Source organism: Anastrepha obliqua, chromosome 2 (assembly GCF_027943255.1).
Source record: "Anastrepha obliqua isolate idAnaObli1 chromosome 2, idAnaObli1_1.0, whole genome shotgun sequence".
Taxonomy (NCBI): domain Eukaryota; kingdom Metazoa; phylum Arthropoda; class Insecta; order Diptera; family Tephritidae; genus Anastrepha; species Anastrepha obliqua.
This window is the reverse complement of record NC_072893.1, coordinates 35,943,644-36,065,567: the sequence shown is the minus strand read 5'-3', so window position 1 is coordinate 36,065,567 and position 121,924 is coordinate 35,943,644. Positions and strand designations below refer to the sequence as shown.

General features: G+C 36.3%; 4 protein-coding genes across 5 annotated transcripts; 2 read left to right on the top strand and 2 right to left on the bottom strand.

The window, feature by feature from the left end:
• Positions 1-826: 826 nt before the first annotated feature.
• On the bottom strand, positions 827-50,703 carry LOC129237903 (xenotropic and polytropic retrovirus receptor 1-like). Of its 2 annotated transcripts, none has more exons than XM_054872879.1 (9): positions 50,392-50,703; positions 13,020-13,111; positions 12,554-12,949; positions 12,218-12,479; positions 6,217-6,587; positions 5,810-6,152; positions 2,399-2,565; positions 2,201-2,334; positions 827-2,147 (listed from the first exon to the last, which is right to left on the bottom strand). In XM_054872879.1, the coding sequence occupies exons 2-9, from the start codon at positions 13,086-13,088 to the stop codon at positions 1,868-1,870; spliced, it is 2,022 nt and encodes a 673-aa protein (XP_054728854.1). In that variant the 5' UTR covers positions 13,089-13,111; positions 50,392-50,703; the 3' UTR covers positions 827-1,867. The 2 variants fall into 2 exon arrangements, with proteins under 2 accessions (XP_054728854.1, XP_054728855.1); XM_054872880.1 differs by having other exon boundaries at positions 13,020-13,108.
• Positions 50,704-52,294: 1,591 nt separating this feature from the next.
• On the top strand, positions 52,295-54,134 carry LOC129238995 (transcriptional adapter 3). Its single transcript, XM_054874251.1, has one exon. The coding sequence runs from the start codon at positions 52,406-52,408 to the stop codon at positions 53,864-53,866; it is 1,461 nt and encodes a 486-aa protein (XP_054730226.1). The 5' UTR covers positions 52,295-52,405; the 3' UTR covers positions 53,867-54,134.
• A 3,961-nt stretch (positions 54,135-58,095) lies between these two features.
• On the bottom strand, positions 58,096-61,196 carry LOC129237780 (uncharacterized). The gene is made up of 6 exons (XM_054872714.1): positions 60,843-61,196; positions 59,879-60,781; positions 59,645-59,812; positions 59,105-59,395; positions 58,871-59,026; positions 58,096-58,806 (listed from the first exon to the last, which is right to left on the bottom strand). The coding sequence occupies exons 1-6, from the start codon at positions 61,042-61,044 to the stop codon at positions 58,607-58,609; spliced, it is 1,920 nt and encodes a 639-aa protein (XP_054728689.1). The 5' UTR covers positions 61,045-61,196; the 3' UTR covers positions 58,096-58,606.
• A 2,845-nt stretch (positions 61,197-64,041) lies between these two features.
• LOC129238945 (3-hydroxyacyl-CoA dehydrogenase type-2) lies at positions 64,042-65,439 on the top strand. The gene is made up of 2 exons (XM_054874191.1): positions 64,042-64,224; positions 64,436-65,439. Exons 1-2 carry the CDS (start codon positions 64,216-64,218, stop codon positions 65,192-65,194), a joined length of 768 nt encoding a protein of 255 aa, XP_054730166.1. The 5' UTR covers positions 64,042-64,215; the 3' UTR covers positions 65,195-65,439.
• The last annotated feature ends 56,485 nt before the right edge of the window (positions 65,440-121,924 follow it).

The following is a 121,924-nucleotide window of genomic DNA, read 5'->3' as shown; positions in this document are numbered from 1 at the left end:
ACCTGGTTTTCATCCAACTGTAAATCATTTTTTAGTCGCCAAAACTTTGCCTTGAATGCTGGCACTGCTTCTTGATCAGAAGACAGTTTTTCACCGCAAATTTTCAACAATCTAATTCCAAATCTAGCCTTGAATCCATTTAGCCAGCCCGAACTTGCGTTAAAGCCACTTCCATTTCCATAAATTTTTGCATGGAGTTCTTTAGCTTTTTCTTTAATAAGGTTTCCAGATATTGGAATATATCGACTTCTTTGAGTGATGAACCATTTATATAGCTTAATTTCCATATTAGCAAACTCACCCTTCTTGAGAGACTTCCGTTTAATGCTGCACGCTGTCGATGCTTTTAAATCTTTCTTTTGCCATTTTTTATACGTGATATGATCGATTTGGTAACACCATATTGATAAGCCAATGATTTTAATGTAAACCCTTTATCGAGCTTTTGTATAATTTCATATTTTGTTTTGAGGGGTAAAAACCTTTTCGCTTTCATAGTTAACTAGCAAAAGTAAATCACTATCTTATTTCGCACAATTGTTTCAACGCACTGAACCGAACTAAATAGCTTTACACTGGACAATGTACACAATATACATATATGTATATGTATATACCAATCATATACGCATTCTAACATAACTGTAAAATAACTGAAATTGCATAAAAATTTTGAGGTTCCTTCTACTCGGTACTTATTAGATTGAAGGTTCCCTCTACAGAGTACTCAATGTAAGAATTTTTGTGGTCCCCTCAACCGAGTAGTTCCCTCAATCCGGGGTTCCCTCAACCGCGAGTCTAATGTTTTTCACATTTTTCATCTAAAAATAATCGCACATTTTTTATTTGTATAAATGAAATTTAATTGTATATGTATTAGTTAGTATTAGTAAATATTACAATAGTTAGTGTTAAAATAATTCGTTGACCTATTTTTACGCTTACAATCGAAGGATGATCAATATTATTTCAGTTTGAACAATATTCTTAAAATCGCTCATCAATAAAATGAGTATCTAAAAAATTTAGATTAATTTTTCATTACTTCAGCAAGTGCGCCTAGGGCTTATTACGTAGAAAAAGCAATAACAAAGAACTATTACAGATTTGATTTGCATGTTTTGTTTTTACAATTATAAAACTTACGTAAATGTTTAACATTGTGATAAAAATTCAATTTGGGGAATGCTTTGGGTTGGCAAAAAATAATTTCGCTATCGATCATTACATTATTAGGCATACATATAATACATACATATGTGTGTGTGTGTATACTAAGTCTAAATGGTTTTAATTTCTTGTCTTTTCAATTACATACCACATTTGTTTTGAATTGGTTAGTATAAAAACAAAAATCAAAAGAGCTCAACTTTACAAAATGTATAAGTACGAAATATTATTTGTAATTATTTACATAAGTAATACTGCCAAGAATATATTTAAAATTATTGTAGAATGTTTACAAAATAAACAGTTCACAATGCAATAAATGGGAATTTTACTACTTAATGTCACATTGGTTGGCTCTGCAGAAAACAACAGCGGTAGAATAGCAAAACGAGAATCAACCTACACTTTAAGTACTTAAATTAATGCCCAAAGAGATAATTGAACCATATGTGTTTACGTTCATATACAGAACGGCTGGCAAAAAAAATTTAAATATGTTTTATCTATGGCTTTTTTGCTAATATTAAGTTTTTTTTTTTGTTTTACTTTTCAAGTTTTCAGTTTTTCCTCTTTTCAATTTTCACAATGGAAGTATAAACTTTAGTGCAAGGCAAGCAGTCAACGCCTTTCAGCATTTAAACAATTATTAAAATTGACGTTGCTTTTAGCACAGCGGTGTGTGTGTGTGTGAGTGAATTTATAACTTCTTCGTGCCGTCAATATCGATGCTAAGATCCTGCATTGAACCACGCGGCTGTAGTAAACTGCGCTTTTCAGGATCTTTGGTTTTCTTCGGTTTCGGGCGATTGGTTTTCGTATAACGATTAATAACACCATCCGGTTCGTCCATCATGCGCAATATTTGTGTTTGATCGGATGAATCGATTGGTGCAATGGAAATATCACGAACGGCACGGAATTTACCACAATTATTGAGATGTTCATTCTCCAAGCGGAAGAAGTTCCAAACGAAGCGTCTATTTAGGGATAGCAATTAGCGATGTTAATTAGAAATTATGCGTGCAAATACCTAAAAACTTCCGAAATGCCTGTAATGGACGTCATCACATCACTGCTAACTATTTTCATTTCAGTCAAGTAAAATGATAAGGCCCAAAGGAAGCGCAGCACCAAATCTTCGATGATGGCAAAGTAGTAAAATCCCTAGGCGAGTTAAAAAAAGATTGAATTATTTGAATATTTTTGTCAATTTACTATTTGCACTCACTGTTGAGTAGACAATCTCCTCGCGCAAAAATGTGTTCTCGCCCGCATTCTTATCGAATAGACCCCAATCCATTTTAATATCCCAAGTGTAGGCGTAACAGGAAGAGATGATAGAAGCAATAATCCACAACCAAGTGAAGGGGTTATCGAACGTGCTGGCGTAGTATCCTGTTCAAATTGTAAGAAATATTCTTAGTTAAGATATGATACAAAAGTGATTGAGAGAGAGTTTCAATATCGCAACTGAGGGAAAAGCATAGATCCATAATCGAGGAGTCACCCATCATTACGAGTTGAATCAAATCAATCATTTAAATTTAATTATTATTTTGAGATTTTAAAATTTACGATCAATCACTACCCAGGCGAATCTATTGGGTTGGCAACAATGTAATTGCGGATTTCACTCACAGATGGCTTCAGTTGAATTTTAAGGTTTGCAGACGTAGTTCACATGTAAAACAAATTTTGTTATTTGATAGTTGGTAATTCAGCAGTCAATCAATAAAAAACGTTTTTTGATCGGTTGCGTGGTTTTTGTTTGGAGTTGGTTGAAAAATGGAAAATCAAAAGGAACATTTTCGTCATATTTTGCTTTTTTATTATCTCATAAAAAGTTATGTGCTGTTTATGGTGACGAAGCCTTAAAAAAAACGGTTTGCCAAATTTTATTCTGGTGATTTTTCACTCAAAGATGAACAACGCGCTGGTCGTCCAGTTGAAATGCATGGCGACCTAATCAAAGCAATAACCGATTCGTATCGTCACAGTACAACACGTGAGACTGCAGAGAAGCTTCATGTATCACATAAATGCATCGGAAATCATTTAAACAACTTTGTTCAAAAACTCGATACATGGGTTCTTCACGAACTGAAAGAAACGCATTAAACGCAACGCATTAACAGCTGTGATTTGCTAAAGAAACGTAATGAAAATGATCCATTTTTAAAACGACTGATAACTGGCGATGAAAAATGGGTTGCTTACAACAATATCAAGGCCAGGTGAACCAACTCAAACAACATCAGAGCTGATATTCATCAAAAGAAGGTTTTGTTATCAGTTTTGTGGGATTACAAAGAATTTGACTACTTTGAACTCTTACCACCCAACCGAACGATCGGCTCTGATGTCTACATTGAACAACTAACGAAATTAGACAACGGAGTTGAAAAAAAAAACCCGAACTGACAAATCGAAAAAGTATTGTATTCCATCATCACAATGCAAGGCCACACACATCTTTGGCCACTCGGCAAAAATTATTGGAGCTTGGTTGGGTTGTTTTGCCACATCCACCACATAGTCCTGACCTTGCATCATCTGATTACTTTTTGTTTCGATCTTTACAAAACTCCTTTAATGGTAAAAATTTCAATAATGATGATGATGCCAAATCGTACCTGATTCAGTTTTTTTGGGAAATTCGGCGATTCAGCCTATCACATGCATAACCATTTCCCATGCATTCACACACTCGTCCAATCAGTGCTTGTTCAGATGGCATCGAAGTGTTATTGGCTGATTATTTTCGTATAGCACTAACACAAGCTAAATTTTGTTACACACATCCCGAATGACGTTGGCCCATCAGCTGAATGTTTGCAAAGTGGATTGCTCTAAATTTTTGGGAGAGTTTGACGGGGGCGGTGGTGACGGTGGAGGTGTTATCTGAGTGACACAGCCCAGACCCAATTAGCACTAAGATGCCATTTTGATACAACCCTTGTAAAACCACTGATTTTTATTAGTCAAACCATCTTGATTTGAATATGAATCTGCCTATGTCGTCTATTTTCCTTTCTGTAATTTCTTTCAAGTTAACAATTGAGAATCTCCCAGCATTCTATGTCGTAGAGCACCCATACTTAGGCATTCACACAGTTAGTGAAATACTGTTTCCTTAGATTCTTCTTGATTGCAGCTTCTGCATCTATCGTTGTTCGGCCACCCCATCTTCGTGGAATGGTCTCCCAAAGGCCAGTGGGCCGGTTATTATTGGCATAATTCTGAATATGTCTGCTCGTGGCGTACTCAACAACTCGTCAGTACTGAATTTGTTGTTTAGTTATTTTGCAGGTATCCATCTGACAACGGCCTGATTCTAGAAAAGTGAGAATATCTGCCTTTTGCGCACGCCTTGGGGACAGCCTATTTCTACTACTTCGGATTCATTATAGAGTGTCCCCTGTGTTGCTAGTTAATCAGCTTCTCATTTCCTTCCATGTTCCTGTGGCCAGGTACCCAGATGAGAGTGATGTGTGTATAGTGCGCACTAAAGCTTTAAGTTCTTCTTTTCATTGTCTGACAATTTTTGAATTTGTTATAGGTGACTTTAAAGCTAAGATGGCTGCTTAACTATCTGGAAAAATGCATACTTCCGATAGTTTTCCACAATTCCAATTCCCCAGGCGAAAACACTTGAAAGTTTAGAGGTCTTTCGACTATACACCGGTGCCACGGTCCATCTAGGATTCGTCTGAATACAGTGCAGTTGTCTCAAATCCCATTCCTTTCACGTGGGGAAATTGTTTTTAAACTCTAATTTAAAGTCTAGGGTAGTGATGGTAAAATCTGTTGAGTATCTAGTGAACCTTTGGCTGTCTAAATAACACTATGACCAAGCATCCTAGCATTCCAAAAACTTCTTTTCTTCTTTTATTCTGAAGGCCATATTCGTTGCTGTTAGTCGTAGTTGTAAGTCTATTGGAAGCAGACAGACCATGACATTAAATGCTTCTGTTGGTCATGACTTCATAACTCCAGTTATTCCTGCGCAGGCTGCTACGGTTTTTAGCCGCCTAACGTTGTACGGTTTATTTAATGCAGGCGACCTACTAATGCTCCGTATGATATAATCGGTCTTACAAAATGTGAGTTTAGGCTTTGAACCCTAAGTTTTACTGATAACCCTTTTGCAAGTGTACTAAGCTACATAAGCTTTTTCTACATTGTGCCTCCAGTTAAGCATCAAAAAGTTTGAAACTTTGATATTTAAATGGTTTTTATAGGAGAATGAACGATATTTTCATTAGAAAAAATATTAAAATTAAATGAGAAACAAGTAAAGTATCGAAACTTGTCAATAAGTGTCTGTGCCATAGTTATTTAACCAAGGCGAATTTATTAAAGGTGGTGTTGGTAAATCAGCTGATTTGTTTTTTTTTTTTTTTTCTTTTCTTCCACATGGACACGGGCTGTCAGCTCAGAATGAAGCAAGGCGAATTCATTATTAGTTTTGTAGTTTCCCAATACTTCGCTTTGACAATCAAACGTACAAAATATTGTTGTTGGTCTAGAGCCAGCATCTTTAAAGAATGCGCATTGTATTTAATTGATTTTTTTTATTGCAAATAATGATTATTTTCGGTCGAAAATTCGCGTCTAAAAATAATAATTTAATACTCACTATTATTGAAACTCCTCAGCGTTGCGAATATCACCACAGCAAAAGTGCTCGAATACTTTCCAGCATTGACCAAGTGCGGAAATGCCTCACGACTATCCCGATAACGCCGCAAACATTGCGCAAAACGGAACCACGCCGGCAGGCAATTAAATATCGGACGTATAAGAAAATCTTTTTCCATGCATGCAGTAGCATCTTGCGCCTCAAACCAATTGCCATTGGTGAAATAGAAACACACCAGATACTCGAAATCCAGCAATGCCGTGGCGAGTGAATTCAATTGATCGCCCAGCCAGAAATCGGCAAAACCGACATGGAAAAAGGGCGCCGCTACCATGCGGCCCTAGGAAACAAAGTGATGTAAATTTATGGAGATACTTATTAGCAGAAATACTATTATGACTCACGGTTATGCGCAACAACCAGAAACGTGCGTCGTGATGGAATACATGAAACGGATTTACCAAGAATGCCACCATTACAATTGTCAATGTCAACGGATTAATGAAGGCCGGTATGCTTAGACTGGCGCTGTATAAAAAGCTTAACATACTCAGTGTCCAAATAACGCCAAATATAGCAGATAATTCCATTAGGTGTTGTTCGGAGAGATGATTACGCGGATCTAATTCGAAGATGAGCACATGATTAACGCCCGACGAACGCCAACCGTATATATTGACGCCAATGAGGAAAATAAATTCAATGATGAGTAGCGGACCGCGATAAAGACGAAACGTGACCTTGAGATTTTCGCCGCTGATGTCGTGGAAAATCGCTGAAATGAAAGTAAAAAAATTACATTCACACAAAAGTGAAAAATTTAATACATTTGAAATTTTTAATGAAAGAAGAAAATGCGCGAATAAAAATCATGAAATGAAAAACTCGCTTAAGAGTCAACAAATTACTCTTAAACATAGTTGAGCAGCTATTTTTGCTTGGATGCTATCATGCAGATAATTCAATAGGCACCTGCTGCAAGCGCACCTACCTCCCGGGCAAGTCAGTAGATATATTTAACACTTGGGCACTCGAGAATATTTATAAGACCAATGTGATACCAGTACAACTACCAGGTATTTCAAGTGCGAGTTTATTTTTCAGATGTGCATGGTTTTGACAGCTGTCACAATTCGATAAACTCTCTTCCAGAATTTCAGAGCAAATTTACAATTTCTTAACATAAGCTCAATTTTGCTCGAAAACTTTATAAAAATAATTAAAAACTACTACGAAAAGTCGACCAGAGATAGGAATAAAAATTGTACGAGGTGTGTTCAAAAAGCATCGCGAATTTTGAATTCTCTCTGGTTACGTATATTCGAATTTCGATTTTTTTGTGGCGATATGTTGGTACTCATGTCTCTCACTCATGCCGACGAGTTCGGCCATTTTGAATGTTCAGTTAATTGTTGACAGCTGCTTTGCTTGCACGTGTTTCGGCGTGTCGGACGCCCGAGCACTTCAACAACAGACGAAAAAATTGATGAAGTGAAGAAAATGGTATTGGCCAATCATCGTATCACCGTTAGAGAAGTTGCTGAGGACCTAGACTTATCGATTGGCTAATGGCACGATTTTTTTTCAATGATTTGGGCATGAGACGGGTCGCCGCAAAATTCGTACCAAAACTGCTCAATTTCGACCAAAAGCAGCATCGCATGAGCATTGCTAATGAGTTGTTGGACTCTGTCCTCGAGGAGGAGCTGAACAAGATAAAAAAAAATGATTTTTTGAAGTGCTTCGAAGATTGGAAAAAACGTTGACACAAGTGCATAATATCTCATGGGGACTACTTTGAAGGGGACAAAATAGATATTAATGAATAAATAAATAATTTTTGATAAAATACAAAATTCGCGACTCTTTTTGAGCACACCTCGTATATTGAATTTGATAAGTAAATGCAGAAAAAAAGTTGTGCATCGTCAATATCGTTATTTTATAGTCACACCTCGTATATCACATATATAGTCTAGGAAACTTATAAAAACAGTCACTTTAAGGGTCATTAAAATGTTAATAGAAATCAATTGAAATTCACTACTCAAGGGAACTCTTGCGGTATCATAATTGTTTATTTTGTTGTTCGCCGTCAAATTGCAAATATTCTTAACTTCAAGTCGGCATTGGATTCAATAATATTGTGGCATCATAAAATAGCGCCCCAGCTGTTTCTGTCTTGCGCTCGCTGGTGCGAGTTAGAGATCTCGAGAGTTGACAGGTCGTGCAGCACTTGGTCTTTCCAGCGCAAATGTGGTCTTCCTCTAATCCAGGTAGGTGAAATGCTTGAATTACCACTCTGTCACTCTCCAAGTAGCACTAAAGCCCCGTTTACAGCCAACCAGAGCTATTGATGTGATGGAGAAGATTGATGGGACTTAGAGTGGAGCACTTCCCCAGGCTGTCGAAAGAAGGAGCACACAGTGGTCTTAAGCGCCTAGCAACCAAACCCGGGCATTTACAGAGAAAGTGCTCAACAATCTCCTTCTCTGAAAGGTCCCCAGAGCTTCTGCAAGATTAAATGGTAAACCTAGCTTTTCCGTGTGTGTGCCGATCGTCCAATTACCGGTAAACACAGCTACGAGTTTGGAAATTGAATGGCGTGGAATCCCCAAGAATTTTTGTGTCCTCCGTTTATTGTATTGGGGCCAAAAAGTTTTCGAAATAGCACATAAAGAAATGGAGGTTCATCTCTTCTGGATTTTTCGTAAGAAATAAATTGCGTAATTCCCCTTTAACAACAGTCAGGGGAATGCCGATAGCCGGGTAAGAGGTTTCTGAGACCAAGCTCATCGCAAGCTCATCGGCAATTTCATTTCCCTCTATGTTCCTATGACCTGGAACTCATATCAGAGAAATTTTACCTGCACACTCAAGAGATTTGAGCTCGCCCTTACAGGAGTCGACTTTTACCTGAAAAACATTAGCAGTATTCGGCAGTTTTAAATAAGATACATTGGCTAATTTCAAGAAAACCCCTGCTCTGACTCCCGACTCGATATTGGAAAACCGTAAGTGAAGCCAGAGATACAGATTTTCCACTCATTCTAGTCCTGCCTACTCGGAAAGATTGCCCTGGCACAATCCTCAAGTTCTGATCAAAATCTTCATAAACCACGTTGGCATAGATCTGACTGTCGTGCGAACGTTTACTACATATGACTGTTGTTTTTGTGGTTGGTGTTGTTGCTGCAGCCGTACAGAGCTCTTTCTTAGTAGGAGTGACATAAAGTACTGACATGCTACTAAAGTACTAGCGGAGAAGGTTGAGACAATTTGCAGCCGGAAGAAAGGCACACACGCTCAGTCCAGCCCAGCTCTATTTTAAGTTTAATAAGAGAACTGGGTACGGAAGAGGTACTGTGATGAGTAGAAGGGACAAAAGACCAGGAGGTCGCAGTGTAAACCCCCAAAAAATCTAAAATCTAAAGTACTAACAGCAGGGCCATCTAGCGGTAGTACAATAAAAAGTGTTATTTCGACGGAGTCGTACCAAAAGTGGAATAGTCGTTATTCCCTACCATTCAACTATTTTATTTGTAACCTCCATTTACTTACTACGCATTATTCGTGATTACCGGCGCAGTTAATTCTGATTAAAATTATAGTGTAACAGATGGTTATTATACGGATTAGTGAACAGCTGATTTGCTTATGGGATAGTTTTGTCAGTAAAAAATGGACCGCATGCAACAAATATGGGTTTTAATTGCTCTGCTACTAAGAAATAATTATTTATTAAAAAAATATTAAATTGTAGTTTCTCAAACTGTTCCGCAATATCAAAACAATTAATGAAATTTCGAACGTGTTAGTGCAAACTGGCATTGCATCCAGTTTTTCTTGTTCTTCTCTTTACAAGTTTTATCATTTTTCATTTACAAAGATATTAACTGGCCTTCTTCGGCAATATTGCCATCGAAAGTTCTTCTAATCAATCCTTGTTGTCAATCCACATTAGTATGGGTTCCTGGCCATCGCGCCATTGAGTCTAACTGCAGAGCCGATGAACTAGCGAGGCTCGGCACCAAATTGACCGATGAGTACATAGACAATGACATAGGCATACCCTTACAAACATGTAAGTTACTTATCCTTTAAGAAATCGTAAAGAAAGCAAACGAAAGATGGCGTAATGAAGCCACCTGCAAAATCGCCCGTCAACTGTGGCCGACTCTCAATGTTAAATGCACAGAATCTTTGCTAAGCCAAAATAAGCACAGCCTTAGCACACTGATTTCAGTCATAACGGAACATTGTCTGTCATGCACATGACTTCTGTAGAAGTTGTTTTGATGAGTAAGAGGAAGAGACAATCTTGCACCTTCTGTGCCATTGTCCTGCTCTATCCAGACGGAGATTTGCTATTCTAGGCCGACAATTTTTTAACGAATTGGAAGATCTCAGTTCTGCAGAAATAGTAGATATTCTAAAATTTTTGAAAAACACACACTGGTTTTAGGAGAAATAAGGAAAGCTCCCCACGCGGCATCACAATGGGCTATGAGCCTGAGTATGTCCCACAGGACAACCGCTTCAACCTAATCTAGCTTAACCTAACCTAGTTGCACTTAATTACTGAGATAATTCCGAATTGAGTTGTTAACCCCGATTAACGTCACCGTCTGTCTAGGCTATAAGAAAGCCCTAACAGTGGATCGACTCTACCGGTACGACCCCGAGTTATTTCCTTGTAAGACTGGCACAGCACCAGCGCTCCTCAAAAACGGATGGAAAATATTTAATTGCTATAAAGACTCACAACAACAACAACTACAATTACTAACCCTGATGTTAGGTGAAGAAAAAAGTTCTCAAAGTTTTGCCGCATTATTTTGACAATGCAATTAACATTTCCATAATTATTAGTATGCAAATGATTCCAAACAGTTTTGTGACTCATTTTCAATTCCTGTTCAATGGAATAAGTGCACACACGCGCATTCAACGAATGCCCTAACAAAACAGAAGCAGCAGTGATTCCAGCTTTGCAGTTGCATTCGATGCTATATTGAGTACATAAACAGAAAAAAAATTGTTTGGCCGCCTGCTCTTATTTTGCGACTTGATGTTAGTGCTACTGAAAAATGCACCGTTTTCCTTTTTATCTTTACCTCTGTTTTTGAGAGCTGAAAGACATTTTTTAAAGCGTAATCTTAACTTTAAATTATATTTACAAGGTGAACGATATGTAGTGTTACCAACTTCACACTGCTTGTATCTGTAAAACAGCTCATGACATCAACGTCAAAATTGTTCTAATGACAGTTCAATATATTGTTTATAAGCCATCAAAAGCATTTGCATCTCAGTTTTCTTGATTTTTTTTTCTGCATTCGACGCATATTGAAAAATGAGCACAAGGTCAAGGTTTACAAGGTCCAAAAAGCACACGATCTTCCACCCCAGCAAAAAAAAGTTCGGTGCAAAAGAGCAAAGGGGTTGTTGCGATTGCACGAACGTGGCGAATTTACTAACATTGTGTTTTCTGATGAAAAAAAATTCCCAATTGAGTAGTTCATAAACACTCAAAACGATCATGTTTACTTGACCGAACGCCCATACGAGAATTTGAGCCTACGTATGACCACTCGAAGCAATTTCCCATCGCAAGTAATGGTTTGGGCCGCTGAGCCTGGTGTCAAAGTGAATGCGACTTATTATCGGGAAAATGTTTTAGAAGCTGCTTTAGAGCCGTGGGCACGCAAACATTTCGGTCGTAGACCATGGACGTTCCAACAGGACTCGGCACCGCCTCATAAAGCTCGTGTAAACCCAGAATGGTTAAAAAATCATGTTCCACACTTCACTTCGTCCACACAATGGCTTTCGAATTCGCCAGACGCAAATCCGATGGACTTTTCCATCTGATCCATTTTGGAGAGCAAGGTGAGGACTAAAAAATATGCCAGTATGGATGCGCTGAAAAAAGCGATTATACGAAAATGGGCCAAAATACCTCAAGATCACATTCGTGCAGCATGCAACTCATTTTTTGACCGTTTGAAGGCTAATGGTGGTCATATCGAGCTAAAGTGAATATATGTTAAAATTGTAAACATTATTGAACAATTTTGTCTTTGAAATCAATAAAAACCAATTTCACACAACAAAGTTATGGTGTTTTGAATAGGTAACACTTCATATCGTTCACCCGACCCACAAAAGCGTCAATTTTGGGTGTTTGTCCGAGCTCCAATTTATGGTGTACATATTGATATTTTCTCAACTTTTAATTACCGCCGTATTTTATGGTCCGATACAAAGTATATGGAGTGAGATATGGCTCACTAAAGATAGGCAGCGAAAAGCATTTCAAACTTATTACGTCACCTTTCTTTCATTTTTTCTACCCAGAAAATTTCAAAATCAAACAAATCATAAAAAATTCTCCCAACTCACCCGACAATATCACAACCACGGCAAGCACAATAAAACTGCCCGAAAAAAGCCCAACTTTAAAAGTAGTCCACGGACTCTGTTGTTCACCAAGTGGCGGTACACGTAAACGTTTCATGGCGCGCGTACGATCGCCGCCCTCCAACTCAGTCGTTACGGTGGTCTCAGTTTCATTGATGATATTGTCGATATCTTTGTTGATGAAAAAGTGTGAAGATTCCACATATTCCTGACGCCACTTGGCACCGGTATCGACGCGCAGTAGCTGTAAGCAAACACAATTGCAAAAGATGATTGATTAGCTTTTCTTATTTGGCAGCGATTACACGAAATGCTTACCTTATCATGTTTCTTGAGAATTTTGCGAAATCCTGTATGATTTAAATTTTGATAGTTCTGCAGCAAAATCAAACTCAAGTAAAATTCGCTGAAAGCCAACTTCAATTCTGCGGCTTTACGATGCGGCAAACCAGGCTTTTTCAATGATTTCGACTTTTTCGCCGAACGTTCGGACTCTTCGATGCAGGTCTTCAGCTCGGCATTGAGTGTGGCGAATTTACGTGTCGCTTCGGCTAATTTTTCCGAATAGAATGTGTTGATCTTTTTCAATTCCTTATCGCAATAATGAAAAAAATTCTCATCGAAATTGGCAAAATGTCGCTTAAGCACTTCATCTTCAACGCTGTCGACAGAGGGCGCTTCTTCGACGGCCATATAAAGCATGGCCTTCATTTCCTGAAATATTCAAATGAAAATATTACATGAAATATATGCTTTCAAATGCTTTCAAATAAGCAATAAATACCTCATAATTAATGTATTGTTTGCGCCATTCCGGCGTTATATGCGCCGATAGGTGTTCGGCGAATTTCATCTTGTCTGCTCAATGGTCCGCTGCTGTAGAGGGAAAGAAATCGAATTAAAATTAATTGCGTTCAAAAACAGGTGTTTGTAGGAGTGAATTTGAAAACGAGACGCAAGTAAAAATTTGTAAAAAAAATTGTTTCTATTATATCTGCTTTTATCTAAAATACTTAAGTTCTGCCGCGTCGCCATCAATCAAATAATTTGTATGCAAGCTTGTCTGCACTTCACCACAAGATTTTGATAAATTATGATTAATCATAGTACAACCAGCCCCCTCACACATACCTACATGCACACGTGTATGTATAGGCGAAAATTTACACATCAATTTCCCTCGAGTTTTCATTAAAAAAATGTCAATGTCACAAATCACGCGCGTTGTTTGATCAATCGTCGTTACGTCTCGTCTCACCCAAACCTGCTGGTAAACAAAAATAACCCATTTGTAATAACATAAGTACATACAAATATAACAAAAGCAGCAGCAAATTATACGACGATTGATTGGGATTTATGAAGACACAGACAGCGGTGTGCGCTGACATAGAGCCGGTTTGGGTCAAAGTTTTCAACGTAACATGCTTTGCAAACCGTTTAAATTAAACTTTAGTTTTCTTTTTCTTATTTTGAAAGAGTGCTAAAATTTCAGAAATTTTAGGGAATTAATATTTGGAAAAATAAATAAATGAGTAGGAGTAGTCAGAGGGCCAAAAACAAGCTGATTTTCATTTTTTTTGTTTTTTGCTAGTCAATTGCTTTATTTTATAAAAATAAAAACATAGCATTAATACATCATATTTCGACTTGACTTTAGCAAAATTTCAAAACAAAAATTAATAATTACATATAAAAGTTTACGCTATTTGTGTGGAGCCCGTTTCTCCAGAAGTCCTTTGCGGTGATCATCACAAGTCCTTGAAGATTCATCTAAATTCAATCGGCCAAGAGAAATTAATTTTATTAATAGATAATCTTGTTGCTGATCGAAGCTTTTTTTTCAAAATTAACAATTATGCGGCCTCAGGAAATATTTTTCAGATTTTCGAGAAAAAACCGACAGTTAATTATTTAAAAAAAATCGAAATTTTGAAAAAAAATGCCTTCGATCAGGCACGAATTTTTTATGTTTTTCAAAAGCAGTATACATTTTATTGAAATCTACCAAGCGGGTAGATTCCGCACGCTCCTAACCATCCCAGCACCATCTCTCCCCGCCCTCTCCCTGTATCCCATCGGTCTTTCTCTCCCGCCTCACCCCTCCATAATGGCATCACAAAGGACGAATCTTTCTTCGTCCAAGTGTGCCCATTCCCTGGGCAACCATATCAACCTAACCTAACCTACCAAGCGGGTTTTAAGTTAACAGTGATCACCAATTCAAAAAACATAGTTTTGAGAAAAACGTATTTAAAGTTTTGCTATCGATTTATGTAGAGCCCCGAGTACCCTTTGTTAATTGTTGAATAACTCGAAAAGTCTTTGTCGGATTCAATTAAAATTTTCACATAATATCTTTAAGATATTATAGTTAAAGAAAATACAAAAAACAATATTTTTTTTGAAAATTCTGACTACCCCTAACACCAATATCATGTGTTATCAATGTCAATAGAAATTATATGAATTAAAATTTTTCAAGTTGGCGGCTTAGTGAAATAAAATAAAGCCAAACGTCGCGACTTTATTTCAAGAGTTTTTATTCTGGCAAATAACCTTTGTGTGCATGAATTTAAATAAAATGCAAAATACTCTGGAATTTAATTTTACCTCAATGCTTAGTGGAGTTATTTTTGATATTGCAGTATTGGAGTTATTTTTGATATTATTGACTATTTTTTTCAAATAAATCTGAGTAATAAGTTCAAATGAGCCCATTCAGTAAAAAAGCGACGCAAATGATGGTCATTTGGCTTCAATTCTTGCACGAGCTGTGTTTTATATAGGCACGTAACCCAAGGTTAATACGTAAGTCGAAGGACAAAGGCCAATACGGTGAGAACAATGATAAACCCACACTTCGACGTCTTCTTCAACACTTCGCGCTACAGCAGCAATATTCGTTTCTTTCTTTGTCTTGTTGATGGTTTTGAATCGAGAAGAGTAAAAGTAGTGCGAAAACTATCAATAACTGTACGAACTACTTGCTTACTAGGCCGATTACATCGACCGTAAAATGAACTTCGCGAAAAGATTTTTTTGTTTTTTACTTTCAAAATAAGTTTCCACAATTTCAAAGCGTTGTTCTGGCATTAAACGATTCCAGTTGACTTGCCAATCCCTACAAAATTTGCCATTCTCAGCTGTCAAACCATAGTTCTTGATATTGATAGATCTCATTCAGCTAAAAACCTGTTTTCCAACCGACTAGCCTCACCTTTAACTGACCACCTTATTAAAGGCAAAATAATCTTTATTTAATTTTACCTCAATGCTTAGTGGAGATATTTTTGATATTGCAGGCTTACGTTCTGGGCCCAGATATGGCGCGCGGTTACCAAAGCAGCGAAGCTCACGGGAATGCTAAGCAAACACCGAGCAAAAGAAGGCGGATCATGGCGGCCAAAAACTCAATAATCTTGTACGGCAGCGAAGTATAGGGAGTTGCGCTAAATTGCAAAACTAGAGGCTGTACAACGAACAGCGACACTCAGAGTTGCTTCGGCCTGCCGCGCTATCTAAGCGCGACAGTTTGTTTGATCAGCGGGGAGATAGCTGTCGACCTCATGGCCTGGGAACGAATGGATGCGTGGCGTTCCAATAAAAATACGCCACCACTATGAAACGTCGACAGGCTAAACACCTACCCTGTCAGAAAGCAAATAGATTAACGAAACCAACGCAAGACTGAGTCTTGTCGAGGCCCTATGCTCCCGAGTGGAGTGAACAAGGGAAAAGATATAAAAAATGAAGCGTCATGGGAAACTGAATCGAGTGGCAGATGGAGGGCGAAACAGTAGACAAATGGGTTCAAAGAAACTTCAGGGAAGTGAACCATTTCAGGACTCAGTTTGTCTCGGGCCACATAGCTCAATACCCATGATTTATAGGGCCAATACAGATTATATGATTTCGAAATGCATTTGGGTGAGGAAATTCCGAACAATAATCGAAGTAGAAGGGTGGAAAAGATTAATGAAACCTAGCCCCAATACGCTTAACACATTTACTGACGGCTCGAAAATGTTAGACGGAGTAGGTTCAAGGATCTATTGCGCAGAACTATGCATCAGGCAGCCGGCCAAGCTGCTTGTGATCACTGTAGTATCTTTCAAGTAGAAGCCTTTGCTGTAGGAAAGGCTGAAGAATTAGCAATCGAGCAACTCCAAAATAAATAAATATATACGTATTACAGTCAAGCAGCGATAAAACAAATAAACTCATACGAAATTTCATCTAAAAATTTTCTTAAAATCAGGGAAGCCATAGAGAGATTGGTCACAGATAGACGGCTGCACATCTATTGGGTACCCGGAGATAAGGGCATTGCAGGTGAGCTTGCCTTGTAACGGGTGATCAATCATGAGGTGCTTTTTTCAATAGTTAAAAAAAAACAAAAATGTAAATTATGTTCAAAACCTTTATTTATCATTTGAAAGGACATTCTTTGACATTTACTTTTTGAATATGACTTCATTCAAATGTTGGCCGCAACTACGCTTAAGGTGGTCCATTCTGAAGGTCCAATTTTCAATCACTCGTTCGAGCATTTCGACTGGTATGTCGTGAATAACACGCGTAATGTTGGCTTCCAGAGCTTCAGAGCTTCAGAGAGTAATGTTGGCTTCTAGACCTTGGACTTCACGAATCCCCAAAGAAAAAAGTCCAAAGGTGTGATATCACAAGATCTTGGTGGCCAACTCACAGGTCCTAAACGTGAAATCAGCTGCTCTCCGAAATGACTTCTCAATAAAGTCATTGTTTCACGAGCTGTATGGCAAGTGGCTCCGTCTTGTTGAAACCAAATGTCGTAGAGACCATTAGATTCAATTTCAGGTACCAAAGAGTCCGATATCATGGTACGGTAGCGAGCACCATTCACAGTTACGTTGCGGCCATCATCATTTTTGAAAAAATATGGACCGATGATTCCACCAGCCCATAAACCACACCAGACCGTTGTTTTCTCTGGGTGTAAAGGTAGCTCTTGAACCTGTTCTGGTTGCTCTTCATCCCAAATACGGCAATTTTGCTTATTGACGTAACCATTGAGCCAGAAATGCGCCTCATCGCTGAACAAAATTTTGCTCGAAAACAGCGGATCTTCTTCAATCTTTTCAAGAGCCCAATCAGCAAAACGGTGACGTGCAGGAAGGTCATTTGGCTTTAGTTCTTGTACGAGCTGTATTTTGTATGCTTTTAAATGAAGATCCTTCCGTAAAATTGACCAAGTTGTTCCATACGACAGTCCAAGTTGCTGAGAACGGTGCCGAATCGATTCATCGCGGTTTTCACGTACACTCTCTGCTACTGCCGCTATATTCTCAATGCTTCTTGCTGGACGTGGTCTATTCGGTCGAGAATTATCCACCAATGAATATTCGGATTCAAATTTGTTGATGGTATGTCGAATAGTGTTTAAGAAGGCAGGCCGATTATGTTGACCATAATGCGGTCTAAGCGCACGAAAAACATTTGTCACAGAACGCTGATTTTCATAATACAGTTGAACAATTTGTAGACGTTGTTGCGGTGTGAGTCTTTCCATGATGAAATGCCAAACGCTGTTCAACAAATCCACGATGACAGTTTGCCACAACTCGCGCGCGATCTGTAAAAAAAACGCAAATGAAAAAAACTCCTCTTAATTGATCACCCGTTAGATGAGGTTGCCAAGAGCCTGTTCACATGTCATTTGAACAAGAAAACGACATATTAAACCCCTTAAATACGATCAACAATGGCATCGTTTCAGACATGAAAGGACGGATAGACAGGAGATGGAATAATCTAGAACATCATGTGTGTGTACTAGCCCTGTCTAGAAAAGAAAGCAGAACTATTGTAGGTATACTGACAGGCCATAATTTGCTGGCGGCACACGCAGACAAGATAGGAATTACAAACAATAATAACTGCAGATTTTACAATGAATTGGAAGAGCGAAACTTTAGTCAGTCAGGTCAGTCAAACCAGTCAGGTCAACCTAACCTAACTTAAGCTACCATCTTTATGATGTTTCCTATTAATCTCCCGTCTTCTGACTGCAGTGCTTGACGCTTTCTATTTCTGCGTATTTCTAAAGCTATATTGAACCAACTACTAGAAGTATACGTCTAAGTATTAATTATGCGAGCCTATTAGATTTTAATGCCACTTTATCTAGCTTTAAATAAAATTGATTTACTGTGTTAAATTAGATATAGACTAAGTAAATAACAAATAAAGGAATAGTAAGGAATTGGATGGGCGGCCGCCGTAACCGAATGGGTTGGTGCGTGGCTACCATTCGGAATTCAAAGAGAACGTAGGTTCGAATTTCGGCGAAACACCAAAATTAAGAAAAAGTTGTTTCTAATAGCGGTCGCTCCTCGGCAGGCAATAGCGAACCTCCCAGTGTATTTCTGCCATGAAAAAGCTCCTCATAAAAAATATCTACTGTTTGGAGTCGGCTTGAAACTGTAGGTCCCTTCATTTGTGGAACAACATCAAGACGCGAGCCACAAATAGGAGGAGGAGCTCGGCCAAACACACAAAAATGATGTACGCGCCAAACAATATATATTCAGGGTCTCGGATTCGAAGTGTAACCAACTTCAGACCGCTCGCGCAGCTGATGCACGGGAATCAGCTGTTTGTTAGTTGGCTAAATGACAGTCCAAAGTATTGTTTACAAGCGCGCGGAAGCATTTTGCCGGGAGTAAACGCGAAAAAAGAAAATCAGTAATGGATTTTAATCGTAATAGTGTGATTTCATTATACTTGGCTGGAAAATCACAACCAGCGATTGTTCGTGAGCTCGAGCACCTTAAAGTAAATAAAGTTTTTGCTTATCGCACCATTGCTCGATACAATGATACTGGTGGCATCGCGAAACGTCATCGAGGAGGTGATCAAAAGACTGCAACGTCTCGTGAAATGCTTCAAAAAGTGAAGAAGCGGCTTGAGCGAAATCCCCGACGAAGTGCCAATCAAACGGCGAAAGAACTGAAAATATCTGACCGTAGCATCCGCCGCATACTAAACAATTATCTCAAAGTCAAGCCCAACAAGATCCAAAAGACGCATGATCTCACACCAAAGCAGCAACAAGTCAGACTTGAGAGAGCGAAAGAGTTACTTCCCTTGGCCGAAATTCCGAACATTGTGTTTTCTGATGAGAAAATTTTTCAAGTTGACCAATTTGTAAACTCCCAAAACGATAGGGTTTATTTGACCGACCGTTCATACGAGAACTTGAGTCATCGATTGGCCACCAGGAGGCAGCACCCGCCACAGGTAATGGTTTGGGCCGCTGTAACCGCAGATGGGCGTTTTCCAATCGTTATCATCGAGCCTGGCGTCTAGGTAAATGCGAAATATTATCGGGAAAGTATTCTGGAGGTTGCTTTGAAGCTGTGGGCTGACAAGCATTTCAGTGGCAAAGCATGGACGTTTCAACAGGGCGCGGCACCGTCTCACAAAGCTTGATTGAACCAAGAATGGCTAAAGAACAATGTTCCGAACTTTATAACGTCCACACAATGGCTCTCAAATTCATCAGACGCAATTCATCCGGACAAAAAGACTCACCAGTCTCGAGGCGCTGAAAAAAGTCATTGGCCACGAGTGGGCCAAAATACCTGCAAGTCACTTTCGCGCAGCTTACGATTCGTTTTTGGACCGTTTCAAGGCCATGGACAAGGCAAAAGGTGGTCATATCGAGCAAAAGTAAATTGATTCTTAATTTTGCATTATTTTCACACATTTTTTACTTTGAATTGAATAAAAGTAATTTTCCAAACTAAATTAATGGCCTTTTTAATTGGTTAAACTTCGAGTGCCGAACCCTGTATATAAGGAATTGGATGATGAAAAAAATTTAAGTAAAAACGTTAACTAATGCGAGTTTCTATTTCATCGCACACCGCTGTATGTGCATGCATATATTTTTGGGTTACTACTTTGAGCGAGTTTGTTTACCTCTCTTTTGGCCGCATTCAAATAAATCAAACTGGCTTTTATCGACAATTATTCCACGCAATTGATAATACCAATTGCATTGATTTCATTTAGATTGATGAAAACTTTGCTGGGATTACATAATAAATGTTAATCAATATCTTCAAATATAATCTCAAGTTTTAGGGAAATGATTGGTAGATACGAGTAGTTGAATGACATGAATGATGGAAAACATGTTGAACACTTGACCAATAGAAGAAAACAAATGTCGAGCATGCTCAAGCACTTTTGAACAAAAAATTATTACACATGGTTCCATGTGTCTATATCGATCAACAATGAGGGTTTTTTGCTTTCGAGACGCGTTTCACTGATTGCCCCCACATACCACAATCTTACTTATTGAAAAAGCCAGTGAACTCGAAAGGCGCCCTACGAATTTTTTTATTCCGATTTTAAAAGCTGCTCGGGTATGCATTAAATGCCAAAAATTACCTAGTGAATAAAAAAGCAGTATGGCTCATGAACTGCCCTAATGTAAGAGACTTCTCTCAATGAAAAACAGGTTTCCAAACAACAACACATACAGACTGTATAAACGTTCGAAGCTGAGATGTTGATTTCGCGGAAATGTGAAAAATTTTGCAAAGTTTAACCCTTTTAAATTTCTTAGAAATCGCCTTTGCGAAAACTTTTCAATGCTCGATATAAAATTACGCAAAGTAAACTAACCGCAAAACGCAATAGAATGTAAATTGTTGGTTTTGCCGAGTATAAAGTTGTGGTTTTGCCGAGTATCAAGTGACCCGTAGAACCTCAGCAAGACAGATTTTTTTTAGCTGATTAATTCCGTGCAAGCGCCGCATTGCGACACTCGCTTTTAGCGCGTTAGCAGGAGAAGACTGCTTTCTTGAGCAAAAACTTTGATATATTCGAGAACTAGGATTTCTGACCTCCCATTCACCACTAGTATTGGAGTAGCGTGTCGTGACTTTTGTTAGTTTCTTTTCTGAAGGGAAGGAAGTCAGATGCAGTCCTTTTATATGACTGCGCTCGGAAAGAAATTCCGTTTTTCCGTTTTGGAATTGATTAAGTCTGGTTGACCTTTTACCAAGATGAAGACATCGACTTCCCTAAACTTCACTTGCGTGTTGGAAAAGTAGTCATAGAGTCTTAGTTTTTTCTATCTTGTGTAAGCCGCTACGTACGTGAGAGCTCGCATTGTCTAGGTGAAAATTTATTCGTCATCGCCGGCTGGTTTTCCTAAATACTCTGAAAATTTCTCGCAAACAAATGGTCGTGTACCACTCAGAATTGACTGTTTTAAATTTCTCTACTAGTGCAATTGCGACATGACCAGATTTTTCGAAACACCGGCGACCATTTGATTTGGGATGCTTCTTTTGCGAACAATTTCTGTTGGATTAAGCTCGTCTTGATACACCCATACCCATACTGTCGATTGTAATTTTCTTCCCGGCTCATATGCTTAGATTCAAGATTCGTCACCTGTTACGATGTCATAGACGTGCTTTGAATACCGCGCCTGCATATTTTCTACAATTCTTTACACCAATCGACACGAGTCCTCTTTGGGCAATTGTCAAATTATGCGGTAACTAACGGGAACAGATTTTCTTGACAACCAAATCTTCATGCAATATTGAGTGTATGCTGATCCCACTAATAATCAAGGATGGCTCTATCTCGCCATATGTCACATAACAATCATCCGTTATCAATTGTAGCACAGCAACGATTGTTTCTGGCACAACTATAGTTTTTGGACAACCTTCGCGAAATGTATCCTGTAAGGATCGACGGCCACTTTGGAACTCGTTTTAAGTTGGTCAATGCACTTCTGTTTCTATAATCCACGTCGAAAATCGTAATAAATCATCGCACGAAAATCGTCACGATTAATTCCATCTTTTAAGCGAAATGAATTTTTCAGCTCATTGAGAAAAGAACAAATAAAGCTCTAAAGTAAAATCGTTATACGTAAGTTTAGTCGAAAAAATACCAAACTTTTTAATATATTAAAATTATCGAATTTCAGTGCATGACACGTAGTGTTACAAAATATAAAAGGCAACCGGCGTACTCATCAATGAGTAAGTAAATTAATAGGGGAGTAAGTCCAGGTCACAACGAACCCATTTCGTGGTCTAAGTGGCATCGCTGTCTCTGTGTACGATGCGGCTGCCAAACCTCACCTAAGTTCACTTAGAATGGCCGTTTAGCAGATATTACTTAAAGCAGCTGAAAAATATTCAAATTTTACCTAAAAGATCACAACCGACTGCGCTTTATTTGCATGTGATTGTCATGCAGGACAACTTCTCCTTGAGGATGACGAGGCAGCTGAATACATTTTATGTGAAATATTTTAGAAACTATATATAGTATATGTAAATAGTTAGACTTTCGATCGGGAAAATATCCAGCCGACCAGAGGTTTTTAACTTTCATTTCGAAGTGTTGGGGTCAAGTTTATGTAAGTACCCCCATATATCCATCCCATCCATTTCTTTTTTGCAAAAACCATATCTCCTATCGGTTCTTCTAAAAATACGTTACATCACAGTTGTGAACGCAAGGTGGTTATTGTTATTGTGTCAGCTGGAATTGACAGTGACAGTCCTTGGCCGTATATAAAATCGGGTCGTTCCGAGAACATAAAGGGTTTTCCAATAACAGGTGTTATCTATCGCTATCGAAAGGTGATTAACGAATTTTCATGGTTTTATGACCGGAATTGGATGGTATTGATTTGGATAACGTTTATTTCCAACAAGATGGCGCTACGAACCGCACAAGCAACGAAACCATTGATCTTTTACGGGAAAAGTTTCCGGAACGAGTTATCTCTCGAAGAGGTGATCACAATTGGCCACCGAGCTCTTGTGATTTAATCCCTTGTGACTTTTTTCTTTGAGGCCACGTGACAGAGAAGGTCTATGCCAACAGCCCAGCGTCGATTCAAGACCTCAAAGATGGAATTCGTGAGGCTATCGAGGACATAGGGCAGCCACTTTGCAATTCGGTTATGCAAAATTTCTTGAAAAAGATATTGTGCTGTAAACGTGGTCGTGGTGTTCATTTGCCTGATGTTATTTTCCACTATTAATGGCATACCTGCCTCTTTATATTGAAATAAAAAATCCGATCATTTATATTAAAAAATAACATTTTTCTTTGAATATCAAATCGACTATCAATCGACTGTCGTGGAAACGTCAAGGAAGGCGATTCTTAGTACCTACTGCGTTGTCTTCTAAAGTTGGCGCGCAGTGTTCATTTTAGTAACTTAGGTCCGTTGTAGATTCCAACTTGATTCGTTTACTCCACCGTTGTACTCCACCAACTACCTGCTGTAGCAGACAGTAAGCTCGCATTTAAGAAAGTGATCCAAGTACTTTTTTCAATACAGAGACATTATGAAAGATACTTGGCCTTCTTCAGAACTCTTTATCTAGACTTAGAAAATCAAATATAAAAAACTACTTTGCTGGGCTTTTCAAAACAATAAAATCTGTATTGGCGGGAAGCCAATCAAAAAACAAAATACCAAAACTGTTCCCTAAGCCTTCGACGGTGTGAAGTAAACAATTCAAACACTTATACAAACATATAAAAAAACAACACTATCTATTCAGCTCACAATGAGTGCCCTAACTAATCACACCACTTACAGGCCTTTGCTGACACAACTAAATTCACTCATAAAATTGTTGTCATGCATGATATTTAGTAAAACAAAACAAAAAATACCTTCCACTTTCAACACCTGGTTGTGACCGCAGCAAATAGTAAATAGATTTTTCTGATAGCATGTCGCACGTGATCCCATTTCGTCAATAATATTTGCAAGCAGATTACAAATATTCTCAATATCAAAGTTACAAACATACGCACAAACATGCAATGGAATTAAGCTGTAAATGGGTTAACAACAGGTGTAGCGCTGAAAGCAATTTTTTCACACAAATGTAAAAACTATTGATTAACCAGCATGAAGGGAAGAGCAGAATTACGAGTAAAAGAAAATTCAACAAAAGGGTAAATAGTATTTTAAAGTTCTTTTCAACTTTTTGGCAATTAATTTCAAAAAGGAAGCCTTACAGTCGGACTGCAATTACCAGGAATTTCTAAATAGGAAAGCTAGGTAGGTAGCCTACCTACTGAGTTAGATGGTAAGAGTACCACCACAGGTACACTGCAAGTAGTCCCAGAGTGCCGTTTTGATACTATAATGTAGACTACTACCTGCGAAAAATTACAAAACTTAAAATAAGGACAACCACACTAAGAAATCTCAAGCGCCTAGCCGCCAGACCCTGACATTTGCAAAGAAATTCGGTTATACCGAAGTTCAAACTTCTCCGGATGAGTTCCGATCACCCGGTGACCGCTGAACACCGCTATAAGTTTAGCAGCGGGATATCCCATAACTTTAAGCGTCCTACTGAGGCCAAAGATTAGGATTTCTGCATGGAGAACACAGGCACGAAATCGGGACAATTGTCTAGCGCATTTTTAAGAAAGAAATTGTGCAGTTCTCCATTAAAACGGTCAAGAGGACACGGATTTCTGAACTAAAACAGGTTCTTTCGACCCCAAACGATGACAACATACTAAGCAAATGATGCGTGTCGTCGTTTTGACGTAGAATGACGGTTTAGGATAAAAAAAGTGGTTAAATCAGTTGTTGTTGTTTGCAGCAACACTAAACCTGATTGTAAAGGTGTTGTAGGTGCCTTATAATATCCAAGGCAACCCGCGTAAAATTTTTGATCCAAAAATTTTGGATATTATCGTAATTTTTCTAAAAACGGCGGCCGCCGTAGCCGAATGGATTGGTGCGTGACTACCATTCGGAGTACGTAGGTTGGAATCTCCGTTCATGAAATACCAAAATGAAGAAAAAGTTTGTTCTATTGTTTTTTCGGAGACGGCTTAAAGCTGTAGGTCCATTTATGTGGAACAACAGCTTATTTTAAGTTTTACCATTTGCAATATCTTAAAACTGTTCTATTCTCTATTTGTTATTTTAAAAGGCAGTAGTAGCCCGAAAAATACGGAGCACAGCTTCAATCACTTACAGTAGTTTACTGGGAAAAACGAGCAGCGTGGAATGAACTTTGCTAACTGATTTTTTCCTATTTCCATTTTTCTTTTTTCTAAGAGGTCACTTTAATATCAGCGCGATATACTGCAAAGTCTACTACTTATTTATTTTATTCTTATTTTGTTTTATTTAAAAAACTTCTTTTTAATTTTTTTTTTTATAATTTTTGTGTATATTTTGTCATATTTATTTTTTTATTTCTTTTATTTTTCTATGTATTTTTTAATTTATTTTTTTTTTTCTAATTTTTTTTAATTTATTTTTTTCTATATTTTTTTTTTATTTTTTTTTTTATTTTTTTTTTATTTTTTTCATACTTTTTTATTTTATTTTATATTTTTTTATATATTTTTTATTTTTTTTTTTATATTTTTTTATTTTATTATAGTTTTTTATATTTTTTTAAATATTTTTTTATATTGTTTTTCATATTTCTTTTATATTTTTTATATTTTGTTCACCTTAATATCAGCGCGACTTACTGCAAAGTTTACTGTTTATTTTTTTATTTAAAAAGTTTTTTTTTTTAATTTAGTTTTTTTTTTTGTTTTTATAATTTTTTTCATATTTATTTTTTTCATATTTATGTTTTTTATATTTTGTTTTTATATTTATTTTTATTTTTATAATTTTTTTCATATTTATTTTTTTTTATTTTTATTTTTTTTTATATTTAGGTATTTTTTTTATATTAATTTTTTTATATACAATATTTTTTTCATATTAATTTTCTTTATATTTATTTTTTTTATATATATTTTTTTTTATATTTATTTTTTATAATTATTTATTTTTTTATATTTATTTTTTTTATGTTTTTTTTCATAAAAATATAGTTTCTATAACAACAACAAAAATATTTATTAACATATGGTTTCAAGCTTTGCATAAAATTATAAAAAGCAACAAATTTTCATCAAAATTTCAAACTTTTTAAATAAAGTTTTTAGAAAATTTCTGGATATCCAGTGATTTTTTCGAGTTAGCTCTGTGCTATTACCAATATTTTAAGCTGCAATCATATTTATATTGAGTCAGAACACAGTTTTATTCTTTTAGCTCACCATTTATTTTCCACAATTAAACAAAACTTTCACAACTTAAACAACCCACTTTTGAAAAGCGAATACCCGTTATTTAACATTACTCAAGCTGTAAAAGTAATTGCTAATTTAATAAAAAAGGTAAATCCCCAGCGCATTAAAAAAAGATTAAAATAATAAAGAACAATCAAAGAAGAAGAAGAAAGAGAAGGAAGAGGAAAAAGTTCAACTCGAAATACGCATAATTTTTAGTGCAAGAAACTAAAAAAAAAAAACACTTAATATCTACCACAATTTTTAAAAATAACTTTTAAGTTAATTGTCAGGCCAAACCCCTCAGCAGTGTCTTGCAGGAAAAACGATTGGAATGGAAAAAGTCCCGCATCGTGCTAAAAATGGAAAAGTTCGTCTTGAATACGCTCGTAAATACGAATGCGTTGATTTTTCGGTAATTTGCATGCCTAACGGTACATATTACACATTTACATTAATGATCTTAATATTTTGAAGGTTCTTTTATGCGGATGGCAGCAACTTCCATTAGTTAAGATACGGGAACAAAAACACAAAGAAAACTGTGTCGCGCAGATGAGCATCCAATTTCGCCTTAGATTTGAATAAACTTCTTTGAATCGAATGTATAACGATTAATAAAGAATAAAAATCAATACGTTGGCATGTAGAAGTGGAATGTAAAAGAAAATGCCCGCAAGTTGAGCATCACTGAGAATCTTAAATTCTATCGAGACAGTGATCCAAAACCCGTATCGCTGTTGGTAAGAATGTTGGATGCTTTACAAAGTGTCTGAAGGGAGAAAAGCGTTAGTAGCACGAACTTTGTCGTAGACTAAAATATGAGATGCAGCCGCAAATTAAACAAAAATCACGTATGTAGATAAAAGTAAAGCAATTAGGGATGACAAATGCAACTGTGTCTGCAATTAGGGGCTATCAGTTGTGTTAATTAATTTATTAAGACATGCAAATTACGTCAGTAAGCAGCTTTTCACATAAATAAACTAATGATGTGTTAATTTAAGAGCTTGCGAGGAGAAATAGCAAGATTTATATAATTTTAATCAAAACAAATAAGTTCACGGCGATAAGAGCAACGAGAAACCACATTTTCTTATCGTGATTGTAAATCGCATACTAAAGACGCATTAGATTATAATACCGAAAATTTTTCACTTAACAATATTTTGTAATTCTATGGAATATGGATATAACTGATGCTTTCCATTTAAATTCAACCGGGCTATTCGGGTCATGTTCTTCGATTTCGATGTAACTTAAATATGTTGCTCTCTGGTCAAAATAATGGGACACGTATTTTTTTGTTCGCCCGAAAAAATTTTTTTTCAAGAGTTATCGGCAATTTTGTTTTTCGCCTCAAACTCGATTTTTTTTAATTATATAAGAAAATTTTTTTTTTTAAATGCCCATAACTTAGTCAAAAATGAACCGATTTTAATAGTTTTGGGTTCAAAATGATCGTAATTACATACACAAGCGACTTCATGTAGAAACAATTGCAAAAAAGTAGTTGAAATTTTTTTATTTAGCAAAAAAGAAAAAAAATTGAAATTTTTTCGAAATTCAATATTTCAAAAAGTGTATTTTTTTTTTTTTTATAACTTTTTCCAAATCAAAAGGACATCTCAAACTTTAATTGAGCTGCATGCCTAGTAGCTAAAATGAGTTGTTTTTGAGTAATGAATTTTTGAGTAAACACCCTGTTTCGCACTTTTTGTTTTTCGCAAAATAAAAAATTTTCAACTACTTTTTTGCAACTATTTCTATATGAAATCGCTCGTGTAAGTAATGACGATCATTTTGAACCCAAAATTATTAAAATCGGTTCATTTTTGGCTAAGTTATGAGCATTTAAAAAAAAAAATCTTATATTATTAAAAAAAATCGATTTTGAGCCGAAAAACAAAATTGCCGATAAAGCTAGAAAAAAATTTTTTTTGGGCGAAAAAAAAAATACGTGTCTCATTATTTTGACCAGAGAGCAACATATTTGAGTTACATCGAAATCGAAGAACATGTCCCGAAAAGCCCTTTTGAATTGAAATGGAAAGAATCTATATAAGAAATTTTTTTTTAATTGCTCAAAGCTTAGTCAAAAATAAGCCGATTTGAATGATTCTGGGTTCAAAATAATCGTAATTACTTACATAAGCGATTTCATGGAGAAATAGTTGCAAAAAGTAGTTGAAAATTTTTTCTTTTGCAAAAAACAAAAACTGCGAAACAGGGTGTTTACTCAAAAATTCATTACTCAAAAACAACTCATTTTAGCTACTAGGCATGCAGCTCAATTAAAGTTTGAGATGTCCTTTTGATTTGGAAAAAGTTATAAAAAAAAAAAAATACACTTTTTGAAATATTGAATTTCGAAAAAATTTCAATTTTTTTTCTTTTTTGCTAAATAAAAAAATTTCAACTACTTTTTTGCAATTGTTTCTACATGAAGTCGCTTGTGTATGTAATTACGATCATTTTGAACCCAAAACTATTAAAATCGGTTCATTTTTGACTAAGTTATGGGCATTTAAAAAAAAAATTTTCTTATATAATTAAAAAAAATCGAGTTTGAGGCGAAAAACAAAATTGCCGATAACTCTTGAAAAAAAATTTTTTCGGGCGAACAAAAAAATACGTGTCTCATTATTTTGACCAGAGAGCAACATATTTAAGTTACATCGAAATCGAAGAACATGACCCGAATAGCCCGGTTGAATTTAAATGGAAAGCATCAACTGGGATTTTAATTCCGGTTTTTTTTTAATTCCGGGACTTATCGATTTAATTTTCGGGAATTCTCACTATAACTTTTTTTATCGAGTTTAATTTTGTCTTTTTTTTTTGAGATAATAACGGCGGTTGCATAAAAGTGAATTGTCTTCATAACTTTCTGGACGCCTACTTCCACAAAAAAATTTTCTGTCGTTTGACAGCTAATACGTACTTTCATTGTCTTCTGAGCATTGCCTTAAGTAAACCGAAAAATTCGCGATATCCGCGAAATTCAATAAAGGCACTGGAATTTATGCTATTAGTATTTGCTTCAATGACAACAATACCTTGTTTTTGTTCTCGAAATTTTGCATCTTTTTTCATGTTTTTCTTAAAAAATGTAAGTCGCTGGGAGCTCGTTTTGTTGCGAAATTCAATTAAAGGTCGTCATTTCTGTGTAGAAAATAACTTAAATTTACGCGCCATTCTTAAGTTTTGATTTATTTAGCTGTTATATTTCTATACGCCATAAATTACGAGCGTTTTTCTACCAAACGGAACCTTGGAGCTGGTTCTTGAATGGTTCGAGTTAACACAGCAATACACTCATGTGCAAAATTTCCAAACGTTTGAACTCAGAAGATTACATACATTTGTTGGACAAAGTCGTGGCTAACTTTATGGAGGACCTGCCAGACACTAACGCCATATTTCAGCTAGATAACACTGCCATACATACGTCATGCGCCACCCGAAGCTGGTTTCAGTAAAAATAAATTCGAGAGTTGAATGAATGAAGTCGAAGTGCAAGACCTCAAGGTCTTTTGGGCTCTTACTTATTGCAGTAACCTATCCAAACCCAATTTCCTTAGAAAGCCTAAGATAGAGCTGGATTAGGCTGATCGTATTTGCCTTTCTTCCGACTGCATCTGGTGTACTGGAATCTTTAGTGACTGGACACAGAAACGACAGGAGTCAGTGGACCATATCCCAATTCTGTGCAGATAGCAACGAAATCTGCAGTGACCTGTGAGAATGCCCGTCAGCATGCCCGAGGGTATTCTCAGTTTGTCCTTAGGGAGTTTTGTGAGATGCCTGAACCTCCTCTGACTACATAGCCTAAGCTCAAAAAGTACCGGGAATGTTTAATTCAAACGAACCGGTCTATATTTTTTTCTTATGTTGGTATGACTATAAGACACACATCTGCCACTTTTTAGCGCCATCGGATCATTAGTGTCTACCTGGCCGGCCGGAAATGTGGGCAAACAATTCTTGGATTTTGCATGATGATAACACACATCAGACCCTTAACCGGCTTTCAGCGAATTTGAAAAAATCAGCTGATCGGCTGACGCAACCGGGATTATGACAACAGTTTGTTTACGAAAAAATTGAGATTGTTTAGGTCATATACGAAAAATATCAACACAACCCCCGCTCATGTTGCTTCGTTGCCGTCTCAACAACGAATTTTTTCTGAATATTTTTTATTTTATTTTAGAAGCAGTGTCTTTAATCGAATTTTGCATTTAAACGGTTTTCCAATAACTGGTGTTATTGTGAATAGCCCGCTATTTCGGTAGATGTCACCTTGCCGGACCGCAATACAGAAATTTGTGAAAAAATTCTTGCTGTTGGGAAAAGTTAGTGATGTGAAGAATAAAATCCGTGCACGTCGCTCAAGAACATACGAAAATATTGCTGTTGTAGCCGAAAGTGTTGAAGGAAACCCAGATTTTTCCATTTCTCGTCGTTCTTTGAAATTAGGCATACCACAAACGTCCTTACACCGTATTTTGCATAAAGATTTGGGAATTAAGTCTCATAAAGTCCAGTTAACACAAGAATTCAAGCCGGCCGATCATCAACACCGTTGTGTTTTGTTGATGGAATCGTTGAAATGCATGAAAATTATCCAGAACTCCATCGAAAAATCATCTGGAGTAATGGCTTCGTCAACAAGCAAAAAAAAGCCTCTCTATCCTCAACGTGTGACTGTTTGGTGCGATTTATGGTCCGGCGGAGTCACTGGACTTTACTTTTTCGAAACTGAAGCTGGAGCAACAGTTACGGTGAAAGCAACAGTTACCGGAATTGGGCGGTATTGATCTGGACAACGTATTAAAATTTGTTTTTTGAATCGGCTATAAAAAAAGAAGTAATCAATATTTTTTCAAACTTTTTTTTTTATTTTGAAGATTGAGCATTGTCATTTATAAATGAAAAATAATATCGTTCAAATAACTGCCACGACTGGCTTTACAGTAAGTAGGCCATTCGATCAACCCAATTTTTAAGCACATTTTCGTTTGTTTGGGCTCCAATTTCATGAATGGCAACTTCGATTTCGTGTTTTAAAGCATCAATCGTCTCTGGATGGTTCACAAAGCATTTGTCCTTAACGGCTCCCCACAAAAAATAGTCCAACGGGCTTAAATCACAACTCCGAGGCGGCCAATTGATATCGGAATTTCGGCTAATTATTTGGTTTTCAAAAACGGTAGCCAAAAGTTCGAGTGTAACTTTGTGATGTGACAAGTGTGACAAGTTGCACCGTCCTGTTGAAACCAAATGTCGTCCATGTCATCCTCTTCAATTATTGGAAACAAAAACTCGTTGAGCATGTCACGGTAACGCTCGCCATTTACTGTAACCGCGGAAGAAGAAGAAGACTCACCACTTTAGAAATAGGTTTTCAATATTTCCCAATTTTGTTCAAGCGTATAGCGTCCCATTTCTTAAATGTCAAACCTTTAAGTGAATTATGAACACATTTGACATGTCATTTGTGTTACCATTTTCAAAAAAATAGGTGGTTCAAAAAGCAAACGCTATATGGCCCACCCTGTACATACCACACAAGCAACGAAACCATTTATATTTTATCAAAATAACACCTCTTATTGGAAAACCCTTTATGCTTGATTTTTTTTTTTTTTTTGATTCTAAATAATAGTGCGAGTTGGCAGTTCTTTTAACTGCAGAACTTTTAATTTGTTTAACCCTACTAAATATTGCTAAAGAATATCAAAAATTAGGAGTTTTAAAGTTTTTATTCAAAAGTTTTTAAGGAAAAACATAATAGTATTTAATATTCCATATGAATAACGGTGGACAACTAAGTATAGCCAACATCGGTATTTTAGCCAATCAGCATCATGCTTGATTTTCATTTACCTCTCCTACTCTAGGATTCTCATAACGCTCATGACACGAGTGTTACAAATGCTGTGTTCTCACTCACTGTACTCACACTGGTATGTCTCTCATATGAGTATTTGGAAATGGATAGGCAGAGTCACCCTCGCTTAAAACAAAAAATACCTTGAGACCCAAATTAGCAACCAATACAACTTTAAAATGCCTATTCGGCCATGAATTTATTAACTTAATTTTAAGAAACTGAAAGATTTTCCATTCTAGCAAATTATTGCTGAATTTATCCAATTAATGGTTTACAGCTAATGAGAATGGCAAATGTCGATTTAGGGGACAATTGAACTGGTAAATTAGGTGCGCAAATAAAATTAAACGTTGACTGCTTGTGGGTGTATGACTTTTTGTTTGGACGAGAATGTGCATTGATAATTTCATATACAAATTTTCGTGATAAACGTATTTATTATATGTGCAGGGTGTTTAATAGTAGTCGCAGCTGAAGTTCATTTCTTCTTTCTATTTGAAAATGTTGACGCTACAATTAAACGATTTTTGAGCAATAAAAACTATGCAATTAAAGCAAATAGAGCGATAGACGATTGAACAATGAATTTAAAATTTTGAATATCTCTACATATACAGCTATGGTCAGAGTAATAGTGGACTTAGAAGTCTCCTCTATACGAATTGTTATTTCTTAGAAAATTAATTGATATTAAATGATAAATATTTGCATGCTATGTAATGCTGGAAATCACTTCTCTCTAATATCGGGCAACAAAATAATTACAAATTTTTTAATGTTTCTTTTTGCCATGTTTTCCTCGAATATCGAACAAAGAATTTGTCTTACATTTTGTGTTTTGAACGGAATTTCGTGTGCTGAATCGTTCAAAATATTGCCGAAAGCCTATGGCGAATGTGCTTTATCAAAAGTACGGGTCTACGAGTGGTATAAGGCTTTTGCAGATTTGTCCCGATGTGGTCGCCCATCAACGTCTTCAACGGATGAAAAGGAAGTCGTCGACAAAGTTAAGTAAATCGTGCTGGAAAACCATCATTTAAGTTTAAAGGAGGTAGCTCGTGACCTTATTGTGCCTCACGAATCAATTCGCAGCATTTTACACCATCAATTGGGCATGAGACGCGTGACTGCTTGACTCGTTCCAAGAGAGTTGAATTTCTTTCGTACAACGAATTTAGAACAAAAAATACGAAAAAAATTTACTGAAATGTAAATTTTATCACCACTCTAGAATAGATCTGTAAGAGTTTTTTTGTTGTTGTCGTGACAACTAGCGAGTACAGCACTCATAGGCAACATTAAGTCCATTCTACTGCACTCGGTTCCCGGTAAAAGTTGCATGGAAAGCCTACCGCGAACCATCCTAAAATAGAAAACGCCCAAATTTCAACAACATATAGAATCCTTCAAGATTTTGATATTCAAAAGAAAATGTAAAATCATTAGGGAATAGGAAAAAGAGAGAGCAACCCAAAATTTCCGTTTTTTTTTAAAGAACTCAATCCAACAATTCTTCTTCGATGGTGTATAAAAACAACCGTAGATCAGAAAACTGCAATGAATTGAAGAAACTTATGCCAAGAAGTATCCGTAAAATGGTCTTGAAGTCTCACAACGTTCATTTAGAAGCATCGATAGCAAATTACGCTGCAGGACCACCCGATATTTGTCGTACAGTATTAAATTATTTACATTTAAGATGTATTTTCCTGTAAAAACAAAACTGGCGATCTAGTGGCTGACATCCAGATCATACTTTAATTATGGAGAGAACACTTCTCAAACCTGTTAATTAGGCACAGCTTCGTATGTCACAGACAATGTAAAGATCTCGATACTCCGAATCGTTGACGACGGAATTGTCGTTCCGCTACCCAACCATCACGAGGTAAGAATAGCGATAATGCGGCTAAAGAACAACAAGGCCGCGGGCGCCGACGGACTGCTGGCTGAGCTATTCAAACATAGCGGCGAAGAGCTGGTAAGGTGCATGCATCAGCTTCTATACAAAATATGATCGGATGAAAGCATGCCTGTCGATTGGAATTTAAATGCGCTCTGCCCAATCCATAAGAAGGGGGATCCTGCAATCTGTGCCAATTACCGCGGGATTAGTCTTCTAAATATCGCCTATAAGGTTCTAGCGAGCTTATTGGTTAGCACGAGAGAGAAACGATTAGCTCACTTTGTTAAACTCGGGCAAGATCGCGTAAATGGTTATCGCGCCAATTAAGAAGAAGAAGATGTATTTGGTGGCCGCCGTAGCCGAGTAGCCGTATTCTCCGAGTGCATTTCTGCCATGAAAAAGCTCTTTATAAATCATTTGCGCAAAAATAATGAATTTTCTTTTCCCCCAAACTAATATTTCATTTGAAATAGAGTAATTTCGCGCTAATTTTTTTTTTATATATATAATTAGCCACAAACTTAGAAACTTATTTCCTGGGTTTAGTCATTTATCACTCTAATGCCAATAGTCGATTAGGGGAATTTGAATGCCCAGTTAATTTGCTCTTTCAAAACGACAATTCATTATCTATTCGACAAGCATACCCAGACTAGACTATCAATCATGTTTGATGACTATAAACGTCACCAATGAGGTGAGAAGTACAGGAACACATACACACGTGCATGCGTGTATGTGCATTGAAACGCAGGAAAATTGATTGAAAGTGTTTAACCTGGCAACCGTACATACTTAGACACATACATATATCCACTCGGAAATTGATTGAGCGATATATTAAGGGTGTGTACTCGAAGCGAAAACTATCAACTTAATTCACAACAAGTTTTAAATGTGGTGGAAAATTTGCGCAAAGTAATTTACTAACGTAAATTCTATATTTTTTCAACGTATTCACACTTGAGGTAGCCTACTGAAAACTTAAAAAAAAAAATAAATAATTGGCGCGTACACTTCTGTTAGGTGTTTGGCCGAGCTCCTCCTCCTATTTGTGGTGTGCGTCTTGATGTTGTTCCACAAATGGAGGGGCCTACAGTTTCAAGCCGACTCCGAACGGCAGATATTTTTATGAGGAGCTTTTTCATGGCAGAAATACACTCGGAGGTTTGCCATTGCCTGCCGAGGGGCGACCGCTATTAGAAAAATGTTTTTATTAAGTTTGCTTTCACCGAGATTCGAACCAACGACCTCTCTGTGAATTCCGAATGGTAATCACGCACCAACCCATTTGGCTACGGCCGCCTACTGAAAACTTAGACCAGTAAATTCTGTAGTACTTGGCTCACCTGGTACCTTGGGTGCCACCAAAAAGTGTAAAATATGTAATGTGCAACTAGTCACATCCAATCATATGCAAAGAAAGCAAAAGATAGATGAGTGAAAAATTGAAAAACTTGAGCCGCAATATATAATATAATATTTATCTGAGCTTAGGATTCGTAGATCGAGCAAATTGCATTGCAGTACATCTTAAGCGAAAATGCTAGAGGTACTGATATTTTCTCAAGTCGATAAAATCGCAAATCTGTTCTTCGTCCGTTAGTGGAAGTTTCATAGCGGAGGATGAATTTTGTGTCTGCGAAATCATATATTCCCTTCCCCACCAGCAGGATTTTTATACATATCTTGGACAGTGCTAATAAGTGTAGGCTAAGCGGTATTATTTCACACTGTTTACGGCGTCGACACAGAAGAACGGGATGTTTATTTGAGAATTGCCCGAAGCTGTGTTTTGAACTTTCTTTGGTAGTTGTTTTTAAGTTTAGTTTTCCATCTCACCGCCCAAATTGGTCTTAGACCAATTTATGTAGCATACCATTTATTCGAAAACAGGTGCCTCTTACGGCCGCACTTACAGGAGAATAGATGCTGCAGACCATGGCGAAGTCTTAAGCGGAATATTTCAGTGGCCCCACCAGGGTCACCTCCTCCTTTAGCTTCCCAATAAACGAGTGTTTGGTTGATTGGTACTTGAACCATACGGAAAAGATGGCTGCTGAAATGTGTCCAGGGGAATAACAGTCAAAATACATTCCCAAATGTATGGATTTTTATGCACTAAATTATGGTCCCACCATGCCTTTGTCGATTGAAAGCTTGTCGATATTGTATACATATATCCAAGTTTATGATCTCTGCCATATAATACAGGTGGGTAAAATATCCTTGAGGGAAACCACCGACTTCGTACGCTGAAGCAAATAGTTTGTAACAATTGTTACAAATAATCACTTTTTGGTGTTCATGTACCCAAAAAACTTGCAAAGTAGGGGAAAGTGAGAAAGCAAAATGACATTTTATTTTGAGGGGAAGTTGCAAGTATTTACTGGAAAATTTTTTAATTGTAAGAATTTGCAATCTTTTTCGCAAAGTAAAAATAAACACGAATAAATTATTGTGAACAAAATAAAATCATGTGATTCCGAAGCTCGTTACTTTGCATTTCATTTGCCTTATTTTTTTTTAAATGAAACTGCTTAGGCGTCGATGGACGAGCGAGAATGGAGAGTAAAATTTCAAGGTCATGTAACTGGCATTTTCGTTCCGCGAGAGAGAAAAAAGATATAACGTAGAGGAAAAGGAGAGAGATAACTATACCTTATAAATATCTGAGATACACTTTAGGCTATTTTTCCTGAGTTTTTTCTCCAGGTTGCAAATTTCTAGTGAGAAATAACATTGCCTACTTTTTAGCGCTTGGTTTTTTGGTTCAAACTTGTAGGAAATATACTTTTGGTGCCTCTTTTTGGCGTTATATTCCCTTGGTGCCTACTGTTTGGGGTATTTTTTGGTCCCAATTTTTTGGCGTGTTTTTGTTGGTGCCTACTTTTTGGCTTTTATTTCCGTTTCCTGGGTAGTGCTTGTGCATACTACAAAGAGCTATCCATTCCGGCGTCAGATTTATTGGTATTGCCTTGCGGTAATTGGGCGGATGATAAGCGCTCGGAGTAGTGCGCGTTGTTGCCACGGTTTGTGTCCGGCGTTTACCTACACCGGTCGACCCTTCTCCGTTTTTTGTAAATTTTGTCTATTTGTATTCTCTGCAAATTTTATAAATTTATTTAGATATATATTCTTTCTCTCTCTCTCTCATTCTCTCTCTCTCTTTCTATCTCATTCTCTCCCTCTTTCTTTGTCTGCCTTGAAAGTTTCACTTCTGTTATGTGTACTACTACGCTACACGCACTTTTTTTAATTGAACACGTGGTAGCTCAAGAATTATTACCTATTAAAGAAAAGTGCAGCTGCAATATATCAAATATTAATCAATATTTACGGTAATCACGCTCCATCGAATTCAACTTGGAAAGAGTGGTTTGGACGCTTCCAAAGTGGCAATTTCGACGTGAGTGATAAAGATCGCGAAGGGCCAAAAAGCATGTAACTGGGTGCCACTTCAATTAAAGGAGAGGGACATCGAAAGACGTTTGGTGACGTGTGAGATGATTCTTGAACGGCAGAAAGGAAAAGGTTTTCTGCATTGCATCGTCACTAGCGATAAAAAATGAATATATTATGATAAGCCTAAGCGTCGAAAATATTGGAGCCTGCCAGGTCCATCGATAGCGAAAAAATATATTCATGCTTCAAAGGTTATGTTGTGCATCTAGTGGGATCAGAAGGGCGTCATCTATTATGAACTCCTTAAATCATTGCCGACTGCAGCTAATACGTTTGAATCGAGCTCCCAAAGAAAAGCGGCCGGAATGGGACGTTAGACATGACAAACTGATTTTGCCCCATGACAACGCCAGGCTCCACGTTGCTAAATCGGTCCAGAAATATTTAAAGGGACTAAATCGGGAAATCTTGCCCCACCCGCCGTATTCCCAGACATTGCACCTTCGGATTACCATCTGTTCCGATCAATGCAGCCAGCACTTATTGGAGAGCGGTTCTCTTCTTACGAGAGCATCACAAACTGGCTCAACGAATGGATCAAGTCAAAAAACTGGAATTTTTCGTCAGAGGAATCCGAATGCTGCCTGTAAGATGGGTAAAGTTATAGCTTTCAATGGCACATACTTCACATAATATCAGGTATTATTTAATTGTTTAAATAATTCGTAACTTTGGCTAAGAAAGGACGGCAACTTATTCGCATACCCAATAGTTTTTTGATATTTTTCTCTTTCAGAGAGAATTCTCGGAAATTATATAATTAAATACATGAACAGACCTCATGATTCAATTACTAAAGGTTTGCTCACTAGTGACATTCGATTTTTGACACTCCCTTACAAAAGGTTTAATTTAAGAAGGTGAATAAAGTGAAAAATATTAAATCCTTTTTGGTAAAAATGGTAGCAAAAAAGTATTTTCTTACTTAAATGGAAAGAAACTGCGAACGGTTTAAAAAATAAATTTCAATTAATATTTGAAAGTAAAGAATGGTACAAATAGAAGTTATTAGCGGAAATTGCCAAGTCTAATATTAAAACAAGAAATTATTTCACTTAATCCAAGATTTTATTTTGTGAACTAATTTTTAAATTTAAAACCGATCGCGAAGTTGCAAAGTTTCGCCAATATGAAACTTTTTTGTTAAAAATAAATAAATAATAGGCACGTACAATTCTGTTAGGTGCTTGGCCGAGATCCTCCTCCTATTTGTAGCGCGCGTCTTGATGTTATTCCATAAATGGAAGGACCTACAGTTTTATGTGGAGCTTTTTCATGCTGGTACTGTGCTTTGCTAAGCCTCCTCTGGACACTTCATCCATGCATGGGAAGGGGGGCTCATTGGAAACAAGTTCCGTCAATCCCAACTTTTTTATAATGAGGTCTGAAATGTTATCGATCGCGTCGGGGCTATCCAATTATTCTCCCTGCAACAGTTTGGGAAATGCTAGCTGTTTGCAAAACATGAATTCCGTCTAAATCATCACATCATAAGAAATAAAGCTTTGTAAATTCTCCACTCATCGATCTCGGATTACCTCAATTACTCTGTCATGTCCTAACTTAAGCGGTATGTATTTCATATCATACTACCATAGTCCTGAACATACCGATGAAAACTCTTTAGGGAGTTGTTGCTCGTAAGCAGACCATATTGAAAATGAAATGTTTTTTCTGTTCCTCCACTTTTACTCAAAATTTCTAGACCTAGCAACCCAGGGTCTTGCTAAGGGAGCCGATTTGTCAAGAGAGAATGAGAAAGCTGCTTACTGAGCAAACCTTTTATCATTGAATCATGAACAGACTTTATACCTGTGGGCAAAAAGTAAGGTGAATTTGGTTGTAAAATGAAAAACCTGTATTTATTCTTGTAAATCAATTTCATCCCCTTCAAAATAATCCCCTCTCGATGAAATACACTTATGCCAACGATTTTTCCAATCCCCGAAACATGCCAAATAGTCCATTTCCGGTATAGACATCAGCACCTTCTTCGATTCAGATTTTATCGCCTCAATCGACTCGAAACGCGTTCCCCGAAGTGGCCCCTTGAGTTTTGGGAATAGCCAGAAGTCACACGGAGCCAAATCAGGCGAATACGGTGGTTGCGGAACGATATGCGTGGAATTTTTGGCGGGTCACGAAGAACGAGTGCAGTGTGAGACGGTGCATTATCGTGATGCAAAAACCAAGAGTTGTTGGCCCATAATTCTGGTCTTTTTAGACGAATTGCTTCACGTGAACGACGCATAACGCTCAAATAATCTTCTTCCTTATTAACAGTTTGGCCAGGTGAAGGAATTTATAGTGCACCACACCACGAAAATCGAAAAAAACTGTCATCATGACCTTTATTTTTGAACGACTTTGACGTGCTCTTTTCGGTCTGGCCTCGCCTTTAGCACGATATTCGCTTGATTGGTCGGTTGTTTCAGGGTCGTAACCATAAATCCAAGTCTCATCTCCCGTAATGATGCATTTGAGCTTGTCCTGATAATCTGAAAGCATTGTTTCACACACATCAACGCGACGACTTTTTTCCAAGAAATTGAGAGTTTTCGGTACCAAACGAGACTTGACTTTTCGTAGGCCAAAATGGTTTTCACAGATCCTTCTGATATTCCGATCATATCAGTAAGGTCTTTAACAGTAAACCGACGATTTTTGAGCACTAACTCCTTCACTTTATTGACGTGTTGGTCATCTGTTGACGTCGATGGTCGTCCGGAGCGCTCCAAGTCATCAACACGTTCTCGACCCTCTTTGAAGTCTTTGTACCACTTATAAACATTTTTCTGCGACATGGTCGAATCACCAAATGCCTTCTGCAACATGCTAAACGTGTCCGCAGCCGAAATTTCAATCCCCAATCAAAATTTGATGGCACTTCTCTGCTCAATCAAATCAGACATTGTAAAAATCGAAAAATGCACTCTTGGTCGTTTGGTAAACACAAGCGTAAATATATTACTGATAATGACATTCACATGAAAGTTGGCCCAGATGTTATTAACAGTGCTGCCAACTCATGAAAAAAATAACTACAGCGAAATTTTAATCCCGCGAAGTTTGACAAATAAATTCTCCTTACTTTTTGCCCACAGGTAAATAAATAAATACAACAAAACATTATAAAAACAGATTTTCTTTTGAAAGTTGAAAAAAAGTTTTATATAAAAATGCCATTTTCAATAAAGGGTTAGGGGTAGTCAGAGGCCCGAAAAAATTATGCTTTTCAATAATTCTGTTTTGCTAGTCAATTGCTTTATTTTACAAAAATAAAAACATAGCATTAATACATCATATTTCGACTTGACTTGAGCAAAATTTCAAAAAAACAAAATTAATAATTATAAAAGTTATCGCTGTTTGTGTGGTGCCCGTTTCTCCAGAAGTCCCTTGCGGTGATCATCACAAGTCCCTGGAGATGTATCTAAAATCAATCGGGCAAGAGAAATTAGTTTTATTAACAGATATTCTTGTGCCTGATCGAGGCTTTTTTTTTCAAAATTAATATGTCGGAGCGCCCAAGCGCGCCCTTTGTTAATTGTTGAATAACTCGAAAAGTATTTTATCGGATTCCCTTCAAATTTTCACACAATATTTTTAAGATATTATGCAAAAAATCCAACTTTCTGAAAATTCTGACTACCCCTAACCCCATAAGTACACCACTTCCTATCAAAAAATATGCTTTCCAAGCAAATGACACACGCCCATACATATGTAGTGCTTAAGTAATTCAGTTTCAACTTGAAATTTACAATAAATAGCAAATAATAGCATTCTAAGCAGTTCGTAGAGAGTTGAGTTCGGCAAGCCCTTATCACTGAGTATCACTGAAATGAGTTAGTGCTTACATATATTTTTGGTCTTGTTCTGCTTATCTCCACATTTGCTGCAATTGTTGGCTTTATACTGGTAAACATAATATAAAAATAATTAAATCTTTAACCAAGATTAAATCAGACATACGCAAACACGCAAACACATCGCACATACAACGGCGACAGTCTGTAGAGGGAAATACACTCGGAAATTAACAATTAGCGCATGATAAATATTTGCCAAACAAAAACCCTAATACCAAAACAACCACAAAGTTCGCTTTCTACTTTGCTCTCCAACGATCGAACGGAAATTTGCTAATAAAATATTGGAAATTTTTTAACCGAAAAACAAGAACTTTATTTTTAATTGGAAGAGATAGGTAGAAAAGGAACGCATGAATTCATGTAACGGGTTATTCAAAACAATTGCACAATTTTGTTATTCAAGTCCACAAAATTCACAAATCTTTACCCATACATTCTTGAGGAACACTGCTGAAGTATGATAATTGGGCGGACATGAATCCCTTTATTTTAATATTTTACTCTTCTTTCTCCCATGCTTAAAGATGTAACTTAGATTAGATTAGAGTTGTGGGGGATTACACCATTCCAAGCACTCAGTTAGGAGACTATTGTACAACACCCGGATAGTTTCAGTAGAAAGAATAGAGATAGGAAAGATAAAAAGGCGGGTGGTAAGACGGATAAATTAGATTGAGGTCACTCTTCCACAAATCTCTTGGATTCATTGGTGAATCTTCAGCGATCCAGAAGATGAAGAGTATGAACTTTATCCATACTCAGTATATCGCAACCCAATATCCTGATTCTGATTCAATAGTCTGATTCTGGAAAACGCCGGACAGCTACAGAGAAAATGCTCTGCAGTGTCGTCATCCTCAAGACAGGATAGGCATATCGGGCTGCCGATTACCCCCATGGCAGCCATATACTGACCATAGGCGTTGTGCCCTGTGATTACACGCAACAGTACTCTCAGTTACTTTCGGCTGAGTTTTAGGAGAAAGGTCGATGTTTTCCTGTTTGGTTCTTTCACAAAACACTTGGCTACTCTGCACGAGTTCAACCCAGACTAACGTCCTCTATGGGCAGACCTCATGAAGCCGTCAATCCATAATTGAATCGATGCAAAATTGACACCTAGAAAGGGTTCGGGGTCTAGTGGCATATTTGCAGAGGCTTCATTAGCCAGTTTAACAGTTAACTCATTCCCTGTAATACCACAATGTCCAGACACCCAAATAAGACTCACTTTGTTGTGTTTTGCAACACTGTTCAGTTTTGTCTTACATTCACCGAATAACTTCGAAGAGCAGCGTGGGTTAGAAAGGGCTTTCAATGCAGGTTGAATGTCACTACAAATTCCAATATTGCTAACCCGCCACTTTTTCTCAATTAGCCAGTACGCCACGTTCAAGATGGCATAGACTTCCGTAAAGAATACCGTGGATATCTGTCCTGTGGCTTAGGACTACTTAGTGTCTTCGACTAAGTACCACCCAGATTCGCTTCCATCACTGGTTTTGGATCTGTCGGTGTAGAAAGTGTGCTAATATCCCGTTAATAGGTTCTCTGGACTTAACCATTGATCTCTATCTGGAATCAAAACATCATACTTCCTACCGAAGCTAACGTAAAGCACCCAATTGTCCGCTAGCATCGAGAGCAATGTGCACTGCATGGACAACTGGTGGAATATCTGACAGTGGCCAGTATAATCTTCGCTTCCCCAGACCCCGTTAAGGCACTAGGCCTGTACGCTGCCTTCAATGCTTCCTTTCGTATTTAAAGATCTAGAAGTTGCAAGTTCAGAATGGCATTGAGGGCATCACCAGATGTCGTACGCATAGCACCTATGATACCCAAGCACACACTTCTTATGAGTTTTACTTTGGAATTAACCATTGTAGCCTTCCATCATATACAGAGGCGTATGTAATAATGGGTCTAATCAGAGTGATGTACGACCAGTGAAGATATAATTTACTTATCATATAAACCTATCGACAGTTTTGATTGTGTAGACAATCGAATGACATTAGAACAAGTGTAAATATTTTTTAGTGTTTTTAGTTAATAGCGGCTTGTTGATATGAAAGCCCTTAACTTTATCGGCTCTTGTGCCTCGAAGTTGTCTGAGAAGAGTGAATCCTAGAATGATAGCTATTACAGCAATAATCTTTTATTTATATTACCGAAAGGCTACGTAAAAAGTCATCAAAACCAACTTTACACCGAAACCGATCATCTAGTAATAGAAAATCGATTTACATTTTAAACTAATAATAGACATTTAGTAGTGGCATTACTTTGTACTGCAACAGAAAATAAGCAGAAAACGCTATCTCTAACTGTGCCAAGGTAAAGGTCGAAATATACAGTGCCGGACAAAAGTATTGGCACAATAAGCTTTCCTCATTCTTTTTTACAAAACATGTTCTAATATACCGTTACTTAAATTTTACTAGTTTTCTGTGCAAGATCAGTGAAAATTAGTGTGTAGATTTATTTGTTAACATGAGTTTAAAAGGAAAGGAAACCACAGAATCACAGCGTAAAATAATAGTATTTACATAAAAAACGAAAGTCGCTTGCGGAGATCGCAGAAATGATGGATCGCAGCCATTTCATTATTCACACCATTGTTAACCGCTTCAAAGAGCATACGAATTTCACAAGTTTGCAGCAAAGTGGTCGACCGCGCAAATTAACAGACCGAGAGCGAACGAAAAGTGAAAAATGATTCGAAAATTACATCAGCCCAGATCGCGACGGAACTCTGAACTGAACAAACTAACTCAGAACGAGACAGCTGTGCGTTTTGTTAAAGCCCAACGCATAAGATGGCTAGGTCATGTGATCCGTATGCCTGTTGACTGTACCGTGAAGAAAGCCTTGACAGGAAAGCTAATGGGCGTGAAGGCCAAAGGCAGACCGAGGAACCGTTGGATAGACGCAGTGGAACACGATCTTAAGAAGCTGGGAATACGTCACTACGAAGCAACAGCTGAAGATAGACTGCTTTGAAGGAGCATTTTGAAGGAAGCTTTGACGCACCCCGCGTTGTTGCGCTATGAGAGAAGAAGATCGCGACGGAGCTAAAACAAGATTTTGGCAAAGAAGTGCATGCCAAAACAGTTAGACGAGTACTGCATCAGGCTGGGTACAAAGCATATGTGGCTAGACGCAAGCCCTTCATATCTGCCACCAACCAAAAGAAAAGGGTGGCATATGCAAAACAGTTTGAAAATCAACATCTTAGCTATTGGGGCAATGTTTTATTTTCAGATGAAAGCAAATTTAATATTTTTCGTTCAGACGGCCGCATAACTGTGAGGCGAAAACGTAACACAGCTTACGCTGCAAAAAATCTAGCACCAAGTGTGAAGTACTGTGGTGGAGGATTAATGGTTTGTGGTTGCATCTCTGCTACAGGTGGGGGGAGCTTGAATTTATTGCATGTCTTATGGACAAATCAGCTTATTTAAACATATTGAAAGAAAATCTCAAAAAAGTGCAGATCAGTTGAATCTGCCAAACTTTGTCGCATTTCAGCATGACAATGGCCCTTAACACACGGCACATCTTCTGCCGCACCCCTCACAGTCTCCGGACTTCAATCCCATTTAGTACTCGTGGGAGGAATTGTAACGACGAGCGATTTCCACGAAGCCTGAATTGAAAGCAGCATTAAAAGGAGAATGACTTGATATTGACGAAGAATTTACGAAAAAATTAGTGCACTCAATGCCAAATAGAGTGAAAGCCGTATTAAGCCAGTAAAATTTCGAAATTTTTTTTTTTTATAAAATATTAATATAACTCTTTAAGAATATGGAAAAAAAATTTATAACGTAAATTTAAGTATTTCTTATATTATAGATCGTCAACTGTGGCGACTCTATTCTTTGCGTTCGAGCGCTGGGAGAGGTATAGTTACGTTGTATTCAAACTTTAGACGCGTTTTTCTCAAAACTATATTTTTCGTATTGGCGTAGGCGATAACTCGAAAAGTTATGGACCGATCTCCTTGAAATTTTGCACACATCTTTTTTATGATATTACTTTCTATGTGAATTTAAAGTTTTCGAAAATTGTTCGGAAAAATAATTTGTTCGAGGCAAATTTGAAATTCGCCCCAAAACTCATTTTTTTAAGCATTTTATTCCGCGAATTTTTTCCCCTCATTTTTGTTTAATTCATATAGAAATTATGACATTAATAAACAAAAAAATGTTTGGCTTTTTGTATTCAGGTCACTGACGCCAATGCTACAATGCCCGCCAATTTAGAAGCCCCGCTGCGACCTTCCTGGAAGAATTGAGTGTACATCCGCCATTTTAAATGATTAAAATAAAAAAAAAATTTTATTATTTTAATATATAAATAAACTGTATGTCAATTTCGAAAAAAATATATTGACTTCTTCTTGACTTAAATAATTTTAATGAAAATCAGGGAAAATATGGCCGTTTACAGGTATCTGTCCCCTTAAGACAAAACGGCCGTCCAAGGAAGTATTAACTTTTAGTTATTTATTTTTATTTTATTATTATTAAAGTCAAATATAAAACCATAGGTTATTTTTACAATGATTGACCTTAAGAATAGTTTACATAAAAGGATTAACAAGAAAATCAAAATTAAAATTAAAATTACAGATAGTCGTAAAGAAGTATAAGTTGGGGAAAGTATTAAAAGGAAAGTAAGGTAAAAATAGTAGTAGTAGGAGTAGTGATTAATTGGAAGAGATTTAAATAATGTGGAACCAATTGAGTACATTCAGCAATTTTCGGCGAGGTAGCGAAGCAATTTATTTTTGAAACACGAGCTTTCTTTTATACGTTTAATTTTGTAAGGTAAGGTATTCCTAAGACGGACAGAGAACACAAAGTATTGACGTTCAGTCACCAAACAACTGTTTTTCATCGAGACTAAGTTCAACGAACGGCAGGACTTTGAAAGCATAAATCGATCTTTGAGGTATCTGGGTTTCTGAGTGTTTATGATCGTGTGGAGTAAAACTAAACATTTAAACCTAAGCAAGTCGTAAAAGGAGACGGAAGCAATTTTTTTCGCAAAAACAGAAATATGCTCATAACGTTATTTACAGTACACGTATCTTGCAAATAGGAGGAGGAGCTCGGCCAAACACCTAACAGAAGTGTACGCGCCAATTATTTATTTTTTTTTTTTATCTTGCAATGTTGTTATACAAAACATTAAGCTTACTATCACAAGGAGTATATAACTCACAACCATACAGTAACATTGGTAACAAATATGTACGTTTTAGCTAGTAGCAGTCGAATGTTTACTGGTGTAAAATATTGAGTTGTCTATGAATTTCAGAGCATACCATAAACTTAGCCTATGATAGTAAAGATGTGGTTGCTCCATGTCAAAGTTCTATTAAATGTAACCCCTAAATTTGTAACATTGTCCACATATTTGTCATTTAGTTTGACTTGTGTATAGCCATCGAGCTTGATATATTTTTTGTAAATAACGATACATTGGGACTTATCAGGATTAAGAATTCATCCATTGTCCGAAGCTCACTTGCTTGTGAGGCTCAAGTCAGAATTCATATTACTTATGCAAATATCAAAACAGCTAATGCGACAACTAACATATACATAATTGAACGTCATCAGCATACACATGGGCATCACTATATTTAATCACACCGAAGAAATAGTTAATGTACAAGACAAATAAAAGAGGGCCAAGGATAGAGCCTTGAGGTACACCTCTGCCTACAGGGAGAAAGTTTGATATGGTATTATTACCACATACGGCTTGTAATCGGTCACTAAGATACGTTTCTATACGTTCCCACGACAGTCGGTTCTACGTAACCGGAACGACCCGGATTTATATCCGGCCAAGGACTGTTACTTCAACAGCATTCCTCGTATAGGAGTATGCACGGGGAATGTTATGCTGCTACAACAACAACATACGTTTCTATAAGAGTCAAAGCCGACGTTGAAAAGCTAACTAAGTTTTTAAGCTTCAAAATTAAGAGTTTATGGTCTTCGGAGTCAAATGCCTTGGAATGGTCAAGTAGGATTAGACAAGTCATATGCTTTTTGTCAATGTTGAGCCTTATGTCATCTAGACACTTTTTGTAGTGCTGTGATGCAGCTCCTACTACATCTAAACCCCGACTGCAATGTGTTCACCAAGGCGTTGTTATTCAGAAACGTGTTTATTTGGCGATGCATAATACGCTCAAGAACTTTGGATAAGAACGACAATATTGCAATCGGGCGGTAGTCTCCATTTGCTTTCTTAATTGGTATGATTTTGGATCTCTTCCAAGAGTTGGGAAAGATTGACGTGGTTAAGACGGTATTCAGAGCATAGGTAAGATATTTTAAGATCTTTGGTAACAGGCATTTTATAAATTTTCGATGAATTCCATCCAGACCGGCCGAATTCGACTTGACACTAAGTATGGACTGTACTATCTCACAATCATCCACACATTCAAAACAAAAACTGGACATCACAACGTTAAGATTAGAATTGTAATTGTCATAACATATTTATATTATTAACAGAGCCGGGCAAGCACACAATTTATCTCATTTAGTACATTTACATTAACATCACATAAATCTAGCATAGGTGTAGTGTGCTTTTAAATTTAAAACATATAAAAGAACTGTGCCTATACTTTTGTTCAGCAAATGTTGCTGTACTTTTGCTTTTCTTTTAATTCATGATTTAAGCACTGTGAATTGTCGAAAATCAATTTTTTTACTAAAATATAGGGGATTCTGCTGTTTCCGTGGCGCCGCAATCTGACGACGGATTCTTATAGAACTCGACAAAAGAAAACGAAATGATTAAGTAAAATTTTTTGATATTTCGCTTAGTTTTCGAGATATTTAATAAAAAAGGTCTCAAAATGCCCTTTGGAACTTCACTATAATTTGCCTATTACACTATATATTTTTTAACACTTCAATAAAATTCACGAAATATACACTCACACGCGTGTTTTTACTTATTTTTATCCTTATATTCGAATTATTTCTATTAAAATAAAATGCAAATGCATTTGTCCATGCAGTGTCTTTCCAATTTTAAACGCGAGTAAGAAGAAATTGGAATGACGACAGTATGGTGTTGCCGGATGCCTGCGAATGAAACAAAAATATGAACCAAAATATGAACAAAAATTAAGTATTTAAGTTTAATGTTAATGTTGGGGATGGGGGTTATTGTGCCTCCTTACCACATACACGCATATGACGTTTTAATTTTGGGTTCAATGGTTTTAACACGGAAATCAGTTCTACGCAAAAATACTGTGGATTGCGTAGCTGGAGTTGGACTGATGAGGGTTATGTTTTTGAAGCGCGGCCGAAGGCCGCCCACGCGAAAAAGAGTTCTACGCAAAAATACTGTGGATTGCGTAGCTGGAGTTGGACTGATGAGGGTTATTTTTTTGAAGCGCGGCCGAAGGCCGCCCACGCGAAAAGGTATTCTACGCAAAAATACTGTGGATTGCGTAGCCGGAGTTGGACTGATGAGGGTTATTTTTTTGAAGCGCGGCCGAAGGCCGCCCACGCGAAAAGGTGTTCTACGCAAAAATACTGTGGATTGCGTAGCCGGAGTTGGACTGATGAGGGTTATTTTTTTGAAGCGCGGCCGAAGGCCGCCCACGCGAAAAAAAGTTCTACGCAAAAATACTGTGGAATGCGTAGCCGGAGTTGGACTGATGAGGGTTATTTTTTTGAAGCGCGGCCGAAGGCCGCCCACGCGAAAAGGAGTTTCATTCATTTTTCATTTCGTTTTCTTTTGTCGAGTTCTATAAGATTCCGCCATTAAATTATTTTCAACTTAAAATTACAGAAAAAATACTGCAATTTTACAATGAATTTTCTACTGAACATCTCTGCATACGAACTTCGTTTTTATTTCAGGTGTACGGCAACACCAACTTTGCGCTAAATTAGTGAACTTTAACATTAAATTACTCGAAAACTAAGCGAAATATCAAAAAATTTTACTTTTTCTTTTCGTTTTCTTTTGTCGAGTTCTATAAGAAACCGTCGTCAGATTGCGGCGCCACGGAAACAGCAGTATTGCCCTTACATATGTGGAATAAACAGTTTTTGTTATTGTTGATTTGAAAAACTTAACACATTTTGATTCCATTGTCGTTTGTGCCTTTACTTATGTCCGTCACTGTAATTTAACTGCACCGCAAAAAATTTGCTACAATAATTTTTATGGTTCAATTAAATTTTAATTGTTAAATAAATTATGAAGAGCTACTTTCAAAACGTAAAACAATATTTGTGTATCATTTCCTCGCCTTTTCCAAAACTACTGCAACCAATTAAAGCGAACTGGACAACAAAATGCACTTTCAATGTACGCAAAACGCCGCAATTTATTTTGCAGTCACATGAAAGGCATTAAATCAATGACTTTAAATCTTACTGCCATAGAAATTCTATAAAGAAAAAAAGTTCTAAAGTGGCTTGAAATGCTTGAATACAGAGTATTAAAACAGAGCCCATTAGAAACAAACGCTAAGAAAATTGCACCTCATTCACTTAAACCTGTCGAACAACACATTTCTGGGAACTCCCTGATTTTTACGATAACATTTCGAATATAATTAATCTTTTAGAGATTTTAATGGTGTTGTTGTAATCACAATTACTTTAATTTCAATTAAATCTCTGAAGGAGTAGCAACCGCACAACTTCTATAAGTTATATGTACAAATGTATATTTAAAATAAAGAAATTTCATATAAATATGTATGTATGTATTTATTGGATGTTCATTGACCGTTCACCCAATGGCTGTGAGTGAAACATGAAGAAAAACGAGAATTCCAAAAAATTACCCCTTGCATTGAATATATCAGCGTTGAATGTTGCTTGGTTGATGGTCGCCGTTGTCGCGCCTGTTAGCTGATTAAATTTATCACACTTTTTTGCTTCTAATTGAAAACTGATATCACAACCGTTTAATTAACACCCAAAGTAAGTAGCTTGTTTTCACTCAATTCATTTAATTACTAGCCACTTTTAAGCACATTTTCACTTTTCTTAGAATTACTGACATAGCTTAATTTATTCTTTAAGCAAAACAAGATAAATTTCTTAAGTTAATTTAAATAAAATACGGAGGAAATTTTAGAAAACACCAAACACGACAAATTCGCAACTGCAACTAAACAAAGAACAGCTGAGAGATATGCCAGGGCGAATTCGAACAAGGGTGGTGCTAAGGCGAATTGAGCATCATAGGCGGCGCCTTTCCAAAACAGTTACTTTATTGTTATTATTATATGTAATTTGTTTAAATATAATTAAAATTATAGATTAATCTAATATAAAAGATTTAGCTACCAGGGCTATTGACTTATAAGGGGTGGTTAAGTTTCAAGAGCCGGTGTTCATTTTGAATAAAATAAAATTTTTTAGGAAATTATTGTCATTTCTCTTTATTATGATAATATTGGTATGGTTCAATTACGTATGGAAGAAAATATCGGTCAAATGGCCACCGCGGCCTCGGCGGCACACCTCCGTCCGATGGTCCAAATTTTCGATGACGCTGAGGCATGATTGAGGTTCTATGCCGTTAATGTGCCGAATTATGTCATCCTTTAGCTCTTGAATTGTTGCTGGCTTATCGACGTATTTGAAAGAAAAAATAACCCCAAAGAAAGAAGTCCAACGGTGTCGTTGACGTTTAGGTGTGGTTCACATTCAACATCGGCCGTTGAAATTTAACCACCCTTTATATATATAATTGGCGCGTACACCCTTCTTGGGTGTTTGTTCGCGCTCCTCCTCCTGTTTGTGGCGTACGTCTTGAAGTTGTTCCGCAAATGGAGGGACCTATAGTTTTAAGCCGACTCCGAACAGAAAATATTTTTTATGAGTAGCTTTTTCATGGCAGAAATACACTCGGAGGTTTGCCATTGACTGCCGAGGGTCGAGCGCTATTAAAAAAATGTTTTTATTCATTTTGGTGTTTCACTGAGATTCGAACCGATACTTTACTTTACCCGATACTTTATTTTACGCGATTTTGACAAGTCTGACGTCAAGCTCCTTTCGAATAAAAAACAAACAGAAGGGAAAATACATATTTATGAAAATTCAGTGAATGGCATGGTAATATTGTAATTTGTGAGATGTCAACTAAGCAAACTAATGAAAACGAGGTGCCGCGTATTAAATTGTGAAATCACAAATGAATATCTATAAAGTCTACATATGCTGTTTTATCGTTTTTATGCGGCGAGAAAGTGTATGTATGTGGATGCGTATAACTACTTGTGTTTGGTTGTTTCCATTGATTTTGCCCACTCTTCCTCTTCACAAACAAGTAATTCACCCTCTTTTTGTGTTTATTCCTGGTTTCTGACGACACAGCAAATTCGGAAGGCGCAACGTGATATTCTATAAAACTTGGATATTCTATCAATCTTCTACATAAAAATGCAAAAAACTGCATTTGGAGACTTAATACATATTCATTTGAGTTTTCACACGATTTTTAATTGGTTAAGGTTAAATCTCACAAATCACAATATTACCATGCCATTCACTGAATTTACACAAAAATGTAGTTTCTCCTGCTTTTCGTTTGTTTGTTTTTTATTGGAAAGGAGGCTGACGTCAGACATGTCAAAATCGCCAAAAATAAAGTAACTTTTTTTTTGGAAGACGCCACCTTCAATAGTCAATTTGCCTTGAAAGAAAACAAAAATTCTAATTCAGTTGGCAACGCGATCACTGACAGCTAAGAACGTAGTAATTCTGAATCAATACATCGTGTGAATCAAGAAAACGCTACAATTAATACGCAATTCATTAAATATTTGCTATAAAAACCCACATTCAATGGCTACAAGTAATGCAAAAGGCCTCAAAGCATCAGCATTTGGTGCTAGCTCGTCGGGAGGTGGCAACAGAACTGGCGGGAAGACCGGCCCGGTTTCGACGGCGTCCCAACCTGACACTGACGCTACTAGCAGTGCCATTAATATACCGTTTATAAAAACAAAAGACAACAGCAAACAATTACCAACATACCACGCAGCGCTACAACGGTCTACTGATGATCATTTAGCCGCTGAAGATTTGGATAATATACAATTGGAGCTTGAAACACTGCTGTCTAGTGTGGCGCTACGTTATCGTGTCTTAAAGTCTGAATACGAGAGTTTAGACAAAGATGAGCGACGGAATGAACGACGCACTAAACATGGCGCCAGTGGGGAAACACCCACAACTAATGTGGGTACTTCGTCTAGCGGTAAACGTAAGCGTGAGGAAACGTCAAGCGTACGAAAGCCCAAACATACACCCGCCTCGTCGTTAAAACACACAAAACATGCTAAAAACAGTCCGGTTGCACCGAATACGGATGACAGCATGGATTATGTGCCACCCTCTGGTTCACATGGTCATGGGCAGAATCGTGATCATCATCTGCAAAAGGTTACATTGCCTAAAAATGATACACCAAACAAATTTTGGCTTTCCGTCGAACCATATTGTATGCCATTAACAAACGAGGATCTACGTTTGCTCGATGATCTCTTAGATCAATATTCCGGACCATTGGTGCCGCCTATACCAGAGCTAGGTCCACATTACTCCACCATTTGGGCAACGGAAGATATGAAAGAAGTGCAACAAGCTTCAAATCCTAATGCAAATTCAAATCGCTTGAAACCACAAAATACTGCTGCAACCAGTATGATTAAGAAGGCTGAATCCATGATGGACGAATGTGTCACCGGACCCTTGACACAACGTTTAGTGTCTGCGCTACTGGAGGAGCAACTGATACAAAACCCCAGCGAACTGGCGGCAGCTGCAGTGGCGGATAGCAGCAATAGTAGTAGCGAAAATACGCACTCTTCGGCACAAATGAATTTTCGTTCTCTATCATTGCTACGTAATTGTATCGATATTGAGAAACGTGTGAAAAGAGAACTCATAGAACAAGGTATACTGGATTTAAATGATTTCCCAAACAATGACGAAGACGAAATACATGCTGAAATAAAACGTTTAATTTCGGAACTATCAGCGATTGCTGAGTACAATGGTGCTGCGCTGAAACGACTTCATGAGTCTGCCGCTGAAGAAATCAAACGTCTAGAAATTAAACGAAAACTCGACACAGTCGACCAGGAAATACTTGAAGCGTACAAACGTACCATGCAGAGTAAAGCTAAGCGCAAGCCGCTTAGTGCCGAAGATCAGCAGGAGATATATCGTTTGACTTCGGAACAAAAAACACTTTCTGATCAACTAGAGCGTATACAGGCAAATTGTTTTCTCTACGAATAGTTTTTGGCCACCACTGGTGGAGGGCAAGCACAATCAGATACGCGCGTTATTAGTGCAGCACCTGAACGCTCAATACTAGTGGCGCTTCTAAATGAAAAATAATATTAATTTTCACAATACCATAAGACCTCTAATTTATTTTCTTTTTCTCAACTATAAAATGCAAATTCAAACTTACTGCTGGAAAATGCGAAACCGCACCTCTGCACTATACCACAAATAAAAACGTTATAACCGGATAATATGCTGAAAAACTGAAAATTTAGAAGATCGCATTTTTTTTTAATTGTATTTTTGTATAAATTCAAAGCAAAAACAAAATCGGAAGTTGAAGTTTGTTTGGGAATAACTTAAAGGTTACAGTCACAGTCATTCAAATATGTATAGTCTTTTAGATTGTAGTATTGGATTTGAGGTTTGCGGCGCACAAACCTTTGCCTTAACTAGTGAGAATTGATTTAGGTTGTTGAGACTGTAAAAAATTCAGATATTTCACAGAAGTTGCATCTGTTATAGCAAAATAACATAAAATCGAAACTATTTCAATGCTGAGACAATATTTTTACCTCAACTGTGTTGCCTGTTTAGTCATTGAATTGTGATTTCTTGCGCAAATATTTGCATGAGCGGCTCTTAGCAAAATGTTATTCAATAAAGCATAATTAATAAACGAGTACCTATACAGTGAGGCCTCATACAACCGAGCCCTTACGATTCCACAATTTTAGCCCGCTTATTAGGTGGAGATGAAAACCGAAAGAAAAGTTATAAATTCTCTTTTTTTTTTCTAAGGAAATATTTTTTTTATGAATTGATTATAGTACATTAAATTAATTCTGTTTTTGTTTTTCTAAAAAATAATTACTCATTGAATGTATATAGTAGTTTTAATTTTTACCGCCAGGACAATTTTTTCTTTAGTAGAATAAACTTTTTTGAGACATATTTTTTCCTGCCCTCTCTTTTATTTGAAATAAACGTTTTGCGAACACAAAACAAATTACTCGTAAACAACGTTCTAGTCCGAGAGCCAGGGGTCGATTTTGGACTGCATTTTTATACCGTTAAATTCTTTACTATACTTGTGATTTACTTTTCATGAATAACGAAAGTGAACGTCAGCTGGCGCACCCTCGGTGGGTGTGATGGTGGGAGGGTACGAAACGTATCGAAAAACCAAGTCAGTTAATACCGGCTGAAATTTTTTTTGTGTATTGTTGACATTTAGCAGAATAAAAAAAATAGTCAGCTGCGCCGTAGAGGTGGAAAAATACGTCAGCTGAACAGGCGAATGAGTTGTTAACCATTTTTTTTCGACACGTTTCGCAGCATCCCACGCACAGCTGTCGGTTGGTTTCGTCATCCATTGGATGACGTCTACCTTTAGTATTAAAATCAGTCGGCATGAAATGATGAGGTCAAAATGACTCCTGGCTCCTGGCCTATTCATTGGAGCTACTAGCTACACATTTTTACAAAATTATCCAATTGCACTTACGAATGCTGTGGTGTATTTTTTGCAGTAATAATTGCGACGGTGTTACTTTTTATGAGATCGCATCGCGCGCTGTCTCATAATTTCTGCAACAATACCATCACCACGCGTTGTGTTAGTAAAATGATGACAATCTGATGGTCAACCCTAGCTTATCAAGCGCAGTATAAAATTGTTTACGACGAAATGAATATGGAAGAGGATAAGTTAGTTTTTATTAAATAGATACTACTTTTAAGTGAAATACTGTTTGTTTATCGTTTTTAGCACAAAATTAAGCTCAAAGGAAACGAAGTTATTGATGCGTTATTTCAAATAAAACGTTCGGCACGAAATAACTGCTGTAATATGAAGAATGTTAGAATAAACAATTGCGCCTTCCGAATTCGCCGTATCGTAAGAGCAGATGAACAAACAAGCCAAAGGAAGGGAATTACTTGTTTGTGAAGAAGATTAGTAGGCGCAAGGCGAATTTAAATAAATAAATCGACCTCCAGTAGGCGAAAGCAATGGAAACAACCAAGGTAAGGTGGATTTAATAAGGTGACAGCATTCACCCAGCTGAATTTTTCGCCGTAGGTATGGCTTACGTCAAAATGATATGCTTTGTTTGTATGTATTGGTATGCTTACATTCGTATGTCTACATTTGCTTGCTGATTTTGACATGATGCTTGCACCAAACGCAACAACAAATACATGTAGGGTTTTACTTATATGTGTTTGCTGTCACCTGTAATAAATTCGCCTTGAACCAAGGCAAATTCATTCTCTGTTTTCTACTTTACAAATACTTTGGTTTGACAATCTAACGTACAAAACATTGTTGTTGGTCAAGTGCCACCATCTTTCGTGAATGCGCCTTGGAAACAGAAGAAGAAGAAAAAATTACACACACACACACACATACTTTCTTGCCACGGCGTCTTCCGCATAAAAACAAGCAAACTAAATTTAAACACTTTTTTTAATTTTTGCTTTCACAATTTAGCACACGGCACTTCGTTTTCATTAGTTTGATTAGTTTAAATCTTACAAATTACAATATTACCAAGCCATTCACTGAATTTTCACAAACAAGTAATTTCTTCTACTTTCGTTTGTTTTGTATTGCAAACTGAGCTGAGGTCAGACTTGTCAAAATCGCGAAAAATAAAGTAACTTTTTTTTAATGGCGCCCACCTGAGATACTCTATTCGCCTTGGCACTGGTACGTTTTGCGCGTCACGACAGTTAAAGCGTTGCCGCAACGGATCCAATGTGACGGGTGCGTTATTTTATCATTCTTGAGTTGGATTTAAAACATAAACGATTCCCGGTAGTTGAGCATATATTTTAAAAACTATGCCGTTAAGTTATATTGGAACTGGTGTGGGCTTCTCTTCTCAGACTTATGATGAGACAGATCCAAGTAAATATGCCAAGCAGTTTTTGGATGTTGACGTGCAGGATTTAATATTGCGGGACTTAAATGAATTTCATAATCCCACAACAAGGCCAGTTGATGACAAATTAAATAGTGCAATTTCACTAACGCTGAGGAAATTTGTGAGATTTTCATGGTCGGTGAAGATGCTCCATTTAAACGATGTTTTTAAAAGAGAAAGTGACATATGGACTGAAAGCCCAGGCTTACCATGGACTACAGATGGCGTTAAAACTAAGGGTGAAATTCGAGACGACCCTGAAAAAATTCGTGCCGTACGAAAGTTTTGGCATTCTGTTAAAATCGGGGAGAATGATATAGATTTTCCGGATTGTTGCGCGTTTGCAGATGTGTGCGACGCTGATGAGCATAAAGTGCGCACCATTTGGCATTATCCAGCCACCCTCAAATTTGGGGAAGCGGTTTTTGCTTGGCCATTAATTGAAGCTTACCAAAGATTATTACCAGAAAAGACTCCTATTGCTTATGGACTGGAGACAGCAAGAGGGGCGAAGAAAATTAGAGAACGATTTGCAAAGACAGATAAATACTATTACAGTCTTGGTTTTTTAAATTTTGATAAGACTGTACCCGCTTGGTTAATTGAGATCGCATTCGATATTGTGAAACGTAATTTTAATTATAGGGCTTATCAAGAATATGGAGTTGCAAACTGGCAACAAATGCTGAAAATGATCGATCGTATACGAGACTATTTCATCCATACTACCGTTCGTATGTCTAATGGCAAGCGTTATAAAAAGGATTGCGGTATTCCAAATGGAAGCTATTTCGCCCAGCTTGTTGGCTCAATTGTTAATTGCATTGTGACATATTATGCCCTTTTTGTGACTAATCACCGAACGTTTAGGGATGCAGTGTTTCTCGGCGACAAATCATTCTTTTCAAGCAATGTGCCGGTTGACATTGCTCAGTTTGCATCTGTGGTAGAACGTCTTGGAATGAAAATAAATGTAATACAAGCGCAGGGATCACGTTCCATTGATGAAATGAAATTCCTTGGGTATTATATAAATCATAGGCTGAACAAGAGGACAGAAGTTGATTTGCTCACGTCAGCGGTTGAAAGTATAAAATTAAAAAAGTAGAGGATTCGGTTGCCGAAATGCGATTTGTTCTAAAAATATAATGTGAAAATTTGTTATTTGACTTTCCCCGATTATGGGAGGAGTACGGGTTTTACGATATATAAACATACATAAACACTTATTTGTAATGAAAATTTCTTCAGATTTATTAATAAATGGTAAATAGGAATGAATCCCATAGCAAGTATAAAAATATCAAATATTTATACATAAACGTCTTTCAAATGCAATTCCATGTATTCATTTGCAACGATACTATAAACTAAATTTAGGACTAATATCTAAAGGAAAATTCATACAGACATAAATATTTCATAGAGCAACGACTTTGTTGTTTTTCATATCACAATTTGTTTGGCATGTATGTATGTATGTACATAACTAAGTATTTATGTGATGTTTGAGTAAAATGAGTGCATGAACACAAGTTAGCGGTAGCGTCTACGGCATGGATTGTGCGAATTTCCTTCCACTACAGTCGAGTCTAAGCTAATAGAACGAACGACCTGTATACATCGCCGGCAAAGCACTCGCCAATTGCATAGTTTTATGTGATGTTTAAACGACTGCGCAATGAATTTATGCAAGTTAAACTACAAATACGTTAGTGCATCATTTGTATGGCATACTGAAGTGAATTGACTTAACTTCAAATTTGGTTTTTTAGTATGCAATAAATGATACTTGATAATTGAATTTATCGAGGAATTCCTACGCATGTTTGGCTATAAGATCCGATTTCGTAGACACCAAAATATTGTTACAAATCGCCTTATTACGCAAATTTATATCCTCAGTCAATAAGATAACATGATCAACGTGTTGTTTGGCTTGTAAACAGCAGTTGATAATACGATCGTCGGGTGAGTTCACTTCAACGATATGGTCAAGTTCGCTAAGAGCGCTTTGTGCTGCAGTAAAGCATCAAAATTAACAATTAAATATACATACATACATATATGTAGATATGTTTACCTTGAATGTGCTTAATTTTTGCTTCGAACTTGGCGTTCAGGTATTTAATAGCGCGCACTGCCAACACTTTGGTGCCATCGCCCACTGCAAACTGCTTCAGTTTGTCCAACTCTTGTAATACACAATATGGTATGAAGAGCACAGTACCTCTGGTTTCTATTAGGTGTACGATTATAAAAGTTCAAAGTTCAATAGAATTTTAATTTTCAATTAACATCAATTACGACTACAAACCGCATAATTTCATATGGCTCAACTCTTCAATAAATGTTAGATGTTGTAGTAGCACGTTTGTGTCCAAAACAAAGTAATAAAAACCATTAAGCCACTTTCTATTTGCAGTTGTTGCATCCAGTTTCTGTTCTACCGCATAACGTAAGAGATTTTCATTGACAACGCCGTAATATTCACCCATAGTATCTGATGCTTGACTTCGAACGCTGGGCTCTGCGTTGCTAGACTCATTGCTGGATATCTCTATTATATCGGGCTTCATTTCTTCAATTGGCATCCAATCCATTGGCTCTAAATGTATGAAAATGTATAAGCATATATAAATGTCACTAAATTTACAGGAAATATGAATGTGATAGTATTTAGAGGCATATTGGGTGTTTGCTGGAAGAACGGCTTAAAAGTTTTGAATTTACTTTGCCTTTCTATGTGAATATAAGTACACATTTTCTTCAAATGAAATACTCCTCCAGCCGACGACGAGCAATATGTAAAACTACTTTGGAAAGTTATTATTTCTAACTATGTTCATGAACGCACCATCTACACTGCCGTTAGTGCCGCTAGCCATAGCACTATCGCGTAAAACAACGGCCAAAGCCGACGAACAAGCAGAGGCACAAATCCGCGTTGGCGTATTCAGTTCATTATTATTGGGAAGCTCTTGCTGGCGTAGAGAGTTACGCAGCCGTTCTAAACGAGTGTTAGCTTAAAAAAATTTTTGAATGTTAGTTAAAATTCATCTTTGCTAGTATCTCAATGCTTATCCCTTACCACTACCCCGTTCATATGCGGGCACCAAAAGGTTATTGGGCGTACCAAATATTTGAGATGGTGATGCAGTCAAGGCAACTGCTTTAAAATCCACAGATGGGCTGCCGTTGTTTGGCGTTGCAGTGCCTTTCATTACGATAGCCATTGGCGCAGTTGATGCCGCTTTGCGTTTATTGGAGATATCATTTTCACCATCACCTTCTATCTCAGTTGCATTATTTCTCAACGCCAAATGCACCTTAGGGCGTATGTGTGTATCTTTTCTGCATATTTTGAGGTTATTTTTATCGACACATCCTTCCAGTGGTTTTTGGCTTAAAGCCGTTTTGGTATTACAATATTTGTTGAAGGTACTTTTGCATATGGCTTTTATTTTGCTTACAATGGAACTGCCAATACCGAGGGATGCAGTAGTGCGTTGACTTGTATTCGGTTTATTTTTTAAATCCTCGCTTTTATCTTTATGTGTTTCTTCTTGCTTTACTCGTTTTGGGGATGTTGTTACTGTTTCGCTTGCTAAGATAGCGTTAGACCATGCTCGCCTTTTTCGTTCATTTTTAGGCGAGATTTGTATTGATTTGTTGGGTGTGCTAATTTTCAGTGATTTATCTTTTTCCACTTTGCCCAACAACGCACCTTTACTTGTTGACGGTTGGGAATCCTTTCGCAACTCTATATTGTTATCGGCTTTTAAAGATTTTGATTTTGAATTTCTACTCTTTTTCATATCCGTTTCTTGAGGTACATTATTCTCGATTCCTTCCTTGATTGCGACGTCTTTGTCTTGGCTCCGTCCCCGTTGCGGCTTGTTTTGTTTTTGCGAAACCATTTCTTTGCGTCCTTTTTTCAAGTTCTGTTGGAGTCGCTTAAGGCGGTCCTGTGCAGGAGTACGGAGCATTTTTGCTGTTGCAAAAGAAAATATTTTGTATTTGCTTAATTACAATAAACAAGATATTTTGATTACTTGTGCATTTTTGTGGCGAAAGAGGTTTTTCCTTTGCATTTGTAGTGGCTGATGTGGTGTCACCATCTACGAGTTCACTGCACCATTTGGTTTCGCCAGTTGTTTTGTTGAACATATAATATTTGCCTGGCCTCTTCTTTGATTGACATTTTATCCATTCGCTCGATTTGGATTCACTATTTCGAAGTTGTCGTTTTTCCATCGTGTTGTACTATTTAAGTCACCCCAAATTGCATAAAAGTATTCCAAAAAATATAAATCAGCTACAAGCCACAGATTTTTCTCGCGTCAATCATTTTCTTTTTCATTGACAACAATTTTTCACAGCTGACATAAGGCAATTAACCTTTCAAAGCTCACTGCAAAAAATTGTGAGCAAACTTCATGAAGCAATAATTAAAGGCACCCTGTGCCGGCCATCTTGAGCCACTAAATAAATCCAAAAAAGTTACTTTTTATTTCATATCAAATTTTAAAGAAAAAGTATTTAAAAACATAGAAATGAAAACTTTTGCAAAGAAGTTAGTGTTTTGCCCATTCAGTTTTGGGCAATTGATTTGACTTTAGCATCTTTCAATCGAGAGGTGTATTGCTGAAGCAGACAGCGAGTAACAGCATAGATAATATAAACAGTTTGGCGGTTGGTGAATAGCTGAGCTACTCTTTTCGGAAAATTCGGTCGGTTATGGTGCTCACACTCACCATCGTAAACGTACGCCCGTACGCGTATCAGCTGACACAATGAAACAACGATCTACGATACTACGGAACGGAACGGTGGTGAGAATTCATTTACATGGGGCTCTCATTAGTCATTACGTTGGTGAGTGTGGGCACCATAAATAGCTGACGACCCGTATACGATTCGCCTTTTAACACATATGTGCAACAACAAATGCTGAAAACAGTGAACACCGCACGGAATCTCTTACCGCAGTCCCTTACCGTGCACAAAAACTCAAAAACAACTTTGTAACGTTTTTGTATCAATGAGCGTCGACGAGTCGCGTTACCAATAAGGCAAACGAAAATATTTCTTTATAAAATGAACTCTATTGTAATCACAAAATGTCAGCTGAAAACCATCCCGTCGCAATAATATTTACGGTGTCCGTCGGAATTGTGTTTAAAGGCATTCTTAAAATGTCTGAAATTTGTAATCCTCCTCTTGTAACTCCCTTGTGCCAATGAATAATCTGCTGTTTGAGTTATTCCTAATGTACGGATGCACTCAGTGGCTCCTTTTATTTCCCTTCCGATAGAGAAGGTAATACAACAAAATAAAATTCTTTGCATCGCTCAACATATTGACAATCCGTACTTTGACGATAGCTAGTTGCATTGTGTGCGGACAAGGTAGCGTATTGCCATCGTCGCTACATTAAAAAAAAAGTGCGTGTAGCGTAGTACCCATAACAGAATTGAAACTTTCAAGGCAGACTAAGAAAGAGGGAGAGACCCGAGAGAGAGAGAGAGAAAGAATATATCTAAATAAATTCACAACATTTGCAGAGAATACAAATAGACAAAATTTACAAAAAACGGAGAACGGTCGACCGGTGCAGGTAAGCGCCGGACACAAACCGTGGCAAAAACGCGCACTACTCCGAGTGTTTATCACCCGCACAACCGCAGCGATTCCAGGACCGTAGCAACGGCACAAATTACCGCAAGGCAATACTAATAAATCTGACGCCGGAATGGATAGCTCTTTGAAGTACGCACAAGCACAAGCCAGGAAACGGAAATATGCGCCAAAAAGTAGGCACCAAAAAAAAAAACGCCAAAAAAATTGGGACCAAAAAACGCCCGAAAAGTAGGCACCAAAATATATTTCTTACAAGTTTGCGCCAACAAACAAGCGCCAAAAAGTAGGCGGTGTTATTTCTCACTAGAAATTAGCAACCACAAGGAAAAACTCAGGACAAATAGCCCTAAGTGTATCTAAGGTATATATGTATAAGGTATAGCTCTCTCTCTCTCCTTTCCCTCTACGTTATATCTTTTTTCTCTCTCGCGTAACGGAAATGCCCAAAACGTTGCATGGCCTTGAAATTTTACTCTCCATTCTCGCTCGTCCATCAACGCCCAAACAGTTTCACTTCAATAATGTAAATGTAAAAAAAAAAATGTAGTGCAGATGACGATACGACCCGTGAGCGAAGGCTTTTAAGGGGTATTTTACTTCTATTTGGTTTTGGTTATCACAATTATTTGTCAAATTACGAACTTTTGGGTGTTTATTTAGGGTATTCATATTTCTAAGACGGCCGCCGTAGCCGAATGGTTTGGTGTGTAACTATCATTTGGAATTCGGAGTACATAGGTTCGAATCTCAGTGAAACATCAAAATGAAGAAAAAGTTTGTTCTATTGGCGGCCGCTCCTCGGCAGGCAATGGCAAACCTCCGAGTGTATTTCTGCTATGAAAAAGCTCCTCATAATAAAATATCTGTCGTTCGGAGTCGGCTTGAAACTGTAGGTGCCTCCATTTGGGGAACAACTTCAAGGCGCACGCCATAGAAGGAAGAGCTCGGCAAACACTCAAAAAGGGTGTAAGCGCCAATTATATATATATTTATATATCATCACTACCAAAAGGGATTTTTTTTATTAGTGCTGCCGAAAACAATTATGTATATTGCGAAATGTTATTTTAATCGATCAAAGTTTTGTGCACGTTTGAAAAACTTCACGGTTTCCCAGATTGTTAGCGCGAATTTTGTGAACTTCGCGAATCGAGGTGTTCATTTTTTCATGTATAATTAAACCATAAAATTGTAGGTAAATATAACTTTACCAGATAGGTAAACGCAACTACACCAGGAGATAAATTTTATATGACGCTTTTCACACTCATTTCAAAATGAAGCCATTATCTTAAGACACAAAAAAGACAAGCATCTTGCTCCTCCCTACACATCACTCAAAATACTATGTGGTTCCACTCAAAATACTATGTGGTTCCATTGCTCTTAAACCCTTCCGTCTGAAAGTATAGATGGACAAATTTTGTTAATGTGCGCAAATGCGATACTGTAAACACATTTCGAAAAAAACCAATGTTCGAAAAAGCTTAATATGCATTTAAGGCTCAGCATGAACGCAGCTTTATTAATTCAATAACAAACTTTTTTCAAACTGTCTGGCAGCATTTCAATTGGCACAGGGAAGGGCCGCATTTATTTGTATTTTCTGGAAAGTGTACAACAACCTTGCAACCCCTTAAGAAGGTTACGATTGGGCTCATCTTGGCAATTGGATGCATTTAACTATCTGGAGCAACCGGTGTTTTTCCAAATTTATATTTTTCTTATAAATACTTGTTATTAAAACAAAACCGACATTTATAATATTCTTTCGGCGCAAGCAACATGATCAAGGTGAGCACAATAACAAAGAAAAAACAATAAATAAGTATTGCATTTCCCCCCTGCGGCGTGATAAGCAAAGTCCAAAGTTCATTCGGGCAAAGTGAAGAATTTGTATTGTTTTTCTACATATAAACAAGGTTTACATATTATACAATCACACTCTAATATTATCTCACTGACGATATTATGGATTCCTAACGAAATTTTTGCATTGTTCCAGAACGCTGTATCTCTAGTTACTGGTGGAGCCTCCGGTTTGGGGCGCGCAGCTGTTGAAAGATTTGCTCGTCAAGGCGCTCGTGTTGTGTTGGCCGATTTAAGCAGCTCGAAAGGCAGTGAGGTAGCCCGTGAGATTGGCGACAATGTAATCTTTGTGCCAGTCGACGTGACCTCCGAGAAGGATGTGCAAGAGGCAGTGCAGACTGCCAAGGAAAAGTTTGGACGTCTCGATTTAGCTGTTAACTGTGCTGGTACAGCTGTGGCTGTGAAGACTTATAATTTCAACAAGGATGTGGCACATCGTTTGGATGACTTTACTCGTGTACTTACGGTCAACACCATTGGCACATTCAATGTCATTCGTCTTGCGGCCGGTGTGATGGGTATAAATGAACCCAACAAAGATGGCCAACGTGGTGTTATTGTAAACACAGCATCCGTAGCTGCATATGATGGCCAAATCGGACAGGCAGCCTACGCTGCTTCAAAGGCTGCTGTAGTTGGTATGACTCTGCCTATTGCTCGTGATCTTAGCACACAAGGCATTCGTGTGTGTACCATCGCTCCTGGCCTTTTCAATACACCAATGTTGATGTCATTGCCAGAGAAGGTGCGTACCTTTTTGGCCAAATCGATACCATTTCCTCAACGCTTGGGCGAGCCATCCGAATATGCTCATTTAGTGCAGGCGATTTATGAAAACCCGTTGCTGAATGGTGAGACCATTCGTCTCGATGGTGCACTTCGCATGCAACCTTAAAAGTCGATTTTTCAAACTAATTTCCTGCAATTCACCGTCTAAAACGTTGCATTTAATTTGAGAGAATGTTTTTTTTTGTAAATCTAGTTATTAAGTTGAATGTTCCAATCGTACGCTACGTGCAGACATGCCTCTATATGTGTATACTACACGTTATCTACGAAATATTCAAAAATGTCAATTATACAATTATAAATGAAAATAAAGTGAATCAAGTTTTCTATACAATAATTCCTGTAAGAATATTTGGTTGTTTTAATTATCTCGGTACACAAAAATAGCTTATCAATTGTCGCGTCAACTGGAACGATGAACTTGTTTGTTATCAAGCTTTGGTGATTTACTGTTATCTCAAATATATTTGATTGTGTTTACACTTGCATTTATGTAGGCAGAATATCCAGGCAGGGGGTATATTCAGAAACGCATTATAATGCGCAACGTACTTTTGCAGTGTTGGCAATGCGTTCAGAAATGCAAATATGGCAGTACTGCAAATGCATCGCGTTCCAAAACGCCATTTTTGTATCAAACGTCACGCATTATTTGCAGGAAAAATTTTAATACTGCCGCTGATTACGCTAATATGATGTCTGATGAAAAGTGAGTATAAAACTAATTTTTTTAGCTTTTAATGCAAAGATATATTAAATATACGTTATTAAAACAATATTTTATTACATTTTTCTTGATTTTAGCGATTATCTAAGTACATCGGAAGTAAAGTTGCTTCTCAGAGTCCGACTGAGCATGGAAAATGAATTTGCTTCAGGGAGGAGGAAAGAGTGTTTTGTGGAATACGGTGGCGGAAGAAGTAAAAAAAAGTGAATAAAGATTTGAAGATAGACGGGCAAATCGCGCAGCGAAAATTTTCTAATTGTTTCAAAAAAAGATTTTTTATTTTTTGAAAATTGGAAAAGTAATGAATTACAATCATAATAAAAAAGCATTAGCGACTAGGAAAAAAAGATTTATTTTTGGGAATTTTTCGTTTTAATGAACATCTTACTATATGTGATCTTCTTTTTAGCTTTATTTAGCAAAAAACTATCACTTTTTACTTCAAATATATCGTCAACAATTAAACTCAATAATACTTCCATTTTAGTGTAAAACGTGTTCATAAATTCAACAAATCTTTTTGCAAATCGTTAACAAATCTATCAATTGCATCACTTGTCACATTGGCAGTGTTGCCAGCGCTGCAATTACTGCGCATTTATAATGCGTTTCTGAATATACCCAGGAGCAAGAAAAGGCCACTAAAGCCTCTGATAGCCAAGACTTGGAAATATGTAATTTAACTTAGCTTATTTCTCGTAGTAATTTAAGAATTGTTATAGTGCTCACACACACCGAACTTGTACGTGTGCGGTGTCTGTTTGACGTCAGATACACAAAACTGACCAACACTTATGCCCGTAAGGCGACGTAAAAAACAGCTGCCTTGTGTGTAAAATTGTATGCCTGTGTTTGTAAAATAGTGAGGTATACCAGTCTAATGAACTATAACCATATCCGCTGGCGGCGAATCTTACTCGATATCTTTGTTATTGCGTTCACATGCAAATTTTTCGTTAATGGAAGAGGCCTTTTGTTGTTTGTTAAGAAAAAGTTAATAGAGCATAGATATAGAGAGAGGGGAAATGGCGAATAGAAGAGATCTCTTGTTGCTGCTTTCACATGCAAATTTTACGTTAAATTAGTCGAGCAGAGAGATAACGAGCAGAGAAGTGGCGAATTGAAGAGGCCCATGATAAACTAAAGCCAAAAACCAACAAATGCAATAGTTAATTTATTTATTATGCTAACAGTATAGAGCACCGCCGTAATAATATATTTTTTTAATACAAATTTAAATTTTTATAAGTTTATTTTGCTAATTATTTTAAAATGTTCAGTTTGGCAACACTAGGCTAATGCTAAATAATCTAATTTTATCATAACTTTGTAAACTGCTATGTTAAAATGATTTTGGGCAATAAATGAAATGAAATGAGTAGGCGCTGAGAGAACATCAGCTGGCACAGCTTCACGACAAAAATTAGAATTTCTCATATTACGCACGAGCTAGATCCTGTCAGCTGGCATGTAACATACGTTAATGTCAAGAATGATAGAAACAAGATTGCGCCCATCAAATAGTGAGTGACGTCACATTGGCCGAGTTATGCAGTGTTGCCAACCATTTGCTCTTCGCAATAAATTTAATGCTTTTTTATACCCAAAATGGGAAAATTTTTAAGTTTGGTGTTAGTTTTTTTTTTTTTAATTCAAAGCTACCGAAACTGTAAGTTAAACAAAAACTGTATTATTAAGCAAAAGAAGGTTAAAAAGGTCACTCTAAAAAGATTTTAATGCTAATAAAAATTTGTTGATCTTATAAAATTTAATATTTTGAAAGAGCAAATTTAATTTTTTGTATCTTTTAAGGTTATGGAAAAATATTAAATCTTCTTCTCTCTACTCTTCTTAAGATTGAAAACCTTTTTACACATTTTACTGAATGCGAATTAAAATCATAGAGGTATAATCGTTTCTTCCGGTCACCAATCCTTAGGGCATTAAGAGGTGTATTCATAGTAAATATAAGCAAAAAAAAATACCTGAAAACCATAAAACCAGAAACCATACTGACATTTTTACCAAAAGAGTACCTTATCTAGTTACATAACCGCAAATATAGCAAAAAAGTCGTCCCTTTAACAAAAGAGTTTCTCTTAACAAAAAAAAACTTATAAATAAAATTGTTATGGTTATCACATTTATTTAAAATAACGCACATTTTCAAGACAATTTGTCACGCATACAAAGTTCTTAAAGTAATTCAATAAAAATTTGGTGATTTATTTTCTTTAAATGGGCGTTTTAGTGCGTTTTTATATCCAAAGCGAGAGAGAGATTTGACTGCTGAAAGGAGAAGAACACCAACAACAACTGCAATCGCGGGCAATGCGACCAGATGTTAAAAAAAGTAAAGCTAAATAAAACTGAGTGAATTATTGAACTAATTTAAAAAAATGTATATTTTGCAAAATTATAAACATTATTTTTAATTAAAACAGGCTAGAAAAATGTTATAAAGGAAGGACTAAAACTCTGAGACTAAAGAACAAAAAAAAAAAAAAAATGATAAATCAAGTTACGAAAATGGTTATCTGGCCATACTGGAGCTAAAATCGCGTAACTCATTGTCAATTTCGCTGTGCGCAAAGTAACGGTACCACGATAGGCGCCATCTCCTTACTCTTGCTAACATGGTTTTCAATTCTGTTTTCAAGTTTTTCAATTCAAGTTTTTTTGTGGTCCGCCCGGCCTTCTTTTCGCTACATCCACCTGCAACACTTACCTCACTGCGTAATCCTTTGGTTGTCTCATTACATGACCGTACCAGTGGTGATTGAAGCTACTTTATTTTTACTAAGAATAAAGGTGTTTTGAATCTTGTCCAGCAGTGTAACGCCGCTGCCCCACCTCAGCATCCCCATTTCTGTTGCGTGCAGTTTCAGCTCTACTTCACCTCTATCACGATGGTGAATTTTTCATGGGAGAGAGAATTCCACTAAAAATTTATAAAATTTTTTCTCTTAAATATTATTCTGACATACATTTGCCCATTTTCATGCTTAAGGAGTTGCAAGGGTTTTGAAGACTAAAAAGCATATTTTTTCTATTTTTTCTATAAATAACAAAATATGTAAATTTAATATTAATTGAATAAAATTTGAAATGATGAAATAAAAATTGAAATTTCCATTTCCATTGAGCCACTGGAACCGTAATTATTACGATCTATCGCAAACAGCTGCCCGTTAACAAAAACAAAAAAAATTTCCCAGCAACTAAAAATTGAGGCAGCAAAGTAACTAAGGGGAGCCTGTTCAAGCTGGATGAATTCGAGCAACAACAACACTTTAAATTCGAACACAACAACAACGAATTCACAAGACAACAACAACTTTCCGTCAGCCATTCCGTTTTACTGGTATTTCTAAATTAAAGGCGAAATGAAGAAGAAGAAATCAACTACTCTAATTACACCACCACACTTATATACGTCTTGAAAGTAAAAGTTCAAAGTTAGAGAAACGATTATTTTGTGTTGGAATCATCTAAAAGAATATGATTGTATTTGTGAAAAATACATTATAAATTTATAAACATACATAAAATATTCACAGAAAATACATTTTCGAGGTCGACTCTTCAAGGCTTCCAAGGATTCTTTTACTTTATTCCGGCTTCTGTAAAATTTCGTTTTCAGTTTTTGAAGTGAAAACTTCTTTAGAATCGTTGGGAGTGATTTGAGAAAAAGTGAAACGGAAATAGCGACCCTCTTGGCTACGAAGCGTTATATTATATGTTGATATAAACGTAGCGACGAACTAAATAACTTTTATTTTTTCTTGTGATTCGAACCAAGGATTTTGGATCGGAAGCTCACATTGCTAGCCGCTCGGCTACCGCGCCATGCTGTCGGCGCTGGCCTAAAAGTTATTTAGTTCGTCGCTACGTTTATATCAACATATAATATAACGCTTCGTAGCTAAATAACTTTTAGGCCAGCGCCGACAGCATGGCGCGGTAGCAGAGCGACTAGCAATGTGAGCTTCCGATCCAAAATCCTTGGTTCGAATCACAAGAAAAAAATTTTTTTATACAGTTATTTTTTTTTTTTATGATATGTTTATGAGGAGCTTTTTTTCATGGCAGAAATACACTCGGTGTTTTGCCATTGCCTGCTGAGGGGTGAGCGCTATTAGAAAAATGTTTTTCTTAATTTTGGTGTTTTCACCGAGATTCGAACTGACGTTCTCTCTGTGAATTCTGAATAGTAGTCACGCACCAACCCATTCGGCTACGGCGTTTGTTTAATTTTACTGATGCAAAAATGAGGGAAAATATTTGAATAAAGTTTGCTTACTGTTTACACATTTTCCAAAGGTGACGGAGAACCAAAATCAATAAATAGCATCACGGAATTCATTCACGAAAATTTAATAAAGTATACACCAGAAGTATCGCGGATACGATAAAGTTCCAATGATTTTAAGAGGTGATTTCAACGTAAATTTTGCATTGGACACAGCGGTTCCTTCAATTGACTTTCTCAATACAACATTAAATTTAAAAATGTGTAACAATCGCACTGAATCGACAACACGATCAAAAACAACAATTGACGCGGTATTTCAAAGATATGTTGACAACATCGAAACCAAAGCATTTGTATCATATTTTAGCTATCATAAGCCACTCGTATCATTTGTTGAAATTGAAAACATTGAGGATGAATAATAATAAAATGAAGAAAACAAAATATGAACTTTATATCAATATTATAATGAACCTATAATTATCCCGCCCCTAATGCTGTTTTCGTCTCATTCTCTCTCAGTTTGTTTTACGGAAGGTTTCACTTCTATCGCGTCTAACCGTTAGACTGGTATTTTTTTTTTTAGTTTGTTTCTGTTTTTTTTTAATATGTTGACAAATTTTGACTGTTTATTGATTTATTTTTTAATTTAATATATTTTTTTTAATAAAAATATAGTTCATTCTTTAACTAAAGCCATATGAATCAAGATTTCAAAATTTGCACAAGATTTATAAAATTCGCCACAGTTTTATTAAAGTTTCAAAATTTTGAAACAGAATTTAAAAAGAAAAATTAAGTTCATAGTTTCATGGCCCATTTAATTTTAGTGTAATAAAGATCAGGTTTGAAGTGGTTGAAAATTCTCTTTGGCTCTTGATAATTAATAATAATTTGCCCTCCTGACGTTGTTGCGTAGTTTCAACACATAAAAAAAAAAAAATTAGGAGGGAAGTATACAAAATCAATGGAGTTTTCTAGTAAATTCAAACTTCCCGCTCTAAGTTCCCGCAGTTTGTCAATAGCTGCCGCCAGCAGTGTATGTAAATCTAGGTTAAGCTATGTAAGCATACATAATATCCTGATGTTAACATGGGTCTCGGGACATGGACACGGACTCCTTAGCTAGCTCTGAGACCAACTTCTTTGCCCGGAGTTCGTTTTGTCACTCCCTTCTGCAGCCATCAAAGCCACGGTTACAAGCGAGCATGGCAGGCTGAGAGAGGCTGCAGATAGACTAATCTGAGGTTACCTGTCATGTCCGACCGACTGTCGTAAATCCTCCTGTTATTAAGCAGAAGGTACTGCAGACAGCTGGTTGAACTGATGACGGGCCACTTTCTGTTGGCGAAGCACATGGAAAAGATAGGCATCTCAGACAGTGTACTCTGCCCAGCTTGTGAATAGGAAGATGAGACGGCAGACCACTTCCTGTGCGTCTGCCCTGCCTTCGCTCGAATCAGGTTTGAGGTCCTAGGCACTGATGTATTAAAAAGCGACCAGCTTGGCTCTTTGGCATTACAAGATCTACTTCGATTTCTTCGGAGATCGGGTAGATTTAAAGAAAATTTAAAGGGAATCCAAGTGTAGTACTTGCTTGTTGTCCCGACAAAAAAAAAAAAAAAAAAACTGAGGACCAAAAATTGCTCAAAATTCAACATTTGAAAGAGGCGAGAAAAGACGAGAACTTCCTTTACAACATTGTAACTGGTGACAAAACGTGGTGTTTCCAATATGAACCTCAAACTAAGCACTAAGCGCTAAAGTGCCGAATAGAACGCCCCAGACGAGCCACCATCCAAAAAATTGCGATTGGAGAAGTCAAAAATCAAGTCGATACTCATTTGATTTTACGATTCTAAGGGAGTTGTCCACAAGGAGCGTTTATTGCATCGCATTCGTCGAACTCGCCCTGAATACCGTGAAGGAGGAAGCTGGCGCTTATTGCACGATATCTTATCGATCTACTCTTATGACTGATTTTTTGACTATAAATCGCATTTTGACCATCACGCCTGATATGGCTCCCTGTGACTTCTACCTATTCGGAAAATTGAATTTGGCCATGAAAGGAAAACGTTTTGCGTCCGGTAGAGTCCATCCAAAATGGTTGTACCGACATCCTGAAGGACATTCCGATGAATGACCTGAAACGCTCTTTCGAAAAGCTTTTAGATCGCGCAAAACAGTGTACCGAGGCCAAAGGGGACTGTTTTGAATAAATAAACTCGAAGTTATCAGAACAACGCTCATGTCGTTTCTATTTTAGCGCAGTCTTTTTTATTTTGTACTTCAACTTGTATGTATCAAACTTCGTGCGATTTTGATGAATGCCAGCGCTATTGATAGCTTTCGTTGTTCTTACAATAGCCCTCCTCGCTTAGGATGGAATATGCATGTGAAGAGGAGAAAAAGTTCCATTGATGACGTGGGACATGTACGCATGACTCTCATCTTTATATTCAGACTACTGCCCCGTAGAAAATTTGGTCTCAGTATAGCTGAAGGGATCTCACGGAGTAATTGTAAATTGTTGTACATCCTCAACTTTTTCCTGCAATATAATAATAATCTGAATTCCCTGCATAATCACTGGCCTTTCACTCCATTTCTTCTATGTCTAGGATGTTGAATTAGGACTGATCATTTCGTTTACAGCACAAGCAAGGTACCCCTATTACGCGACATATCACAGATGTCAGGCTATTTCTGGAAAACTAAAAAAAAAAATGCTCACTCAAAATGCAAAACTCAAAATGACAAAGTTAGGTGTTTTACTAAAGAATTGAAGCAAGCTTTTACCACAACTCCCTTTTTTTGAATTATTTATTTATTACTTCATTTTGCTCTATGTGCTGCCATCACTTTTTCACATTATGTGCGTGAGTCACGAACTACTTGCAATTCTTTATATGAGAAAACTTTCGTGAAATGCCAGCACTTCAACTTAACAAGTTGCGAGAAGTTGGAAAAAGGCGTTGACGTACCAACCCCAGTCATAAATACCTTCATTTGCTTACTTGTTGAATTCACCATTGCATGCCAATTGCCAGCGACTCGCTGTTTAAGTAAAAATTCATTGTTGGCAAATTTTCAAAATAATCAATGTCGTAAAAAATTGCTTGCCGTTATGACTGCTTTTGTTGTACGCCGATTTTATGGACATTTTTGTTGTTTTTATTACAGCACTCGTATGTTGGCAGCTGTGCAATTTAATGTTTTCACTATTGTTGCACGAACAGTGGCTTCTCGCCAGTGTAGCAACTAGTAAATAATATCACGTTTTTGTTGTTATTGTTAATACACATTTTGTGGCCAAAATTTAATTGAATTCATAAGTTAAAAAAGTTTAATTTGATCACAACTGGATAAGCATTCACACATACACGTTTTTCATGCATCTGTAATGGTTTTTTTTTTGTTTTTGTTGAGCTAAGCAATTTGCCGGAATTGCTTTGTATAAATTTTGGTTTCAGTTTGTAGCGCCTAATTTTTCGTAATTTCTATTTTAATTAAATCTAATGAATCGATAAACTGTTTTTGTTTACATTATTACGGCGTCAGTCACTATGGCTGACGGTGCGTATGAGTAACTTCTAGTGTGTAATGAATATTTTTTTGTGTTTTCATGTTTTTAATGGCGATTACTATTACTGCCATAAAATATAAATTCTAGCGCTCCTTGTACTAAAATTCCTAGTACAAATGTGATGTATGAAAAGTAGGACAGTTATATGTAAGGTTTTTCACGACTATTTATTCAATGGTGAAAATTTTGGTATAATATTTATAATATTTGGAAATATCTTGGGTGCTTTTAAACATTTTTATATATTTTTTTTTATTTTTTTTTTAGGTTAAAATATAGGTAGGTAGATGAAATGCTGCAGTACCAGTCTGGCACTCCCCAAGTAAGACTAAAGCGCCATTTTGAGACCTCCTCAGATATCTACAGCCAACCACACTTATTGATGTGATGCAGAAGATTGATGGAATTTAGGTTGTACGACTTCCCCAGGCTGTCGAAGAAAGGACCACACATTGACTTTAAGTGTCTAGCAGCTAAACCCGGACATTTACAGAGAAAGTGCTCAACAGTATACTTCCCTGAAAGGTCTCCACAGCTTCTGCAATGGGGATTAAATGGTAAACCTAGATTTTCTGTGGGAATACCAATCTTCCAATGAACGGTAAGCATAGTTAAAAGTTTGGAAATTGAATGGCGTAGAGTCCTTAAGACTATCTGCGTACTACGTTTATTGTACTCGGGCCATCTTTTTTGAACTGAGAATTTTCGAAATAGAGCTCCATTAGCTTTGTGCTTTTTTTGAGAAATATATAGCACGTATATACATATACATAATTGGCGCGTACACCCTTTTCTTTTTGGGTATTTGGCCTAGCTCCTCCCCCTATTTGTGGCATACGTCTTGATGTTGTTCCACAAATGAAGGAAACTACAGTTTCAAGCCCACTGCGTACAGCAGATATTTTTTATGAGAAGCTTTTTTATGGCAGAAATACGCTCGGAGGTTTGCCATTGCCTGCCGAGTGGAGACCGCTATTAGGAAAAACTTTGTCTTCATTTTGGTCTTTCACCGAGATTCGAACCTACGTTCTCTTTGAATTCCGAATGGTAGTCACGCACCAACCCATTCTGGTATGGCGCCCGCAAGAAATAATTTGTGACTTTCCCCTTTAACAACAGTCAGGGGGATGCCGAGGACCGGGTGGGAGACCTCTAAAACCAATTCAGTCGACTCCTTTCGGGCAAGCTCATCAACAATTTCATTTCGCTCTAAGTTCCTATGGCCTGGAACCGAGATCAGAGAAATGAAATAAAAGATTTGATCTCCTCTTTACAGGAGTTGACCAATTTGGATCTGTACCATGGGGTCGTCAGAGCCTTGATCGCAGCTTGACTATCGGAGAAAAGTTAATATCCCCAGCACTCACATTAGGCATTTTGCAGGATCGCAAAGAAATCTGCCTGAAAAACACTAGCGCTGCTCGGCAGTTTTAAGGAAATAGATAAATTGGCTAATTTCGATAAAAGCCCTGCTCCGACTCCCGATTCCATTTTGAAGCCGTCAGTGAATACAGAACTACAGATTTTCCCTTCGTTCCAATCCTGCCTACTTGAAAAGATTGCCTTGTCACTACCCTCAAACTCTAGTATGCGGATAGAAAATCTGTACGAAGTTCAGAGAAATGCGGTGTTAACGCCCAAAAATGCTACCATCTCCCTTGAGAGATTGCCTCCAGAGGCTAACCTCCTTTAACTTGATTGCACTTTGAGCAGCGATGTGAGTAACGTGAAAGTCGATGGGAAATAAATACAAAACGACATTAAAGGCCCAGTTTAGTGATATAATAGCCTTTACGACCAGCCGTACGTTAAAATTGGCAGAACTACTAAGTTGCACATCCAGAAAACAACCATTAATTCTTATATACACATACATATATAACATTACATAACATAAAATAAATTAAATTCAATATCACAATTAAATTGTGTTTTAAGTTTTTCCTTTTCATAGTTTCCCTGTTGTGCTTAGTTGTTTTATATTTATGTTCATACTCGCAACTATGTTTTGCCAATAAGAGAGGAAGCGGCTAATTACCCTTTTTTGAAAATCGTTTCATCAGTAACTCTACATACACTGGCACGCTGGCACATACACACACAAGCATGCATCCTTTAGCAGGAAAGAAAACGAAAAACAAACAGACAAAGGTTTAAAAAAAATTCCATCTACATACTTATGTATATGTGTACATTAGGGCTGTCTGTTTTTTTCCGAGAGCTGGTAAAATTTTCATTTGCTTTGTTGGGTTTGAGTAGGTGGGGCGAAACAACTACACACCCAAGCACTCAGGCATAAACACCCATTGCTCTTTAGATCTTTCTGTTGTAACAGGAAGAGAGAGGTATTACAAGATTAAAGGTTCTCGTGAGCGATGAACGATTAGAATAATTCTCCTGAGAGTGCTTACATTCTCATCTTAGAACTTTTATACTCTCTGGTTTTTTGTTTCCATGAAAATCATTTCCATATATATATAATCCTATGTACATGGGTTTATGTGTGAGAACAACATCAAAATATATTAATTTAATATTTCGCCATCTAGTTGCCATCTTTGCTTCATCACCGAAATGACCAAAATCATTTTCTCTTTCGTTCAATGCACTTTTCTGTTTTTTCATTGTTAATGTTGTCGACATCTCTTTTTGGGTGAGTACTCAAATAATGAAAAATTATTCTCGTTGGTTAATTTCTACTAGATATAATTTTTGATAAAATAAAATTATATATAAATTCAACAATAGGGAAAATATCACATTTAGATGCATGAGAATAAAAATTCTGAACATCAATCATAGAGAGCTGACAAACACAGCGGGAGTATGAGAAAACCTTCACACACATTTGTCACACTGTTAAGAATACTCAAGTGGTGAGATTTCTACGATGAGAATGAATACTCAGAACGAGAAGAGAGAATGAATACTCATTCTCATTACCAACAAGAATGATAGAAATTATATATACCGCTCATCAGAGACTGCGCCCATTGGTGCAGTGTTGCCAATCCTTTGCTCTTCGCAATAAATTCAGTGCGTTTTTATAGCTAAAATGCGACAATTTTCGAGTTAAGTGTTTTTTTGATTTGAAGCTACCAAAATTTTAAGTTAAAAAAAATTCTGTCATTAAAAAAGAGGCTAAAAGAGCTTCTCTTCCATTTGAGGCTTATAAAAATCATAATTGGTGCGTATACTTCTGCTAGGTGTTTGTTTACGGAACCGATTGATAGTTACGCACCCCGAATGGTACTTACGCTACGGCGGCTGTTTTTAAAGCTTATGCTGCGAAGATTTCAGTGCTATTGAAAATTCTTTGATTCTTATTAAATTTGATGTTTTGAAAGTGCAAATCTCATTTTTTGCTTTTTTCGAAGAGTATTGGATCTGCTTCTCAACTCTTCTTAACATTTAAAACTCTTTTATAAATTTTAAAAAGCCTTTGAATTTACTGAATACGAATTAAAGCCATAGAAGTGTATTCATAGTAAAAAACACAACAAAAAAATACCAGTTGATACTGAAGAAACCATTACGACCTTTTTGATAAAGGAGTACCTTATCTTGTTACATAGCCTCAAATATAGCAAAGGCCTTTTCCAAAATAAGGTTTAAATACAATTTAAATAAAAAATAATTTAAATACACACAAAAGAGGCCATTTGTTACGCATACAAAGTTCTTAAAGTAATTCCATAAAAGGTGGGTATTTTCTTTTCTTTAAATGGGCATTTAAGTGCTTTTTTATATCCAAAAAATAGCGAGCGGTACAATTTTAAACACAAATAACACGCGAATAATTACCAACATCAACAATAATCGCACTCGCCGACAATGTGGCCAGATGATGTAAAAAAGGAAAGCTTAATAGAATTGAGTGAATTGTCGAACTAATTAAAAAAAAAATATATATATATAAATACTATATAATTGGCGCGTACACCCTTTTTCGGTGTTTGGCCGAGCTCCTCCTGCTATTTGTGGTGTGCGTCTTGATGTTGTTCCACAAATCGAGGGACCTACAGTTTCAAGCCGACTCCGAACGGCAGATATTTTTATGAGGAGATTTTTCATGGCAGAAATACACTCGGAGGTTTGCCATTGCCTGCCGTCCGCTATTAGAAAAATGTTTTCTTAATTTTAGTGTTTCACCGAGATTCGAACTAACGTTCTCTCTGTGATTCCGAATGGTAATCACGCACCAACCCATTCGGCTACGGTGGCCGCTAAATATATAATTTACATAATTATGAACATGACATTTTAATTAAAAAAGACTACATAAATGCCAGGGAGAAAGAGCTAAAACTGCGAGGCTATAGAAAAAAAACGAATGCTAAATCAAGATATGAAAATGGTGAATGATCACCAATTGCTCTAGTGTGACGTCAGGCAAATCAGCTGTTATTGTCAAATTTGCTGAGAGTAAAGTAGCGGTATCACTATCGGCGCTACCGTATTATTCTCTCCAACGCGCGTTACTAGATAGGCAATGAGAATGAGCACGAATTGCTATTCTCATTAAACGGTGCTTCAAAGGTCAAATATTTCCCCAGGACATGGAAAATTTCCAAAATCATTGCTATACCAAAACCCGATAAAGACGCCACGTTTGCCTTGTTGTACCGACCAGTATCAAAAATATTGGCTGGCGACAATATCAAAAATATTTGAAAGGCTACTCTTTGACCGCCTATCATAAAATAATGAATCTGATTACTCAACATTAGTTCGGATTTAGACGAAAACATTAACCAGAGTGCACAGAGTGACTCAAAAAATTAATAATGACTTCAACAATAAACTAACTCCAATCTTCGTTGCCAAATGACTACTTTCTAAAATCAAATGCCAAATCATACTTTCAGAAAATTGTATGTTATGTAAATATAATGACGCATGTTCAAACATTGAACCTCTAAACGCGGGAATTCCCCAAGGCAGTGTATTAGGACCACTCTGTATCTCATCTGCACCACTGATTTACTGGAACCGTCCTCAGAAAACAGCATGATTGTGACGTTTGCAGATGATACTGTACTAAATACAAAATTTACAAAACGAGCTAAGAAAAACACTGGATGGTGCAATATAGAAATTAATGGCGACAAAACAATTTAAGTCAATTACACGAACAGAAAGGTAATCATAGATTCATTAGAGATTGGAAACAATCAAAAAAGAACAAACATTACAATTGACTCAAAACTAAACTGGAAGGAATAATCGATTTCGTCGGCTGCTGTGAGAGCCAGTGCAGTTGCTATGCAAGTGTGAATTGACTGTTGGGAGAGCGAGTGCAGTTAACAGCGAAAATCTTATGCATCGCTTGCAGTTTCTATGCAAATGGGAGTCGACTGCTGTGAGAGCGACCAGAGTAGTTAACAGCAAAGATCAATTAAGTGTGAAGCTCACCTTCATCCGTTTTATAATTTACATACCAATCGCTGTCATTAACCGCTACTTAAACATCGACTCAATTGACAAGGCAATAAAAGCCGCGAGCAGAAGGCACACAAGCAGACTTCTGACGCACACAAATCCGATGATGAGAGAGCTTCCTTCTGAAGAAAAATTCCGTAAGAAACGACTTAAACGAAAAAAACCAACTGACCTTTTGTAATAATAAGAAATATACTATATGTATGTATTTATCTAAATTATCACAGGAAATATTTAAAAATGGCCTTACAATATCATTTAACTTTTCAAATATCTGTAAAATAAATTACTTATTGTCAATATAGACTGGTATAATATGGAAGCAATAAAAAAAAAAAATAGAACTACTTTCATCGTTTATGGAAACATTAATTACTCAATTTCTCATTCATTTCTTACTCTTTCGTTTTTTTTTCTTCTGAGATCTATTTAGGGCTAGAGAATGTAACTGATGCATTCTTAATACATATAATCTAAACATATTTCCTCTGTAATCCTTATTTTAACCGTCTAAAGCCTTTTACTGATTAATTTTTTAACTAAAATTTTGCTTTTCCATTAAGAGCTAAACAAAGTGGAATTATCCCAGGATTATATTTGAAGAACCTTTTCAACAATCTACTTAGTCTAGCCATAAATTCTGTGACATATTTTACTAGGCATAAGGCGAAAATAAATTCTCAGAAAAAGTAACGTTATTTCTGCTTTTATTCGATTACATTGTCTACTCATAAATTATACTCAGTTTCGTGGCAAATTTCGCTTGTCAACCGCTAAAAAAAATCGTATTGCAGTGTTTGCATGACTTAAGTGTGGTAGAAGCGCAAGTGAGATTTACAAATTACTAAAAAAATTTAGTATTTTGAGAATGTTTGTTTACTGCACGCTCAATCGTTTGTCCCAAACGCCTGAAGTGACAGACAGAAAAAAAGTGATCTTCTTCGCGTGGTTCGAACCAAGTTCGAGAAAGTATTTGCAGAAATCCCCTCAGAAAGCAGAAAATCATGTTCAGAGAAATGAATAGGTATATCGACCAGATCCATGTCAAGACTAATTAGAGATGATCTCCCAAGCCTCCGCTCAACTGGTCACCTTTGGACAATGCGCTTGAAGAAAATTCGAGAGCTGCAAGCAGCCTCATCGGTGGCACGCGAGCAACGGCCATGAAAATATTCTCTTCACAGATAAGAAAATTTTCACTGGTGAAGAAGTTTTTAGTAAGCAAAACGACAAAATCTATACCAAGACTTCTAAAGACGCAAAAAAAAATGTTGTTCCAAGGGTTCAGCGTTGCCAACATCCAGCCTCTATAATGGTTTGGTGGGGAGTGTCTTGTAAAGGTGTTACACTTCTTCATTTCTGCGAAAAAGGGGGTAAGACCCCGGCTAAAGTGTACCAGACAGATGCCTTAGAAGGTGTGGTGAAGCAGTTGAACAGTACTCTCTTCAATGGAGAGCGTTGGCTTTTCCAGCAAGATTCCGCTCCAGCGCAAAAATCACTTAGATTTGGCTAGAAACAGTATTCCTGGGTTCATAGCCGCAGTAGATTGGCATGTCCAGATCTGAATCCATTGAATTACAGTTTGTCAGAATTGGAGAATATGGCCTGCCAAAGACCTTACACAAATTTGGAGAGTCTCAAACAGTCTCTGGTGTACGAACAGCGATGTCAAAATCCATGGAAACCGTACGTGCTGCAATAGCTGAATGGCTTAATCGTTTGAAGGCTTGTGTAAAAGCAAATGGTGACTATTTCGAATGAAAACTTAAAATAATAAATAATAAAACTAACTTCATTAAAAAAATATTATAATTTCATATATAAATTATAAAATATTTATTTCTTAACAAAAGAATTTACAATAATCTTGTAAGCTTAGCAAAGCTCGCAATCGTAGTCATCCCAAGCTGGTCCATTTGAAAAGAACTCCCATTAACCAATTCTAATCGGATGAAGGTGAACTTCACATTTAATTGCTCTTTACTGTTAACTGCTCTGCTTGCTCTCACAGCAGTCGACTCACACTTGCATAGTAACTGTAAGCGATGCGTATGATCTTTGGTGTTAACTGCACTGGCTCTCACAGCAGCCGACTCACACTTGCATTGTAACTGCATGGGATGCTCCAGAGTCGTATATGTAAGATGTTCGCTAGTTGGACAGCGGAGAGCATGCTCGTTTACGTAGGTGATCACCAGTTATTTCTGCTTAGCTTAGGTATACCTATAACGGACTTAACTTGTAACAGAACTTATGGTCTTTTAACAAGACCATTGGTGAATTTTTTGAAGAAAGGGTTAGCAAGTTTCCATATGAGAAGCCGTAAAATAAAATATTAAAAGATAATCTTAACATTTTCTGCCTTCGTCGGCATATACTATTTCTTTTTTTTTGCTTTTTTACTTTCATACTTTAAAGGTATGAAATTTTTTCAAGAACAAAATTTTCTCAAAAACGTTAAATTAAAAAAAAAATAGTTTTTTCAAAATATTTAATTTTCAGCAATTAACTGAGAAGAAATTTGTTAGAGCGAAGTGTTTTTCAAAACTTCAAAAAACACTTTTTAACCAAAAAAAATAAACCTTTTTTCAAAAACAACAGGAATGATAACATTGACTAACAATTTCTGCACTTTTGCACAGTCAAAAGAGTCATTGATACAGAGTGTATTTCCAAACATAGTTCAACATTACAAAAACCATGATTGACTCAGCGAAAGAGCAATTTTAGCTGGGAAAAATAAGGACGTCAATGATATAAATTCAGCTATTTTAGATCAAATACCTGGTGACATAGTTGCGTATAAGTCAATGGCCACTATTACTGATCAAGATGAGGTCGTAAATTATCCAACTGAATTTTTAAACTCACTCGATTTGCCAGGCTAACCACCTCATAATTTACGATTATTATGCTGCGCAATAGTAATGTGCCCCGACTTTGCAACGGTACCAGACTCGCTGTGAAGAAGCTAATGGGTAACGTTATCGAAGCAACAATTTTGAAAGGGAAGTACAAAGGAGAAGACATTTTGATACCCTGAATTCCACTGATTCCGGCGGATTTACCATTCGATTTCAAACGTTTGCAGTTCCCTATTCGCCTTGCCTTCGCTATGAGAATTAATAAGGCGCAAGGACAGTCTCTACAAATGTGCGGTATTAATTTAGAATACCCAATTTTTTCTCATGGACAATTGTATGTAGCTTGCTCACGAGTTGGCAAACCATCGTCATTATTCACGCGAAAGATGAAAAAACCAAATACGTTGTCTACCAAAAAGTGTTACAATAAAGTTCGAATGAAATTGTATCAAAGAATTTGCTTTGTTTCGTATTAATTTTATTCTCTTTCAGCAAATCATTGAATTTATCGTCTAGCGAAGCGGGCGAGGGTACGCTAGTATTATATAAAAACTTCATTTCACTGAGAAAAAAACTTAAAATTTTTTATTTATTAACCTGACATGACTTCACTGCCATCCTAATAGCATAACCGTTAATCCACTTATTCCATTTTAAATATGCCATTCTCTCCAAAACCAAATGTAGAATATAATAACTGTGAACTAAACTAGTAAATGGGTTTTTATAGTCGGGGTCGCCGTCAAGCGTCATTTGGTAGTTGGCTGCTTAGGGTTCCACTGTCACAGCACTTCGCCACAGTTCATGTGTTATGTGTTATTTCCTGTTTACTTGCGGTGCAACTCATTTGTGCAACAGCGGAAAATTGTGTGTCCTCAGAGTCGCGTGCATGTTTGCACTCTTGCACTCTTGCATTTGTTTTCTGCTTTTCCTTTTTCCCTCTCTTTATTTGTAACATTGGTGCATTTGTCAGCTCACTTACTAACATAACATGAATTTTTTATATAAATAAAGGAAGTACCCTACCATGTATGTGTATGCATGTTTGTATGCATCTATGTAGGTATGTATGTATGTACGTATGTATGCACGTATGTATGTATGCATGTATGTAGATTTGTGTACACTGTGTTGGTGTGCTTGTCTTATTCAATTTAGTGGTCGTGTTAGATTGTGCTCGAATTCATTTTTGTTGTCCTCAGTTGATTGCATTTTACGAGCAGCTATTCACTTTATGCACTCACATTGAAAACGCATAAGCAACAAGTGAAGTGGCATTGGAAGTTGAAGTTACGTGATGACACATAGAGGGATTTTGAGTGAATTATATTTTTGAATTGATATTTGATAATTTGACTAAAAAAGTTTCGAATTTAATTGAAAGGAATTACTTTTTGAGCAATTTATTGATTAGCCTAAAAATAACTTTGCTTTCCATAATCAGCCGACTACCGGTGGGATATGGTTTTCCTCTATGGATTTGACTAAATTGACTTTAATTTTAATGCCAGTTATAATGTTGGGTAGAGCAGTTGAAATGGTCAAAGCGAATGGTGAAGGTGAAATTTCCAACAAAAGGAGCTGAATTTTGCTTTCAGCTCCGGCTGTTTCGCAGGGAGTAGAGAAAGGGTGTATATAGAAGATCATAATAAGTAAATATGTATGAAAACAAAACAATAAAGGTTTAAGGTGGTATTCAGGTCTAGAAATTTGAAAAAAAGTTCAAAGTTCAAAGTTTAGACCTTCAAAAATATGCCCTTCAACGGATTTTTCAAAATTCGAATTATTTTCGGAGATATAGCGGATTTTGTGTCGTGGCGTCTAAGCTGGCCGAGTGGAGCGAATCGCACAATGAACGGCAGATGTTACCGGCGACTTGAGGTCTCGTTCTTTCCAGAAAATCTTCTGTATCCCACATAACCTTTATTTATTCTATACATATATATCTACTTTATACTTCTATAATATATACCTGGAAATATATCGCCGATTAATCCAGAGTGAGTAGAAAATATTATGATCTAAGTTATCTATTGGAGTTGTTGCTCAAATTTCAAAGGCGATTTTCTCAAAACTACTTTTTTTGAGATGGTCGTCATGATATCTCAAGTTGTCGTCGTAGCCGAATGGGTTGGTGCGTGAATACCATTCGGAATTCACAGAGAGAACGTTGGTTCGAATCTCGGTGAAAGCAAAATTAATAAAAACATTTTTCTAATAGCGGTCGCCCCTCGGCAGGCAATGGCAAACCTCCGAGTGTATTTCTGCCATGAAAAAGCTCCTCATACAAATATCTGTCGTTCGGAGTCGGCTTGAAACTGTAGGTCCCTCCATTTGTAGATCAACATGAAGACGCACACCACAAATAGGCGGAGGAGCTCGGAGCTTACTTGACCGATCGCTTTAAAGTTTGATAAGAATTTTTTATTATACATCTATCTATCGCGCCTGCCTCGGATTTTGAAAAATCTAAGTTTGAAGTATTTTTAAAAAATTTGAAAAAAGGGTAAAAAATTTTTTTTTTCAAGTTCACACCATTTTGTGATTTTTTTTCTTTGATTTGGCGTAATCCGATAGCGAAATCCTAACTTATGAAGAATTTTTTTTTGTCTTAGATCACCACAAAGGTTGGAATCATGTCAACCATGGAGCAACGTTTTTTATGTAGCCCCCACTCCACCAACCTGTAATTCCACGATTTTTGTGTTTTTGACGTGATAACGTCTTATAATTCGATTTAACAGGCTGCACGCACGAAAAAATGTGTCGTTACCTTGCTCATTTATCGTTACCTTGCTCATTTGTCGTTACCTTGCTTATTGCCGTTACCTTGAATGAACTGCAAGCGAAAGCGCGGAACGAACGACAAGGCAAACAAAGCAAACGAACGGCAACGTCTGACATCTTGCTCTCTCCTACTTAAGTGAGCGTATATATGTATGTATATGCGCATATGTACATATATAAATTCACGTATTTGTATTTGCATATGCCTTCTTATTGATTATTATTCATTTGATTTACTTGAAGAATTTAAAATAAAACCAAGTTTGTTAATAATACCTGTTGTTTTAATGTTATTATTATTATTTTTTTATTATATATGAAGGAAAAAATGTATGGTAATATTTACCATATACCTTATAAGATATGTTGTATACTAATATATGTATATAAACATGCATATACATATACAATTTCGCGCAATTTTCAAAAAGAACAAGTCTATATGTAAAGATGCACACAAGTCATATGGACATATCAAATGTACAAATCTATTCCGTACGCAAGCAAATGCAAGCTAATGTGCTCGGCAACGTTCGACATCTGGCTCTGTCCTACTTGAGTGAGCATATATATGTATTGTATGTATATGTATGTAAATGCGCATTTGTATATAAATTCACATACTTGTATTTGCATATGCCTTCTTGCTGTGTGCATGGTAATGAACCATTTCTCTGTTGAGAATAAACGATGATAGGAAAAATAGGAAATGAAAGGGAGTGTTTCAAGTGTAGTGTGTCTTGAGATGATGCCTCTTAGTGTTGTTGACTTATTAACGTCTGATGCACAATCGAAATTGAAGATATCTTTCATGAATTTGATAAATGTTTCGTAATTTTTCACGTTTGTGTAAATGTAACTTGACCTATTCCATTGCAATTCCATTTATCTCCTCCTCTTTATCCATACAAAATATCTATCAAACAAATAAAATTAAAATTTTGTTTTGAAAATTGCAACCATTCCATCAATATTTTCTTATGACGTTGTCACGTTAAACTATCGTCAGTAAACCCACTTTACAGACAATCTCTTTTTTATTAATTGTTTTTTATACTTTTCCAATATTAATAAAAACCATAATAAAATGGATAGTAAAAATGTTTTTAATTTTTTTACCTTAGTTTTAAAAAAAACCTAAAATTAATACCTAACTACCAGAATACCTCCTTAATAGCTCCAGTCTAGTTACCTAGTAGGCGTACCTCGTACATAAGTCGGCGAAAGTGGATTGATGTCGTTGACAAGGCACTCTGGAGGGTTACTACCCCCTCAAGTCAAGGCTGTTATGGTTGATAATTTTTTAAATGGATTTCAGATGTTGTTTGGAATTTTGTTATATTTGAGGTGCATTTGAAGTGTAGGTACTAAATGGTTTTACGAAAATTCAATTTCAAGTTATGATACCTTCACATAAGCCTCGGAAGAATTACAACCCTATCAGTAGAAGGCCCACGCAACGTTTAAAGGACAACGATATGAAATTCGGTTCATGGAATGTTCGCACAATGTTACAACCTGGAAAGATGGCAGAAGTAGTTAGTATGCGTTACAGCCTTGATGTGGTAGCTTTGCAAGAAATTCGATGGAAAGATTTCGGAGAACTACAATAACGAGATTACTCTTTGTTCTACAGTGGAAGTGAAAAAACTGGTTTTTACGTCAGTAAAAAAATCAGAAAAAGCCTAATTTTTTTTCAGCCGGTGACAGATAGGCTATGTATTCTTAAACTCAAAGGCAAATTTCAGAGTGTAACAATACTCTCAATCTACGCTCCAACAGAAAATGCAAAAAATGAAGAAAAAGATGCTTTCTAAGACTTGCTTTCAAAAATTGCTGGCTGGAATGCATTCCTTGCACAACCTTACCAGTGAAAATGGGCAATATTTAATAAACTTCGCAAACGTAAATAACTATGGATCAGCAGTACTTCATTCCAACATAAGCGCACACAAACAAACATGGAAAATCCCTGGCAGCAACAAAGCAAACCAAATTGATCACGTGTAGACAACAGGCATGCCACCTCAGTACTTGACGTACGTTCTCTGCAGTCCAGTTACTTTTGGCACATTTTATAAAAAAATTATCTGAGGGGGTGTTTTTCAAAACTGACAAAAAGAAACTTTTTTTCCCAAAAGTTTTGAAGAAAAAAATTTAATTTTTGAGAAAAAATTTTTTTAATAAAAAGTATATTTTATAGCCCATCATAGCCAATTTCAGGATAAAAATGTGAAAGTTTGAACTCGCTCAAAAGTCCCGTTACTTTTGGCACATTTTATAAAAAAATTATCTGAAGGGGTGTTTTTCAAAAGTGATAAACAGAAATGTTTTCCCCAAAAATTGTGAACAAAAAAATTAAATTTTGAACAACAAAATTAAATTATGAACAAAAAAATTAAATTTTCAACGAAACAATTAAATTTTAACGACAAAATTAAATTTTCGACCAAAATATTTATTTATAAAAAGTTTTTTTATAGCTCAATAAATTTTAGCACAAAAAAGTATAAGTTTTAACTCGCTAAAAAGTCCCGTTACTTTTGGCACATTTTATAAAAAAATTATCTGAGGGGGTGTTTTTCAAAAATTGAAAAAAAGAAATTTTTTTTCCAAAAATTATGAACAAAAAAATTAAATTTTGAACAAAAAAATTAAATTTTCGACGAAAAAAATTTTTTATAAAAAGTTTTTTTTTATAGCTCATTAAATATTAGTATAATAAAGTGTAAGTTTGAACTCGCTTAAAAAATCGCGTTGCTTTTTGACACTTTTTTCTAACCTACAGCGCCGATGAATTACTCACTAGGCCACATTCGATGGAGCAGAATATGGTATTTTAAAGCAATTAAAAAAGGGCGTTGATACCATTATTCAAAATTTGTCACAAGAACTAAAAGTAGTTGTAATTTTTGAACAACAAAATTTATAGAAATATTCGGACACAGTACATTTTTGGCCGCAGCTGAATCGAAACCGAATTATAATTTTGTGGCCGAAGCCGAAGCACGGTGGTTTTCTATTGAAAACTATTACAAAATCTGAAATAAGGGGGACAAACTCTCGTCTCAAGTAGAAACGTTTTAACATTTAACATTTTTACTATCATAAAGAACAAAATAACGAAAACTACGTGTACCGACAACATTATTTAACGCGATTCGCTTACATTGATTTAGTTTATCAAATTCATCATAGGAAGAAAAGTCAATTCCATTTCTCTTTTCTCTCGAATACTTATTTTTTTTTGTTAGCGAGTGTTATTCCAATGCATGTGCACATTTGCACATTTTCACATCAAGAAATAGCTAACAACATCTAATTATGCCAATCAACTAGACTAAAATAGTTGAAAGTTCCTTTTCTTCACACACACACACACATTCACTTCAAAGAATGCGTAAATGCGAGCAAGTGATTTTACTAAGCGTATTGGCGGGACATTGGAGCAAAAATAAACGTAAAGGCGTATCTATACCTACATATTAACATGCACACATTATATTACATATACATATATAGAAGTTCATATGTGTGTGATTATGCAAACAAAAATTCGCTACTTAAGCTCCGTATAAACTTATTTCAACCAAAAATACAACTGCTACTGTGCTGTTAAATATTCAAGTTTATATACACATACATATACATACCATATACATATGTACGTGTGTGTGTAGGAATGCGGGCCCCCTAACTCGCATTGATTGCAGATATTCTCGGCTATTACTGTTTCTCGGCGTTTTCGTTGGTTGTGATTGCTGCTGGCTGCTTCTGTTTTTATTTCCTTTCGTGTTTTGTCTATGACCGTTAGTGTTTTTGGGATTGTTGTTGTTGTGCGCCCACATCTCCAACCATTAAGGAAACTTCCATTTGCATCACGCAGAAACAACAGCTCATGAATAAACAAGCTCACATATCATATACTCGCCAATTGTACACACACACACACACACACACACACATTAGTTGGCCCTCACAATTTCCCGGACATTAATTTTTCACCACACCACCACAGCATATTTACTCAACACAGCGGCAACAGACACAGCAGCTGCGGTATTTGAAACTGGTGTGCAAAATATTTCTCGAAACTCACTATGACCAACATAATTCGGTTTGAAGAGGAATAGCGAAAAAGCAGCAAAGAAAGCGGAGAATAAGCTAAGAAAACAAGAAAAAAGGGTTTGCCTTGCACTTGGCTTATCTTCCATTCGTTTGCCACTACTGCCCTATATTGCCTACAACACACTTACGAATTTGCGACAGTCTCGTCGATATCCAGTTATTCGGCAGCAGTAGAGTTAATTTTACGCAGGAAAGCAACAGTCTCCCGCAGTTGCCGCAAGAAGTCGAATTAGTCCAATCGCAGTTCTCGTATAAGTGAAACTGTGATGAGTATTCTGTAACACAGTTGCAAAGTTTATAGTCATTCTCACTTTCTCTCTCTCTCTCTCTCTATCTCACACACTCTTACATGAGCGCACTCATTTAAGAGCAAAGTTATTTCAAATGCCGTTTACGTGCTCAAAATTTAAAGACTTTCATCTCAAAAGTTTATTCAGCACATCTGTGGGCTTTGCAGCTTTTCTTTGGAAATCAGAACTTTTGTGGGCCTGAAGTATGTGGCTGATGTATTATATTAGGGAAACTTTTGTTTAAGAAAATGGTTGTCAATAAATAAATAGCAAACTTGATGTGAAAGTTCACTTGAAATGGAGGCGAGAAAGGAGGTAATATTATAAGAGCTGTGTGTGAGTTAATGCTTTTAGTTACTAGATGTCCGAGCAAAGAATTAGAGTTTCATAAGCATCTTATGAGAGTCCGAGATATGAGGGTAGGCCTCTTCAATCATAGCGTATGAACGGTCCGTATATCAGTAAAAAGAAAGAAAGGGTGGTTAAGTTTCAAGGGCCGGTGTTAATTTTGAATAAAATATAATACAATTTCTTTAAGAAATTATTGTCATTTCTCTTTATTATGATAATACTGGTACCGCTCAATTACGTATGGAACAAAATATCGGCCAAATGGCCGCCGCACACTCGGCGGCACACCTCCATCCGATGGCCCAAATTTTCGATGACGCTGAGGCATAATTGAGGTTCTATGCCATTAATGGTCCGAATTATCGCATCATTTAGCTCTTGAATTGTTGTTGGCTTATCGACGTACACCTTTTATTTCAAATAACCCCAAAGAAAGAAGTCCAACGGTGTCGTTGACGTTTAGGTGGGGTTCACATTCAACCTCGGCCCTTGAAATTTAACCACTTTTTGGACAAGCTTTATCGATTATAACTTCTTTCCACAAATATTTTTGGCTGCAAATATTTGCACTGAAATTCAGAATTCTTATTACTCAGAGATCTTATTCAGAAATCGCTCACCAGTTTTGACGGTGTTTAATAGTCACTAATAAGCAGAGAATACCAATACTGCTCTAGGATTACCAGGTTAGACCTGTTCACTAAGTCACTTATTGGGTATCTCCATATCGCATTTTGTTAAATTTGCGTACGTTCAGCTCAAAACACTGTCATTACTAGTCTGCGTGAGCAACGTAGAACCCATCTCCTGCATTTCGTAATCAAAAAAGAGGCAATGGATTTACGTCGAAATTCGCCTCGTAGAGCGACGTTATAGCGATTGTTCACCATGGGACACACTCAAGCTCATAACCCAATTTGGTGCCGGCTGAGGAGCTTGCGAAGATGCAAAAAATGTGAAGTGATCAAAATCTTTTGCAGCTCCCTAATTTACACAGAGCTGAGATCTTCCAACTCATTCAAAAATTGTTCACCCAAAGTGATGAATCTTCATCTGGCTAGAGCTAGACAGCGGCATAGAAATTGCAAAACAAACCTTGTCTATGCCATTGGCTAACGTAACAGAAAATCTGGTGCCGGGTACCGCTGGTTCAATTTTCTACAACTTCCCTCTTAATTATAGCCATTTGCTCAGCTTGAAATACACTAAAATAGTCGGAGAACGGGAAGCCAAGCGAGGTCGACAGAAGTTGGAATATACCCTGGAGCTTTAGCATAGATGGATTCGCTCTGTCCCTTTTAAGGGTAGGGTGGTTTTTAGCTTCACACAGAATTGTAAGTTATTATTTCCAAATATATCCAATGGGTCCATAATCTATCTAAAGCACTGAAGCAAGGATCTATGTTATAATTTTGTTCTTCAGTGAAAGAGCTCTATGCTTGCTCTGAAGAAAGAGCTCTATGCTTGAGAAGTTTTGTAGACGATGCAGTGTTTTAGACAGACCAACGATAGATGCAGACGCTTGAGTCAATCATTCACTCTAGGATCAAACAGAAGACAGAGCAATAGGTGTAGGTATCGGACTATTGCACATCTTCAGCTGTTTTATTTCCTTCAAAACCCCGCATGAATGCAGTGGCGAAGCGATGGCGAAGTCTTTATATGCCCACAGTAGTGGAACCTGTTATGTCAATAGGTGAATCCAGCAGTACAGAAAACAGCAGAGCCCAAAATGGGTCACTTGAAAGCGTCTGGCAAGAGCAAATTTCGTTTTTTAAGATCATCGTATCTGGAAACGCAGGGCCTATCAATGTAGATCTGCCACCGAATAGAGAGTTCTGGCTTCTGGTCGCAGTGGCTAGGTGACTTCAACCCTATTTAAATACTTCGAACATTCTCGACTAAGACTACTACTTGCTACTTTGGCCACTAAGTAGGCCACTGAGTAGTAAAGTCCTTTCTCGACGAACAAAACTAACACTCTACAAGGCTCTCATCATGCCCGTCCTAACGTATGGCGCACGAGCTTGGACGATGATAGCATCCGATGAAGCGACGCTTGAATTGCTTGCACGTTGCCGACGGCGAATATCGTAGGCGATGGAATAATGAGCTGCTTGAGCTTTACGACGACATGGACATAGCACAGCGAATAAAGATCCAGCGTCTACGTTGGCTGGATCATGACGTCCAAATGGATATAAACGCTTCGGCTATGACAATTGTTATTTGGAGAAGAGAAAAGTATGATGCAAGAATCTTGGTAGAATAAACTAAAGATTCAAAAAGAAATTAGTCCCTTGCAGTGCCGAAAGCTCAAAACAACGAAAGTGTGCCTTCCATCGTCACAACTAGAGTTGGGTATTTCCCGAGAAAATCCCAATCTCGAGAATCGGGATTTCCCGAAATAACGAAAATTTCAATTCTCGAGATGCGGGATTTCCCGAAAATAATTTTTGAGATTTCTCGAGAATTCTCGAAAATTCGGGAAAAATTCCAAAAAATTAAAAAAAAAAAAATCTAAAACCAGTGTAAGAGCAATGAATTTCATAAAATATTATTTTTATTTATTTTTATTAAAGTATAAATTACATAAAAAAATATTTGAAAATATTACTATTTCAATTATTGCAAACAAAAAAGTGAAACAAAAATAATTACAAAAAAATTCAAAACAAAAATAATTCATGATTATACTTATTAAAATAGGAGAAAAAAGTGATTGTAAACATTATTTCCCAAAATGATGTTTTAAAAAACACAGACTGTCAATGGCTTCGTCTGACAATCGCGTACGCTTTTTGGAATTTACCGCAAAATTACCCGCTGTAGAAAAATTCCTCTCATTTTGAGTCGATGTTGGCTTAACAGTGTTAAAAGCCCCGATCAGTCTTTCAACATTTTGTGTTTTCTCTCCAGTTTTTTCATATAGTTTTAGCTCGTTTCTAAGCGACGAAAACATCTGGTTCGCCGCATGTTGCGCAATGTCTGCTTTCGGTTTTGAGCATTGCTGAACGTATTTTTCAAGCTGTTTCGCCATATCTTCTTCATCGACGTTGTTGGTTGCAAATTCGTCATCATCGTCAGAACTAGACACTGCTTGGTCTTCTTGAGTGCTCGTAGAAAATAGACGAACCAAGTAGTTTTCGGCTTCTTTTATCAATTTTTGTGAACAAAAATTTGAGAATAGAATCCGCAGCAAGTAAGTTCACATTTTGGCGACTAAGTGCTTCTACAGCAACACGTATAGGTTTAAGAGCATTTATGATATCCTCGCAATACTTTTCTTCTGCGTCAGTAGTGGCCATAAAATTTAAATTAAGAGTGTCGAGCGCCTTACGAACATGCTCGCTGATGCAAATGTATCTGGCCAGCATAGTTTCCAGGCTATTCCAACGTGTTTTGCAATCCAACAGCAAGAAAAGCTCTTTCTTCTCGACCTCTTTAACATAATTCTGCAAGATGGCATTCCGTACAGGCGAGTTCTTGAATTTCAAAACTATCTTGCGAACCTTTTTTACGATTTCAAATGCAGACTTTATAGTGACCGTCTTGTCAGCAACAAATACGATATTGTCGTCCTCGTCATCGGAAGCGTTTTCCGCATTAATGTCGGAAAATGAAGTACTGGCTGCATTGTTTTCATTTTCATCGGAGCCTTTATCATCCGAATCGTCTCCATCGCTTACGTCACTATCGTATATCCTGTTTGCGACTTTTCGTTTCTGGTACATTACCTCCATGACCGCCAAATGTATGCCGTGATTGTAGCAAATCTGTTGATGCGCTGGTGATAGTCTCCCAAATTTGATCATGACACTGGCACCATCACTTGTAATAGCCACGATGTTGGACTGTAGTTTTATATTGAAGTCTGAAAGCTTTGCATTTACGAGCTCATATACTTTTTCAGCGGGACATGATTCCTGAATGCGAACCAGGCCAAGGTTGTCAGATTGTCCATCGTCATAATATATATGGATGTTCATGTAACGTCGGTTTCGCACGCTTGTCCACTCGTCGATGCTCAAGCTGAACATACGCTATGTAGATTTAAAATTTTCAATTTTGATCTTCAAATCGCTTTTCATTTTCGTGCAGTACTTCATAACCAAACCCAGAACAGCTTTGTGACACTTTGGAAGATGAAATCCTAAGCGGCTGATACTATTACGAATGAACACAATTTTTGCAACAATTTGTTCAAGCGATTCAGGCGAGGAAGAAGTATTGATAAAGTTGTGAAGAATTCGGGTCTTCTTGGCTGGTGGCTGTTCTTTTGGAGCCTCATGTTCCCTTCGCTTCATGTTGTGTATCCTCTCCATGTGACGGTGAAGTCCAGATGTTGACGATGACTTGCATTTAATGATTTTATTGCATTTCAAACATGTTGCTTCGTCGTCAAATCGCTTGAAAAGCTGCCACACTTGGTCGTATTCGTATTCTGAACTCATGATTTTTAATGCTAAAAATTCAAAATTTGTTTTAAATTTTGTTTTTTAAAGGAAGTAACTAACCGGTACTCACAGTCAACGATACGTCGATTCAAAACTTAAAAATAAATAATATTTGGACCACAAAATATTTTATTATACGGTGTATAATTTATACTTAATCAGGTACCACAAAATGAAATGCACCCGCTCACTACAAAAAATAAATTTATACACGTCGTCTGTGCAGTCTGCGAACAAATTGAAATTGCTTGACTATTTTCAAAGCATTTCTAATTGCTTAACTGCTGCTACATATAAGAAACACATAAAACTAAACTTCATCAGCAGGATGTTACAGTGCTTTCCCTCGACGTAGCATAGCAACGCATCTAGCATTTACTCTGTAGTCACCCTAAAACAAAAAAAAAAAACAAACAAACAAACAAATGGAACAGTTATACTGTTGTGGCTTTTCGCATAGCAATTGAAACTATGGTGTGAATTGTATGTGATTCTGCGAAACAGTATGTAGTGTGCGATTCTTTGTAACATAATGGCCGTTACAGTTTGGTGTTTCCAGGTATTAATCATATGTATGTGTATTCTTTTACTTTTGAAAGAATTGTTTTTTCTCTTAATATTTGACAACAAAAATTAAAAAAAAAAATGGATTTCTCGAGAAATCTTGAAACATTCTCGAGATTCGGGATTTCCCGAAATGCTAAAAATTTCAATTCTCGAGATTCGGGATGGAAAAATATTGAGAATTTCTCGAGAATTCCCGTCGGGAAATTCCCGAAACCCAACTCTAGTCACAACCAAATATGCATAATTTAAAATTTTTATAAAATGCCTCATACGAGGCTTGTTCATTACACCAGATCTCAGTTCCAACGAACAAATCTGGTTCGATTGGGAGAGCAGCGGATCTAGAATTTAGATGAGATCCGGACATTTTTCAGAGTAGTCTGACTATCACATTTTAGAGCAGTCTGACTATCACGGTAGACTCTGAAGAGGTATCCACGCTATCTTCAGTCAGTTAGCCCCTTCGTTACACTAAGTATGATGAAAATGGTAGAGAATCTCATTTTCCCTCCAGATGCTATCTAGCATCAGTTGCGTTTTTGCTCTTAAAGATGTAAGTGAAGAAATTTTTAGTCAATTCTTCTAAAAGATATTCTGGATATCTCCATTGTTCTCTAAAAGGCAAACTAACTCTGTATTTCCTTTCAAACCCATAATGATTCCTTGCACCCAAAAATCTGGTTGTCGTCCTGGATTTAATGGATTATGGACCACTAAGTGAAACTCAGCCAATCTGGCACATCGACAATCGAGGTGCGAAAGTAATGTTTTGTTGTTAGTTGGTGGAACCAGAAGGGAAGCGAGCCTCTCAGACCTTTTGGTCAGCGAGTGTTTCGTTACCACTAAGAGGAAACTTGACCGGAGTTATGAGCTTCTTGTATAGCATCACTTCTGGCCATTCCCGGAAATGATGGTAAGTTCCTTTTGTTGTAAACCTATACATCGGTTGGGCTATCTTTCTTCTTGTGAGGCATTTGCAGACATCAATGAATAATTAAGCAATCTCGAACTGATTTCATGCTGCCTAGAAATCTGGATAGGGGACCAAGCATTTCAAGCACATCCAGAAAAACTGTTGTTTATTTGTTTTATTGGAATAATTCTTAATTACTTCTTATTACTTTTCTTTTACTTTGATTTTTCTCAAAATATTATTTTATGGTAAAGGACCTTTCGTCCTGCCAGAAATATTAAGGGGACAGATACCTGTAAAATTTCGAAAAAGAAAAAATTTTTTTTTTCATAAAATATTAATATAATCCTTTAAGAATATGTCAAAAAATTTTGAGAACGTAAATTTAAGTATTTCTTATATTATAGATCGTCAACCGTGTTGCGTTCGAGCGCTGGGAGAGGTATAGTTACGTTGTATTCAAACTTTAGACGCGTTTTTCTCAAAACTATATTTTTCGTATTGGCGTAGGCGATAACTCGAAAAGTTATGGACCGATCTCCTTGAAATTTTGCACACATCTTTTTATGATATTACTTTTAATGCGAATTTATAAGTTTTCGAAAATTTTTCGAAAAAATAATTTGTTCGAAGCAAAAATAGTAGGAAAATTGGCCCCAAAACTCTTTTTTTTAAGCATTTTATTCCACAAATGTTTTTTCCTTTTTTTTTAATTCATATAGAAATTATGACATTAATAAACAAAAAAATGTTTGGCTTTTTGTATTCAGGTCACTGACGCCGATGCTAAAATGACCGCCGATTGAAAAGCCCCGCTGGGACCTTCATGGAAGAATTGAGTGTACATCTGCCATTTTAAATGATTAAAAAAAAAATGTTTGCATATTATTTTAGTATATAAAAAATGCCAATTTTGAAAAAATTATATAATAATAATATAGCCATAATAATAAAAATAATTTTAATGAAAATCAGGGGAAATATGGCCCTTTACAGGTATCTGTCCCCTTAAAGTTCATATGAATGCATGATATACATTTATACATATTTATATATTCACTAATTTTTCATTTCGCTTCACTGTCTGCTTTTGAAAGTTCTTTTTTGCAAGTAATGACGTTTTACGCACGCTGCAGGATGACGCTCTAACTACTTGACCACCAAAAATTAACTACACCGCTCTCTTTAACATTGTGCTTATTGCACGGATCGTTGTTGTAACCCATTACAATAAATATTAACCGAACAAACTCGTTGAAACCTACTACAGATAAAGTTCTCACAAGAGGCAGATAGAGAAAGAGAAAAAATGCGTTATTCTTGAACGCTCCTCTCACTAATTACCTTTCTTGCGCTCCTGCTCTCCGACATGCTGGCATCCATCTGAAGCTGTATCGGCTAAAAAGCTCAAGGTAAGCATATCTCCCAAATAGCTACACACATATATACATTCATGCGAAATCCCAGCGCTTTTTTATGCGGCATATGCCGGAGCAGCTCTATTCCTAGTGTTGCTGGTGTTGCATTTTAGCCGAATTTGTTTTTTGCATAACCAACAACAATAACAATAACTCATACACCGCTTCGTTTCGGCTAATTTCTCGATTTTTACGACGTTGCCGACACAGCGTCGGTGGTTGTTTCACCGCTATCGCTGTGGTTGGTCGGTCTGCAGAAAACCCAGTGTGCTTTGGGCCGATAGTCGCTGGGTATACGCCGCGATGCTAAGAACCGTGTACGCAAGCGAAGTTGTCGCCGTCGTCATTGCCGCTTTAGCTGTCGTTGTCGTTGTTGTTGTTGTTATCGTTATCGTTGTAGTTGCTGCTCCCGCTGTTTACGACGCCACCACATCTACCATTGTGGTGCAGAAGAAACACGAATTAACGGAAATAAGGAAAAAGGATATAAACATAGGGGAGGGAATAAAGAGGAGGGAGGAAAACGAGGTGCAGAATTGTGAAAAAGTGCAAATGGATGTGGTAGAAAAGTGTGTGGCTAACGTATAATATCTACTCGCCACCCCCAGCAGCCTATTTTGCGCACCTGCGGGGCGACTAAGGCTCGCTCGCTGCATTCGCGGCCAACGTCGACGTGTGTGCAGCGGGGAAGGCAACTAGTACGAGCACGGTTAACTGGGTGGCAAATTTGTGAGCGTGAACTAGATCGAAGATCGTCACTTTCGTAGTAACCGGTTGATAGATCGGCCGTTATACGGGTAATGGTCGCGGTGACCATTGACGCAGTGCGTCACTGTGCGCTGCTTCAACAATTGAGTTTTATGCGGGTGTGAGCAGTTTTGCGGCACTAAAATCAAAACGCAGGACGGGTGTTCAACTTTTTAAGTATGAAGCTTGGAAACAACCAGTTATTTCTCATCTCCCTTCAGGCACAACTTAAATGATTAAGTGATTTTAAGTGGCAAAAGAATTGATAATTACAAGGTTACTTGTAAAATTTACACAAAAAGTGGGATGGTTTATGAAAAATTATAAAAAATATACAATAAAATGTGCGAAGCCTGCTGCTACTTATGCTCTTTCTATTGCAAAGTTCGTTTCTCATCCTTCCGTCGTTTCACCTTACTTAGCTCAGCTGACGCGCAGTGATTGAAATTACAAAGTGAATGCAAAGAAGTGGAAAAATTAAAAAAAAGTTTCGACTAAAAAGATTGAAATTAAAAATTAACAAAAGATTCCCCTTTAGCAATCCTTCAAAGTACACAAAATCTTTTGATATTGCGGCCATCAACGCCAGTGACGTAAAATGAAAATCTCAATTGCCATCAGCACCTCTGCCACTTTCTCCTTCAACTCTTGCATCTACCACCACCACCACCATCGTCGTCGACTTTGCTGATTCGCTGCGTTTTGTGCTTCGCCTTTGGCGCATTTTATTGCTGGAGGTAATTAACCAAATCGAAACAAGTGTTTCAGTTGGCTGCTCAAAAACGTAGCTAAGTTAAAAATAATTTTTTTCGGCTTCGTTAGTTAAAATATATCATATACTTGTTTTAAATATCAATTCAAGGCGTATAACTTTAATGTACTCGCACTTTGTGGCTTTGTGCTTTGTGACTGTGCGAACATCTTTTTTCTAACTAGCAAGGCAATTTCGCTCTGCCTTTGTGCATGTCCTTGAAATTTTAGGATGCTCTCCTTGCATAGTAAATAATGTTGTGCGTACGTCTATTTTTACTTCTTTTGTTTGCAGTTAAAACTTCAAAGGTCACGAATTCATGAAAAAAAAACGGAAATTGTCTTGCTTGTTTGTGAGTGGTTTGGCAAATAAGGCACTTGAAAGTGATATGAGATGCTGAAAAAGTATGAAATAAAAAATAAAAATCAAAAACAAATAAAACAAAAAAGTTATCAAGAGTGTTTCGAGTTAAAAAGTGAAAGTGAAATGAGAAAAAGTATCGATTTTTTCGTTATAGTGATTTAAATTAAAAATTAGAGTGGTGCGCTTATTAGAGAAAGTTGAATAATCGATTGGTCTTTAAGGGATGCAGTCTGAGCCTCAGAACCATATCGAAAGCTTATTTGAGATCTGGTTTTACTTTTTTCTATATTAAATAATGGCTGTCAATGTTGGGGTGCGTTTAGCTAGAATAAGTAGTTACCCCAAGCTGCATTCGAAATCGCCAGTGAAGTGTTTTCAAAAATCAAAGTAACGCTAAGACTTCTCTACAAAGTAAAAAAAAAGATACTACGAATGAGTGAAGTTTGTGAAAAATTTAATGCATGCGAACCATATTTTTGAATTGAGTTGCCGCCAAACTAAATTATTCAAATTAATTAATATAAATTTGCAAGTTCTTAAAATTTTTTAATCTCGGTGCCAAAAGGAAGGTATTTCAGAGCAATTTAATCCAAAAATAGTAATAAATAGAGTTGCCACCTGAATAAAAAATATTAAAATTTGAAGATATATTTTAATAATATATTAAAATATTAAGTTAGTTCAGTTTATTAAGGGGTTAGGGGTAGTCAGAATTTTCAAAAAATTGATTTTTTTTTGCATTTTCTTAAAGTATAGTATTTTAAAAATATTGTGTAAAAATTTGAAGTGAATCCGACAAATACTTTTCAAGTTATTCAACAATTAACAAAGGGCGCTCGGCCGCTCCGGAGCCGATAGCAAAACTTTAAATGCGTTTTTCTCAAAACTATGTTTTTCAAACTGGTGAACACTGTAACTTAAAAACCGCTACGTAGATTTCAATAAAATTTATACAGCTTTTGAAAAACATAAAAAACTTGTGCCTGATCGAAGGATTTTTGTTTTTTCAAAAATTTCGATTTTTTTTTAACAATTAACTGTTGGTTTTTTTCTCTAAAATCTGGAAAACATTTTCTGAGGCCGCCATTTTGTTCATTTTGAAAAAAAAACCTTCGATCAGGCACAAGATTATCTATTAATAAAACTAATTTTTTTTGTCCGATTGGTTTTAGATGAATCTGCAAGGACTTGTGATGTTCACCGCAAGGGACTTCTGGAGAAACGGGCTTCACACAAACAGCGATAACTTTTGCAATTATTAATTTTTTTTTTGAAATTTTGGTGAAGTCAAGTTAAAACATAATGTTTTTATGCCATGTTTTTATTTTTGTTAAATAAATTAATTAAGTAGCAAAAAAAAAATTCGTGAAAATCATCATTTTTTCGGGCCTCTGACTACCCCTAACCCCTTAAAATAAATAGTTTGAAGAAATATTTTTTAAATAAATTTGAGGTTTTGAATAAGGTTGCCCCGTGCATGCAAGTTCAAATTTTAATTTAAATGTGGTAATTAATAATAATTTAAAATATTGTCGTGAAATGCAGAGTAAATGAAAGTTTTGTTACAGACATTCTTAAAAATAGGGTTGCCACCTATACAAAATTCAACATTTATGAAACATGGCAACTAAATAGTATATTAAAATTTGTCGTAAAATGAAAGCAGTTTGAAGAAATCTTGCTCGCAGAAATTTATAGCTTTGAATAGGGTTACCAATTATCCAAAAACTTAAAATTTCTGAAGTATGGTCGATAAATAATATATTAAAATGTTGTACAAAATTAGATTAGGCTGAGAAAACCTTTTTTAAATAAATATGAAGTTTTGAATAGGGTTGCCCCGTGCACACAATTTCAAATTTGAATTTAAATACGGTAATTAATAGTATATAAAAATATTGTCGTGAAATGCAGAGTTCATGAAAGTTTTATTCCAGACGATCTGTGAAATAGGGTTGCCTCCTATCTAAAAACTGAACAGAAGTTTCTTCACTGATATGGTTTTATATTGGCTTGCCACTATATAAAAACTAAAAAATAATAAAAAGTGGTAGTAAAAAAAATATATTAAAATGGCACATCGTATGCGAAATGTTTGAGAAAATTTTTTACAGGCATATGGTATTTAAAGTAGGGTTGCCGTCTGCATAAAAAATATTTTAAAAATTTAAATTGGGGTAGTTTAATAAGATATTAAAATTTTGATGTGAAAAAGAAGGAAATGCTAGGAGTTTGTGAAAGTTTTATTCCAGACATTCTTTAAAATAAGGTTTCCTACCTTTCCATAAACTCAACATTCATGGAATATACCAGCTATTTAACACGCAGGTATTTCCCTGTACCAGCTCAGTTGCAAATAAAGATTTCTTCTGTAGCAAAAAGGAAGGAGCTAAGAAGATGTTCAAAAGTGCAGATTTCTTGATAGAATACCGGAAAACTTTTTTGTTTTTGCTCTTCCATTAAATAGGTAATACAAATAAAAATATAACAAAAACACCAGGTAAACTAAAACAAAAAAAGCAAAATCAAAGTAAAATCATGCAAGTTCCAATTGCAGGAAAACGGAAGCTTGCGAGTATGTTTTGTGTGGATACATACATACATAACTATATTCTTATAAACTAAAAAATCCATGTTTGTATTTATTGTACTTGTACGAGCGCCGAGTATATTTACGCTGCTGCTGCCTTTGCTGTACTCGCAAGAATAAGAATAACTTGAAAAGCGGAAGTGTGAAGTATCTGCAATTGCGGCAGCTGTAGGGCTTCCGGGTCGAGTGGGCGGAGAAAACATTAATTTGAGAACTTTTCCAATTCGCAGAGTTTTTCTTTCATCTACTAGTAGTGCTAAGTGTCTGCAATTTGTTGCATTTTTTTTCGCAAAACATAAGTGTAAGGTGAATAAAGCAAGAGAAGAAAACAAAATGAACGAATACAATGCAAAAAAAAAAATAAAAATTAATAAAATAAAATGATTCGAAAAGAAGGCGGGAGTGTGAAATTGCTGTGAGGTGCATCACTGAGTGCAGAAAAACTTGTAGAATAATTTGAAGTATATATAGTAGAAGTATTATACAGGGTGGCGTTTTTGAAGACTTGTTTTTTCACGTGGCATTACCGCCTCCAGTGACAGTCAATTTGACAGCTGATTTGTGCAAATTTTCTAACTAGGAATCGACGTATGCCAGAATAATCTTCTGTGAATGAACTGAAAACAAAGTGGTGCTGCTATTCATTTGCGCAAAAAAAAAATTGATTCATTTATGCGTCTGATTTTTGATTGCATAAACGAATTTTTGAGTGGAAAAAATGCATAAATAATGGTTTTCCTGAAAATTGACTTATTTGTGACTTGCGTTTAATAAGAAGTAAGCTAAAAAAAAAAAATTTGAATCAAACTTTATAAATTTGAGTCTTCTTCAAGGTTGTAATTTTTTGTGTGGAATTTTTAAGAGTTCGAATTTTCACAAATTAAAAAAAAATTTTGGGATTAAAAAACAATCAAGTTCGAAAAAAGTTTAATATAAAAATGGTTAAAAATAAAAAAAAAATATTTTTGTGTGAAAAACTTTTAAGACAAATAATTTTTTTTTTTTATATATAAGATTTAAAAAAAAAAAATTTGGTGAACATTTTGAAAAAAACTGAATATGAGTATTATTCAAAAAAATGTATATTTTGCTCTGGAAGTTAACATTTTTATACAATAAGAAGTTAACATTTTTATAAGATTTAAAAAAATTTTTGGATACAAAAATTCAAGCTAAAAAAATGTAATAAAAAAAAATCTCATAAAAAAATTAGTAAAAATAAAAAAATGTGATTCTTTTGTGAAAATTTTGGAAAAAATACTTGTTTTTGTTTTGTGAAAGCCACCATCTAAAATAAAAAAAAATCAAATTATTTTAAATCCTTCAAAATTAAATTTTCAAATTCAATCCAAAAAAATCAAATTGTTTTTATTATTAAAATCAAATCTAAAAAAATTAAATTATTTTTTTAATAAAAAAAATTTCAATCTTTCAAAATTAAATTATTCAAAATAAATTCAAAAAATCCAATTATTTTTCTTTTAATTTAATTTTTTTATAAATTGTTTTGTTTTTTTCATTCATAATTAAATTATACAAATTCAATCCAGAAAATCCTATTAGTTTTTTTAATAAAAAATTTTTGTTTATAAAAAATCGAATTATTTTTTTTAATAATTTTTTTTTTTAAATCAAATTAATTGGTTTAATAAAACTTTTTTTAATATAGAATTTGTTTTTTTATTAAAAAAATAATTTGAGTTTTTGGGACTGAATTTGAATAATTTAATTATGAATGAAAAATTTTTTTATAAAAAAATAATTTGATTTTTTGCATTGAGTTTCAACAATTGAATTTTGAATGATTTGAAATACTTTGAATGTTTTGTTAATTTTAGAGGGTGGCTTTCAAAAAAATTTTTTTGAATAAAAATAATTTCATTTTTTTAAATTTAGAAAAAATTTATGGACAGAAAATTTTAAATTTTTTAGAAATAATTGAAAACCACCCCCTACATTTTTTTCATTAATAACGGGTGATTTTTTAGCTATTTCTTTTTAAACAGTTGGTTTAAACAGCTGACGCACGTTTCGTGTTTTATTCACTGTCAAACATCTTCAGTTTGGTCTATAATTTAACCATGAATCGTCTTACAAACGAACAACGCTTGCAAATCATTGAATTTTATTATAAAAATGCGAGTTCTGTTAAGAAAGGATATCGCGCGCTTCTTCCATTTTATGGCCAGTTTAATCGACCCACTGAAGCGGCTATTCGAGCTATTGTGACTAAATTTAGAATTTACATTATTGGACATAAAACCAGCAACACGCTTACGTAGAGTGCGAACTGAAGAAAATATCGCAGCTATATCGGCCAGTGTTAATGATGACCATCAATTATCGATTCGTCGCCGTTCGCCGTTCGCAGCAACTGGGCCTCTGTTACTCAACAACGTGAAAAATTTCGCGAAAGGATTTAGGTGTGAAGCCCTTCAAAATACAGCTGGTGCAAAAATTGAAGCCGAACGACCTACGACTCTTGGAAAGTTGGCCGAAGGTCCACTTTTTTATCGAAAAATTGTGTTCAGCGACGAAGGTCATTTTTGGATCAATGGCTGGATCAATAAATAAGCAGAATTGTCGATTTTGGAGTGAAGATCAGCCAGAAGAATTGCAAGAGCTACCAATGCATTCGGAAAAGCTCACAGTTTGGCGCGGTTTATGTGGTGGAAGTATCGTTGGACCGTACTTCTTCAAAGATGCTGCGAATCGTAACGTAACTGTGAATGGTGAGCGCTGCCATGAAATGATATCCAACTTTTTTTTGCCCAAAATGCAAGAGCTTGACTTGCATGACATGTGGTTTCAGCAACACGGTGCCACATACCACACAGCACGCGAAACAATGGACTTGTTGAGAGGCGAGTTCGGTGAATATTTTATTTCACGTTCGGGACCTGTCAATTGGCCACCCAGATCGTGCGATATAACGCCTTTAGATTATTTTTTGTGGGGCTATGTTAAAGCTCATGTCTATTCGGACAAGCCTGTTTCAATTAAAGCATTGGAAGACAACATTAAAGCATTTATTTGTGAGATACCGGCCGAAACATTGGAAAGAGTATCCCAAAATTGGACTAAGCGGATGGACCATTTGAAGCGCAGTTGCGGTCAACATTTGCATGAAATAATCCTGAAACATTCAATTATATGGACTGTACTATCGATTTAAATAAAAATTTCATGCATTTTTCTGAATTTTACGGGTGTTTTTTTTTAAATTTCGTACAGCTCTTAAAAAATCACCCTTACATTTCGAGACGGTTTTTCGTAACGCTAGCTCGTGTGTCGCGGCCTTGAAATTATACTCTGACGAGCGTAAAGAAGTTTCACTTCAAAAACTAACAATCACCTCAAATTAAATTTTACAAAAAATCTCTCCAATTAATTCTTTGTTAATCTTTACTTCTACTCGAATTTATTAAAGGCGGTATCTGTTAAACAGCTGATTTGTTGTTTTTTCTGTCGCCGTGTATGTGGCTGCCAGCACAAAATGAAACGAGACGAATTCATTCTTGGTTTCCTACTTTGCCAAACTTTGTTTTGACGATCAAACGCACAAAATATTGTTGTTGGTTTAGTGCCATTTTAAGGAGGTATTCTGGGTTAGACGCCCAGATAAAAAAAAAAGAGAAACATTTTTATTATCTAATTTTTTATGATTTTTATTAATATTGGAAGAGTATAAAAAAAATAAATACAAAAAAACAAAAATAAAAAAATCGTGAAATTACAGGCCGGAGGAGTGGGGGCTACATAAAAAACGGTGCTCCATGGTTGACATGATTCCAACCCTTGTAGTGATCTAAAACAAACAAATTAAAAAAAAATCTTCATTAGTTAGGATGTCGCTATCGGATTTCGCCGAATCAAAGAAAAAAATTCAAAAAAAAAATTCACAACTCGGCGTCAACTTGAAAAACACATTTTTTTTACCCTCTGTTTTTTACCTTTTCAAATTTTTTAAAAATACTTCAAACTTCAATTTTTCAAAATCCGAGGCAGGCGCGATAGACAGATGTATAATAAAAAATTCTTATCAAACTTCAAAGCGATCGGTCAAGTAGAACTTGAGATATCATGACGACCATCTCAAAAAAAGTAGTTTTAAGAAAACCCCGTTTGAAGTTTGAGCAACAAATCCAATAGAATAACTTAGATCATAATATTTACTACTCACTCTGGATTAATCGGCGATATATTTCCAGGTATATATTATAGAAGTATAAAGCATATATATATGTATAGAATAAATAAAGGTTGAGTGGGATACAGAAGATTTTCTGGAAAGAACGAGTCCTCAAGTCGTGCGGTAACATCTGCCGTTCATTGTGCGATTCGCTCCACTCGGCTGGCTTAGACGCCACGACACAAAAACCGCTGCATCTCCGAAAATAATTCGAATTTTGAAAAATCCGTTGAAGGGCATATTTTTGAAGGTCTAAACTTTGAAAATATGCAAAAAAAAAATCGATTTTTCAAATTTCTAGACCAGAATAACCTCTTGAAAAAAAACTTGAAAAAAAATTATTTTACAAATACAAATTTTTATTTATTGCTTGTGTGATTTTTTGTAACTTTCGCACTCAATTTTATCATTAATTATAGCTTCCTTAAATCACGTTTTTTTGTTGCTCTTACTTGCAGTGTGACGATGACGTTGACTATCGCATCAGATGTCGGTGGAAATTCGATTGAACTGAAAAAATATGGCGTTCGTGCAACTAAATTAATTACGAAACAAATGAAATTTAATAGGCTGACTGAAGTCGCATCAAATAAAAAAGTGTTAGTGCTACAATGAATATCTTATTGATAAGAAAAAAAAAAAAAATCACCCACTGTTCGGTATGTGTGAAAAGTGAATAAAAATAAAATATCACAATATGTAAATATAATACAGATTATATCATTAACCGCAACAAGGCATATCAATAAAAAGCTCGCCCCGCCCAAAGAAGAAAATATGACAACGCCAGAGTGAAAAATAAAATGAAAAAATATTGTAAAAAAAATGGTGACTCATTCGGTGTACAAAAATTGCGTGCGAAATTTGCTGAAGTAAAAGTAGCAGATAGAATTGAAAAGTAAAATCAGTAAAACAGTGAAATAATTAATATTTATTGTTCAACAATAAAAAAGTCTACGCTATGAATTATGGCGGCAAAGTGAAATTATCTAAAAATCTGCAGCAAATATAAAAAGAATTCAAAATCGTTAATCAGTCAACACTTAATGAAAATGAAATGAAATGAAAATTTTAATAATAATTAAAAAACATAAAAAATTAAAATTGTGCCGTATTGAAATTTAAGCATTCATTCATAGTTTAATTTAACTTAATTTCAAAAGCTTATTAGTGCAGCAGCGGATTAGCAGCAATAGCTTATAAAAACAAATACAAATATTTTGCGGTTTAAGGTGAGTTAATGCATTTAAGAAAATATTTTCATATTTACACCTGTGCCAGATGCCTGTGCTGGATCACCGAAAAGGCTTAAAATTAAATATAGGGGTTTCCAATAGGAGGGTAGTCTAGCGTAAGTGCACTTGCCTGCCTTCCCAGAGGTTGTGGGTTTGAATCCCACGTAAAGCAGGCTCCTCGTACTTTTCCAAATTTACCTACTTTCCCTCTTTCTAAAAAAAAAAAAATAAATCTCATTTCGCTAACCCAAAAACTTATCCTTTCCATCCTTACTTCCGCACAATAGTTAGCGCATTATTTGCATTGTGGCTGCTAGACATTGCAGCAGTGACGCCAGCAAGAGGAAGCGGGCAGCCGCGGTAATAGCGCAGACACACCACTTTAGCGAAGTCCTGAACCATCTGTGTGATCCTTCTGCCAGAAAAATATGAAACACAGATGGCGCTCCAAGTAGTAAGAAGGCGTAGCTCCTTAGCAACGACAGGTGGGCATTCCCGCTACTTAGGGCTGATAGCGGCAGGCTAATCACCTACCCTGTCAGAAAAATAGATTAACGAAACCAAAGCAAGACAAGTCTTGTCGAGGCCCTATGCTACCGAAACGAGTGAACAAGGGAAAAAAGAGGAGCGGGAGAATGCGGACACGCTGTGATGGCTGCGTCTGTTAAAACTATTTTTTGTTATTCAATTATTGTTGCCAAATCACAGCCGAATCATAAAAATTATGACACATTTTTATAATAAGCGATGATTGTGACGCGAATGTTAGCCAACAAGATCGTACAATTTGACTCCACTAACCATCGTAGTCGAAAACTACCATTCGGGAGTGCGTAGGTTCGAATCTCCGTGCAGAAAACAGTAAAAAGTTTTTTCTAACAGCAGTCGCCCCACAGCGGCAGCAATGGCAAGCCTCCGAGTGTATTTCTGCCATGAAAAAGCTAATCATAAAAAACCATTTGCCATTCGAAGTCGGCTTGAACCTGATGATCCCTCCATTTGTGGGAAAAACATCAAGACGCATAGCAAAAATAGGAGTAGGAGCTCGGCCAAAGATTGAACAGAAGCTTACGTCCCAATTACACTAGTCTACAAGGAAAAGTATCCGAAATAATTTAAACTAATATCTGCTTCTCTGTTCATGCAAAATTCGGATTGATAACTAAAATTAATTTATTAGTTTGAGTTTTTACGATAATCGTATCTTTCGTGTTTAATGGAACTTGGCCGACAAAATTTAACCAACATTCAGACCCAGAAACCAGACTATATATTTCCGAAGGTTTATGATGCGCTGGCCTCAGAATTGCTCTATCAGCTCTGGTTTTCGAGATATCCTAACCTAAAAGTGCAAAAAATACAAAAAAAACATGAACATTTCAAAATGCGATATCTCTGCGAAAAAAAATTATATTTGAGCAAACAAAACGCCATTTGAAAAAAGAAGGATTGTATTTAAAGATGCCATCCTATAATTTTGGTGAAAGAAAACATCTGCAAGGCTACATAACCTCAAATATGGGCAAAAATGGGGTTTTTTGCACTTTTAGGTTAGGATATCTCGAAAACCAGAGCTGATAGAGCAATTCTGAGGCCAGATTTGGATTCAGCGCATCATAAACCTTCGGAAATATATAGTCTGGTTTCTGGGTCTGAATGTTGGTTAAATTTTGTCGGCCTGTGTTATTTATTTATTTTTTAATAATTTTTTGTGGTTTTCTGAATCCTGGCCTTCTTTACTCCTTCCTCAGTATTAGGTTTCCATGTGAGTTTCCTGTCTAATATGAGTCCTAGGTACTTGACATTCTCTTTCAAAGGAATCTCCACCCCTCCTCTCAGTCCAGCTTCTAAGTATGGCCATGTTAGTTTCTTTTTGAATAACTTTTTTACTAAATAAAAAACATTATTTTGAGCGATGAAAATATTTATTTTTATGTGCTCTATTAATCATTTATACGCTCTAATGATCGGCTTGAAAATATGTTTCAGTAGTAGTTCCTTTTATCATTCCTTTTATGTTCACAGTCCTAAACAACCGGAGAAAAAGGAAACAATCTTCCATTTCCTCTGCGAATGCCCTGCCCTATGGAATGACAGAATGTTAACCCTGGGTAAACCGCTGTTCGAGAGTCTGGAACAGCTGTCTGGGTTAAATGTCAACAACCTGATAAGGCTCCTGAAATGCACAGAATGTGGCAACAAAATGGTGCAGAAGCGCTAGTTGGATTCTGGAAGAATCACCACTTAAACCAATCAACCAACCAGCTCCTTTTATTGTAAAACTGTAAAAAAATGTTTTTACAGAACACTGTTTGGGCCATTTTCTGAAATTTTTCGCATTAAGTATCGAGCCTCGCTTTTCTTAAAATCTGTTTGATTGATTGTTAATCGTTTTTGGTTTCCCAGGAATTATTGTACACCATACGCTTGAGAATTTCCCAGAAATTTATTGGACGAGTGTGTGGGATCTTTGGTGGGTCATCCTTTGTCGGCACAATGGGATATTTTGATCAGTGAGCCTTTCCAATGTTTTCAGCTTAGTGATTGCTTGCAACATCAATCCACAATATGATTTGCCGAGCTCCTCGTCCTATTTGTGGTGTGCACAAATAAATGATGTTGTTCTACAAATGAAAGGACGTACAGTTTTATGTCAGCTCCGAACAGCAGATGAATTTGTATTAGAAGCTTTTTTATAGCAGAAATACACTCAGGGGCATGCCGAAGGGCGATGGCTACGAGACAATTCTTTTTCTATCATTTGGTGTTTCATGCCTGAGGGAAGATAGTTTAGGATAAATGACCTCAATTTTGGCAAGCTTGGTCCAATATACATAAATGTCTGAATAGATGACTTTGGTTCCAGATGGAGCTGATACACTTTACGATGAAATGGCGCCCTACACCAATACCTTTCAGCTTTCCTCTCAAACTTTATTAGGTGCGCAACTAAGTTCCCGCTGGCTATTACTTTTTTCCATCTTTCTGGTAGATCTCGTATACCGTCGTGGTAAAACTGTTCATCTTTTGAGGCTATCCACGGATCAAGCAATTTTTTGATGTCTTCATATGAATGGAACTGCTGGTCAGCTAGACCATGTGCCATCGATCGGAACAGGTGATAATCGGTCGGCGCAATATCTGGAGAATATGGCGGGTGGGGTAGGATTTCCCATTTCAGTGTTTCCAGGTAGGTTTTAAGAGGTTTGGCAACATGAGACCGAGCGATGTCATGCTGTAGAATCACTTGTTCATGCCTCTCCGCGTATTGCTCAGTGCTCGGCTCAATCGCATCAATTGAAGTCGATAGCGATCCCCAGTGATGGTTTCGCTTGGTTTTAACAGTTCATCCAACCAAATACATAGCATAACCTTCGCAGCGTGAATATTCGGCCAAGACGACGACGTAGAAGCTTGGCCGATGAGTCCTCATGACTTTCTTTTCTTTGGATTGCTGTAATAAATCCATTTTTCATCACCCGTCACGATGCGATGAAGAAAACCCTTCCTTTTTTGCCGCTGGAACAGTGGCAGTTGTTCACAGGCGAAAAAATGACGTTCAACATCCCTTGGTTTTAACTCATAAGGAACCCAAGTGCCCTATTTCTGAATCATTTCCAAAGCATGCAATCGCTTGGAATTGGATTGGCGGGTAACTCCTAATACTGAAGCCAGCTCTTCTTGCGTTTGACACGGATCCTCATTGAGTAATGCCTCCAATTCAGCGTCTTCGACGGTTTTTAGCTTTCCTTCACGCGGACGGTCGTCAACATTAAAATCATAGTCTTTGAAGCGACGGAACCAATCTCGACACATTGTTTCACTTAAAGCAGCATCCCCATAAACTTTTTGTAGCTCTTGCTGCGCTTCAGCCGCCGTTATTTTCGAATGAAAGAGGAAAATCAACACTTCCCGCAAATGACGATTATTCGGCACAAAATCAGACATTTTCACAAAACCAAAAGTCTATGATACCAACAGAAAATCACTTATGTGTCGAAGCAGTTTGCTTGCCATATGTCTAAGCTTGGTTTATGACGTTTAGATTATGTCAGAATCGACTCGCACACACTGCTGGCGGCATCTATTGACAAACAGCGGGAACTTAGTTGCGCACCTAATATATTACCTGGCGTTCCACCGATGCCATCAGAGTAATACGAATACCCATCATTACCACCTCATTTATAGTGCGAAAATATGGTAGCACGTGAGATCTATTTATCTTCGAACACTTGGAGGATTTCCTTTGCCCTTAGTTTGCCAAAGAGATTTGAGACAGATTAGTGCAATTCCAATTTGTACGCCAATACACTTGGAATTCGCACTTAATTTGTCTTAGGCAGGCGTGTGGGAGTACCGGAAGGTTCAAACTGCGCATAGCTAACAATTGTTTGTTACTTTATGTTGTGTAAGAACTGCTTGTCTTTAGTCTTAAAACTTTTGCAACGCTTGCTGCGATGAGAAATTGTTTCTCCCTCTCTGTCGCTCAATAGAGATGGTAAGCGTCGATACTCTCAGCTGAGGGAAAACCAACAAATTTATTCATGTTTTTATGATATAGCAAAATAAAAATTCTCCTCTATGCCACTTCTTGGGGTTACATCCATGGTATGTATCTGTTTAATATGAAAAATTGCAAGTCGGGTGTTTACTTAGAATAAGTGGATGATCGAATAATACCTCCAAATATACGAAAATTCCTCTTTAGCCAAAGGTATCGTCTGAGCTTACGTTTTCCTAATACTATAATCTGCTGATGCCAACCTCAAAGACTTACTAAGCAGTAACAAAACCTCCAAATATGTGAAATACAAAATATCCAGAGCTACAGAAGCATTAACACAAATGAAAGAAGGAAGCAACAACAAAATACATTTTATTTTTACAAATATAATTTTATGATGCATAAACTGAGATGAAGTTAGAAGCTAAAAGTAGAGGAAGTAAGGTGGAAAAGCAGCCAGGATCAAGTTGCTGCTTTGGGGAGCTTTGCTGTTGGCCAGGTCATCAGCGTCGGCTGTGCGGCTGTGTATGCGCATGTATTTGTATGTTAAAAATTGGAATGCGGAATGAGAGCTTTTCTGTCTTTGTCTTCAGCAATCAAATAAAATGGATTACAAAGAAAAATGAAAAATTTTATAACGAGGACGTTGTGGGGCGTGTAAGCGCTATTAAGGGGCTTAATGAGGTTTGTCGAAAGGGGCAGTGCGCTTTGAATTTTGGGTTTACATTGTGAAATTACCATGACAAATAAATATATTTAATAAAGTAGTGAAATAATTTGGCTCTAAGGAATTTCTAGAAGCATATTTTCGGGCGCGCAGAATGGGCGAAGCTCGCATACTTATTTAAAATGAATTGCACTACTTTTTAAAATAAATTGGACTACTAATAGATTATTGCGGAAATGTGCTTTTTGAAGTGGTAAAAGCCTGAGTTTAGTGCATAGAAAATGCTGTTGAGTATCTACGTTTGAATGCTGATTTTGTTAGTTATGATATTTCAAAAATTTTACGCATTAAATTCCGTAAAAATATGAAATTAGTCCAATTTATCACGCCTACCGGAGTTCTGGTAATAAATACGACCTAGTGTTTTTAGATTTTTTTAACTAATTTCGGCAGTTATGCTTATGATATTCTCCATGCCAAGCATTTTGGACATTGTGATAAACTTTTTTAGAAATTGGCTTAATTGTACCTACACTGAAAACGTTAAAAATAAAAATTTTCCCGAAATTTTGAACACAAAAAATATTTTAAGTTAAAATTTTTTTTTTCCCAAAAAATTAAAGACAAAATTGTTTTACTAAAAATATTTTCAGAAATTAAAAAAAAAATATTAAACACAAAATTGTTTTACTAAAACAATCATATTTTCAAAAAATTAAAAAAAACAAATATTTTTTATATGTATATATATACATACATATTTATATTTATTATATACATACCTATATAAGCAATTTTTTATATTTTTTTGAATAAAATAATTTTTTGAAACTATTTTTATTTTTAATTAAATTTTCCCAAACCGTTTTTGTGATTTTTTTTATTTTTTTTTTTTTATTTTTTGAAAAAAATTGTTTGTGCTCAAAATTGCTAAATATTTTTTCTTAATTGTAAACTGAAAAACTTAAAAAAAATGCTCCTGAAATTTTGAACAGAAAAAATCATTTAAGGTAAAAAAAAATTTCGAAAATTAAATTAATAAAAAAAAGTGAAAAAATTAAAAAAAAAACAGTTTTTTTATATATACATATTAAGTTTATATATTTGTTTATATGTATATGCATATTTATATTAATTATATATTATAAAAAATATTTTCGAATAAATAAATTTTTTCGAGCTATTTTAAAGTTTTCTTTTTAATTTTTCGTAAAATTTTTTTGTGAAATTTTTTAGAATTTTGTTGTTATAATTTTTTGAATAAAATAAATTTTTGAAACTTTTTTAATTTATAAAGTTTTTTTTTAATTTCGCAAAAAAAATTTTTGGTGAAATTTTTTAGAATTATTTATTTAATTTTTTGAAAGAAAATTTTTTGTGCTCAAAATTGCTAAAAATTGTTTTATTTGTAAACTGAAGAACTTAAAAAAAATGTTCCCGAAATTTTGATCTCAAAAAATGTTTTAAGTTAAAACAATTGCTTTTGGAAAAAATTAAACACAAAACTTTTTTAATAAAAACAAAAATATTTTCAAAAAATAAAAAAAAAAATTTTTATATATAGGTACACATTTATATTTTTATATATATTTAAAATTATATATATATTTATATTTATTATAGTGTATTTAAAAAAAAATTTATTATCTTGAATAAAATAATTTTTTGAAACTATTTTTATTTTTAATTAATAAAGTTTTCTTTTTAATTTCTCGAATAAGTTTTTTTGTGAATTTTTTTAGAATTTGTTTGCTAATTTTTTGTATAAAATAATTTTTTTAAAGTATTTTTAAATTTATTTAATAAAGTTTTCCTTTTAATTTTTTGAAAAAAATTTTTGGTGAATTTTTTTAGAATTTTTTTTTCTAATTTTTTGAAAAAAAAGTTTTTGTGCTCAAAATTGTTGAAAATTGTTTTCATTGTAAAATGAAAAACTTAAAAAAATGTTGAACACAAAAATATTTTATGTTAAAAAATTTTTTTGGAAAAAAGTAAACTCAAAGCTTTTTTAATAAAAAACAATATTTTCAAAAAATTAAAAAAACAATATTTTAATGTATACATATTTATATTTATACATATATTTATTATTTATAAATTTTTTTTTTTATTTTTATGAATAAATGAATTTTTTGAAACCATTTTTATTTTTAATTAAAATGCTTTCTTTTTAATTTTTTGAAAAAAAATTTTGTGAAATTTTTTAGAATTTTTTTACATATTTTTAAACCAAGGTTTTTGTGCTCAAAATTTTTGGAAAACATTTTTGTTGCTGTCCGTGCCTTCAGATTTTGTATTTTTTTTTCAATAATAGCTGCGACTATGCTCAGCAATCCTTGAAAGTTTCGTGGTGGAATTCCCATAACTTTTTGAGTTACATTCAAATACCTACAGCGAGCCACTTAAAAATCAGAGAAAATACTGCTCTAAGGAAGTGCTTACTTCGACTTTAACGAAATAATGATAGGGCCAAATAAAATAAACAAAAAATTCGTCTTTTTTATTTCTTAAAGAAATGTATGCTGTTATGCTTGTTATAACCGAAACTGATTGGAGTATGTAATTAAACAATCAGAATTAATAAAGAAATTTTTTTGAGAATATGAATTTTCACTCGGCGTTTATCGGTTGCGAAAGTCTATGCAGAGAGGCCGCCGTAGCCTAATGGGCTGGTGCGTGACTATCATTCGGAATTCACACAGAGAACATAGGTTCGAACCTCGGTGAAATACCCAAGTTAAGAAAAACATTTTCCTAATAGCGGTCACCCCTCGGCAGGCAATGGCAACCTCCGAGTGTATTTCTGCTATGAAAAACATCCTCATAAAAAGTACATCCTTTCTTACTTGTTTTTCCCCCTGTAAAAATTCCAGACAACAAAACAAGAAAATTTAATGACATCAAATATCACTCAGAACCTCTAATTTTTCACTACCTTGGATGGTAATGAACTCAAGTCGCACGAACAACTAATGATCCCCGCCATAGGTGCATCCAATTCAATTGTTTCTTGCTATAAAAAGTAACGTTACGTGAACAAAATAAATAATAAATCTAGAGTATATTTATTCATCTATAACGAAAGGCAAAGTAGAGAAGGTTGTAAAAAAAAGACCCTGCGAATTGTTTTAAAGCAAGCGCGCTTAGAGTGGCAACAGTTGCAGCACGCAGCCTGCAAGCACACTTTCCCATTCATTACTTGTACTTGTATCTGTAGGTGTGTGCTATTTTTGCTCCTGTTGAGCTAGGTAAATTAAAAACAGACACTAACTGTACGCCCAAAGCATTCGTTGTGAAAAGACTTAGCATCCAAGCGGAAATAAAATGACCTTGTAGCGGAAACCAACACATAGACCCAAATAAGGACAAAGGCAATGACAAACACAACCCAACCAAGTGTCGACAAGGCTGGATGGGGGAAATACACGTTGAGAATAATTTTCTTAGAATCGTATTTCTCTTAGAATCTTTCTAGCCGTAGCGAAGTGTTAAGGTGTAAGTGACAAAGCTAAAAGACAAATGTGGCAGCATTAAAGAACCTCACAAAAACAGCTGAAGACGTAGCCGTGGGACAGTTGTTGGGCGAATTAAGCGCAACCAACAGTGAAAGCAGTAAAAGAAAAAAACAAAAAACAACGACAACAAAGTTATGAACTGTATTCACTGAGATAAATTCAGCAGCAGAGAAATGTGTAAATCCAAAAAAAACGAAGAAGAAAAAGAAGAAGAAATAAATGAACCGGCACGGAAAAACCATTCCAAGAAATGGGGAAAAACTTGTGAAAAAAAACAACCGCAAAAGGCCTTTCGTTAAGCAGATTCTTGTGTGTGTGTAATTGTCAAAGTTAAAGGCAAATGAAATGAAAGCAACAAGCTGCGATACATATTCGTTTATTGTTGGCAACCCGCATGTGCCTGCCCGGCCGCAAGCCTACTAATGTCCGCTGAAGGGCAGAAGATTGTGAATTTCTGTGCTGCACGTGGGTCTGTGTGTCGGTTATGGCAAATTGCAGCGCTTGCTTGAACTGGTTTTAGCGTCTAGAGAAGCAACGATGTGCTGTGAGGATTTAAAGATGTACAATTTCACATAAATATATTTGTAATAAATGCGCTGTGTGCTTATATATTATATTTTATTAGATAAATAAGTGAATGTGTAAAGGAATATACCGAATAAGCATAAAATACCTCGACTACACAGTAATAGAAAATCGCGTTGCTATGTTTGCCGACTTGGCTTTTTGTGTACCACCGGGAAAAAGTAGCGTGGTAGGAAATCTATACGCTAGGTTAGGTTCGGTTGAGTGGCTGTCAACCGACACACTTAGGCCTGAATAATCCCATTGTGATATCACTGGAGCTCGCTTTTTAAAGTTCTGAGTTTTCTCTGCATCAACCTGTGAATTTAATGAATTTTATTAATTTCGGCAACCCTATTTGTGAGACCTCTTCAATGCTGTCAAGAAAGGCCATTGCGAGCATGGACAGCGTTTTTCTGCCTGCACGCAGAAGAATGTTCCGCTTCTTCAACATCATGACAGCTTCGGCAAAAGTCATTATGTACAGGGTTGGCCATATTAAACTGACCCATTGAGTAACCCTATAACTTTTTACTGTAATTTGAAATCTAAGGTTTACGTCAACAAGCCAAAGACACTAGGCGCACTTAAGGCCAATATCCGACGGGAAATAGCCGCCATATCGGCCGAGACGCTGGCCAAAACTATGGAAAACGCCGAAAAACCGGCACATTACGCTATACGAGCTAAGGGCGACCACTTGCGCGATATCATATTCAAAAAGTGATGTAAACGAATCTCCTTGAACTAAATTAAATGTTTTTCACAATGAAACACAAAAAAATGTTTCTTTTTCCATATTTTTTTAATAATCACATGGGTCAGTTTAATATGGCCAACCCTGTATGTGGAGTCCCCCTGCAATTAGACAATACCCGGTTAGTACCCCTATCGTGTTTCTCACATTCTGCCTCCTAAGATTCAGTAGCGATTTTGTGCGGCCGTGGTTTCATTCTGGCCAAGTTTGCCTGCTTATTTGGCAAAATGGTGATTGCCTCCAACAGGCATTAGAGGCAGAGATCGATGGAACCTTTTAATAATTTCCACATAGCTAAGGGGATCAGTATTAGCACATTATCTGGGTGAATGTGGAGTGTTGTATCAGTCCTTGCAAGTCCATCTGCTTTGTTATGTTATCGATGGCCTGGCACCCAGATCAGGTTTATTTTAAAAAATATGGTGATACTTCGCATAATAGTTTGTGGCATTTAACTATTGTTTTTGATGAGTGTTTTACTGAATCTAATGATTTCAGAGCTGCCTGACTACCGAGTTGGGGAGATCCATTATTTTCTCGGTAGATAGCTGCAGTGACCGATATCTTGTAAAGTAACGATCAAACAATTTTAAGTTTATGCTCGTTGTCAAGGTGACATTTCCCACTAAAAAAATTCGTTTGCTGTTTTCTGTTTATTCCATTCAGTTGTGAGTTACAGGGTGTTAGCAATGGAAGTCAACAGAGAGAAAATTCGGTACATTTTACAGTTTTTCTTTGCAAGCCAGATCGATGAATTTGTGAACGATATTCATGCTGTAATAGTAATTACCTGCAATTTTGGCTTCGCCGATTCCGTTCAGGCATTTTTGATGTGAAAGATGCACCTCGCATAGGCAGGCGACATCGAAAATGTCGCTAAAATCACAGAAATAATCGAAGTTTACCGGCATGTTAATAGTCGTAGATATGTGGAGATACCTAAAATAAGGCTTTATTTCTTATAATGTAATTTAATTTTTAGGTCATAGGCGTTACGTGCAAGTAGGGCAATCGTGTGTGCATTTACTTTTCGCTATTTTTCGACACATGCATAGCTCACCAGGCTGAATAGTGGGCTTAAAGGATGGCAGATGCAGTAATATCAGTCGGACAGTACATAGAGATTTGCATTTCAGTTGATTCCAACAATAATTAAAGGCGCTTTACAAATTTTGTTTAGATTAATCTACTGCAGAAAGTCCACCAGATTCAGAATCACCTACAGCAGAGAGTCCTTCATTCTTTGTACATCCAACATTATCAACGGGTGCATTAGCTGCATTAGTAGGCGTAGCAGCAGCTAGCTCCGATGCTGACGTTGACGTCGTCTCTGCTCGCACTACTTTATTCGAGTGATCAGCATTATAGATCAACACAGTGAGTACATTGGAGTTCTCATTGGGCGATACGATGAAAGGCGAAGCTGAAGACAAATTAACTAAGAGAGGTTGCAGTGTTGCCTTTGTTGGTGTCTTTGTTTTTAGAGACCTGATGTTTAGTTTTTGCAGTCAGTGCCATTATCTTTCCCCGCTGCACTGGGATTGGTTTTGTTTGCATGGCTAGCAACAACAATGCCGCAACTTGTAATTTCCGAAGTTAACGAAGAGATGACAGCATTATTATCATTGTTTATTGGGTATAGAGAGCGAACTTCAGCAAATAACTGACAATTTACACTATTCAGAGCAACTATATTACAACAGTATTTTTTTTGTCGGGACAACTAGTAAGTGCAGCACTCAGACATTAATTAAGTCCATTGTACTACACTTGAATTTCCTTTTAATTTTCTTTAAATCTACTCGGTTTCCGAAGAAATCGAAGTAGATCTTGTAATGCCAAAGAGCCAAGATGGTCGCTTCTTAACACATCAGTGCCAAAGACCTCAAACCTGATTCGAGCGAAGGCGGGGCAGACACACAGGAAGTGGTCCGCCGTCTCATCCTCCTCTTCACAAGCTGGGCAGAGTACACTGTCTGAGATGCCCAACCTTCCCATGTGCTTTGCCCACAGAAAGTGGCCCGGCATCAGTCCAACCAGCCGCCTGCACTCCCCTCTGCTTAGTGACAGAAGGGTTTGCGACAGCCGATCGGACATGACAGGTAACATCGGTTTAGTCCATCTGAAGCCTCTCTCAGCCTGCCAAGCTCGCTTGTGGGTGATAGTTACCCATTTGCTAACCGTGGCTGTGATGGCCGCAGAAGGGAGTGGCAAAACGGGCTCTGGGCCAAAGAAGTTGGCCTCAGAGCCCATCTTAGCTAACTTATAGCTAACTTACAACAGTAAGTATTTGCGCATTTTCCGGAGAGCATTCGAAATCTTTACAATATCGAGCAGCATCAAGAATGATAGAAAGAAGATTGCGCCCGTCACGTTTTTCCAAGTTGTGCAGTATTTCCAACCATTTGCTGTTCGCAATAAATTTAGTGCTTTTTTATACCGAAAATGCGAAAATTTTGAAGTTTGGTGCTAGTTTCTTTTTTTTTAATTCAAAACTACCGAAAGTTGAATTAAAAAAAAGCTGTATTATTATACAAAAGAAGGTTAAAAAGGCCACTCTGAGAAGACTTTAGTGCTAATGAAAATTAGTTGGTTCTTATCAAATTTGATATTTTGAAAATGTGAATTTAGTTTTTTGTTCCTTTTAAGGTTATGCAAGAATATTAAATGCCCCTCTCTCAACTCTTCTTAAGATTGAAAACCTTTTTACACATTTGAAAAGGCGTTTGCATTTACTGAATGCGGATTAAAACCATAGTAGTGTAATCATTTCTTCCGGTCCTCAATCCTTAGTGGGACATAAAGCATCAAGAGGTGTATTCATAGTAAAAATAAGCCACAAAATACCAGAAAATACTAAAGACATTCTTACAAAAAGAGTACCTTATCTAGTTACATAACCTAAAATTTAGCAAATAATTCGGGACCTTAACAAAATAGTCTCGCTTAACCAAAAAAAAACTCATAAATTAAATTGTACATAAGCATAACACATTTATTTAAAAAAAAACGCACATTCTAAAGACAATTTGTCACGCATACAAAGTTCTTTAAGGGATTCAATAAAAATTTGGTGTTTTATTTTCTTTAAATGGGCATTTTAGTGCGTTTTTATATCCAAAGCTAGGCAACACTGCAGTAGCGAGAGAGAGATTTGACTGCTGAAAGGAGAAGAACACCAACAACAACTGCAATCGCGGGCAATGCCACCAGATGTTAAAAAAAGTAAAGCTAAATAAAACTGAGTGAATTATTGAACTAATTTAAAAAAAAATGTATATTTTACAAAATTATAAACATTACATTTTAATTAGAACAGGCAAGAAAAATGTCATGAAGGAATAACTAAAACTCTGAGACTAAATAACAAAAAAAAAAATGCTAAATCAAGTTACGAAAATAGTAATCTGGCCATACTGCAGCTAAATGACGTAACTCGTTGTCAAATTCGTTGAAAGCAAAGTAACGAGACCGCGATAGGCGCCATCTCATTATTCTTTCCATCTTTCCATGTGGACTGTTGGGCTTATCACTTGAATTGTCACTAGCAATATAGACAGCAATAGGGGGTGGAGAATGAATATATAGATGCCCGACGCTCAAGTGAACGTGAATTACTAGGTAATGAACATAGACTGCGGAGCGAACGAAAAGACGCCCGTATACTGCAAAATTCATTTAATTTCTTACAAGATAGATGTCGCTATTCGCAAGTGAGTACCAAAGGGATTCGCAATTCTCAAAGTGTTATTAATTCTAACCCAGAAAATCGTTTTACTAGTTCAATATTTTCCTACAGGGTATGCACATACATACATATACCTATGCAAGTAAGTTTTAATATGTTTATATATATTTATTATGTGTTGCTCGTCTTTAATTGTGAGGTTGTCAAATTCTGATGGATTTTGTTTGTTAACCAGCAGCAATAAAATCTAAGGGAACAACAAAACATCCAAAATAATAAAATGGCCCATGTTTCTCAAATGTACGAGTAAATAGGATTGTAATGCCCACGAACATTCCTTTGTTGGTGAATGATAGCGAATATAAATGGAAAATAGACAGGAAGCTTAAGAAGATGGGGATTTATTAAATAAAGCGGCGAAGAGGAGATAAAGGAGGATATAATTTAAGAGCTCTTAAGTGCTGTTGAGGAAATTATGTAGAATATTTGATGAGAACGGTAAATTGAAGTAATTAAATGCCATATACAATTGTGTATGATAATAAAAATGGATGTGATGTGAATGTTGAGGTACTTCTTTACATTTCTGTACGAACTCTGGAAGAGAACTAAGTTGAATATTTCATATATATGTAAGTATATCCATAAATCCATAGGGATGGAACATTTTTTTTGTTTTGTCGGGACAACTAGCAAGTGCAGGACTCAGACATTAATTATTCCATTGTACTACACTTCGATTCCCTTTTAATTTTCTTTAAATCTACTCGACCTCCGAAGAAATCTGAGTAGATCTTGTGGTTCCAAGGAGCCAAGGGGGTCACTTCTTAACACATCAGTGGCAAAGACCTCAAACCTGATTCGAGCGAAGGCGGGGCAGACGTACAGGAAGTGGTCCACCGTCTCATCCTCCTCTAATCATGTGCTTCACCCACAGAAAGTGGCCCGTCATCAGTCCAACCACCTGTTTGCTCTCCTTTCCGCTTAATGACAGAAGGGTTTGCGACAGTCGATCGGACATGACAGGTAACATCAGTTTAGTCCATCTGCAGCCTCTCTCAGCCTGCCAAGTTCGCTTGTGGGTGATAGTTACCCATTTGCTAACCGTGGCTGTGACGCCCGCAGAAGGGAGTGGCAAAACGGGCTCTGGGCCAAAGAAGTTGGCCTCAGAGCCCATCTTAGCTAAGGAGTCAGAGGTCTCGTTTCCCGCGATACCCACGTGTCCCGGGACCCTTGTTTGCATCAGGCTACTATGTCTACCGACATAGTTCAGCCTGGATTTACAGGACTCGACTACGCCTGATGTGGTTGGGAGGCTGTCTAAGGCCAGGAGCGCAGCTTGGCTGTCGCTGCAGATACATATAGATCTGCCTCTCCATCTTGAAACACAGATGCATGCATTCCAAGAGCAAAATGCAGCTTTGTCTTGCTGGATTTAGCCATTCGAGAAAATGCGAAAACAGTGTTTGCGG

Excerpts from the sequence above, each read along its gene's own strand:
- LOC129238995 (XM_054874251.1), top strand. The coding sequence starts at position 52,406 with ATGGCTACAAGTAATGCAAAAGGCCTCAAAGCATCAGCATTTGGTGCT.
- LOC129237903 (XM_054872879.1), bottom strand. The coding sequence starts at position 13,088 with ATGAAATTCGCCGAACACCTATCGGCGCATATAACGCCGGAATGGCGC. Across the intron at positions 12,950-13,019 it reads AACAATACATTAATTATGAG|GAAATGAAGGCCATGCTTTA; the intron begins GTATTTATTGCT and ends TGAATATTTCAG. Across the intron at positions 2,335-2,398 it reads AGGAGATTGTCTACTCAACA|GGATTTTACTACTTTGCCAT; the intron begins GTGAGTGCAAAT and ends TAACTCGCCTAG.
- LOC129237780 (XM_054872714.1), bottom strand. The coding sequence starts at position 61,044 with ATGGAAAAACGACAACTTCGAAATAGTGAATCCAAATCGAGCGAATGG. Across the intron at positions 59,813-59,878 it reads CGCATATGAACGGGGTAGTG|CTAACACTCGTTTAGAACGG; the intron begins GTAAGGGATAAG and ends AATTTTTTTAAG. Across the intron at positions 58,807-58,870 it reads AAAAATTAAGCACATTCAAG|CACAAAGCGCTCTTAGCGAA; the intron begins GTAAACATATCT and ends GCTTTACTGCAG.